General features: G+C 41.3%; 11 protein-coding genes across 16 annotated transcripts; 7 read left to right on the forward strand and 4 right to left on the reverse strand.

Moving 5' to 3' along the window:
- Positions 1–24,891: 24,891 nt before the first annotated feature.
- marveld1 (MARVEL domain containing 1) lies at positions 24,892–26,351 on the reverse strand. Its single transcript, XM_066693155.1, has one exon. The coding sequence runs from the start codon at positions 26,155–26,157 to the stop codon at positions 25,657–25,659; it is 501 nt and encodes a 166-aa protein (XP_066549252.1). The 5' UTR covers positions 26,158–26,351; the 3' UTR covers positions 24,892–25,656.
- A 1,964-nt stretch (positions 26,352–28,315) lies between these two features.
- Positions 28,316–32,994, forward strand: avpi1 (arginine vasopressin induced 1). The gene is made up of 3 exons (XM_066693340.1): positions 28,316–28,540; positions 30,207–30,567; positions 31,657–32,994. The coding sequence occupies exons 2-3, from the start codon at positions 30,269–30,271 to the stop codon at positions 31,910–31,912; spliced, it is 555 nt and encodes a 184-aa protein (XP_066549437.1). The 5' UTR covers positions 28,316–28,540; positions 30,207–30,268; the 3' UTR covers positions 31,913–32,994.
- Positions 32,995–34,071: 1,077 nt separating this feature from the next.
- Positions 34,072–42,791, reverse strand: pi4k2a (phosphatidylinositol 4-kinase type 2 alpha). The gene is made up of 9 exons (XM_066693068.1): positions 42,319–42,791; positions 39,342–39,542; positions 39,116–39,247; positions 38,495–38,648; positions 38,158–38,219; positions 37,876–37,975; positions 37,095–37,228; positions 36,940–36,999; positions 34,072–36,822 (listed from the first exon to the last, which is right to left on the reverse strand). The coding sequence occupies exons 1-9, from the start codon at positions 42,655–42,657 to the stop codon at positions 36,661–36,663; spliced, it is 1,344 nt and encodes a 447-aa protein (XP_066549165.1). The 5' UTR covers positions 42,658–42,791; the 3' UTR covers positions 34,072–36,660.
- A 1,149-nt stretch (positions 42,792–43,940) lies between these two features.
- cdc25d (cell division cycle 25 homolog d) lies at positions 43,941–50,512 on the forward strand. 3 transcript variants are annotated; one of them, XM_066693063.1, is made up of 13 exons: positions 43,941–44,006; positions 44,571–44,694; positions 44,846–44,943; positions 45,137–45,176; positions 46,993–47,026; positions 47,099–47,164; positions 47,502–47,633; positions 47,911–48,015; positions 48,430–48,492; positions 48,783–48,881; positions 49,199–49,482; positions 49,662–49,773; positions 49,916–50,512. In XM_066693063.1, exons 2-13 carry the CDS (start codon positions 44,573–44,575, stop codon positions 50,048–50,050), a joined length of 1,290 nt encoding a protein of 429 aa, XP_066549160.1. In that variant the 5' UTR covers positions 43,941–44,006; positions 44,571–44,572; the 3' UTR covers positions 50,051–50,512. The 3 variants fall into 3 exon arrangements, with proteins under 3 accessions (XP_066549160.1, XP_066549159.1, XP_066549161.1); XM_066693062.1 differs by having other exon boundaries at positions 46,993–47,164; XM_066693064.1 differs by lacking the exon at positions 47,099–47,164.
- Positions 50,513–52,415: 1,903 nt separating this feature from the next.
- On the forward strand, positions 52,416–58,616 carry LOC136715601 (phosphoglycerate mutase 1). Its single transcript, XM_066692866.1, has 4 exons — positions 52,416–52,742; positions 54,967–55,241; positions 56,647–56,827; positions 57,060–58,616. Exons 1-4 carry the CDS (start codon positions 52,604–52,606, stop codon positions 57,227–57,229), a joined length of 765 nt encoding a protein of 254 aa, XP_066548963.1. The 5' UTR covers positions 52,416–52,603; the 3' UTR covers positions 57,230–58,616.
- A 1,361-nt stretch (positions 58,617–59,977) lies between these two features.
- On the forward strand, positions 59,978–63,485 carry exosc1 (exosome component 1). Its single transcript, XM_066693158.1, has 8 exons — positions 59,978–60,048; positions 60,982–61,097; positions 61,332–61,406; positions 61,745–61,833; positions 62,019–62,052; positions 62,333–62,383; positions 62,641–62,725; positions 62,848–63,485. Exons 1-8 carry the CDS (start codon positions 59,991–59,993, stop codon positions 62,952–62,954), a joined length of 615 nt encoding a protein of 204 aa, XP_066549255.1. The 5' UTR covers positions 59,978–59,990; the 3' UTR covers positions 62,955–63,485.
- A 758-nt stretch (positions 63,486–64,243) lies between these two features.
- mettl18 (methyltransferase 18, RPL3 N3-histidine) lies at positions 64,244–66,134 on the reverse strand. Its single transcript, XM_066693157.1, has 2 exons — positions 65,837–66,134; positions 64,244–65,331 (listed from the first exon to the last, which is right to left on the reverse strand). Exons 1-2 carry the CDS (start codon positions 65,942–65,944, stop codon positions 64,450–64,452), a joined length of 990 nt encoding a protein of 329 aa, XP_066549254.1. The 5' UTR covers positions 65,945–66,134; the 3' UTR covers positions 64,244–64,449.
- A 157-nt stretch (positions 66,135–66,291) lies between these two features.
- Positions 66,292–75,290, forward strand: LOC136716320 (palmitoyltransferase ZDHHC16B). Of its 3 annotated transcripts, none has more exons than XM_066693930.1 (11): positions 66,292–66,456; positions 68,570–68,825; positions 68,943–69,137; positions 69,718–69,806; positions 69,959–69,987; positions 70,292–70,425; positions 71,145–71,240; positions 72,457–72,542; positions 72,716–72,839; positions 73,084–73,154; positions 74,562–75,290. In XM_066693930.1, exons 2-11 carry the CDS (start codon positions 68,586–68,588, stop codon positions 74,662–74,664), a joined length of 1,167 nt encoding a protein of 388 aa, XP_066550027.1. In that variant the 5' UTR covers positions 66,292–66,456; positions 68,570–68,585; the 3' UTR covers positions 74,665–75,290. The 3 variants fall into 3 exon arrangements, with proteins under 3 accessions (XP_066550027.1, XP_066550029.1, XP_066550028.1); XM_066693931.1 differs by having other exon boundaries at positions 66,319–66,484; XM_066693932.1 differs by lacking the exon at positions 71,145–71,240.
- Positions 75,291–75,436: 146 nt separating this feature from the next.
- On the reverse strand, positions 75,437–89,584 carry mms19 (MMS19 homolog, cytosolic iron-sulfur assembly component). 2 transcript variants are annotated; one of them, XM_066693929.1, is made up of 31 exons: positions 89,454–89,584; positions 88,117–88,165; positions 87,783–87,883; positions 87,467–87,552; positions 86,619–86,693; positions 86,300–86,369; positions 85,864–85,992; positions 85,505–85,566; positions 85,245–85,331; positions 84,892–84,966; positions 84,392–84,469; positions 83,868–84,006; positions 83,372–83,526; positions 82,950–83,028; positions 82,465–82,590; positions 82,095–82,176; positions 81,782–81,879; positions 81,344–81,499; positions 81,100–81,255; positions 80,393–80,501; positions 79,942–80,044; positions 79,466–79,537; positions 79,018–79,144; positions 78,734–78,840; positions 78,580–78,636; positions 78,273–78,459; positions 77,676–77,758; positions 77,248–77,412; positions 76,844–76,903; positions 76,599–76,699; positions 75,437–76,484 (listed from the first exon to the last, which is right to left on the reverse strand). In XM_066693929.1, the coding sequence occupies exons 1-31, from the start codon at positions 89,539–89,541 to the stop codon at positions 76,457–76,459; spliced, it is 3,090 nt and encodes a 1,029-aa protein (XP_066550026.1). In that variant the 5' UTR covers positions 89,542–89,584; the 3' UTR covers positions 75,437–76,456. The 2 variants fall into 2 exon arrangements, with proteins under 2 accessions (XP_066550026.1, XP_066550025.1); XM_066693928.1 differs by having other exon boundaries at positions 79,466–79,540.
- An 802-nt stretch (positions 89,585–90,386) lies between these two features.
- LOC136715567 (ubiquitin domain-containing protein 1) lies at positions 90,387–104,724 on the forward strand. Its single transcript, XM_066692816.1, has 4 exons — positions 90,387–91,164; positions 101,004–101,231; positions 101,378–101,948; positions 101,984–104,724. Exons 1-3 carry the CDS (start codon positions 91,083–91,085, stop codon positions 101,776–101,778), a joined length of 711 nt encoding a protein of 236 aa, XP_066548913.1. The 5' UTR covers positions 90,387–91,082; the 3' UTR covers positions 101,779–101,948; positions 101,984–104,724.
- A 1,190-nt stretch (positions 104,725–105,914) lies between these two features.
- Positions 105,915–117,765, forward strand: rrp12 (ribosomal RNA processing 12 homolog). The gene is made up of 34 exons (XM_066693048.1): positions 105,915–106,158; positions 106,953–107,176; positions 107,516–107,599; positions 107,714–107,790; positions 107,888–107,993; positions 108,505–108,621; positions 108,785–108,923; positions 109,036–109,163; positions 109,465–109,563; positions 109,680–109,771; positions 109,977–110,088; positions 110,245–110,345; positions 110,442–110,556; positions 110,730–110,872; positions 111,124–111,245; positions 111,452–111,516; positions 111,596–111,758; positions 111,964–112,118; positions 112,344–112,411; positions 112,580–112,673; positions 112,929–113,087; positions 113,186–113,266; positions 113,431–113,536; positions 113,852–113,959; positions 114,352–114,509; positions 114,774–114,865; positions 115,014–115,172; positions 115,477–115,643; positions 115,936–116,046; positions 116,214–116,263; positions 116,533–116,611; positions 116,743–116,807; positions 116,954–117,036; positions 117,216–117,765. The coding sequence occupies exons 1-34, from the start codon at positions 106,020–106,022 to the stop codon at positions 117,313–117,315; spliced, it is 3,861 nt and encodes a 1,286-aa protein (XP_066549145.1). The 5' UTR covers positions 105,915–106,019; the 3' UTR covers positions 117,316–117,765.
- Positions 117,766–126,257: the final 8,492 nt, after the last annotated feature.

A 126,257-nucleotide genomic window follows, 5' to 3' on the forward strand; every position in this document is an offset into this window, starting at 1 on the left:
ACTAAATGCCAAAACATCTAAGTCCATCCACATGCTTTACGTTGCAAATCTCCATTGTATCTGCAATGCAGCATCCATATGGGCTCATATAGACTTGTTTTCGGGAAACACCATCCCATTTCCTTTTAAACACGTCTTGTACTTAGTTGGCCAATCATACACATACACAGCAAGACATACAGGTGTCTCTGATCTCTGATCTGCACAAATCACATGTCTTAACCCATCCCCCCACAGGGTTGCTGCCGGGTCAATTCTACACTGCGTTTTTATTTAAAATGTCAATTCCACACAATCAAAAGTTATGTTGATCTGAAACTGCTGATAAATGTTTGCGTATTGCTTAATATAATATATAATATATGGAGGGAGTGATGGAGGTCTTGAGGTTCAAGACTGTGGATACAGACAAAGTTTTGCAGGCTGCTGCCAAGCTTGTGGACCCCAGGCAGTTGCCCACAAAATAAGGAGATCTTGCAGCCTATGGAAAGGACCATCTCAGAGCAGTGACCAAACACTTGAAATAGGTCCTGGGCTACATAAGCTGCAACATCAATGCAGCCCGGCACCAAGAGTGGCCTAATGCTAAGGTCCTGATTGAGGTGCTGCCCCAGTCCCAACAGTCCAAGTCATGGGGGGTTTCTTCAAAGAGAGGAACACAAAATTTAAGAACCTCTTGATGGTCATCGAGGTCATCCTGATTCTGCCAATGTCCACTGCCACTGTGGAGAGAGGCTTCAGTGCAATGAAGCGAATTAAGACAGATGGGAGAAGCAACCTCACAGTAGACCATGCTCATAAAAATGCTATTTGTGAGCATACAGGGGCCTCGTAATACAGGTTAATGTTGGACCCTGTTGTAGATTGTGTTGGACTTTTCCACAACAACAGAATTTGTTAGTCCTTGTACATTTTGGGAAATTTGGAGAGAAGAGGAAGTGGTTCTTGCATGCTGTCCTAGATGAGGTCATTTTCAACTAAACCGAAATAGAAAAACAGGCCAACACAGGCAGACCTGGCTGGCCAGGGAGAACAGGCTCTGTGGTCACTGTGATGCCGGAGAGGTCAAGACAGAGATGCACTTTCTCCTGACTCGTGAAACATATTCCCAAACAAGGGCCAATTTTATTAATATAAGTCCGAAAATCTGTCAGTTGTGCTGGGAGAGGGACACACAGACCCACTGGCTGCTCAATATGTGTCCAGCTGTCAAAGCCTGAGGGATAGTGCACAGTGTATGGACACCATGCCTGCTAGAGGGAGAAGTGGAAGGGAACTTGTTCTGTTTATAATTGTGTTGTATGAGGGCGGCGGGTCAGGGTGGTACATATATGTATTTTCTGTATTGTTTAAATATTGTTATATTGCTTGTTATAATTTGTATAACGCTTTGGCAATACCAATGTACTATCGTCATGCCAATAAAGTGAATTGAATTGAATTGAAGCCAGTGAAGTACAGGTGAATTGAATCTGGTACAGCTTGGAATCCTGGGATGTGTGAGAATTCAAGACAAGGCATGAATGGTGGAAAATCCTGCACTTTCTGATGAACTGTTTTGCTGGCTGTCCACCATGCATGTAGTTAGACAGTTCTTCTTCAGCAAAATGGTAAGCCTGGTCAAAAAACACCACTTTTTCCTTCTTCTTTGAAAATTGTAGGTCACCATGAAAGTCAAAAGTGTGAAAATGCCTCTAGCTTCAGCACTTTGTTGGCAGCAAAGCTGATCTGCAGGTCTTCCAGGTAGTGAAATGCTTTCATTGTCAAAGGCCTGTTGTTTTCAAACAGGTTGCAAAGCTGCAGAAGTGCTTTTGACTTTTCTTTGATAATGTTGAGCTGCAGCTAGTGAAATGTCTTATCCTGAGTCATTTGATACAGGTTCTCCAGAGAGTTAGGGCACATATGCCTACTCTCTTCCATTTCTGCCTCAAAAAAGGCCTTGTAGAAAGGAAAGTGCTCAGCATGGTAAGCTGCATCAATGTACCATGAGTTCCACTGAGTGCCACAGGGGTTTGAAGCCATGTTTGCTGTTGTGAGATGGCTGAGGTACCTTCGCTTCTTTCCACCAGCCATGTGGAAAACCTGCAAGAATAATCTCATGAACTTGTTTAAATCTTCAAGTGGTTTTCTGAAGGATTCCCCAACAACATTAATAAACTGTGCAAGGCAGGTAATGTGTACAGAGAAAGAGAGAGCACCTAGAGTTGTATGCAGCGTTGTCAGTGTCCACTGAAATCACATTCTAATTATTAACTCCAAAGATTAGTACTAGATAATTGACCGCAGCAATTGACATTTTTCAAGGAAGACATAGCTTCTCAATTTTCCAGACTCATCCTTGACCAGTGGTGAGACAATTATGTTAAGGACACAACATCCCTCTATATTGGGGGACTCATCAAAAATCACAGACACTGGTTTGTCACAAATTAGTTATTTGATGGTTTATTTTTCTACTGCATAGACTTCAGGCAAGTATTTCTCTTGCAGCTGGTGTCAGTCAGAAATTGATCCTCCATTAAAAACTCTGGTTCTCAAGAAAGCCTTTATGATTGGGTGGTCAGTTCTGGACAGTGGTGTGTTAGTTGCAGTACATACCCTGACCCATTCACTTCAAATGCATACAAATACATCAACTATAGATGCATGAACATACAGATAACATTACTGTACAAGAAAAACTTGATATATAATTGTCTATATATAAAAAAAGAAACATTTATTGTTGAAATCTAAATAAATGCCTTTTATAAACAATCTATAGTTTTAATATTTCTCTGATACATGTATTGTGGCAAACATTATATTAGTAAAAGCTGGTATAAATTTAGATAATTTTAATTAGACTTTAATGTAGTAATTATAATGAAAATGTCAATTTGTACAGATTTGTAACTTTTTGCACGTCATACTGGTAACTTCTTGCGAGTTGTACTCATATTTTTGATTTATACATTTTTGCAATTTGTGCTAGAGCCCAACCGATAAGTTTTTTGGGTCAGATATGGATAATTGGTGTAAGGAATTTTATATAACATTCTACTAAGTGCAACATTTTCTGATTACCGATATATCTGCCGATATTTTACTTTTTTAGCACCTAAAACTGACATTTTCTATCGTGGATCCCTCAAATTTGGCTCTCAGAACAGAAGGCAGGATTTTCACATTTGAACAATACACTTTGTTAACATTAATTTGCATCATAAATACCAACCACAAATCAAAAGGGATTTCATTGCAATAGAATATGGTAATCATGACTGAAAAAAAAAACCACTTACCTAAACCATGCATACTCGAATGTAGCACAGCTTTAAAAAATACTTTCCATCGGTTTAGAGTGTTTCAGTAAAACACGTTTATAAGCCCTATGTTTTTCAATGAGTGTATTTCTGTTTCACTGCTATGTTCAGTAGTGTGTCAGAAGCTTCCAGCAGAAAACCCAAACAATATGTTAAAAAAAGCATCAGTAAATAAGTATAATAACAATAGTTCTGTCTGAATTCTGACGAAGGATTTTATGATAATTAGAAAAAATATTTATCCAAAAGTCTGAGAAAATGTATTGGTGCATTATTGGTCGAATATGTGCCGATCCTGGTATTTCTGTAAAAGGTCTATATCGGCCGTTAATATCGGAGCTCCGATATATCTGCCAGGCCCTAATTTGTACTCATAGTTTTAATTTGTATCTGTAATTACAAGTACAAATTATTTTGTACGCATACAAATCTTTTTGACAGTAATCTCCCCTGTCTATGGTCATACTCTTTTTGAGTTGTACTCGTATGTTTTTAGGTATAAACATCTTTTTGACAATAATCTCCCTTTATAATTATTGTTTAAATTATTTTTATTCTTGCCTCCTTGGTGCTCATTTGCTTGAGGGGACTTTAGTGGGGAAACTAATCTTAATTCTTGGGAGCTGAATCTTTTTTTGTATCTTGCCCCTGGTTCATTAAAGAGGTGGCATGGTTATATTTTATAAGAATCTATTCAAACTTGAGGATATGTGAAAAGGCCGCTATGTGTTGTTTGGATAAGCCTACGGATCGATGAAGCGTTAAGGCCTCCTGGGATCAGGCAGGTCGCAATTTAGCAGTTTCTTAAAACATAGTTTGTTGTCACTGTTGGAGCGCACCACTAATTGCCTGAGATTGTGATTTTTTTAGACATTTTGAGAATTGTCTAGGCTTTCCACATTCTGGGTTAAGCAACACGTTAACAATCAGAGCCAGGCTTTCATCAGCCAACATGAAAGCATTAAATCCGGGACGCACCAGTGTGTAGTGTCACGTAGCTTCTAGTGCCACACCAATGTATCTCTAAGCGCCAATCCCCTTTCCCGATAAAAAAGCAGAGATCACATTTTGCACAAGTGTGCCTGGGTCCAAAGATGTTAAAAATTGCAATGCACTCTGGTGTGTCCTGGACACAGTAGATCTTCAATTGTAGCCAGAAATTAATCAACATATACATCATCCACCTGTAATATTACAGACAGGTTGCTACTGTTGCCGTCTGACCTGTTCAATCGTATTTTGTAAGGCCTCGTGTATATTGACAAATATCTTGGTGTAGTTGTCACGATTGAAAAGTTCTGCAAAGTGCTGTATCAGTTCAAAACTATTATAATCACAGACCACATTGCTCATATTTAAACACCTCCCTCAACACACCTGTTCTGACTATTGACTTCCTCTGACCTAACCTCGTGGCGATTGGATCAGTACTGTTCTTTCCCTCACCACCATTTTGCCTGTAAACCTCTAAAAGCCCTCAAAGACATCACCACAGTCAATGGCAAGGTCGTAATTTCAGCTTCAGCAGCCATACTGAGCTCGAATCGAATCACTTATAATATCGGCTCGCTCTCCAAAAAGGTTTCCCATCAGTCTGAAAATCATAATACTTAATACATAGTCTCAATCTTTAAGGCTGATGACTATAGACACTTAAGTTAAAACAAGGTGTGAATAGCTGTAAGTTGGAATGTGAAACATTAGTCATTAGTCAATATGAGTAATTTCAAATAAATGTATCAATAAATATTAATATTCATACAAAACTAACTATATCCATAGGGTATAATAGGTGTAGAAATCCTAAATAAAGCAGAATAAGCATGTAAATGAAACATAATAGTAATAACTAACAATTACAATAATAAATTATTGTATAATAAACATTATACATACAACTGGGGTTAATAATAGTAGTAAACATTTAAATATAATACATAAAACAAATTAAATCAAGTTTCATTAGCTTAATAGAACACATACATAAATCCATTCTCATAATAAACATATAAAATATGATATGAAATAATATAATTATGAGTATAATTATAAATAAAACTAAACCATAATTTGAATAAATAAATGTAATACATCCACATGTATAATCAAACATAAAGCATAATATAGTGCTATTAAATAAATAATTTACTATTTAATAAATAGTAAATTAACGTATCATCATACTAATGTTTAATAAGCATTATAGATACTAATTATATAAATTAAATATAACTATAATGATAATACATAAATAAATACACCATAATTCATATATATTTTTATCAGCAACTTCTTAAGAAGTGCACGGTGACTAATAATCACTTGATGCTTCATAATATATATATATATATATATATATATATATATATATATACACACCACTTTAAAAATTATAACATGCTATATTAAATAAATAAAACAATAATAATCAACTGAAACATCAGTCTGATCATTATTATCATCATAATAATGTGTAATAAGCATTACAGATAATAATGATATATTAAATATAACTAATGATACAAAAATATTATAATGAGGTTTGATAAATAAATAAATACATCGTAATTCATAAACATTTTTAAATATATATTAGCAAATTATTAAACACTTTATTCTTCATATTCTTCAAGTATAACATGCTACATATGTGTGTATAAATATATAATTTAAAAATATTATATAATTATAGTCTACATTATCAATGCAGTGTCAGTTTAAAACTAATATCTTACTCGTTAACACATTTGCGTGTCTAAGTCATATTTTAACTTCCGGGGCATTTTACAGGTTTTTCAAAATGCAGTAATAGGAGATTTATTAGATTTTTAAACTGTATAAATTAGGTATTCATTATTTTTCAAACCACCCAAAGCAAGGCATTTATAATACAAGGCTGTATTGCGCAAACTAGATCTTTATTATATTATACGCCTAATGCTGCCGTTTTCGTCTTTTCAAAATAAAACAGAAAAACGTCCCGCATTGTTGGGATGAAGAGCGCAGGACGTGTGTTGAGTTGTGTGTGTAGTACCTGCACACACTGCTGCACAGTAGTGTTATTTAAAAATAAAATCCCTTAAAATAACTGGCGTTGTTAAAAATGGGTAAACGTTTTCTATGTGAAAACCTAAGTTTATAAAAGCTGGCTTTCCAGAGAAAGATTGGAAAAAAAAACTAACAAACATTTTGAACTGCTGTAAAATAGTTTCCTTTTATCAGTAAAATGTGGCATTTTGAACTTTGTATTGCAAACCCATTGAGTTTAAATGTATTTACAAATGTGTAAATACAACATTTATTCTACCACTCAAACTCAAACTTGTATGGAAATTAAACTTGTGTAAATGTTGCTTTTTTGTTTTTCAACAGTTACTTTACATGGCCGTAAAGAAAATTAAAGGCATACAGTGAACCAACATAATACAGCATACACTAATATACACATTTTAGTAAACAATGTCAAGAAGGAAGCTGTTGTTTGATGTAGGCACCGTTCTTTGTTCATGGCCAGGATCGCTTGATCATGGAATTGTTGATGTGTCATGATGCAAAATCGCACAATCAGTCATGAACATTCAAATGGTTTTTTTTTTGGTTTTTTTTTAATGGCCCATTGAAAATAAAGAATTCAAAGCGCATTAGTGTAGGTGGATATTTTGGGATAATTCTGGTGTCACGTGGTTTGTGGGTTTCAGGTGTGGAATTCAAAAGGGACTTTTTCCAAAAAATAAATACTGGATGAAAACTGCATAAGATAAACCAAGAAATGCTTTCTAGTGAACAGCAGTGCATACAGGAAGTCTATGCCCCCTTGATCTGTTTTCAAATTTTGTTGTGCAGCAGTTTCAGTCATTTAACTGAGGACTTGTTCCACTTCGCTACAGAACACACTTAAGGAGAATAAATGTTTTATTGTGAAAAACATATATTAAAAATACTAAACTGAAGTATCACAATTTCAGGCTTTGTCATGTGTTTTCAAGTGTGCAAACTTGGTGTGTGATTTTGAATGCGATTGGTGACACCTGAAAAAATCTCTTGTTGAAACTGGAAGTCCTCAACTAGTGGGAGCTGCCCCTTCCAAGGGCATTCTATAAACAAAACCACTACACTCCTAAATGTTAAAATATATTTTTTTAAAGTTTAAAAAATACTTCTCTGGTGTCATGTTGTCACATCGCACATCCCCAGTTCGCCTCCAGAGACCGACATCTCCGACATTGCACAGCACCACATGCATTTCATGTTCCTGCCCTCGTCTCTCATTGGCTCAGCTCTCCAAGCCACAGGTGCCTGTGTGGTGGCATACTGCTAGGCAGTGAAATATAGTCCAACTACGCCAGCACAGGAGTTACCCGTACAATTAACTTATTAAAAGCCTTATTTTTTAATACCAGAGTCAGACTCGCTATACCTCAATTGGGGAGTTCCACCACTAGGGTCCGCCATTTGTCAGAATAGACACCACACAAAATACACACAAACCATTTCACAAAAGTTTAAAAGAATTCCACAATCAAATACGAACAGTTTAAAACAAACTTTAGTGCCACCATCTGGAAGACACAGGCACAGACACTTGTTTCCCACAATTGAATTACATCAGATGTGAGACTCCAATTACTACCCCTCCTACAAATGTGTGCGCGAGAGCCAAACCCTATGTCCCCAAGCACTTGTTACCACACTTGCAGGTATAAAACTTCTCCCCCCTCCGCCCAGTACAACAGCCTCAAACAGTTTCCCCGCTGCCTCGGGTTCAGCACTCATGCCTGTTGTAATGCAACTGGGCTCAAACTAAAATGAAGAGGAAAGAGATTAAAATGCTCCAACAGGCAGCCCCGTTAAAAGCAACAAAGAGGGCACATTCCAAATCAGACTAAAATGATTAAAAGTTATTGTCTAAAAGTGCGGATACAATAAAATAATAAAAATGCTAAAAGGGACAATAAGAAATACAGTAGAGTATAAAACAGACAAAAACAGCTTCTCTCTCGTATTCCCCTTCCTCTGCTGGTGTTGGCTTCTCTGTACTGTTTGGTCCGTGATCTCTCCCTTCCGCCGACCCTCCTGGTTACATCAGTTTCCTGGCTGTCTTTCTCTGCGGACTCTGGGTCTCTCAGTCGCCACTCCAGTCCTACAGGATCCATCTCTCGTTCTGCAGCTCTGTCTTTCAGTTCGGTCTTTCTCCCTCTCGTTCTGTGGGATTCTGTCTTCCCCTGTTCTCTCTCCCCCCATTGTGCCAACTCCCTCCCCCTCTTAACCTGCTCAGGACTTTTCAAATCATAAAGCTTAAAGTGGGTGTCTTCCTGTTACCCAATGTGCGCGCTGCAATTTAAATGGATGAATTAGTGCACGTGAAGTACAACAATTAAATAAGTGAAAGATAATCCAAACAAATCAATAAAGTGAGTGCTCAAATAACATATATAATAAGACCACATAAACAAATGCAGGACAAAATAAAGTGTAGAAAAAAAAGAAAATAAATAAAAGAAGCATTAATTGCACCACAAGCACATTAGTCACCTTGTGACACCTGCTTACCTCAGCCATGAGTATTTAGACCCCTCTGTTCCCTCAGCTCCTCGCAAAGTTTTGACTGCACTCCTGTGACAATTCTGAGACTTTTTCCCTACGTCTGATCTCTTGTGTTTTCGACTTCCGCTTGTACTTTATTTGACTAATCTTGGGTTCCCTGTACTGACTTGTCCACCTGCCTATTTGGAAACTACGACTCTGGGACTCCCTCTTGTACCTTTGTCATTTTCTATCCTTTACTATCTGCTTAGACCCTTGGGCTTTGAAGGGCTTCTTTATAGGACTCTTGAGATTTTAATCTGGCCTCCTCCTCTCTCTCGCTGCAATGATCACTGCGGTCAAATCACAATCAGTCTCACCTGCATTACTTGTAAAATGTTGGAAAAAAATATTAGACAGAAAATAGAGGAGCATCTTAATGAAAACCATATTCTTGGAGATAGTCAACATGGGTTTAGACGAGGCAGATCATGTCTTACTAATTTATTAGAATTTTTTGAACATGCAACTGTAGCTGTAGATCATGTGAAAGCATATGATATGATATACTTAGATTTCCAAAAAGCTTTTGATAAGGTTCCACACCAAAGACTGATCCTCAAATTGGAAGCTGTAGGCATTCAGGGTAATGTAAGTACAGTGAGGGAAAAAAGTATTTGATCCCCTGCTGATTTTGTACGTTTGCCCACTGACAAAGAAATGATCAGTCTATAATTTTAATGGTAGGTGTATTTTAACAGTGAGAGACAGAATAACAACAAAAAAATCCAGAAAAACGCATTTCAAAAAAGTTATAAATTGATTTGCATGTTAATGAGGGAAATAAGTATTTGACCCCTTCGACTTAGTACTTGGTGGCAAAACCCTTGTTGGCAATCGCAGAGGTCAGATGTTTCTTGTAGTTGGCCACCAGGTTTGCACACATCTCAGGAGGGATTTTGTCCCACTCCTCTTTGCAGATCCTCTCCAAGTCATTAAGGTTTCGAGGCTGACGTTTGGCAACTCGAACCTTCAGCTCCATCCACAGATTTTCTATGGGATTAAGGTCTGGAGACTGGCTAGGCCACTCCAGGACCTTAATGTGCTTCTTCTTGAGCCACTCCTTTGTTGCCTTGGCTGTGTGTTTTGGGTCATTGTCATGCTGGAATACCCATCCACGATCCATTTTCAATGCCCTGGCTGAGGGAAGGAGGTTCTCACCCAAGATTTGACGGTACATGGCCCCGTCCATCGTCCCTTTGATGCGGTGCAGTTGTCCTGTCCCCTTAGCAGAAAAACACCCCCAAAGCATAATGTTTCCACCTCCATGTTTGATGGGGGGATGGTGTTCTTGGGGTCATTCCTCCTCCTCCAAACACGGCGAGTTGAGTTGATGCCACAGAGCTCGATTTTGATCTCATCTGATCACAACACTTTCACCCAGTTCTCCTCTGAATCATTCAGATGTTCACTGGCAAACTTCAGACAGGCCTGTACATGTGCTTTCTTGAGCAGGGGGACCTTGCGGGTGCTGCAGGATTTCAGTCCTTCACGGCGTAGTGTGTTACCAATTGTTTTCTTGGTGACTATGGTCCCAGCTGCCTAGAGATCATTAACAAGATCCTCCCGTGTAGTTCTTGGCTGATTCCTCACCGTTCTCATGATCATTGAAACTGCACGAGGTGAGATCTTGCATGGCGCCCCAGACCGAGGCAGACTGACAGTTATTTTGTGTTTCTTCCATTTGCGAATAATCGCACCAACTGTTGTCACCTTCTCACCAAGCTGCTTGGCGATGGTCTTGTAGCCCATTCCAGCCTTGTGTAGGTCTACAGTCTTGTCCCTGACATCCTTGGACAGCTCTTTGGTCTTGGCCATGGTGGAGAGTTTGGAATCTGATTGATTGATTGCTTCTGTGGACAGGTGTCTTTTATACAGGTAACGAGCTGAGATTAGGAGCACTCCCTTTAAGAGAGTGCTCCTAATCTCAGCTCGTTACCTGTATAAAAGATACCTGTGAGCCAGAAATCTTGCTGATTGATAGGGGATCAAATACTTATTTCCCTCATTAACATGCAAATCAATTTATAACTTTTTTGAAATGCGTTTTTTCTGGATTTTTTTGTTGTTATTCTGTCTCTCACTGTTAAAATACACCTACCATTAAAATTATAGGCTGATCATTTCTTTGTCAGTGGGCAAACGTACAAAATCAGCAGGGGATCAAATACTTTTTTCCCTCACTGTAGATGGATTATGAACTGGTTGATGTATAGGAAACAGAGGGATCACTTTGTTATTAATGGACACCAAATGAGCACGATGGGTCAAATTGCCTCCTCTCTTTTGTATGTTCTTATGTTCTTTCTTACAATAATAATAATACAGGAGAAATAATAATGGAAAATATGTGAGATATTTCACTTATTGTCAGTGTTAATCAGGATCATGATACAGGGAGAATTCGTACACATTTGTCATTTTTGTAAAGGTGTTTCTCAAAAAAGAAAGGCAACTAGATGTAACAGCAGCAGATATCTGGAAATTAACACTTGTTTTAACAAATATCATACTTTGAAGTGATTTTTTTGTTAATATGGTTTCAGTATGTCCCGGTTCCTACTTTTGAAAAGCCTATCAAGTCTTGCAGAGATTTTGTAGAAACTTTAAGGTAAGCAAATATGGAATAATTAAATTAAAAACTAGCCTACACAAACAAAATAGTTTTTAATTGGATGCATAAAGATTATTACGCTGACTATTAAATGTCGATTGTAAAATAAAGGTAATAATCTTTATTAGTGTTCATGTTTATTTTTGCCTACAAAATGTTTGCAAGGTTTCCATATGAGGAAGTGAAATTCCCTATAAATATTTCAGAAGATTTGTTCTGTTTGTGTGCCCTGCACATGCACAGTATTATACTGTTGTTTTACAATACGCATATAGCGTTGGCATTTTGTTGAGATTGACATTGATTTATTAAGATTGTTTTGAGGACAAGGCATGGAAAGAAGTTAACAAAACTCAGGCAGTTGGAGGGTGGTAATGGAGGTTATCTTGGATGGCCTTTGAGAACCTCTCATTGAATATGAACCAGAGTATTTCTAGTAATTTTGTAAAATAACACTGAAACATTGAGATGTTACGGGAATTTGGTTATCAGTACGTTGGTACATAAACCCACTGCTTGAATAGCACACCTGCCAACCTATTCACATTTTGTGTAGCATATAGGCATTTTGACGTCAGTGTACGCTGGTACGAATTGTAACACCAAAATACGCAAAAATAGGGCTGAAGTTCTGCATACTTGCAGTTGTTAACAGGATTGATTAGAACGATAGGTTATTATCATAACCCCGGTTCCCTGAAAAAGAAAGACAGCCATTACCTAATGGGAAGAGCCTAATTACCTGCCAGTCATTGAAAACATGTACCAAAGCTGCCCAATAGGGGCTCTGCTGTCAGGAGAGACCCGCCCCCGGCATCTGTGAAGAGTCTCCTCCTGACTGCAGCTCCCTGCCATTTCTTCATCAGGAAGGTTGTCTGGCCGAGCAACCCCTGAAAGGTAATGGCTGTCTTCCTTTTTCAGGGAACCGGGGTTATGATAATAACTTATTGTTCCCTTTCAAATCAAAAGACAGCCATTACCTAATGGGAAGACTATACCAGAGCTGTCGCGAGTCCTGACACCTGACTAAGCCTAAACCCATAATGACAAGGATAGCAGATCCTCACAGCACCTGAGGGCTAGCAGTTTGAAGTACCTGGGTGCCCAAGCCTGGGCGCAGCCGGTCCACCACGTTGAGGCAGTAGAACCTTGCGAAGGTCTGTTGACCGGACCAGGTTGCAGCTTTGCACAGTTCTTGCAGTGTGGCACCGTGAAAAAGAGCCCACAATGTGGCTTGTCCCCTCATTGAGTGCGCTGAGATGTGTTCAGGCATGGGAACATTAGCAGTCTCATAGGTGAGCCCGATCGCATCCTCTACCCAGTGCGCCAGTGGCTGTTTCAAGACCGCCCTCCCTCTAGTGGTGGAACTGTAGCAGACAAACAGCTGGTCGGATTTGCAGCTCTGCGCAGTTCTCCGCATATACAGTGAGGGAAAAAAGTATTTGATCCCCTGCTGATTTTGTACATTTTCCCACTGACAAAGAAATCATCAGTCTATAATTTTAATGGTAGGTGTATTTTAATAGTGAGAGACAGAATAACAACAAAAAAATCCAGAAAAACGCATTTCAAAAAAGTTATCAATTGATTTGCATGTTAATGAGTGAAATAAGTATTTGATCCCCTATCAATCAGCAAGATTTCTGGCTCCCAGGAGTCTTTTATAAAAGACACCTGTCCACAGAAACAATCAATCAATCAGATTCCAAACTCTCCACCATGGCCAAGACCAAAGAGCTGTCCAAGGATGTCAGGGACAAGATTGTTGACCTACACAATAGCACCCCAAAGCCCGGACAGGGCAGAGTGTGTGTAGTCTGCGGTCCTCATCTGATTCGTGTGGAGGGGGATGGAAAGACTCTAGGACAATTGGTTGGTTTATATGGAACGCCGAGACAACCTTGGTCCGGAAAGCCAGGTTCGTGACATGATGATATGGCAGCCAGATAAACTTTCAACGTAGATGCGGATTTCCCCTCTGTGAGACTCAGTGCAGTCACGTGACGTATGACCTCCGCTGTATGTTCCTCTGCCTGAAGCCTGGAGTCTGCACACCAGCCAGTCATCCAGGTAATTCAGGATCCTTATCCCCTTTGTCCTGAGGGGGGCCAAGGCTGCATCCATGCACTTTGAAAAAGTGCGGGGAGCCAGAGAGAGGATGAACGGCAGCACATTGAATTCGTACACCTGGCCATGGAGGGCGAAGCGCAGGTATTTCCTGTACGCCGGGAGGATCGGGACGTGGAAGTAGGCGTCCCTGAGGTCTATTGACATGAACCAGACGCCCGGCCGTACAGACTGGAGGATATGCTGTACAGTCAACATGCAGAACAGTCTTTTCTTCAGAAACATGTTTAGGGCTTCCAGCTGGAGAGTCTGTTCTTTCCCCTCACCGGCGGCTGACCCCTGTGGTGCTGATCGGGCTGCGAGCCATGGTTCCTCCCATAGTGTAATTATAGTGGACATTTTTGTTACCTGCATGTACCTAGAAGTACCTAGTGTACCTAGAAGAATTGGTGCTGTTTTGAAGGCAAATGGTGGTCACACCAAACATGGATTTGATTTAGATTTTTCTTCTGTTCACTCACTTTGCATTTTGTTAATTGATAAATATAATCTATTAACATCTAATTTTGAGAGCATTCTTACAGCATTTTTTCACCCCTGCCTAAAATTTTTGCACAGTACTGTATATATATATATATATATATATATATATATATATATAGTAGCGACCTCAGGGTTTCAGGTAATTACTGTGATAAATAAAAACAAAAACCAAGAGTTTCCAAACAAAACCGAGGCTTTTTTAGTTGAATTGCGAGGTACATCCACTGTCCCTCCAATACTTCATTTCTAAAGACACTCAGATGCTTTCTTAACACTCTCCTGCTCCAACTCTCCGAGCGGCATGTCACTGCTCGATATTATACCCCCCCCGGGCCACATGACTCCCACCCACCAACCACCGCTCCCTGGTGATACCATTCAGGAGACAGGGGAAGCCACATGACCCTTCCACCCGCAGACATCCCTCCCTAACCCAAAATAACAACACTTAAACAACACATACACATGCATACACATATGCACACATATAGACAGACAAACCGCCCACCCACAATACACACCTTTACACCCCCCATCCCTTTGACGGCCCTACTGGCATAGACACACACACACACACTTGCCCTGCAGACACCTGCCAGGATCGCTACTATATATATATATATATATATACAGCTGGAAAAAATTAAGAGACCACTGCATATTGTTCTTAAATCAGCATCTCTACGTGTATGGCAGCCATTCCATTCCAGTGTCTGTTGAATTCCAACACAGGCACACCTCATTCTACTGAATGAGCTACTGATTAGGTGATCACCTGAACCAAATCTTATTTAACAAGGAAAAGTATAAAAACCACTGCTGTGGTCATCACTATCCTCTTGCAAAAGGACCAGCTGGAAGGCAAAAACAGTGCTAGTAGTACCTTAAAAGTAATTGGAATCAAAAAATAACTCTTGACCATGCCAAAAGAGTTGAAAAGGAACATTTTGAGTGAGGAAAAGGAAAATTAGGGTTCAATTCTGGCTTTACTGGCAGAGGGATACAGTGAGCATCAGGTTGCTTCCATCCTTCAAATTTCAAAGACGGCGGTTCATAAGAACAAGGTCAAGCAGCAGACATTGGGGACAACAAAGCTACAGACCGGCAGAGGGTGAAAACGATTCTCCACTGACCGGGATGACCACTAACTCATTCGAATGTCACTCAACAACCGTAGGATGACATCAAGTGACCTACAAAAAGAATGGCAAATGGCAGCTGGGGTGAAGTGCGCAGCGAGGACGGTTCGATTGGATCGTAGAGGACTGGAGTAAGGTCATCTTCTCTGATGAGTCCAATTATTAACTTTGCACAACACCTGGTCATGGTTAGACGGAGACCTGGAGAGGCCTGCAAGCCACAGTATCTCGCACCCAGAGGTGATTCAAGGGTATGTGGGGGCCCCAGGCAAAATAATTATTGACGGTGATGCCGGGTGTGGCAGAGTTTTCTTCCCTGAGAGCGGGGGGAGGTGCAGCAGAGTTTTCTTCCAGTTTTCTTCCAGTTCCCATTTGGGGGCCCCCCCTCAGCCCGGGGCCCCAGGCAATTGCCTAGGATGCCTACCCCCTTGCGACGCCCCTGCTCGCACCCACTGTGAAATTTGGTGGATGATCGGTGATGATCTGGGGGTGCTTTAGCAAGGCTGGACACATGAATCAAGCCACGTACAAGGTTGTCCTGGAAGAAAACTTGCTTCCTTCTGCTCTGACAGTGTTCCCCAACTCTGAGGATTGTTTTTTCCAGCAGGACAATGATCCATGCCACACAGCCAGGTCAGTCAAGGTGTGGATGGAGGACCACCAGATCAAGACCCTGTCATGGCCTCCTAATCTAAAGACCTGAACCCCATTGAAAACCTCTGGATTGTGATCAAGAGGAAGATTGATGGTCACAAGCCATCAAATACAGCTGAGCTGTTGAATTTTTGCACCAGGAGTGGCGTAAAGTCACCCAACATCAGTGTGAAAGATTGGTGGAGAGAATGCCAAGACACAAGAAAGCTGTGATTGAAAATCAGGGTTATTCCACCAAATATTGATTTCTGAACTCTTCCTAAGTTAAAACATTAGTATTGTGTTGTTTAAAAATGAATATGAACTTATTTTCTTTGCATTATTTAAGGTATGACAACATCTTTTTTGTTATTTTCACCAGTTGTCATTTTCTGCAAATAAATATTCTAAATGACAACATTTTTATTTGGAATTTGGGAGAAATGTTGTCAGTAGTTTATAGAATAAAACAAAATTTTTCATTTTACCCAAACACATACCTACAAAAAGTAAAACCAGAGAAACTGATAATTTTGCAGTGGTCTCTTATTTTTTTCCAGAGCTGTATATCTATCTATCTATCTATCTATCTATATATATATATATATATATATATATATATATATATATATATATATATATTATAGATCTATATTACACTGTGTCAGTCTAGGTTCCTGTCTCTCAAGCAGTACTGATTCCCGAGTTGTTAGGTAAATTCAATAGTTGTGGCTTATTTACTGTTTTTTAATATAAACTGCATCAAAGTAGCAGACAGCCTTTTATCTTCACTGGTGGTGATTAAGCATCATGTTAAATGAAAAGGCTGTGGGCTATGGCATGAGTGTAGAGTCCATTCTTTCCACTTGCTCCAGTGCAACTGGTTTGAATTTCTTTATCCAAGAAGGATTAACCACTTATCCCTGTTACTCAGAGAGGAACCAGACATCACAGAGGTGCTGTCCCAGCTTTAATCTAGGTGAGGGGCCAGACTACTGATTCACACTTTCCTCTACTGCTGCTAGTAAATCTATGTTTTTATTCATGTTTGTTCATTTGAATGCATTTTTTAAACATAGCATAGCATAGTGGTAACATGAAACCCCAAGTCAACACTTCACTATTCCTCAACACTCATCCTTAATGTTGAAGTGATTTGTAAACATATGTTTTAAGCTTTTTAGTTTTAATTTCACATGGCTCAGAGAACAGTCTGGTGTTATTTAATTTCAACATTCTATCCCCAGGCACACGGTATTTGACCACCATTTGTATTTATCATAGTTTAATACTGAATTGTAAAAATGCTTATTGCCTTCAGAAGTGAAGGATACTGTCCTTTAATACGTTTCACTAACCAAGTCTATGACATAAACAATGCATAGCTCATTTTTTATTGAATTACTCCAGTCTCTGTTTCCTTTTCTCATTGTGTAACCAACTATTACAAGAGGAAAGGAAGAAAACATGAAAATGGACCAAAAATGATGTGTCTCGGTTGTAGCTAAGCAATAGGCATAGGGAAAGAGGATGCTTCCTAGGACATAAAGGTTTCCCTTCCAGAAAGAGAGGCCCTGTCCAGCTCAGATTGTTTGGTGATGCATTTGTGCAACAATAATAACACATTCTTCCCATCTGTTAAGGACTGGCAGCAGAAAGGAGTCCTGGTATTTCCAGAATCCTATAAATAGTACCACAACCCACAAGCGGCACTGCCCTCTGCCACACAGCATTGGAACAGAACACTGATTCAGCCTGAAACAGATAGGAAGTGATGTCACTTCCCCAAAGCCTTAACTGGAATGCTGTGCCTGCAGGCATTATTGAGTTTCATTGATGCAGCTTTTATTAACTGGACATTACTGCGCAGAAATTCAAAAAGACAGTTTCAATAGGAGTATTAACTCCAAACACAGAACTCTGTTTTGCACTCTGATCCAAAACAGCAACTGAGCAAATTAGTATCACAGTACTTTGTTTTATATCATACCAGCTTTCTGATACAATTTTGAGTTTTTAAGACAGGAAAAAGTGGTTTTGGCTAAGAAAATGTTAAACTGGGTGTGCTTTTTAGAGTGTGCATAAAAATCATTATGCTACAGCTGGGTTCTTAATGGTTTCACTTAGCAGACAGACCTACATTTAGGCCCTGAAGTGATTTATGCAAACCATATGAGTCGTTTGATCCTATATGAAAACATTTAAATTCCTAGGACTGGACATTGTTACTCTCTGTCTGCGAGTGATGTACAGCACAGTGGGTACAAACACAGAAGCGTTTCGATCTTCCAGTGAGATTCCAGGCTCAGTGCAAACACTTGCATGTCTGGTAATGATTAAGGTGATTGTGAAACAGGCCAATAGCTGCTGGCAAAGCTCACAATTCTGTCAGTTAACCTCCCCCACTCTTTCCAAACCTCATAATTGCTATAGAGAGGCAATGCCGAACACGCAGCCTGGACGACTGTAGACACATTTCCGAAAGAGGAGGGGACATACCAGCAGAAACATTAATGCCAGGAGTGAGGCTCAGAGAAATGACCTCATCCTATGAGGAACTGAACTAATGCCTAACAGAATTCTTGTTCCAGGCTTGATTAAACTTAATTTGATTATGTTTGTATGTTAATGGCTGTGGTGTCCAGATAGAACATTACCTTTCTTTTGATTGCACATAAACACTACCTAAGCCTTTCCTCCATAACCAAATTCAACTTCATCTACTTTAAATTCAGAATATTTCTCTTCTATCTTTATTTTTTAAAGCCTACATTCTCATAAAGAAAGAGTTCAAATAAATAAATACATAAGTTATGTAATATATATTAAGTACATTCTCGTATCTGTCTTTGGTCATATTTTCCTTTGGCTTTTGCATAATTCTGTGCTATTAAAATGGAATGAAATTAGAACATGATTCTTTATAAGAGGATGCCAGTTACTTTATCAGATATATAATACCCTCTCTCCCTATGCGCGATACAGGAGCTTGTAATTGTGAGTCAAAAACAGAAAGAAACCGAGAGACAGACAAATTGATTTATTGTATTACTTGCTGCTCTGCTCCATTCCCTGTATACACTGATGTCAGTATTAGAAAAATGCACTGCATTGTTTGACTATCTTGCAATTTAATATATTTATCTTGGTAGACGTGAATAAATACACAACCCCTTCCTCTAGCCAGGTGTGGCTGGACGATGTTAGTGCAGAAGAGGGCTGTATCCCAGAGGTCATATGAAATCCCAGCTAGTTCCCCGACACACTCAAGACTCTTAAAACAAGCACGCCCCCCTTTGTTTCATTATGCACATGTCCTATGAAGGAATACACCAATCAGCACTCTCCTTAGCAGAATGAGGTTAGCAGCATTTTTGGCAAGACCCAGTGCTGAGCTGGTCTCTCAGGCTGTACTCATGTGTTATCTAGCAATAGAAGAGAATTACACAATGTCCCACCGGTCCACAAAGCTCTCTGACATAAACTTTCTGGGTACATTACAGAGCTGATATGGGATTACCCAGCATCTGTACATGTAATATTCCCAGCACTAATAGAGAGTGTTAGCAATGTCTGTATGCTTTGTTCTCCCACAAGGGTGTCAGTCTATTAAAGCACTTTCTCTGCATGCATTACTGAGATGTTCAGTCTTGGTTTGATAGTGCTGCCGGAACATTTTGATCTCGTTTTGAACATCACCGGCCTCATCTTAGTGCTCCGAAACAAGCCTGATGGTCTCGAAGCTGACACTTCCTGTAATATTGAGCTCTTATTTGTCAGATAAATAGGTTTTCTGTATTTGAAATGCAGATTCTAATACTTTAAATGTTTCTTTCAATGCAGTCCTACTTGTTACGTAACAATGAGTACATCCCATTGTTTATTGCATTTGTATCTGTTATTGTGTGAAGATAGTTGAAATTTACTTGAAATTGGAACTTGTACCCCTTGTAACATAAGATTATCCATATGTATATACATTTATGTATTTTTTTATTTTTTTATTTTTCTTTCTTTAGTGTAATACCACATTTTGTTCCCCAGATTAACACATGATAGTATGGCGTAAAAATATAGAAATCCTATACTGCATTTTTCCTTTGTGTGCTGTTACTCCTATTTTGGTTATCGGCAGTTCATATTCCTTTCTTGCACCGTAACTGCAAATTACCTTCCAATGCAACTGGCAATTTAGAGGTTAATGATTATTATTCATGAGTAATGATTATAATATTGGTGAGATGGGAAAGCATAGTTTAGTATGCCAATTAAATCACTGCTATAGTTATTAGAAATGACCATTCAGAGCACTGATTATAATATGTTAAAGCCCCTCTTGGGTATGTCCCAGAGGGGTTATAAAAGCTTCTGTGTTGCGCTGTTCCACCCGTGCACATAATAAATTCTGACTAGAATTCCCAACTCCAAAACTTTTCCACCACAATCGGTTGATATCATAATTTAAAATATGCCAGATTTGAAAAACAAGGTTAAATATATTAAAAAGAAAAGATAAAAACAAATCTGTAAATACGATACTGAAATAAGAACAAATTGTATTGGTTTGAAACTTGATTAGTTTTATTTAACAAAAATATTGATAAAGTGTTTGTACTTGGAGAAATATAAACAATATATAAATCATAAGACAGGTGAGCAAATAGCAAAGTCAATACAAATGGCCTTACTGTCAGCACAAAAAGCCTGTATAGCCTGATTGTACAGCACACTGCACCTCCGTTCAATATGAAAGGGAGATCACAGATTGACTTCACACTCATAACAATACAGGAAGGTGCATTAGAGGGGACTTCCTGATTATATTTAGCCTGAATGAATTTTGCATTATTAACCCTTCACCAATAAACACATCTCTTATATTTTTTCTGTTTTCTACAATGGCTGGTTGAGGCCATGACATTTCTTTTTTTTTAAAGGTCTCCTATGTCTCCAGATCTTGAAATTGCCAAATAGCTCATGACCATGCTGACTTCAAGTTCTTCTACAACATTCCACTTCGTTGCCATTCTACATGATTTAACACAATACACTGCACTAAAATAGACTCAAAGAGCATAAGAGCAAATCATAAAATGTTACTGCTTCTGTGACACATGTGCATTAAGTATGTAGAATGTTGAATGTATACTACACAATGTATTGTAGATAGGAAACATCAAAATATATCTGTTTAGTTTTCAGTATATAAGATTGCTATCTAAGTTTAACATGCTTACCTAACACAAGCTATTTGTTAGAATTTGTATACAAATTTGTGCATTTCCATTTTATTTTTATTAGCTCTCTTATTTATAAGGCCAGCTCACATTCCCATTTACAATGCTTTTCACAATATTTTTTCCAAACAAATTACAATAAGTATTCTAGAGGGTAACTAGAGTGGACAACTGAAGTTCTCTTCTTTTCATATTTCCTGTTTAAGGAAAAGGCACAGAGGTGACATTGTTCAAGCGGTTTTAGAAATGGCATGGGGAATATCACTAACAGTCTTCAAACAGAATTGAACTTGTGTGAATATTAATTCAATTATGCGCATATTACAAGTGGTGGAAAATAGTTCTTTAGTACAATGAAGTCTTCAGTTGGTTGACGTTCTTAAATAACAGCATGTGTGCCATTTCCTCGTGTTTACTACTCACTGTACTGTCCTCTGTGCTGAAAACAAGGGGAACCCTTCTTTTTATTTTCTGATTCAGAAATGTGAATTTTTAGACTTTAGACAATCTTTTTAGACTAGATTACAGAACTAGTATTTTCTCTGAGAAAATATCATATTAATATTCTATGCAAAATGTGAAAGAGCATCTATATTTTATTGTGATCTGTATAGAAAAAACTTTACAAAGTAAATATACTAAGGCAGTCTCTGGAAGTTAGTTGTGTGCCCTTGAGAATGGGGCTCATTGGTCATTCTCATTGTGTTGCAAATGGCAGCTATGTCTCAGATTACACTATGTAACACAATTTTTGTTCCTGGGTAGTAAGTGTTATTTCCTAATTGCTTATGCCTCAAAAGTATAGAAAATGGCTATTATTTACAGTATAATCGTAAATCTCGACAAACTACTCACTTTTGTAGTCATTTTTATATTACTTTAGTATAAATACATGTTAATTTGGATTCATATGTTTTTTTCTGAATTTATGTGAACGAAAAGACACAAATTCGCCCGTTTTCTCATTGGAAATAGTTAAATTTCAAAATGGTCACAAAAGCAAAGTTTGTGGAGAATAACAGCCATTGTCTATACTTTTGAGGCATAAGCAATTAGGAAATAACACTTACTACCCAGGAACAAAAAAAAAATGTTACACGGTGTTATCGGAGGATATGTAAAACTTCTACATGATCAGTGCAGTAATACTGCAGTGAGAATTTAGTTCCCCTGGCCTCTCTGACCTGTGAAGATGTATGCCATTTGAATTAAACAAATTGAGTAAATTGATACTTTGAGCCACCTGCCAGTGATGCATCGTTAAAACAGTAATTGATGTTGGCTTTCCATTAGTGAGATGGAAAAAAAAATCATGTGATTGCATTTGGAATTTGCAGTTGGTGGATGGGGTGAAATTTTGTTTAATCTGTTTCCTGTCACTAGGTTTTGTACTTTGAAACCCACTGTCTATATTCACATATGCAATGTGATCAAAACTGAAAAACTGTGTAAACAACCATTTCTAACACATTTAAAGCAGAGGCATATTTCACTTCTTCTAGAGAAACATGGTTAAATAGCTTTCATTCAATTTCAGACCTTCATTACTTTATCAAATTAAGTATACAATTAGTAATATTTGTTTAAAATTAAGTTTTCTTCAGGAATCAAGCTGTCGCTAATTGAAAGATATTTACCAAACCTTTTGGGCTTGAAGACTATGGAATGTTCAGATAACTAATATGTTGGCAATAATATTTTAAGATCCACAGAAACATGTGGGTAAGACCTTAATATATGTGATATGACACATAGTGCTGCTAGTAGGTCCTTATCATTAACATATGTTTGTTTTTCTTGACTTATCAATATGTGCAATCACTGATTGAAGATCATGTGTAATAATATTGTGATAAGTCGCCCAAAAGTGAATGTAAGATTGTTGTCCTTCCTGAATTAATGAAACCTGTACTTTGAGTCAAACCATTAGCGCACATGGCAGGAAACCACAGAGCAGCAGGTTTATATCCCTTCTCCCCAGTGAGATAGTTTGCTAATTTAAAGATTGACCTGTGTGACATCTGGAAGGCACTCAGTGTTTCTCACAATGCTGAAAAATGAAGACAATCACTGATGATGTAACTGACAGGACAGCTGGTGTCAGGGGAACCTGCACAGTTTTCCAGCTCCGAGATCCCAGGGCTCCCTGGGAGGCACTTTGTAATGGAGTCAGGTTACTGCAGTCTGAGGAAAAGTGCTAACATAGAGCTAGTTCTGCTGTTTGTTTCTCCAGTACATAAAGGAAATGTTTTCTTTCTGGTTGAGTAAGTGGTAAAAGTATGTCTCAGTTGGCACGCACAGATGCAGGCTATATTTGAAAAATCTCTCTTTCCTTGGCACTTTTCTCCCTCGATTAGAGACTACAGTCCCACTTTACTCCCAGGCAGACTATAAGAACTGCACTGGCCCACAGTGCAATCCTATAGAGGGAGGAGTTTGGGGAGCAGAGAGCCAAGGATCCTTACAAGGCATTTCTGGGAAACCAGAGAATCTGTGGTGGATGCCGACGGTGAAATAAATATAATTTTGAATATGATCATAAGGAGTTTTGGAAGATATGGACAGAATGCAGAAGTCACACACAGTAAAAAAAAAAAACTGCATCAAACATGTCTTGAAATTTGTCACACTTTGGCTGTTCTTGCTGTTTAGATTGTTTGTTCCAAGGGATCCCAGAACAGGGGGCAGCATTGTCCGATTACCTTTCCCACAATAAAAGGAGATTGATGACATACACAATACTTTACTGTTTAGTGACATCATCTCTCACTAGGATTTTAAGGATCCAAATGAAGCCGTACCAAAAAAAACTAAGCCATTGTTAAATATGGAGAAAACGTGGCCTCGGATCACAGCAGGCTTGCTGCACAGAAAGTGAGCTGGTCTTGCTTTCTCTGGTGTGGTTAACTGTTTTACATGCTGATCCCCACTTGCTCACACAGGCGAGAGGAACGACATAGAACTGAGAGGGGACGGAGTGCGTTCATTCACAGAGGGAAGCCTGAACACTGGGAGGTGTAAATTGAGAGAAGCCATTCTCTTGGTTTGGGGGTAATTGTCCAGACAGTTGAAGTAGTACAAGTGTGTCCTTTCATACAGTACATGAAACATCTGTAGCAAAGCTCCATGTCAAAATGCTGTCTTGTATTCAGCTGCAGTCAGTAGTCTGTGGTGGATGAGGCTCATCCTGAGTTTTAGGCAACAAAATGAGCTGCAGAACAACTGTAAAATCATGTCCCATTGCCTGTGCAAAGAGCAGAAAAAAGTGAAGAACAAGGTGGGGAAACCCTGGGGACCCTGTGTAAAAGCACACCGGCTGTGTTCAGTGATTTTGATGAGATCTCCAGATGGGCAGAGTGAATTAAGTCTCCCTGTTGCTCAGCCCCCATGAGCACAACTAGCCCTCCGGTCACCCATGCCTGTTGCTGCTTTTCTTAAGGTGGACTCTTATGAATTATTTTAAATAACATCCTAATAAAAGGTTGACAAAGCCTTTCACATGTGTCCAAACTGTTCTCAAAAATCAGCACCTTAGGACAACAGGAAAATCTACATCTATAACACTCATGACTCAGGGCTGTTCTGCTGCTTGTTACTGCTGTAGTGCATTGCATGTTCCAGTTTCAGAGGACAACGTTTATACTAATATAGTCAAACAGCCCCGCACACACCACATGCCTCTGTGTAGCATACTTTCCTGTTTAGGCAGGAAAGGGAATTGCCTAGACCTGCAAAACCTTACAGAATAACACGGAAAAAAACTATTACAATGCATGGGGGAAATGTTTTAATCTCCATTTGATATCTCATGATACTCCTATGTGGGTTTTCTCTGAATTATACATTCTGTAAAAACAAAACCATAAATGGAATGTTAGACTGTCCCAGACTTCTAAAAAACGTTTTAATGTGGAATACTTTTTCTTATTCTTTTTTTTTTACAATTTATTATTTTAAACAGTTCAAATGTTTCATTACATCCTGTGCTACTGCATATTATATGTATTGACAAAAGCACCAGTGAAAATCCATGTTGTGCAGTCTAAAAGAGCATAGAAATACAGGATACTATTGCTTGGCACACAAATCACACCATGTTACCAAGGAATGTTGCTTGTCAGAAAAGACAAACATTTCTGTTATCTTTGTGCCGTCTAACATTTGATACTTGTATTTTTTTCCCCTAGGCTTTCGAAATCTTTAAGTTTATAACGTTCTCAATGTGTTATAAAACCAGCCTTATAAAACCAACATTTTCTTGATTCAGAAAACAAAAACTTTTGATTAAAACATTACGGTTTTGATTAGTTGTAGAAACACTAGATTAGGTGACATCAACATCAAACATCAACAAACCTAATGGCTAATGAAATACAGAGTGAGGGACAAAGATTCCGCCTTAAGAAAAGCCCTTTTTTTTGCTGAATGCCAACTGTGCACAGCCAGAAGAAGAGTCTCTCCCTCTGTTTCTATGAGGTTTTTGTGTGAAGTCAAGCCACCTCCCTTTCTCCGCATGCCTTGTTTGTTTTAAAACATCAGACCAGAGTCTGTTCTCCCCTGCACTTTCTGCAAACGCCATAAACGGCCGTTACAAGATAGGCAGCAGCACAGAGGCAGGAGAAGACGGAGGCTGTGAGGTACACCTTGTACAGGCAGGAGTGCCTGTACAGCTCCAGAGTGCAGTAGCTGTTCTTCTCGGTCTTGTAGATCATTATGCCCAGGGCTGCGAAGAACAACAGAGTAGCTAACAGGTCATGTACCATGTTGCTTAGCAGCCAGCGCTCCCCACCCAAGATGGGGACCAGGTCTTGCTTGTCCAGCAGCGTGAGGAAGTAGAGAGTGAGCGTCAGGAGCCAAAAGAGCACGGCCACAAATAGGACAAAGTGGATGGAGCCCTCATACTTGTTGGCAGCAATTGTGATCCACAGCCCGGCTCCCAGCAGGATTTGTAGGACCCTCAGGATCCCAATGAAGCTCTTGAGGAACTCCCTGTTGGTGCTCAGGTTTGTCCTCCTCACCGGTTGCTGAGGAGGCATTTCCCTAACGCTGGCTGGCTACAACAGTCACGGAAAACTCTGCCTTTGAAGACGATGGAAGATATCCAGAGAAGCCGTTATTACTGCCCCAGGGTTTTGAAATCAGTCTTGCTTGATTTCGTCTTTTCCGTTTCCTCTCTGCTTGCTGCTGAGTCCTGCATCTCCTCCTCCCTTGCTTTTCTTCAGGGGGGTGGGGGAGTGTGTGCTGAGAGGGAGGCTGACTTGAAATTTAAAGCCATCTCCTCCTCTGCCTCCTCCTCCATCTCATAAGGGAACACTTCCTGGACTTTTGCAAACAAAGGGTCGGGGGTTGGGGGTTTGTCCATGTGTGCAGAAAGCAAGGGTTAGTGCCTTGATGGTTTCTGTGATCTGCTCTGCATTAGGCATGGCTGATCTCTCCATGAAAAGGACAGTATACAAGATCCGAAAGTTTTATTCCCACTCTCACTGGCTGAATTTCACTGCTCCTTGATTTCTTTACACTATTCTATACTAAATTTCCACAGTTCATAGCAAGACGTTATAATAGATAAAATGCATTCTGAAAAACACTTATTTTGAGCATGAAACTCAGCTCTATGGTATTCAGATATAACAATTTTAGTTACCCTTCATTTATTGCCTAATAATACATTTATAAAGTATAATTCTGTTTCCCTCAAAGGAGTGATAATCTAAAAACAAGCAAATGCCAACAAATACTCTAAAGATGACGTACACAAACATGCTTTTCTAATCAGCAAGCTTTTAAGAAGAAACAAGAAGAATGCTGATTAAAGAGATTTTAAAGTACAGTCACTAAAGTGATGAAATAATATTTGTACTGAAAAGATTGCTGTGTCTGTTGCGCTGGGAGGTGTTGTTGCAGCAGTAGATCTGTGCTGCACATGACGTGTCAATGAAGGGCAGGATTTCCTTTGGGAGGAACACATATCAAAATAAGACATACGTTAAGGCGTGCCTGCTTAGTCAAAATACCGCCATCTCAGTAATGCCTGTTGTAATACCCTTTGAGTATCTTAGGGTGGTGGCAGGCTGGTGGTTTTGAAAATTTTACCTCAGCCTAAGAGAAGGGGCAAACCCTTTTCTGTGCACACTCATTAACATCTTTAGTAATAAATCACAACTTACAAAATAAGAAGCGGGAAAGAGGGATGCAATGTCACACATGTCAGTATCCCCTGAAGCTAATGAAAAGGCACACGATGCAACAGTCCTGCAGGGCATGGTACATCAGGAAAGGCACTTGATCCTGTGCAGCTCAGGTCAGCAAACCACTTCCTGCCCGAGTTAATCCCACCTCTAGTTAACTCTCTGTTTTCTTTGCTTGCACAATCAAATTCCTTTCTGTTTTTGCACATCATCAAGGATGCAGCAGGGACAGTCACAAAGCCCCAGAGTTATGTTTTACAAAATCCAGGGAAGTTGAATCTGCAGGACAAATATAAAAATGCAGTGTGTGAATGCAAAAATTAGATCGTATAGATATTTTGGTGATTGCAAAGGATCATGCATGGCAGGCATTGGAAGGTTTGTTTTTGCTTTCCTGCTGGGGGCTCATAGCTTGAATTATGAAGATGCATTGTTGTTTTGTCACCATGTTTATTGGTATTGAAAGTGGTGTTGTAGTACAGAATAAGTGGTGCACAAAGCACCAACATTACCCACTGTTGTTTACTTTGGATCTTTACCAAAGCATGGCTGGAATAAAACTTACCTTTATGTACTTGTTTGCTGAAATACTAACAATTGTACACTACATTTTCCATTGCACACAATTTTACACAAATCATGAGAAGATGTGCATTTCTGTAGTTCTGTGTATGTCATCATTTTCATAAAGGAGTGGCTGCTGATTAGGGTACGCAAGCACTAAGCAGGGGGAAGAAAAACACATGGCTAGCCAACTACAACAAGTACATCATGATTTTGTTGACTGTACACCAACCCTGTGGCGCTGAGCTCAGAGCCCAGGCCATTGACGTCAGTACAGGATTACACCTTGTTGCTCGACGTGGCGCAGCAGCTGCCCAGATCTGGCCACGCCTTCCACGGCTACGGATTGTGCGCGAAAAAGCCCCGCCCAGTTCCTCACACGTTGGTGGGCGGGGACTCGGCGTTCCTCCGCTCTGATTGGTCAGGACGCGCTTGCCGGAGAGAACGCAGAATAACTTTGTGTGTCTGCTGTGGGTCGCTGCACTGACAGGGCTAGAGACGGAGGAGAAGTTGCTATAAAGGGGTCTAATTCATAGCTGTTATTTATATGAAAAGAGAAATCCCTTCGAGGTAATGCAGATTGCCATTAAATACGACTCTATATAACCTTGGAGAGCGTTACAGTCTGTTCTATAAAAAAACTCAAATCTTCCTCCTTCGACATAGGGTAAGAAAAAATGCATTGTTTTCTGTTGCAGTTGGAAAGGTGTTTGTGTGTATGTGTATAGATGTTACATGTTCCCTTTGAAACAGGAGCATTTTAGTATATAACTCACGTAACGAGTAGAGGACGAGACGTGTAGGAGATTAACCTTGCAGATTGCATGTAAACAGCTGCAGTAAGTGAAATGTGTGTTTTATCCTGTATGGTTCGTGTGCTGGTAATCGTGTTAAAAAGCATCACATACCGAACAGTTGAAATGCATAATGGCTGTACTACGTTTTGAGCGGCATTACTCTTGTCGCTGACACGGACACGGCAGCAACTACTGTGTTGTTAACAGACCGTTTAACATGCAACACATTTCTGTTTGGATGTGCGACCTGGACCTGATTTTGTATTCAGTTCTACTGGTGCAACGCATATTTTTAATGAACACATCGGCCGTCTTTGCTCGCTTTTCCCAATGTCGCGATAATACTGTGGTCACGTTGTTGTTGCGCAGATGTGCGCTGCTCCGCCAATGGGATCGGCGGAATCCTGCAGATCTGCACAGAACTGCGGACATTTGCGCTGCTTGAACATGACCTATATTACCCCCTTGTATTGTAAGATTGTGTGTGGAGCTGTATATAAGCTCAATTATTATGCTGTTCATTAGACGTACATTAACCGGCTGCGTGCAGGGGGAAACAGTGTTAATCAGGGAAATATTGCATATATGCATGAAATGTATATGCAGTGAACAGTACAAAACACATTTCAGTGCATTGCAATACAACGTGCTAAGAAATTATCCATTTGGACACAAGCTGCTGTATGACAACTTTGAGTGGATTTGAATATTTTACTGGAGCTGAAAAGTTTTGGAATTTATAATCATTGCTGTCATTATATTAAATGCTAATGAGAATTAGCAAGTATATGGTGAAACGGATAGAAACATAATTAAGGCCACCTGCTCAGTAATGGGCTTTGCTGTGGGTCTCCTTTCTTCATAAGAAGGTTTAAGGAAAGTCAAAAACAGCAGCAGGTCAACATGTCCTTTTTGTATGTTTCCGTCTGCTTAAAAGATCTCCAAGAGTCTAGATGGAGAATCTCCTCATCTCCTCTTGTCAGTGTTTTAGTTTTTCAAGCACTGTTACAGAAATACAACAGGGTGGTGAGTCTTTGCTGCAGTACAGCATTGCACAGACATTTGAAACAGAAGTTGTGTGGAGGAAGATGCCACATAACCTTCTACTTCTAAAATTCAATTTCAAGACCGAAAACAAGCATTACACATTCAAGGAATATATATGTATTCAACCATGCCTGCTTTGTGTTTCTTTGGCAGTGTTTTAATGGTGTAGATACACTAATCCACAGTTACAGCTCCCTGATCAGGAATGTATCCGCTTTATGAGAACATGCACTGAATATACCATGTCTTTTATATTGTAGATAACATGAAACTTAGTATGATGTATCATGGGTAGTAATATTGTAGTAAGTAGTAACCATTCAGAATAGGGCTGTTGTGCATTTGTTTGTTTATATTAATTTACTTTGAGGAAAATGAAAAGTTCCTTATAGCTACCCTTTGTGGGTTTGCCTAAAAAAATGTAAATGTTTTGAGTGTTCTGTGTAATGTGTCACAAGGGCAAGAGTTGACCGTGCATTGTCTGTGCAGGCTCGGTGCAGCAGTTCTGTGAGGAAGGCGAGAGACCGTGGCTGTGGGTCGTCCAGTGTGGGATGGACGCCCCCGCCGGCCCCTCCCGGTTTTGGAGACTGTCGGAGCGCCGTAGCCGAAAAGCCGCCTCCCCCAACATCTTCCGGGGCATCAACCTGCGCCAACTACAGCGCCTCTTCCGGCAGTCGGGGGACCAGCAGGCCGAGCAGCGGGCACAGCTAATATGGGGGCACTCTGATGAGGCGGAGCTGGCACAGGCGCTGATTGGGCTTAGGGGGAGGAGCCGTAGGAACCGGCTCAGGACAGAGGGCACTCGCGATGCCCTGGGACACAAGTGGCTCCATGCCTTTGGCCATCTAAGGTCAGTCTTCCTCATCTACCTCTCAGCTACATCTTTAGCCAGTCCATCATAGCACTGAGAAAAACTCACACTTCAGGCATCAGTATGCCACTTTTGCTTTTTACTGACTCAAAACAAGGAACATCTTATGAATGTATAATTAAATGAAAATTACATACTGGATTTACAGTCCATATTTCTATCAAATGCACTTTACACCAGAAGTATCAACTTGACAAAGTCCACAGAACCAGTTCGCACTGATCTAGTGTAGTCATGTTGATCTGAATGTCTTTATCTTTAAAAAAACAATAAAAAGCAAAGGTCAGGATTACTTGTGACGAAGGATGAAGCCGATCAAATAACCGGACTAAACGAGTTTAATTCTGCTCATTGGAAAAGAGACAGTGGTGTGTCTTTATAGCTGCGTTAAAGCGCCAAGAAGTCTGTCTCAACAGCCTCCAGTGCTTGATTTACTGATCCGTGACCTTCATGCGGCTGTGTTCGTTAGCAGTACAAGTTTTGTTTGAGTAACATTTTATTGTTGAAAGAGTTTAATCTAGTTTGTGTAAGTGAAGTAAAGGGTTGAGACTTAAAGAAGATAAGATTGATACACAAAACAGCTACCACTTTCTTTGTCCTGTAGCTATATGCATGATTATTTTTTCCCATCGTGGATTGGGAGAAGAGATAAGAGACACGCGGAGGCAGAATATACAGCTCTGGAAAAATGGAGAGCACTGCAAAATTATCAGTTTCTCTTGTTTTACTATTTATAGGTATGTGTTTGGGAGAAATGTTGTCAGTAGTTTATGGAATAAAACAAAAATGTTAATTTTACCCAAATTCCAAATAAAAATATGAATGGAATGGAATGGCTGCCATACATACAGACAAATTTGCAGTGGTCTCTTAATTTTTTCCAGAGCTGTATAGCATTTGATGTGCCTTTTTGTGATTGGTGCTTTTGTAACGTTTTAAAATCTGCTCTGACGCATCTGTGCTAAATGGGAGAATAGGGCATGTTTTAATTAGCACTTTAATTCAGCTTTAGCACATTTAACCTATTTCCCCTAATGTAAACTGACATGTTTGGTCTGTCTTCTCCAGGATCAACGAAGGCCCTGCAAGAAAGAATAACGAAGAGGACGGGGAAGATTCAGTGAATGAATCGACCGACTCCATTAATGCTAACACAGCCACAGACAGTTCCTGTGCAGGGCAGGAGGATGTCACCCTCACTGATGACAGACCACCGGACCCAGAGAGGCTCCAGCTAGCCAGTTCTGTGTGGAGCCGAGGGGGGGCCATGAGGCAGGAAGGCGAGAGGGATCCTGAGAGATACCTCCATCGCATCCTACACTGACAGCGGGTGAAATGCAACGTCCGCACAATCACTGCTGGTGGATTTCCTCCAGTTTGTGTGCAAGTGGGAGAGGGAGAGATAGTCATGTAGTGGATGGTTCATAAAACACTATGTACCCAATGGTCTGTACTGTAATGAGTCATTGGTATATACTTCATGAAATTCTTATTCTTGATCAAAAACCAGCCTCATGACCTCCCAGTTTTCCTGTGTGCTACAGCTCCATACACCCCCAAAAACATAAATGAGGTCAATACATGTAAGACAGCAGACAATACAAATGCATAGTTTGATTCCTGAAACTATATTTTCAGGGGATATGAAGCTGCTATTTGAATATTTCACAAGTGTATTTAGCCTCAACCAGCATTAAGCTCATTTATTTCAGTCCGTGGACAAATAAAATTGAGTACTTTCTGCACACAGCTAGCAGACAACTATGAGATTAAAAATGTTTGTCAAAATATTTTGTCGCTGGCATTCATGGTTGACTGCTCCCCTCTCCTCCAGTTATGCTTCTTTTAAAGGGAGAAATGTGCAATAGGTGTAGGTAGGACAAAAATTGTGAGGGGAACAGTAAGACTAAATCAACTGCTGATCAATGTCCAAGAATGATCTTCCAATACATGTGCTGCAAATGTAAATGTATAAACACTAGTGATTGTTTTATTTGTATTTTAAATGGTCTTAAAATAAGGACACATTCCTCTGAGTGGGCTGTAATGTTTGGCTTTTATATTAATTTATAAAAACTGAACTTGAAAATCAACCTGGGATGTTCTCTGGGTACCCCAACATACAGGAGAGCTCCTATTTGATTAGAGTTTTCGTTATGGACTGACCAAATGCATTGATATGGGGCACATTACACTTGTAATGGTGTTGATTAGTTAGCCAGAGCATTCAACCACAGCCCAAAAAAGCCAGGCCAAGCCTCATCTATAAGCCTTCTTTAAAAGCAAAGCATGCACTTTAATCAGAAATAGAACTTGAAAAGCAAAATAGTTTTGAGTTCAAATGTATTTACGATTTATAGCTGGTATATGTATGTTTTGCAATAAAAATTATTTTGAAATCCATAATTCAATAATAAAATCCTCTTCTTTTGTATGAGTTGTTCCCTGCCTTACACAAGGGTGCCATTCCACAACTCTCCATCTAAGTCAGCATCACACTACTTGTACTGTACGTATGTCGGTAGTGTGTGTATCCCTCATTAGTGTTGTCACAGAAGCATGTGAGACTATTAAGGGTCTGTCTCAGAATCACAAGATCAATTGACTCAGAAAACTGGCTTTCAGTCACACCCACACAGCTCACACTTCTCTATACTTTGTGTAGTAAAAGTATGAAATCCATTCCCTTCATTCTGGTTATGTTCCTTGTACAATATGACCAGCTGGGGTCTGTGGTTCAGGCCACTGGAGAAACTCTAACCAGTCATAAGGCATCTAAGAATAACCTGGACCACAATTCCATATGAAAAACATATTGGGAAATATTGCTCCTGATATTTATATACTTATAACTTATTTTTTTATCTTTGGACACATTAGTTTTGTATTAACAAGTCTGTCTGGTAAGAAGAGAATAGAATTGTTCTTACAAATAGTCACTGCTCCCTCTGGAGGACAGCAGAAGAATTGTCAAATTCCTGTTCTAGCATGCTTTTGCTCTTAAATGTATTTCAACCAAATCTGCAGCTCTGGTGTCTATTTCCCCTGTGTTCAGAGGCATAATAGACTAATACTGCTTTTCTAGAAGTCCACATCTAAGTTTTGAATATGTGGAAAATTAAAAGAATTAAGCTGCTGGTTAAATAATGTTATAAACTTAGGAGCATGAGCAGCCCCATTCCTAAAGCTTGGAGTAGTTTGACAGTAGATTTAGTTTCTGATAAAAAATCTGTAACCAGGGAAGCTTGGAAAATACAGCTATTCAAGACTAGCTATCCACTAAACTGCAAAAAATGAACCAAAAGAAGACTAATGGTCACACTGATCCTCAGAAATTCTTATAGTTATTTCTCTGAATGGAAATTGATTGTATCTGACAGACTACAAGTGAACAAAGCCTTTACATGATACTAAAAATGTAAGCAGACTCCATCACGCACCAGTAAAATGAAAATAGCAAATAAAAGACCAGAGACGTGCTAGTAATGGAATACATTTGATTTCTGTTATATGTATTTCTTTCATTAAATACATTACATACAAATTATACAGTGCATTGTCAGAACAATACATTTCAGGTCAGTTTGGTAGCTACAGCAGAAAATCTTTGTACAAAATAAAAATAATGGTTCATCCTTCGCAAGAGAGAAAAAAAAGCAACAAGGGGATGCTTCACTGAGGGAACAGGCAGCTCCCCTCATGTACAGTACCAATATATCCCTGGTCTCCCCTACAGAAGGTCTATTTCAGTGTTCCCACGGTGCCGTGTGTTAATCCAGTTTTCTGAAGATATTGTGGGTAAAAAAAAGTTCCCCTTGTTGCTAGGAGTAGAATCAGATGCATGCACATGGCTCGTTTGCCACAGGCAGCCCTGCAAACTGCCCAGGATATAGAGTATAGACAAGACATGCCGTAACCTCAGCCAGACAGCAGTTTCCTCCTCATAGGAGCTCAGGAATCAGGATCTCATGGTGCCTCGGCTAAAGGTACCGAAACTGAAATCTCTACTGCACATAACAGTGCCTTTCATGTAATGGCAATGGCAAGGCAATTTTTTGGTTTTACAACCCCAGTGTAAACCTTTGCACTTGTATTTTTACCTCCCGCTCCCACATAGACACAGGAGAACAGACTGCGGGATGTGAATCGTGTTTTTGAGCCAGCAGTAAATAGTGTTTTATTAAACAGAGTCCAGATGTTGAAGTCCAGAGGCAAAACTGAGGGAAAGGGCCAACAGCCACTGGTGCCGTCCGATGAGCTTTCACTCAAAGGAGCAGCACACTGGCGGGGTCTGGAGTTATGGAGGGAACAAACAGCAGCTTATATCTCAATTTCCACCATGAAGTGTTTCATTTTGTTTAGTATTTAAAGGGTCTACCTCAGATACAAGCAGCTGGAGAAAGGGGTCAAACACAGTTCAGCACAAATGAAGGAATTAACTAACAGAAATTAAACAATTTGTGAATCACATAAAGTTTAAGTAGAAGAACAGCAGAAAGAGGTCTACTCTGTTCCAGGTGGTGTGTCCTGACTGTTTTTTAATGCTTGGCCTCTGGATTTTCTATGGCTTTAAACACTGCAGAGTTTCTATTCTTACAAGATCAAAACTTCAGACTGGCTCAATAGCCCACCTGCAAAGCACAGTACAGCATTTAGCAAAGCTACCAACTAAGAAACAAAGAAAAAAAAACATTATAGAGTCTAAGGTGTACCGTACTTCAAAGCATATATTCATTTGTGCATGTTTAGCTGTAGACCATGAACTCGCAGTCTACAGTGCATTAAGAGGCTTTTAATATGAATTATCTAAAACAACGAGAGATGGATTAAACCCTCCTAAATTAAATGGATCAAATACTTTAAATTTAAAAACAAATTCATTCTGAAGGACTACTTACAAGGGAGGCCTTAATGTTGCTTATTTGGTTTTATAACATTCAATTAATATTGTTATCGTTCTGATAAGCTTGTCAACCAGTAACCAACGCACCTTCCCAGCCCAGCGGCATTTAGTCTTGGGAGAATGAAAACGCCACAGTGTTCAACACCAACTCAGAGGCAGCGCAGTGAAAATCTCAAGCAACTGCTGAAGACATGCGATTTGCCATTTTGCCTTGTTTTCCCAGGATTGGAGTAGTAAACGCTCATCTTAAGTGCCACTAACCAGAGGTAATGATTGAGGGGGTAAAAAAAATATAACAACGATAAATATAGCATGACGATTCGCAACGGTACCTGTACTAAATAAGCACAGGAAGCTCTAGCTCATGTGTAATGTAGTGCCATCCAGCTCACAGACGCAGCCGACCTGTGCCTGTGTGCAGCCAGAGGGGAGAGGCATGACAAGCTTGGGAAAAATACATAAAGATATTAATAAAAATAAACAAGAGGAATCGGGTCCCCATACTACTGAAGCAGCGACTCTGTGGATACGAATGTCCATTCCTCTCTTCGGGCTTTCCGGATTTCGTAAACTCAAGCCACAAAGCCCAGGAGTGATTTTAAGTGCTGCAAGTCCTCCAGATTGACTTCTTTTTTTTTTTTTTTGTGTGTGTGTTTTTTCCCCCGCCACTTTTCAGCTTCCTTGAACATCACTGACAACTCCTGGGCAGCAAACCGTTTTCAGAGAGATGTAGTCCTCTCTGGTCCAAACTCCCTTTCAGTCCAGATCACCCAGCACGGGGGCCCTTCTTCCATGCGGCGATGGGGGTGGTCATGTTGTGTGCTCAGTGACTAGCAGACCAAAGTCCTCTGGGAATGTAAACGAGCACCAGGGCAGCGGTGAGGAGGAGAGCGAGGTCGGGGAAAGGGAGACGGGGAAGAAGGATGATTGAGAGCGTGGGGGAGAAAGACTAATTGACCCTCCTGCACGATTCTCCGGTTCTCTTCCTCCCTCTTCCCCAGAGATAATGAAAGGCACGGAGAAGGAAGAGGGGCTGGAGATGTCCTCTCTCAATTGTCTTTAGTCATGCACCCTGTCCCAGAGAGAGGCTCCGAGGAGAGGTGAGAGGAAAAATCGTCTCTGTCCCTGTGTCACCCCTCCTTTCTTCCCCACCCTCTCGTCGCCCCGCTCTACCACCACGTGAAGAAGGGCCGACGGCTCTGGAAACTCTGAGTGTACGACTCGCTGTTGGCCCTCTGTGGGGCCCGTGCTGTCTCCACAATCACAGGAGGCATCTGGACCAGCTGCAGGGGGGTCTTCCCGTCTTTCAGGGCCTGGGACAAGTTCAGGATCTGAAACGCACAGCGGCAAAGGGTTGATTTCCAGAGAAGCACAGAAAAAACGGTCACAGACGGACTAGCTGCTAGCAAAAACGTGACGCCACCGCGCATGTGTCTCCCACAGCTTACCTGTCCCCTCATCACCGCAATCTGTTTATGAAACTGTCCCCTGTCAAAACCTGGATCTTTCTGCAAAGACAATCAACAAAAAGTATCAAGCACAGGAGCTGAAAAATGCACATTTAAAAAGCCCTGTCATCCATGTCTGGAGTCCTCCCTCTCACCTTAAACAGCTCATAGAGGTCTTCCTCGAGGTCTTTGACGAAGTTTGGGTCGCAGAATTTGGGTAAGACGAGATCCTTGATCTCTTGAGAGAAGGGGACCTTGGCCTGAGCCAGCCAGGCCCAGTAGAAGGGATCTGCAAGGAAGAGCAATACGAGAAGTGTTATCAAATCTGTAAAACATGTCTTCCTATTATTGTCCACTTTATCTATCCATTTTGGAACTGTTAAAAATCAGAACCTGCAGGCACCAGGGCCAAGAAAACAGAGTAGCCAGACAGGACTAGCACAGCTCAATGCAGGCTATGGGGCACTCCAGACCTTTTCCTGAATGTGCCACTTGGGCGCTGTAAGAACCTATTCGTCCCTTCAATCACTGCATATGTACACTTTTAAATGCATTCTTCAGTATCCCGTACTACTACAGGAAGGCTGTTTTAAACTTCCTGGAGGCTCAAGTGTAATTTGCATGCAGACTGATCTCAAATCCCGTCTGATCACAATTTGGAAAGTAGGTCAATTCCACGGCTGAGATCTAAATCGGGTCTGGATGAAAATGGCTGACAGACTAACGAGTCTGGCTTGGTCCTGCACTTTTACTTCCTACAGGTTATCCAGTTGCAGGGTACAGTCAAATTATTTTCCACAAACACTTAATGTGTGGAAGGATGCGAGACAATATTTCCATAAACTGGTACAGTCAAAATCCATATTTCTCAAAAGGGAGGTGAACTGATTCCATCAGCCTTGTAATTGGCAGGCTGTGATGTGTGGCTGTACTCACAGGCTCTCCAGGAGTCCGGGTGTTTGAGGGGGAAAGCTAATCCATTGTCTATAGCGGCCAGTTTAATGATGGGCTCCTTCACCACCACCCAGTCTGTGTCCTGCAGGGAGGAGAATACAGGGTTTCAGAGCGGTTCTGTTGCATCTATAAGGAGGCATGTATATCTTAGAAGAAATGTTAAGTTTCAGTGGTGATAAATTCCACCTTCCACCAGTTATTCTAAAGCAGGTTTCCCCAGCCAAGACATGTTAATCTGAAACATGAAGGAATCTGCCTGCTCACCCTGTTGCCTCCAGTATCCATAGGGCAGTCGTATTTGATCAGCCAGTTATCGTTCCCTCGATCTGCGACAGCCATGTTGAAAAGCATTCATAGAGTTTAGTGTCAAATAGTCGCCTTTAAATTGGTCAAATGTAAAAAAAATAAATTGCATTCACTGCGGAATAATTATTCACATACTCAACTGATACACTAAAAAAAAAAAAAAAAAAAAATCTACATCTTAAAGAAAATGTTAACAATATATTTTTGTTCTTCATTGTATGTTGGCCACTTTTGACCTCAGCACTGTGTCAGTACATGTCACAGTATTCCCACTAGAGGGCACTGCAGCTCCTACCTGTGTTTCTGATGATGTAATCCAGCACCACTAGTCTCTCGAATTGAAGCTGCAGCTGCCGGTTGGTATTTTCTGGCAGAGGTTCGGCCTCGAAACGCCGCAGCCAGTAGTCGGCATCTTTGTATCCTTCAACAAACAACTGGAATGATCCCACCTGTGCAAGAACAGCCCCAATTAAATAAGGCTTCTCGTATTGACGTGTACAATCGTTTTTACAGACAGTTAACCGTTAACACATCAAAGCCACTATTAAATCATGGTCTGCAAACCAGATGCCACTTGTCACACAGCATTGGCAGAGTAGAGGCTGATGAAAACCTGTCCCCAGCAAAAGTATCACACAGCTGAAAATAGAGAAAGTGATAGCATCAAATTTAACGGTTAACATAAATGGACAAAAACAGGGAATAGCTGTGACGTGGCATCTATAAACTGTTGCAATGGCCTTATTGAGAGGTGTGGCTTTTATACCTGTTGGACCTTTGACATCTTCTCACAGCCTTAGATCAAGACAATTGTAATTAGCATGAAAAATGGTTCTTGGAAGCCTCATTTTTTGTTTTTATTAATTTAAACCGGAAGAAGCATCACAATTTAAATGGCAGGTTGCCAGATGCCTACCTTGGGTGGGAGCCCTATTCTGTGGAACTTCTGACCCACTCGTGGCACCTTCTCCAGTGCCAACCTCTTGCCCCGTGACTTCACTCTGTCAATGGCACTGTAGTTGAAGGTTTCACTGGCCAGATACACCACCTGCAGGGGTGAGAGAGCGCACAAGGTAAGGTGAAACCGGCCTGTGGGCCACAGACAGTAACCACAGCAGATGGGACAGTGTGCCAGACAATACCTTGGTCCTGGGGACAATGTTGAGTTCTAGCTTCTGGTCCACTAGGCTGGCTCCGGCCTCTGACAGGTAGCCCTGATTCAGCACCAGACAATCCCGACCAAAGCAGCATGGACAGCACAGCTTCTGCAGCCACTTGGTCCATTTGGGATTCAGCTGCCCATAGGGCTCCTCATTCTTGGGCTTGAAAACACCAATGATCTTCTACAGAAAGAAAAGGTACAACAGGGAAGTTAAGGAGGGGAGAGCACCAACGGAAGACTAATGAGCAGGACTGTGTTTCTAAATGTATCATTACAGCGTCACATGCCAGTAAGTGTCTATTCTCAGGATTACCAAATCACTTTGCAAGAAATCATACTGTACAAATGTTGAAAAGGGAGGAAAACAGTTTGATTTCCAGTAAATCATTCTTTCCATAGTTAATGGTACAAAAGTAGCTTGCTAAATCCATAGATTTGGGCTTTATTTTATATAGGGATGGTGATCATTTAAAGCCAGCCTGAGACATCTCACTCCTCCGGTCCTTAAAGACTTCTCCTGACCGCCTAACAGCCAGCTTTATGTCGCCGCTAATGAAGGAGAATTGGAGAGGTTTGCAGCTCATTATGTCAATAAGATTAACTTAAGTTTCCTCACATGACTTGCTATGAAATGCCATCATACTGACTCAAGACAGAATCCAGCTTTGTAATCCACTGTAGAAGCCAATCTGGCCCTAGTAATGGCAATAATAAGGTTATGTGTGCATGCTCTTTTAGATCCCTTGGATACAAGAACCGAATGTGACACCATTTTAATTCAATTTAAAGAAACCTCAGTGAAGACCTCTGAAGATGAAAGGTCTTAAAGCCCATCATTGGCATTCCAATGGCCTTATTGTACTCTCCTGTGAATGAGGTCACATGTCCAAGATACTTTTGGTGAACAGAAAACAATAAAATGATTTAATAATCTCACTTGCTTCTCTGACATTTTAACACACACAAAAAAAAAACACACTTTTACTTAATGCTATTGTTATCCTTGCATAAATGGAAACAATTTAAAAGGCACACACTAATAGAAATTAATGTCATAAATAAAGTCATTTGTGGCTTTCCGATCCTACTTAAAACAGACGATTACAACGTTCAGTAAACATTACATCCAATTTCCACAATTACAAATTATATCTCTGCACTGTTCTCTGCGAGTGCTCCAAGAAGAAAAAAATCACAGAGCTTTTAAGATAACTTAGCAGATGCCTATAGTAAATATGATTAGTTCTAGCAAAGCTCAGTTAAGGTCTGGTTGCTAAGACTGCAAGCACATGATCATTTAAGCAGCAAATCTCCATGCAAATTGAAAAATAGCCAGTCTAGCAATGCATGTCAGAAGCATGTGAGCAACTGAAGACTTTTTCCTAACCAGCTGTCCCTGCCTTATCTGTCTTCTTTATTATATTTTCCATGTGACTGTTAACTGTATAGGCCTCAGTGCATTCAGGGGAACAAAGGCATCCTAATGCGAAGCTGCCAGTTGGTTCACAGGATCCTGCGACATTCCTCTGCTGTCCCACTGACCCACTGTGTGGCGTGTGGAGACTGGGCGATCCTCCATCCAACCCCAGGACACTGACAGACCCTGCAACAGGCATTTCATCACAGGACGAGTAACAGAAATACATTGTATTTGCATTTTAATGTTGTAACTTCGTGTATCTTTGCGTGGTTTGGAACACTGTTGTTGCCGTGTTTCATTTAAAAAAAAGCATAAATAAGAAACAAAACTTAAAAATATATAGGCCTACTTGTTGTGGTTTACATCTCTCACGTTGGCATTGGCTTACATCTGCTAAGGAAATACAACATGTGAGACGATTCCAGACTGACTGCTCAATAAATAATTCTGGACCTACGCTAGCCTTGGAATTGATTTGTGGTATAGATATGGTCAATTTAGTCCTCTAAGCTTCCGAGTAAAATGCTATTTCACTACTACATGTCTTTAAGTTCAAATTAAACTATACGACAACTATACTGTTTTATTTACATTACACTTGAATTACTTTAGAAACAATTTAACCCACAAGCACTGAGAGAAAATGCAAGTCACTGGGCCGTTACTCATGGAGTATGTTGCATAGAGAGAATTACATCATACCCAACTACCAGCTTCTGCAATTTTGAAAACAGGCTTTTTCTGCGTTTTGCAAAGTTGGGAAGGAAGGGAATGAGTGTAATGCTGAAGAAAAGTTTCATAGTTTAAACTAGTTTCTGTTTAGTTTGGTTGTTTACTGATATGAACACCTACTTAGCTATGGTCTGCATTTTACATATTGATATTAAAAAGAAAACGCACAGAGGAAACGAACAATATGCACGTCACAAATTGAGCAAGGCTGCGCTGGTGTTTCCTTATAGCACTGACACGGGGTTATTTATCTCCATGCGCCTGACTTCTGATGTGTAGCGCGGCTGCAGTTACAGGATGCATGACATGAATGATTCACAAGACAATCGAAAGTGTCCTCTGCGCATGCGTGCTGTTTGGGGTGATGTACAAACACCGCTGCCTGATGTCTCGCTTTAATCGGAGTGACACGACAGAGCTGTCACAGGTTCAAAGTGCTGCGTCAAGCCAATAATACAACATAATACTAATGGCGAACAGCAGGTGCCATATTCGTGTAATCATGCTGAAACGTAACACAAGCTTTAACCAACATTATTGTGTTGGTCATGGAGCTGTTCTTGTTTACTTCATTCTGGTTACATAATACACTGTCTCCCAATATAAACACCGGGCCCGACATCACCACACTGCCCAGCTGCTGTTGCACTGATCACGCTGGACCACAACAAATTGATCTGCAGCACACAGCTAGTCCCCCAGTCTGCTTATGCAAGACAGGCAGGGCATGGTGCACAGGCTTAAACAGAGGCGGCAATGTATGCAAACATCACTGTATACCCCCTAGCGAATATAAAAGTCTCACCCCCTGTGAATCTTTCACGAAATAACTGCCGCTGGAGCCTTGGTAAATCCTTTCTGGGAAAATCCCGTCCTCGATTGCCCGCTCTGCTTTCCGGATGATCTCCCTAAACTCGGGGTCCTCCGGGAACTCGTTCCTGTGGGGGTCCCGCGGAGAGCTGCCTCTGTCTCTCTCGAGCAGCGGCTGTCGCTCTCGGCTGCGTCCAGGGCTTCCCGCCGGCACCCGCACGACCGAGCCCGGCGTGCCCACAAATCCGGCTCGGGGACTCGTAGGCTCCGTGGGGCAGTAGCTGAAATCCGGAGGGTCCCGGAGAGGGGAGACCAAGGGGCTCGTCTCGTCCATACCGGAGGAGAAGAGGGTAAAGAAAAAGAGGACCGTGGGGGCGAGAAGACTGCGGTACCCAGACCCTGTGATCTCGGAGCTGAGTCGGCCTGCACCGTACGGTTTCAGCAATCGGGGCAGCTGACTGTCAGCTTCCGGGAAACCCTCCCACTGCTGCCATTGGTCCTGAGCTCCGCCCGTTGCGTGCAAGCACCGCCCACTCTCGCCTTCTTGTGGCGCAGATTTCCGGAGTTCCGCGCAGATATGCAGAATCCCACCGATTCCATTGGTGGAGAAGCGCAGATCCGCGCAGACCTGCGGACATCTGCGGTACACGAACTAGCACACTGTGCGTGCCACATCGCAATCCTAAACTCCTCCCCCCTGAATGAATGGATAATACACAGCGAAATATAGTAACTTACAAAGACTGTATTTATTGTGTTGAATGCATGTTTGTGTATATTTTAATGCACAAAGTTCCTCATAGTCAAGTGATGTTTTTAGTTGTCATGCAGATCGTTTTAGTAAGTGGAATTCAGTTGAATTAAATACTTATGCTTACATTTTACACAAATAAACACATAACTCTTTACTGAAAAATGTAAGGTGCAAGCCTGGACCTGTTACACAGTAGAAAGGTGCAGTAAGCAGAATAGTGCCCTGCAAGGTAGTTCTCTAAAAGGTGATTCACCCAAACAAGAAACCTTTGTTTCCCAGAGTTGAAAGGGGGAACTATTAAAAAAATGATTTGGTTAATCTATGAACCCACTGCATGTCTTAGTTGTTTTATGCTAAAGATTTACAATTGTTACAGGAGTTTTAACCTTTGTATATAAAACTAAATTACAAGCATGCTTAAATCAGAATTTTTATTATTATTATAATTATTATTATTATTATTATTATTATTATTATTATTATTAGTGTAAAATTATATATATATATATATATATATATATATATATGTCAAATACATTATTGTTCAATTGTCATTGTTGTCATTGAGACTATCTTAGATTTACTCACAAACATCCTTTACAATTCTAATGCTAAGGTGCGTGGCTTGTCTGAGACAGCTTCTATTCTTCAGGCTGTGTGTGTGTTAGTGTTGGTGTTTGTGGGCTTGGGTGTGAAATGTTAAATTAGTGTTGATGAGGTGGCGTGGCTAGCTAGCTGGGGGTAGAAAAGCTTGGACCAGCATGGCGTCTGTGGAGCTTGTTGTAGCAACAGCTGTCTCCAGGGGAGGGGATTTGCACAGAGCTGCAGAAAGCAGAGTAAACAGAGACAATAGAAAGCACCAGCTCCTTGTGACACAGACTCAGGCTCAGGAGTGTAAACACTGCAGTCCACAGCAAGAGACACACAAGGTATGTTCTTTATATGATACTCCAGTCAACAATGCTCATTTATTCTTCTAAGCATAATTAAATCACTGTTCTTCTAAAATCAAGGTTGTTCTTGCAGCTAATAGGTAATACCCCATTGAAGCCACAGTATCTTCACACAGAGATAAGAGTGATGGTCATGCATCAGCTACATCAGTTTTTCTTTTGTAATGATTATGTTGATGGCATCTGTTTAGTGTACACCAAGAGGGGAACAGAAACAGTATTGAAGAAGCAAAACTAGCAAAAATGTTGTGGTTGTTTTATAATGCCACAAAAAAAAAATTCGTTGTAATAATTGTGTGCTATATTAATATAATTCAATTGGTCTGCAAGCAGGCATGTACAAGACGTGTCATAATGTCAAGATAAATAAAATATATTAAAATACGTAATTATAATAATAATAATAATAATAATAATAATAATAATAATAATAATAATAATAATTCAATGTACTGCATTCAGCAACATACCATGTGAGCAACAAGATAATGGAAACTTTATCATCATCCGCTTTGAATAACTTTTTTTAACGTAATTCAGAGATGGGGACACCGATGCCATCGCCAGAAGAACTTCAGACCCAACCAGAAAACTGTCCAGTGTGGACCTTGTCTCCGGTCTCGGATCTCTCCAGCAGTCTGAGGAAGCTGCACTGTCAGGGAAGGTGCGTACAGATGCACACCTGTATACAAAGTCGCTGTATTCGTTGCAGTGCCAGTGCATGTAATATTTTCTATATTGTACGCATTTTATATGCAAAGTGGTATGCTGTTAACAACTGTACATATATAGCGGTATACTCTGTTTCAATATAGCGCCACCCCCCGGAGAAGACTTCGCCTGTCCCCCGAGCTCCTGACTCCCAGCCCGGCGGCAGACAGCAGGGTTTCCGAGGAGATGACGACGCCGACAGGTTTGGGCTCGCAGTGTGGCATTTTTAATGAGCCTGGTGGCATGTCTACGTTTTGATTAGATCAGCCGTCTGCATTGTGTCGATTTGAACTAAATATTAGACTACTAGTGCAAAGCTCTTAAACTAGAGTAATACAGTTTGTCATTTTTCTGTAAAAGCATGAACATACTTGTTTTTGGTTTTCACTCTGCAGACAGCATCACATTAGAGGGAGGAAGAAGAAGTCAAAATAGGTAATTCAATATATTTAATATATATGAGATGTATTTTAAATATATTAGTATCCATGTGGAAAATATATAGAAATATACAGTGATGTGCAATATACAGTGAGGGAAAAAAGTATTTGATCCCCTGCTGATTTTGTATGTTTGCCCACTGACAAAGAAATTATCTGTCTATAATTTTAATGGTAGGTGTATTTTAACAGTGAGAGACAGAATAACAACAAAAAAATCCAGAAAAACGCATTTCAAAAAAGTTATAAATTGATTTGCATGTTAATGAGGGAAATAAGTATTTGACCCCTTCGACTTAGTACTTGGTGGCAAAACCCTTGTTGGCAATCGCAGAGGTCAGACGTTTCTTGTAGTTGGCCACCAGGTTTGCACACATCTCAGGAGGGATTTTGTCCCACTCCTCTTTGCAGATCCTCTCCAAGTCATTAAGGTTTCGAGGCTGACGTTTGGCAACTCGAACCTTCAGCTCCCTCCACAGATTTTCTATGGGATTAAGGTCTGGAGACTGGCTAGGCCACTCCAGGACCTTAATGTGCTTCTTCTTGAGCCACTCCTTTGTTGCCTTGGCTGTGTGTTTTGGGTCATTTTCATGCTGGAATACCCATCCATGACCCATTTGCAATGCCCTGGCTGAGGGAAGGAGGTTCTCACCCAAGATTTGACGGTACATGGCCCCGTCCATCGTCCCTTTGATGCGGTGCAGTTGTCCTCTCCCCTTAGCAGAAAATCACCCCCAAAGCATAATGTTTCCACCTCCATGTTTGACGGTGGGGATGGTGTTCTTGGGGTCATTCCTCCTCCTCCAAACACGGCGAGTTGAGTTGATGCCACAGAGCTCGATTTTGGTCTCATCTGACCACAACACTTTCACCCAGTTCTCCTCTGAATCATTCAGATGTTCACTGGCAAACTTCAGACGGGCCTGTACATGTGCTTTCTTGAGCAGGGGGACCTTGCGGGTGCTGCAGGATTTCAGTCCTTCACGGCATAGTGTGTTACCAATTGTTTTCTTGGTGACTATGGTCCCAGCTGCCTTGAGATCATTAACAAGATCCTCCCGTGTAGTTCTGGGCTGATTCCTCACTGTTCTCATGATCATTGAAACTCCACGAGGTGAGATCTTGCATGGAGCCCCAGACCGAGGCAGACTGACAGTTATTTTGTGTTTCTTCCATTTGCGAATAATCGCACCAACTGTTGTCACCTTCTCACCAAGCTGCTTGGCGATGGTCTTGTAGCCCATTCCAGCCTTGTGTAGGTCTACAATCTTGTCCCTGACATCCTTGGACAGCTCTTTGGTCTTGGCCATGGTGGAGAGTTTGGAATCTGATTGATTGATTGCTTCTGTGGACAGGTGTCTTTTATACAGGTAACGAGCTGAGATTAGGAGCACTCCCTTTAAGAGAGTGCTCCTAATCTCAGCTCGTTACCTGTATAAAAGACACCTGGGAGCCAGAAATCTTGCTGATCGATAGGGGATCAAATACTTATTTCCCTCATTAACATGCAAATCAATTTATAACTTTTTTGAAATGCGTTTTTCTGGATTTGTTTGTTGTTATTCTGTCTCTCACTGTTAAAATACACCTACCATTAAAATTATAGACTGATCATTTCTTTGTCAGTGGGCAAACGTACAAAATCAGCAGGGGATCAAATACTTTTTTCCCTCACTGTATAGTGTAACACCTATAAGATAAATAAATGATGTACGGACTAAAATATATTTTAAATCATTCCATGTATTTTAAATATAAATGTTATGAAACTTTTAATTGTGCAATTTTGTCTTCTTTTTTTTTTTTTGCAGATGCAAGTCTCCGAAGTGCACTCATTCTAAAATGGTAAGATCATTTCAAAGTGATAGTGGCCTCGTAGGATTTATAATGTCTGAAAACAGACCATCTCTTTTGCAGAAAAAACTGTCTGAAAGAGTGAAAATCAAGAATGAAGAGAGTGACCATCAGGCGAATAAGGAAAATGTAAGATTATGTGACACACAGTCTTAGACTCTTGACCCCCACAGCAATAAGTAAATCATGGATTGTCTTTCAAAAACAGCTTTCTATATATTTTTAAGCTATAGACCAAATGTTAACACAATGCTGGCAGCAAATCCCCCTTATCTTTTGCATGTTCAGTTTGCTGTCCTTTTTAGTTACAGCTCTAGAATGCTGTGTATGCTGATTTAGGAGTTTCATTTGTTTAATCACTACGCAAGCTCCCACAGCAGCATTGAATAGATGTTGTGTGGACAGGTTACAAACTCCTCAACAAAGGAAACAATTAGGAATACATTACTATTTTTGGTTGGCACAGAAGCGGTTCAGAGTGAAGCTCTCCAGCCTGTTTGCCAGCCCCACTGACCCCCACGATGAAGCAGGCTGGAGCCGGAGCCCGCAGGCTGAGGAGAGCTGTGGTCAGCAACAGACAGAGCTGCCGGCCCATCCAGTGAGTCACACTGGAGAGAGTGACCCAGAGCAGGCATAAAGGGCCAGGCACAAGACACAAACATTCACCTCTTTGATTTCCAGTTTGATTTTACAGATAAAAAATAACCAAATTCACAGATTCACAGGTTATGTGAAAACTCCTTTCCAATGCCAATTTTACACAAGTGTCACATGATTACTTAGCGTCAATTATAATCTGAATATGAACCTATTTCTTGAGAATGTGTTTAGATTTTGCACACCCACCAGTTTGAATCCAGATTTATGCCTTGCAGAGTCTGCACCCCCTTCAGAGGCTGAAGACCCGGCGTCAGGTGCCCCTTCTGGACATCCCAGAGTCTGCAATTGATAACAGGAGTTTGATTGGAGACTTCAGCAAGGTGAGAAGGGAGTGATTGCATGAGCAACAGTTAAAGAGTAAAGAGCTTTAATGAGCCAACAAAGGAAATACTCAAATATTTGGAAAGGTCCCATGGCAGATTCAATTTTAGAGATATGATGCAATAGTAATATTCATGGGTAGCAATTAGCTTAATTGCCTCACAGAAATGCAAGTGATTGATGCCAAATCTCTGTAACAGCACCTTCTTCGTTGAGAGGCAGAATCTTTGGTACTGTTAGAAAGATTTATTGTGCGATCCACGTGCCGTTCTGAGGGGCAAGCCATTGGTATGGTGGGGATTACCCAGTCCCTGATGTGACTGTCAGAGGAAAATAAAAGCTGTCTAAAAGAAATAATGCAGTGATTTGTGGAATTAAAAATGAGAAAATAAAGAAGATGACTGTTTTAACAGACCCACTTGTTTCCTGTGGAGAAGGGAGAACACCAGGACCTGCAGTATATTTCTGGACAGACAGTGAGTACACAATTCCATTCTAATGAAGACTTGGTTACTATTGTGTCAGAGCAGAGCTGCCAAACTGTACTTCTGCTACAGTGCTGCGGCTTTTACGGGCATCATTGCATCTGCTCACAACTAGGAAAACCTGTTATATTTGTTCAGCTAAATAGATAAGTGGTTCAATTAAGGAACTGAGTCCTAAGTTGGAGGTAAAAGCCAAACATCCTGCAGCCTTGGAGTCCTTGAGTATGAAAGTCTACCCTTGTGAGGTGAAAATTGAATGCAGTGTCTGTGTTTTCCTGCAGGTGGCATCTCTCCTCACAGGAGAGTACAGTCGGCAAGTGGAGGACTACCTTATTGTTGATTGCCGATACCCTTATGAGTACCAAGGAGGGCATATTAAGGTACATCTAGAACTCTTTCTAAGATTTTGACTTCTGTAAATCACAATCAGGTTAAATGTAAAGCACTGAATTACGTTACCACAATGAAGCAATATAGTACATATATATTTATATTTAAAATACATTTTTTAGTGAACTACATTAAAGAAAGAGTGTACCTGTTTGAACTGTCTGTGAATGTATCTGATCTTTAAGATTTCTAATAATGTAAAACAGACATTGTGTAATTATGGGTTGGAATATGAAATATTTTAGGTGGGATCAGATAAAGCATCCATTTAATAAAGGAATGGTATGTGTACTGGATATCCACACAGGGAGCTGTAAACCTTTACTGTGAAGCTCAGCTGCAGGCCGCGCTACTCCAAGACTGTGTCCAGTCTAGGCTGTCCCCCAGGGTCGCACTTCCTGACAGTCCCCCAGGCACAGCCCATCTCCCAGACAGCGGCCCTCAGACACCCAGTGCCAGCCCAGGGAGCAGATCACCGGCTGCTGCCATGCAGGAAATCCCCACTGTGAGAAGCCCACCTTCAGACAGCCCCTCGTCCAGAAAAGTGCTAGTCTTCCACTGCGAGTTCTCCTCAGAGCGGGGCCCCCGGCTGTAAGTGTAAATCCTGATGTTCTGATATTGATATCATCCTTGAGACTTACACAGCCTCCTTGCAGACACTTGCATGTTGGTGCTGCATTGGAGCAATGCCTAATAAAATGGCAGAATGAATTTGGAATTGGAGTCACCAGTTTATCTAATATTGTCCCTTTTTTCTCCCTCATTTCCAGCTGTCGTTATCTGAGAAAGATTGACAGGACCCTTAATGTCTATCCTCAGTTGTTTTATCCAGAGCTATATATTCTGGATGGAGGTTATAAGGAATTCTACTCCAAGTTCCAGGTAAAAAAACAACAACCTCAAATGCATGAAAAATGATCTTATCCTTGATTTCAGAGACTCCCAATATACATGTCCAGAATGGTTGTTTTCAACACTTGGAAATATGTTTTCTGTGACTTCCTAAAGTTATCACTCTCCACAGAACCTATGTGAGCCCCGTGGCTATGTGAAAATGCTCCATGAAGACTTCAGTGATCAGATGCGCAGATTTCGACCAAAGAGGCGATCGCGACCCAGACAGTTTGGAAAGAAGCGAGACTTAATGGACAGCAATTGATGGAATCTGCTGATAATCACCAGAGACACTGGCAGGCTGGGGTTAAGAGGCTCAGGAATAAACTGCCTTCTGGAAAATAAGTTTGGCCTCTGGCTATGCTCCAGCTTCAGGGCACACGTTGACTGGTTTTGGGACTGGTAAATTGTGCCAACCCATAAAAATGAAAATATACCTTTTAACCCACCAGCAGGGGGTGACTCTCTGCCCACACGTAGCCTTGAATCTTAATCTTGAATGTCTTCACAACCATATATTAATGTATACATCCCTCATTCTAATTACTACTCATTTGTAAAACTCTCCTAATATGAAAGAAGTAAAATACTCTAAATATATATTATCAAAAGCATGTAGTAGCCTTCTTCCCCTTGGTAAGTTTCTAATAAAATGGTTCTGACTGGCATAAAGTTTCCTTTTGATTGCTTTCTGAACACTTTTTTGTGCATTCTAGACTGACACAAAGCCCTCTTGTGTAACTTTAGTATAACATTACTGTGTTTGCTCAAATTTAAGGATATATATATATATATATATATATATATATATATATATATATATATATATATATATATATATATATATATATATATAATTAGTGCATGAATTGAGGGAGAACAGAGGGGAACCCACAAAGAACACAAACACAAAGAATCAATTTTTTTTTTGATTTTACATAATCTAAAAAACAGTATGCAAGCATCTATAATATTACAACAGAATTGAAACAAATGCACTGTAACTGTAACGAAAGAAAATGACAATTACATTGAAAAGAGACTACTGTTCAATTGTTTAGTTTTGTCTGCCTGTTTTAGAAAACATAACTTCATGACTTTGTGAAATTGGAGGAGTGGACAGGGGTCTGGACTGCTGAGTGGAGGGTTGTGGGTTCAATCCCAGGTGGGGGACACTGTTGCTGTTGTTCTCTGGAGCAAAGTACTGTACCTAGATTGCTCCAGTAAAAAACAAAATTTATACATGGTTAATTGTATGTAAAAATGTGATATATTGTAATGATTGTAAGTGGCCCTGGATAAGGATATCTAAGTTAAGCTTGTCATTTTTATTTAACCAAAAAACACTATATTTCCTTAGTTTTCTATTTGCTTTTAAAATACAAAATAAAAAATAAATAAAAAAAGGAGCAGTCTGCAAAGCTATCTGAAATACGTTTTGCACTCATATAACCTTTTACTGTGCATTGTTCAAGTGTTCAAAATTAATGTATTTGAAAAGAGGTCAGTGTTGAGGAGAATATCCTCAGGTGCTACTAAAATGAATATTACATATAACGATCTATACCACAAAACCATATCTGTGTCAAGGACACCAAAAGTGCCAAATGCCATCCTGAGAAGTTTTGATTGACATTATTTTTATTAGAACATAAGAACATAAGAAAGTTTACAAACGAGAGGATGCAAGGATCCTATCCAGTCTATTTTTAAATGTTTCAAAATGTTCAGCATCTACCACATCGCTGGGGAGTTTGTTCAGATTGTGACGACTCTCTGTGTAAAGAAGTGTCTCCTGTTTTCCATCTTGAATGCCTTTAAACCCAATTTCCATTTGTGTCCCCGAGTGCGTGTGTCCCTGCTGATCTGGAAAAGCTCCTCTGGTTTGATGTGGTCGATGCCTTTCATGATTTTGAAGACTTGGATCAAGTCCCCATGTAGTCTCCTCTGTTCCAGGGTGAAAAGGTTCAGTTCCTCAGTCTCTCAGTAGGACTTTCCCTTCAGACCTGGAATAAGTCTGCTTGCTCTCCTCTGAACTGCCTCTAGAGCAGCGATATCTTTCTTGAAGTGTGGAGCCCAGAACTGTCCACAGTATCCAGATGAGCTCTAACTTTGTATTGCATGATGTAATTTCCATTTTTAATTACAGGTAAATATTAGACACTGTATAGAGCAAGCGCCCATTCAAAGATCTTATCAACCCAAAAAGTTGACTACTATTTACTTCTATGCACTTGCAGTTCAATTGTATTGTTACAAGCCACTTTGTACTACTTTTAAATGAGAATGCAACAGGGCACCAGTTCATAATTTACCACTCGTGGGTAAGTTATAGTCTTGATTTGGTCTAGATCAAGGTAAACTTTTAAAGTGGTCTGTTTAAACTATTTAAATAAAACCGCACTAGATAAGGGCTTAAAAACAGCAGTCCTCAGGCGTGACGAGTTGTGTCTGATGACGTCCTCTGCATATAGCGCCTTTCTTGTTTGCTGGGCCATTTGTGTGGATTCATTTCAAACAGCGTGTGATAGTACATTGCTTAATTCAAGTCACGCTGCCAATTTTGCGTGCACGACGCGAATAATATAAAACGCTTGCTGTAAACGCAACGGTGTGACTTTAAGCCCGGCAGTGAAGCGGCCGCACCACGGGCACTGAAGGTCACATTGCCGCGCTGTGGCGGAAGAGCTACAGTCAGTCAGCCCGCAGGAGTCCGCGTCTGCGCAGTGCGCCCTGTGACGAGAGCCGCTGCCCGGACCCCACACTGCCGCTCTCCTCCACTCCTCGGACCCCGAGTAAGGAAGCTGAAGCTGTGAGGATGGCCGCGTACAAGCTGGTGCTGATCCGCCACGGAGAGAGCTGCTGGAACCAGGAGAACCGCTTCTGCGGCTGGTTCGACGCCGACCTGAGCGACGCCGGCGCTGCGGAGGCCAAGAGGGGCGGAGAGGCGCTCAAAGGTGCGGGGGGTTTGTCGAGTGAATACTGCTGCTATACACTGATTTAAATAGCATAACTGGTAACTAATAAATACATTTTCATCCATTTCAGATGAGGCTGAAATTGTAGTCCCCGCAGGCATTTATTTTATTTTATTTTTTTATCCGGCATAATGGTATCACACGCAGACGAAATGATTACGCAACTCACGATGTATTGATCCTAGAAATGAATGATTGCGGATAAAGCGCCGCACGGCCTGGCGTCTCCACTGCATCGGCCGGTGTATGTTGTCTATGTACTGAATGCGGGAGTGGGTGCTAGGCTATTGAACGCATTTTGTTTTTGTGATGTGCGGTTTATTAAAAATTGTATCGACGAAATAATTGCCCATGGCTGCTAATGCATATATTGCTAAGCATTTGATTCAGTGACCGCGGGTTGATGTGGTGCTTTTCCGTAGGTGAGCCTGGACTAGTGTGCAATTAAGTCTAGAATGAGTAGGTTTAAATACATAGTGATTCAAGGTAAGGTATTATTAAACCTCGGTTTATGTGGTTTTCATGTCATTCCAGCACTTTTTTTTTTTTTTCCCAATCCTATGATTTTTTCATGCATTGATCTGCTGGGCCCTCATTATTTTAGTCAAGTTGCACCCGTGTGCTGTAAGGGCTGCTTGCTGGCCTTCTTTGGTAATCTCGTTTCACAATGACTGACAGTAACTGGAAAATGATGCAAGGACACCTTTGGTTTTGCATTTCGTTGAAATCTATTTCACGGGTCCAAGGTGAAAGGGACAAAGAGAGAGGCACGCTTTCACTGTTTCTGCACTTTTACAATGAGATTTTGTCCGTCTATTCAGAAACCCGCAGTGTGGGACTTTTATGAAGAATTATTTGGTTAGTGGCATAATTGTAAATCGATGAACTGGGTCAGTGTAATAAAATCTTGTGTAAGGAGCAGTATGATTGAAACCAGCCTACAGGGAGTGGACTAGTATCTAGTTAGAGGCAGTAGTGATTTCATTACATTAGTAATATCTGCTACTTTGGCTAATGTTTCATGACTTATTTAGTATTGAAACTAGCTGCACATGTAGGAGGGGGAACCCCTTGTGCCTTAATTCTTTTCCCCAGAACGAATACAGACGTGGTGATGTGTAATGGTAAATGTGATTACTAGTTCTGCAAGTACCAAGTTCATTAGGTGTACCTCCAAAATCCCTCTTCCTGGGTGTCCTGCCTGTTTTACTACCAGTCACCACCTCCCCTGATTTAACTCCTCCCTGTGATCCAGCCCCTTCTGCAGGCTTCATAAAGAACCACTTTCCCTTCTTGTCGAGCTCCCCCCCCCACGGTCCCTCCTGCTTCTGTAGTGACTCCCATTTGACTGTGTGGCCCTGCCCATCCTCTAGCCCTGTAATTTTCCGGAGGATGTGGACTACGTGCTGCTCTGTACGTAGGAACTGATGCATCAGATTCATGGCAGTGACAGCCCTGAGTCAGTCTGAGCTGATGTGCTTTTTTTCCAGACATGAAGTAGGATAAAACCACAATAGATTTAGAAGGGGGGAAAAATTGTAGAACAAAGTCTTTTGCATTTTACATCACTGGTGTGTGCCCAGGAGGTTGGAAAGGGAATGTTATGTGAACCAATGAATGTGACTCATTAAATGCTAGTGGTGGCTGGGTGGCACACAGGAGTGTTATAATTTGAATTAAAGCGTAGATATTCAGGCCCATCCTGAGAGAGGGTATGTGATGAGTGGCAAATGATTTACGCAACAGGCAGGAGTTGTGCAATTTGTAAGGCACAGATCTGGTGGTTAAAACTGAGTGACAGAGCGCTACTGAAGCCGCAGCCCTACTCTTTAGTGTGATTTTGGAGATTTTGAGGTCCAGTGGTTAGAAGGCCTAAAATGTATAATAAAACTCGTAGACCACCTATTATTGTTCTTATCCTCCTCAGAACAGTATGCATCAAGCCAGTTGTAGTACAAGTATACATATTATTTCAGCCTGTAACCCATTACAATACTGGACCTAGCTAAAACAGCCAGTCACTGCCACAAGTCATGGTCAGGTCAGGTCAAGCTCTTTAAGCAACACGTTATTAGATTAATGTTTATAACCAAATCGTTAGCTAAAATCTTCATCTATATTGGCACACAGATGCCTGTTAGCTAATGCCTGTTAGTTGGAGCAAGACTGAGCCCTTCTCTCTGTCTTCCTGGTCCCTTCACAGAGGCAGGCTATGAGTTCGATGTGTGCTACACCTCGGTGCTGAAGAGGGCTATCCGCACACTGTGGATCGTGCTGGATGGTATCGATCAGATGTGGCTGCCAGTGCACCGGACCTGGCGGCTGAATGAACGGCACTACGGTGGCCTGACTGGGTTGAACAAGGCCGAGACGGCCGCCAAGCACGGAGAAGCGCAGGTCAAGATCTGGAGGCGCTCCTTTGACATCCCTCCCCCTTCCATGGATCCTGACCATGACTTTTACAGTGTCATCAGCAAGGTAATCATCTCCATGGAGGCCATGCTGGGTTGAATTGAGCCCGTGATTTATTAATCCTGTCCTCAGAACATTTTGCCCATTCATATTGTTTAAGGATTTATTTTTGATTTTGTTTTGTCCACATTATTAATTCATTTTGATTTAGAGAAGCTAGCTCATAATTTGGTTGCTTAATCCGAGTTAATTGCAGTACAACTAGTACAACTAGTACAACTTATTTGATTTGAAGTGGTAGTTTATGTTGCCAGATGTCTCTCACTAGATTTAAAAAATAAGACCCTGAACTAACATATCACATCAATATGGGGTCTGTCACCTCTGGCAAGGTTTTATCTTAACTGCTCCTCTGTATATCATGACTGGAATTGCATGAATCAAATGCATTGCAGTTTTGTACAGATTCTTGTATGCATTGTATTATGTATCAGTGTTGTATAAGGGCTGTCTTTTATATTGAGCACAGTGCAAGTGATAGAATGTCTTGATTGTCTGAAACCTGACATGGGTGCTTTCTGGCCTATGGGAGCAGCTTTGGGTGAGCCTTGCCCGTTGCTGGAGGCGCTCGCTGCTGCGCTCGCTGGTTGGACAAGCAATGAGGTCATCGTCATAGCAACCAGTGTTCCACTACATGGGCTTCTGCAGTGCAGAGCCAGCGCTGACACGGGGATCATTATTGGATGTGTGGCTTGGAGCCAGTGGAGGATGAAATGATATAATGGGGATTGAGCTGTGTGGAGATTGACTGACTGTTCCACTGCAGTAAAACACGCACACAAAAAATCTAAAATACCGAAGAATCCAAGATCTGTAATTTACATTGCTCCTTAGTGCTGCAGAGTGAGACTTCTTCAGATAAATCAGCCGTGTCCCTCCGTAAGCAAAGCAACGACCGGGCATATTTTATTAAAGGGGGGGGGGTCTGCCATATGAAATTGTCTGCAAAATTCCACTGACGAGTAGCACACCAGTAATATCTGTATAGTTTTTCAACCTAGGCATACTAGTTCTATTTTAAGTATAAATAACCTGAAATGTATTCAACAGTTATTGTGATGATCTGTGTTTTGGTGTTTTCCCCATCACTAACATGCATGAATTTCATACTTTTGAGTAGTTATTTTCTTTACTTTGCGTGACTAATGACCTTGTTTATTTCTTCAGACCCACTCAAGTTCATGTATTGCACAAAATACACGGTCGTTCAAAGTTCAAAGTTTGTCCTTCAGATATGACCGTCACTAGGGACCAATACCGACCTTTGATTTACTTTACGACTGACCTCAGCAGGGACAGCGTTATCCAATCCCATCTGTATGCCTGACTAGACTAGTTTTCAGTCCTGGTGCTATTGTAAATCGGTGCCTCCTGTCGTTGTGCTCACAGCAGTGTCCCCGTTTCCCCACAGGACCGGCGCTATGCTGACCTGACGGAGGATCAGCTGCCCTCCTGTGAAAGCCTGAAGGACACCATTGCCCGTGCCCTGCCCTTCTGGAATGAGGAAATTGTGCCACAGATCAAGGAGGGCAAGAGGGTCCTGATTGCTGCCCACGGCAACAGTCTGAGGGGCATTGTCAAGCACCTGGAAGGTACATACCATCATTATGAATATTTCAAATTAAAGTCTGCTCAGTTACTCTAGTTGATTGATTTTGATTTGTTGACTTGTTCCTCTTGGGTCAATTGTAGATTATTTTTGCCCGTTTCCTGTTTGCGGTATAGCAATCCAGTAAGGATCTAGGGCTGCCGTATCCTATGTTGGGAGATGATCCCAAGTGCTTGGCAGGACCCTCAACCTCTGGACTTTGTGTTTGTTCACAGGCATGTCGGAGGAGGCCATCATGGAGCTGAACCTGCCCACAGGCATCCCCATCCTGTATGAGCTGGACAAGAACCTGAAACCCGTGAAGCCCATGCAGTTCCTGGGAGACGAGGAGACCGTGCGTAAAGCCATGGAGGCGGTGGCTGCCCAGGGCAAGGCCAAGAAATAGAGCCCTGCGGTGTGACAGAACAGTGGCGCAGGCTCCGGGCGGGGGGGCGTGTGCTACAGCTCTTAGAGGGGCACACGCACCACCCCTTAACACCACACATCATGCTAGGATACCCCACACCCCAAAAAAACATTTCTTCACTCTCGCATTCCTTCTGATTTTTAGATTTCAGATTTATTTTCCAATCGGCATTAGAACAATGAGATTTAGGATCTTCAAAAAAAGAAAAGAAAAAAAAAATATATATATATATATAGACCAAAGCAAAGGTTATGGACCAGTGAATATAACCTGTCCCAAACAATAGTGAAAGGTTTTATTCCATAAGCTGATAAAAGAAGCTTGAATAGTATGCTACCTTTTAGAATCCTTATGGTGTTAAGTATTTATTTATAAAACCCTAAATTATAAAGTATTTTGCACTTAACTAAACTGCATTTGTTCAAGGGCAACTTTGGCCCAGTTGGAACAAAAGGCTCTCTGTGTAGTCCCCTTCTGGTGCCGTAGCAACTGTAATTCAAGATGCAAAAGAGAAAGGAAAAAGGTTCCATGCTGTTTAACGGTTGAGTATAAAAGTCTAGCTGCTAAATAAAATTGCTGTGTCTGTCCCCTCATTTCATTTTCACAGATTCACTTTTAACAGTTCAAATGCCAGGGTTGCTTTAGTTTTTAGGGTAGACATAAGAGTGCTACAGGCTGAGGCTTTTTGCATTTTTCTATTTTCAATTTTTTCCTCCCATTCCTGAGAGCTGTTGCCACAAAAGCCCCTCTGCCTGCCTCCTTCTCGTTGCGTACTGGTACCTGTGTAGTTTACACCATAGTGTTGCTGTGTTTGTCCAGATTTCTTGCCCCGTTTCCTATGAAGAGCAACAAGCTCAGTGTGAGAGTGCGAGTGAGTGGCAGTGCCCTTCGTTCCTGTGTAGACAGCAGTGAGGTTGTGGCACCAACAGTGAATGTATACAAGTCTGTACATGTCTGTCATTGTAAAGGGCCTTCCCATGCAAAAATATCTTCAGCAAATTCAAAATTGAAAGATTGCAAAAACTGATGAAGGACTATTAGATGGGATTAACATCACCATGTCTCTTTTTTTCCTTTCATTTTCCTCCTCTTCTATTAAGATCTGTTTTGAAGATGAGAGATAAGCATGCAAGCAAGTAGCAGTCTGCTGTTCGCTTGCAATATTGTTCAGTTTTGCAGATACAAGCCTCCAGTGTGTGTGTGTGTGTAGGGACTTCTGCCCCAGCTGTTCCCATGAGTGTCTACTTGAATTTGTTGCTAGTGATTTTACAGAGCGCTTCACCATGACTAGGGTTTATTGCAATGCACTGTTACTGTACACTGAACCCCTGTGCAAATCTAATAAATGTCTGATGTGCAAAAGTAATTTTGTGAAGTGTTTTATCTACATATTGTCATTGTGAATTTGTTCGGACAATCACTTCACTGACAGCTGAAACTTTGCGAGAAAGAGGCAGTGCTTTTGTGTGCACCCTACGTATGCTTATGTGCTATTCCAACACTTATTTATCAAATGTAATTATTTACTACTAGCTTACTTCTATTATTACTACTACTAATAATAATTGCTCCTTAAGCTTACTGAAATCAACATTCTATGCACGGAGACACGGGCAAACTGAATACAGACAGAGTAGTGGTAATGCAAGCATATATAAGCAAGTTGATTATACTGCATGATTTGACTGTAATCAATGCCATACAGTAAAGTGTAGTAAAGCATATGGGATGTGCTTGGGGCTGGAGAGCAGGCATGGAAAAATAACAAAAATACACACATTCTCTGAAAAATTATGTTTTTATGTTTGTGCATAGTACTTGATTTCACTACTTTGATTTCAAACTATCACTTACTCATATTAACATGTAAGACCATATGTATCCAGTAATAGATCATGCAAAAAGTACTGTCACACTGATAAAGTATCTTCAGAGACTTTCAATTCTAGTTTTATTAATTCTTCTATCCCTAAAACAAGGTAATGGTATTTTTTCCCTCTTAATCCTAAACCAGGCTTTTTATTTCTTCCTTTCTTCTGGTTATGTTATATTACAGTATATTGTTGAATGCTTGTGATGAGATGCTTACCCTGTATGAAGTTTAGCAAGAATCTCTGCAGTTAGAGTGGCCTCTGCTGGGAAGATGTAGAAATTGATCCTAGCAGACAAAATAGAGAGAAAGCAGAAACACTTGCCTTTTTAAGAGATGAAAATGCAAACTACAGAGGCTATATGTGGTCGGAAACTGGAACACATGATCAACAGTGGCAGACATTATGCCATCATGACTGCTGACTATAGCAAGAAGTTTGGACAATTGAAACAATGCCTGGGTCATAGGTGATTTTTCTCCTGGCATGTTGAATATTTATGGTTTGGGATTTATTACTTTTGCAAAACAAATTTCAAAACATTTCAAATCATTGAATATTATTCAATTTATAAAATATTAATATTGTGGGGCAGTAGAGTTACTCCTGCAATAGTGTTCTTTTGGAATTAATTAAGAGGAGATACTCTCCAGAAGATTAAAATGTATTAAATATTAGGTCAGACTGGTGTGTACAGGTGTCCTGACATTTGTATTACACGCTGCACCGTAGAGCAGTAAATACAGACTATCTGTATGGATACATTTTATTGATGGACTTCCACAACAAAGATGGCCACTCGAGCACTCCGCCGTCGACGTTGTTGGTTTGACCAATCACGTAGCTTATTACTGTTGCTGTTATATCCAATGAGAGGATGGCTTGTTCTTTTGAGCAAAATGTCTCCTATGAAGCTGTGCGTTCCAGGTAAGTGGAGCTGCAAAACGATTGCGTTTTATTAGTTAGAAGTGTAGTATTGTGCGATTGCACTGCCAGGCAGTCCCAGCAGTGATTCATTTACGAAGATGTGATTACGAACGTGTCCTGTAGTATTTTTTGTGGTGGGTTAATTGAGATGTTTACGGTTTTATGATTGATCTGCAGCATGAGGCAGTGACGCCTGTTTATCACGTGTTTTCTGAACTTTTGAAAAGAAAGTGATCATTATTTTCTAATTAAGTTCTGAATCTGATGTATGAAATTGCCCCGCGAATGACTTATTCATGTGTCACTGGTCGTTGTTATGTTTTATTCTTTATACCATGTCTGTCCCCTCGCTGTCAGCCCGACCCGTGCCTCAGGCAGATCTATGCTCATTCCTTTCATATTTGATTCACAATGTTGAATGAAGTAATTTGACCAGGCTTACAGATTCAACAACAACCACAACATACTATATATTAACAAACGTGCTAAGTGGTGGCATGCTTTGATCTCTGTCCCTAACATTATAAAGGAATGCATTCATTATGATTATTTACTTCTTGGCAGACGCCCTTTTCCAAGTGCAACTTACAGTTTTCACAAGCATCACAAAAAAAATTAAATGATTTTAAAATGAAACAAATGTATAGCTAAAATGGAAAATAAGATGAGGATATTTTAGGATATTTTTGGCTGACACCAAGTGACATTTGAAACCATTTTCCCAAGCATGTAAATGTCACCTGTCTTCTTCCCACTCGCTGCTTAACCTGCAACCATGTGGTTTGTTTTTTGAAATACATAAATTAACAAATACAAATGAAAAATGTCCTGCACAGCAGACCATAGGGTCATTACAGCATCTTGCTTTGATCTGGGCTAACCTTCATGTACAGTTTCCTGTGTGAACAATTGAGCACCATCACTGTCCTGCAGGGGAGAGGCTGTGCAGCACAGAAGACTGTATCCCAGGGACGGGAACGTATTTGCGGCATGGCAACATCTTTGCCTCCCTGGCTGGCTATGTGCTGAGGAAGAATGAGGGAGAGGAGGTGAGTCAAGTCTGAAGACTCCTAGCAATGATGTCCGAGGATTTTGCATGCATCAGTGAATAAAGAATTTCGGTGTATTCGAGTAACAGAAAGCATATTGCATGTTGATTGCTCTTGCAGTTAAGATCTGCACGTTGGTGTGAGTAGAAATGTTGGTGTGTCAAGACAAAGAGGGCCAGGCTCTTTGCTCATACACATACCTGGCTGATCTTCACTTAAGTGTCTGTGTTGCAGCTGCCTGTGATATCCGTGGTGAAGGAGACGGAGGCTCAGCTTCTACCTGACGTTGGTGCAATAGTGACCTGTAAAGTAAGGAGTACACATTTAAAGAGATTATTTTAACCAGACACACTAGCGTATGTTATTAACTGTGGTGTCACACAAAGCAATGTTATCAGAGAATATACTTAATTTCCTTAAATTACACTAAATTAATACAGTCCTAATCCTGTGTGTTGCATTTCAATTCTGAATAGTGAGAATGTAAGGTGAAAGAATAAAAAATTATACTTTCTGGAATACTTTGATTATAATTTATTATTATGTAAAATTGCAGCTGTTGGGTGACCTGCATTCCTGTTATGAAACCAGTGACAATTATTGAATAATAAGATTTAAGATTGATGTTGTCTTTCATGGTTTTACAGGTTACGAGCATCAACCCAAGGTTTGCCAAAGTCCACATCCTCTATGTTGGTTCCACTCCACTGAAGGATAGATTCAGAGGAACAATCCGGTAAATAAGGTTTAAATTGCTCGATTTGTATTTCAAATCAGATGTTTCATAATCAGTTTTTTGATTCATTATTTTTTTGGCAGTGCTAAAATGGTGTAAAAAAAACTAAAAAAAAAAAAAACCTTCTCTCTAATGCAGTATGTACAAATGATTAATTTTAATGCCTCTTTTTTTCCATTATTTAGAAAAGAAGATGTAAGGGCTACAGAAAAGGACAAGGTATGGTTGATCTGTTGGAATTCCCTTTCTTATTTTCATACATCAGAGAAGCATACCAAAATATTGTTATACTGTATATTATGGAAATTATTGTAATATATTTGTACCTTTTTTATATGTAGAAGAATCATGTTTGAATTGTGGAGGGAACCCCCCACCCCCAACACACAAACATTTTATTCTTGCACTGGCTAGAGAACTGCTATTTTAAAAATAAATTAAAATTGTACTTATTTTTCTGTGTTCTGATTTTAATAATCTGTAATTGCACTTCTTTCAGGTTGAGATCTACAAAAGTTTTCGACCTGGAGATATTGTTCTTGCCAAAGTCGTATCCTTCTCAAATGTGAAGGCTGGGGTGGGTTGTGTGCTATTGCAATGTAAAAACCTTATCCCATTATGCATGTCTTGTTCGTTTAAGTCTATTAATTGCTTATTGGTGAAGGGCAACAGCTTAGGAAATAAGCTTGAAAGCGCTGCATAAGTCTCGCTCTTCTTTTGAAACCGCTGAGCTTTTTGTCTCAGCCACCCCAACAGCCAGCTTGGTTCAGTCCCTTCTTGCCAGGATTGTCCTTGACCTGTGGGTAGATCTCTCTCGGTGATGTCCAGTCCAACTACCTGCTGACCACAGCGGAGAATGAGCTGGGTGTGGTGGTGGCACACAGCGAGGCAGGTGAGTTTGTCACAACTGACCTAAAGAGACTGCAGTCATACCTGTAAAATTCACAAGATGTGCTATATATATTCACAAGATAAGCTTTGTTGTGTCAGATTTTCTTTTCTTTCTTCTTGCAGGTGTGCAGATGGTGCCCATCAGCTGGTGTGAAATGCAGTGCCCTCGAACTCACACGAAGGAATACCGGAAGGTGGCGAGGGTTCAGCCAGAGTACCTACAGGCGTGAAGTGTTTTGTGGTTCTTTCAGCAGCACCTTGCCTCACAGTGGGGCCCCTCAGCAACCAGCATTCCTTCATTTCCAGGATCAGACAGTGATGGACACCAAATACAGCTTTCCATGTGAAAGGGACAAAGGAATGCATTGCCAGTACAGGCAGAGAGACCCATTTTAGGGTTTCATTGTCACTTTTCCAAGAAACTTTCAATATGATCACTAATCGTATATCAGTAGCCTAAGAATATTTAAGATTTCATGATTGTCTTTGATTTCCTCACATTCGGACGATTAGTTTTAGGTGATGTGTGTTTGGCTCCACTGGATCTTTTCAAACATATTTGCTGCATTTTTATGGATTATGTCAGTGCTCTGAGAGAATGTCTGATATAAAACACACAACTTGCATTTTAATGTTTAAGTGGTTTGGATAAGTTCTAGTTTCCAAGACTCTGCTACAATATTACCTGATTCCATTCAGTGTATAGTAAAATGTACAATTAAAGTGTCCCAGTGAAAGGTATGTGCTGTGGACCCAAGCTAGTTATGTATATATTTTCTTGCACTGAAACATGGTCTCCGTCTCTTTAAACCTGCTTACTAAGGAATATATTCCATTGTAATTATCCTTCTAAATTGCAATTTTCATTGAAGGAGTGGGAGCTATGCATGAGAAATATTCATATTTGTAGAACATCTTGAACTAAACTTGAGAATGTGAAAAAGTACAAATGATGGAATCTTTCATATTTAAGCTACCTGATGCATTAGTGACCATTATTTAGTTTTTTGTAAAAGTGCTGTTATGGCCTTCATGGTCTGTTAAGAAAACGGCAATTGGAATCTGAAGTGAAATAGGCTATATCATTTCTGATGGTAATTACAGCACTGTTTTGAAGACGCTTTTGACAAAATTGTGATATCAACCAGAAATTAAATATTTTTTATCAAAACAAAAGATTCATTGATTCAAATTAAGGGTATGTGACTTATCAACTTACTGTTTAAACGGCAGATGATTCACTAAGAGTACAAGTATTTTTTAAACTACTTATTCAGAGTGCCTTTAGTGACATTCAAGAATGCTTAAAGGCGACCTCCACGGAAAATCCATATTTTTCAGGTTATTCTGTAAGTAGAAACATATTCTGTGCAGTGAGTTTTTCTTATCCAGCTCATTCTATGTACCAGAAATCAGAGATCGAAAAATATGGCATGACTACAAATGTAGTGTGGACATACTCATCTGTTTAGATTGCTTTGCTTTGAATCGATCATGGATATATAAATGAAACAATCTGTGTATTTAATATTTTATTTGAATACAGTAGAGCGTATTAAGTATGAGCTCCAGTAACATCTTGGAGAAATGAAGAAAACATGACGGTTCATGATGGCTCCTAGGTGATCTTGGCAACAGTGGTCCTGTACTTGAAGTGATGCATCATCATGTTGTCATATTAGCACTGCTCATAATATCTCTTAGATGGGATAGACTTTGACTCATTCATTCAGTCTTCTTGAAGCTCAATGCTACCACATGTCTCCGAAGCCCCTGCTCCACATCTGCCAGGCACTTGATATCGAAAATGTTTGCCTTCTCCACAAAACTCTGGAAAAGGTGCAATCCTCCCCCAACACCAAAATAATGTGCCTTAGTCGCTAAGTAGACCAGACCCTCTGGGGACAACAGCTTGTGGAACACGTTGTGCAGGGCCGGGTAGTACGCCGTGTTGTAGATGGTTTCAGAAGTTAAGATGAAATCGTACTGAGGAGGCGGATCGCTGCTCAACACGAGGGGAAGGAAGGACTCCCAGTCTCCAGAGAAGAACCTACACCTGGCCAGCCCGGCCTGCAGTGAGGACTTGGTGGCTCCTTTTGGTGATGAGCTTGTATTCTCCCCTTTCTCATCCTCTTCCTCCTCATCCTCACAGTTCAACACTACGTTGGGTAAAGTCAGCTCTTCAATCACTGTGCTGTTATAGTCCTGGAAGTGAACCTCCTGGGCCCCACTCTTCAGGGCTAAGATACCCAACAATCCTGCCCCACATCCCAGGTCCAGGACTCTCTTGCCAGCGAAAGTCACACCATGGCTCTCCACGTACTCCAGGAGGTCAAAGGTGCATTCCCAAATGCGCAGACCGCCCTCGTAGACTCCGGAGATGAGATCAGAGTGTGAAGCCACAGTCTGGGACAGGATCTTCTCCTTGTCAGGGCGCTCTGATGCGGTCTGCTCCAGCACAGACTCGTTCAGGTAGTGGATGGGGGGCAGAGATCCCAGTGAGAAGGTCTCACAGACAGTGTTTTCCAGCAGGGGTTGGCAGTTCAGGGGGGGGCTGTGCTCCTGTGCCTCTTTCACAGAGTCCTGGGTGGGATTGTCAGGCTGTCTCTGATACAGAACATATATTATTACATTTTGCAGCTTTTTTTGCTTTCCAAATTGTGTTTTTCTGGGAGAGGTTTTTAATGTCACAAAATATTTATATTTACAATTGTTCTGATTAATTGCCACTATGAAAATAAATAAAGCACACTGACTCACTCAGTAAGACTGGGAGAGGATGCTTCTGCCAATACAATGCAAAACTGTTTTTAATTCCGTTTTAACTTGATTGTAAGCTTTGAATAACCTGACTACTAAAATGAAAATAAATCAATTCACTCACTCTCCCCAGTCCACTTGGTGAAATGCAATTTGCTTAGTTCAGTGGCACTGACATGCACATTATAACAAACCTTTTCAGGTGCATTTTTTTATTCCAAGTTACTCGGGTTATTCCTTTAAAATAGAAACACATTACATTTCGTGTTACTCTGAAGGACTCTTAATTGGTGCACCCGAAACGCCTTCATATGTCTTCTGAAGTGCGTGATAGTGCAGTATTTTTACTTACAGGTTTACTTTCCAGATCTTGCAGACTGTGATCGCCTTGAATCATGTCTGTCTCCTCGGGACAATCCCCCGTTTCTAAATGCACGTCGAAATTGAAACTGAATGCCATTATCTTGTAGAAGAAACATGCAACTAAAACCAAAAACAACAAGCTTTAAAGCAAACGTTATTTTTCAGAAGCTCCGCCACATAAACACATGTCCACATGTGGTGTCATGAAGAATCAGTGGACTACATGTCCCATAAACCAGTGCAAATAATGACTTCATCCTGGGTCTAATTATGTTTGTAATATTTAATTAATATAAGTTCCATATAACACTATGAAATAATATATATATGATTTAATATCTCTGCGTTAAATCCAGTTTATATATTGCAGTTTTCCTGATACGTTGTAAACACGGAAATAAAGGCCTTTTCCCATTCAAAACCTCATTTCCCAGAACTCTGCAGTGCACCGCGCTTGCGCAGTGCGCCTGGTACCGCTGGGCACCCAGAGGGCAGTGCTTCACAGTTTCAATTATCTTCAGCCCCGGTTCCAAAAATTAAAACACTTCTTCCGCACCACCATGAGTTGAAAAGCCGTCGACAAGACGATCGGGGTCCCATCGGTGGCAGGTGAGGGCTTTTATTCTCCTCCTGGCCGGTAAGATACAGAGAATAACACAGGCAGGTGGCGTGCGATGTGTTTCATCACAATGATGGAATTGGGGGAAAACGTCAGGGTTTAGGGATTTAGTGTGCTGCATTTTGACAGAGACAATGAAACAAACAATTAGCCAGCCTAGCCTATTTAAAACGACAACACCACCATGTAATGCATAAATAGATATATATGTAATGTCACCGCGTCTGAAACGGCAACGAATACGATGTATTTGAACTGTAAGGTCTGTTGGGGAGAAAAAAAAAAGGCATTAAAATAAAGCCTTAATCTTTCCGTCGCTCATGTGGATTAAAACTGTCTATAGCTATATGGAGACTTCCAGCGCCTCGGAATCTGATGCTGAAATCGGTTTACAGTTTGTGAATGGGAGACCGATTCTTGCAAACGTGTTCAACCCGTTTTCACACCTAATCTGGTGCAGTGGCGGCTCTGTTTGCGCTGTGAAGTTGGCCGGTCTTGCTGTCATTAGTTTCCACCCCGGACAAAACTGCCTGCTTTCCCACCCGGATCCCTCACTCCTCCAGGTAGTAGTCGTGTGCTTCAGAGGAATGCAGACACTCCAGTAATGGCTTTATTGTGGGACACTCCCCACTTCGCTGAAGGACAGGAATTATAACGTGTTTTATGTCATATATACGTAAAGGTCCTCCTGTTTTTAGTCACTTCTGAACATGCATACAAAAATAAACCCACTGGTAGCAGTTATTCCAGTCTTGTGTCTTGACGGTATTATGTTTTCATTGAATTACTGTCTCATCTGGAGGGGAGTATTCCGTTTTTAATTGGTCTAGCAAGGCCTGTCTCTAGTGCTGTGACAAACTGAATAATACAAATGTCTGCAATGAAATAAATGGCAAGCAAAATAATAATACAAATATATAAATAAAGCCATAATCTTCTGCTGGTTCATGAAGATTAAAATTGTGCCTTTATGGCTTTTAAATGGAGGGATTGGGATGAGATCTCTGATAATCCTGAATTTAAGATCAGCGTTAGCAGGGCGGTCTGGGTAAGGTAGGCATATGTCCTGTGCCTGGCATTTGACACAGTGCTGTGCTGCTGTCAGTTCTGCAAACTACCACTTAGCTCAGACACTTGTAAGGTGTAACTGATTGTGTCATAATTGCTTTGAATAACCTGAGATGAATGAAATCTGAAATCCAATAAGCACAACCCTTCCCATATCTTACTCTGAAGCTAAGGCACAATTAATCTCTTTTAAATAAACAGTTTGCATCACTGAATTGTTTTGAATGTGAATATATATTTCTTGGGTAAACTGCTATTGAATAGAAGAGTCCCTGGAGCAATGAAACATACTCTGCAAGACTAGATGCATTTTTCTGAATTTGTTCACACACATTTTTTCCCCCTAAAAAAACTTTTGTCAATGCGTTTCAGCAGTACAATTCTTTCTTCGCTCGCAGGACTACATAGTTGTTTAAGAGGAATGGAAGGAATCCATCAGAGGCTTGTTGCCTGCTTGAAATGTAATCAGCAGTCTGACATCCCACTCAATGACTTAATCACTAACCGGAAAGAGATGCTAGGGTGTTTTACTACTAACTTCAGACACATTTCAGATTGTTCTTGCTTCTCCAGACTGTTTACAACCTTTTAAATCTGTCCCGGGGGGGGGTTGCAGAGTATTCGCTACAAGCACAATGTCTTTAGCATGCTGGTGTCTTGGGCTTAAAGCAGAGAGTTCTGTAATTGTTATTACATTTCCATCGTTGTATCTGATCACATCCACCGAGATCACATTCTTCCTGGACACAATTAACTTTTGAGAGCAAGAGACCTCGCGGCGGTGTTCTGCCTGCATTAATGAGACCCATCATTAAAAATTAAGATGCCACATTTTTGAGAAACCAAGCAAGGATTCTTCTTTCACATGTAACTAATACTCACTCGAAGGAAATTGTTGGTCTCATATATCCACTAATTTCCTTCTCACTTAGTGAACCTAGTGCTCCATTACTTCCAATTCATATCTCCATATCTCCAAGAAAGTCGGGGTGCTGCGTGGCATTGCCAGCGACTCACGGCAGCCGTGTGTGTCAGTGTGTTGCAGGGGGGCATGCGCAGTCGGGCTCGGCTCTACTCCAGCGTCATGCGTCTGTTCCTGCGGTGGTGTCGACTGTGCCCCAAGCGCAGCCGCACAAAGGTGGGGAAGAGAGTGAGGGAGCTATGGAGCTACAGCAGGCTGATGCTGAGGTCCCTGCATTTCAACTCCCTGACCAACTCCGACGTTGTCATGGACTCTCTGTTTGAGCCTATCTACTGGCTGGTGGACCATCTGACTCGCTGGTTTGGAGTGGTAAGTCCGTTGGGTGGTCATTCATTGTGAATACTGGAGTAACTTTGATTTATATTGCGGTCAGCAGCCAGCTGTGAAAATCTGAGCTTGAGTGGCATTCTCTCTCTCTCGCCCCAGGTGTTTGTGTGTCTGGTGATTGTGCTCACCAGCTCCATCCTGCTCATCGCATACCTCTGCCTCCTGCCCCTGATCTTTCGCACCTACTCTCTTGCCTGGATCGTCTGGCACGTCTGCTATGGCCACTGGAACCTGGTGATGATAGTCTTCCATTACTATAAGGCCACCAGGACTTCTCCAGGCTCCCCCCCACAGGTATCAGCTTCCAAGTGTAAGCCAGAAGACAGCACCTTACAGGGACAATTTACATACATAGACATATAAGTTACTGGTAGTATTGCACCATTTGATAATTGAATAGTCCTGATCAGTGTGTGTGTGTGTGTGTGTGTGTGTGTGTGTGTGTGTGTGTGTGTGGATACTTGATTACTTGCAAAGGCTCTCGTTCCTGATATTTGATAACCCAGCCGAAGGGGGATGCAAGTGTTCACGCACCAGCGGAGAGACATGTGGGAGACGTCTTGCAGGCCTTGCAGCCCCTGCCTACCACAGCGAACAGACAAAATGGGAGAAAGTCACTTGTGCCGCTGGTGGAGAAAGACAAGTCAGGCAGGCGTCAGATGAATGGGTCACTGGTCTCGCTGTTAAGAATCACAGATGATGGAAGAAAAGGAGTATTTTTTGTTTGCATTGAAGAGTAAGGAGATTATATAAATGCTGTGTGTCTCTGAAAGGCTCCTCGAATCGGCAGAGTTGAAGGGGGGGGGGGGGTAATGCTGAGATCCCTGATCCAGCAGGATTTGACACATCCTATTGTTTGATGCTTTGACCGCAGATGAAAAGCGATATGCCATCCGTGTCGATCTGTAAGAGGTGCATCATTCCCAAACCAGCCAGAACTCACCACTGCAGCATCTGCAACAGGTAAGGACAGACTCCCAGAGCACCTGGTCCTCACATGTGAATTAAATCAGTGAAATACAGCATGATCAACTATTCATTCTGCCAGCACTCACGGTGAATAGCCAGACTGAAGCTTCACATGTTGTAAGTTTAAATTGTTTCTCTCTTCACAGATGTATACTGAAAATGGATCACCACTGCCGTATCCTTTTCACAGTGTGATTAACCGAGGGATCCTCACCCCTCCAAAAAGGAGTAGGCCTATACCTTGGAAATGGTTCAATTACATTAATGGAGCTTCACAAGAACAGCTGTTATCTTGTTTCGCTCCCTCCTCTAGGATTTAACTCTTTAGTTCTTCAGGATTGTTTTTCAGTTGGCAGTAATTACAATAAGTGTGTTGTTCGTTGCCACTTTTCGTAGTCAAACTGGTTATACAGTTCAAACTGAATTGGCATGTCAGTCCACCATAGTTCCTGTCTCTCCTTAACCCACTTCCCCCTCAGCCTGGCTCAATAACTGTGTGGGTCACTTCAACCATCGGTACTTCTTCTGCTTCTGCCTTTTCTTGACGATGGGCTGTATCTACTGCAGCATCAGCTGCCGCAACATGTTCATAGACGCCTACTATGCTATAGAGGTGAGGCTCTGGCAGGCTGCGTACTCGCGACCCCCCTCTCTTCTCATCCTCTGTTTCAGCTCTTCTCTCAGGCTACATGTACCTGCTTGAATGTTCATTCATTTTTTATTAACAGTTCATCATCTCCCGTGCAGCGCTGCATGGGGGAAACCAAACCTGTCGGGTTTTGAGTGTTATATGTGTTTCAGAGTGCTGAACGAGCAAAGATAGAAAGTGAATCATTTAAAACGCAAAAAATCAGTTTCGGTTATGTGGGGGAAAAGCATGGTCCTTTGTAATTGCAGATTTCAAATATTTAAAATCCTGCAGGAGGTCAGACCAGTCGAGCGGCCGATTGTTTTGTCATGAGGAAATCTGGTTAAGACTGGCCATAACTGTTTTGAGCGTTACACAGTTCACAGCCTTAGAAGATTAAAATGTTTTTACTGTTGGAATACGCACACCTAGTCTTTGTTTAAATGTGTTTCCAGTCCACACTCCTGATCGATGCCCACCCAATAGCCAGAGCTCCTGATCCCATCCTGGAGCCGACCTGTAACGGCCTCCGTTGGCCTGGCAGCTGTGTTCATCCCAGACGTCTTGCTGTGTTGTCGTTGTGAGGTTCCCCATCTCCCGCCCACCCCATCTCGTGCTCTCTCCCCGTGGCTGTATCCAGTGGGCAGAGAGGGGAGATCAGCTCGTGTTAACCCAGGCCCTCTGTGTTTACGTTGTCTCAATAGCGTATGAAGAGCATGGACATCGAGAAGCATGGGGTGGCAGTGACTGAGGTGGGGCTGCTTTACAGCATCCTGCCTATGGGATCCATATCTGGGCAGGTAGTACTGAGACCCTGCACCCCACTGGGCTGTATCTACAGTGGTTATAGATACACAACCATACATTCAACACACCCCCCACTCCCTAACCCTCGCCTTTCTATTGCTGCGCTGTTGGTTTTTAACAAGTGTAAGTTTGAAACGTATAGGAATGGTTTATAACCGTGTGGCCATTTAGTCTGCTTTGATGATGATAAAAAAGCAACATCCATGGCATTTGCTTCATTAATTGCTATGTGTGAATTAACTGAATAATAAATAAAAACAAATGAAACTATGAATTTAGAATATTTGCAGGGGACGGCAGGCATAACAAAAATGGAAGATCCCAAATTCTCATTTTCTGTGTTACGTTATTTCTGTCTAGAAAATAGTGTAAGTTCCTTGCAGAGAGAAGGATTCCTGTAATCACTTTGTCCAGTATTTCTAGTCTAATCTTGTCATCACAGCCCCTTTCTGCAAAGCCTCACACAATACTTTATAGGAGATAAACTGCGTCCTGCTCTGTAAGTGCCAAGATACTGTTCGGCAATGCTTGCTGTTGGCTGTGAAGGTGATTGTGAGTCACAGTCCCTGTCAGGTGAATTAGTTGAGTGTGAGAAATGTATTTTCGTAGTTGTGTGTCTCGTTTGTAACTGTGAGTCACAACATTACTGAGAGTTCAAGCGACGCTTTAAAAAGCATTGTTATTTACGGTCTAAAAATACGATGACCGGCCATCTGCTCACTTTGCCATCTTGGCACAGATCTGGCTCCTCTTGGAACTGTAGTGCTGGCCTCTTCAGAGACTTGAGCACAGGCTTTGTAGGAAGAAATCTATTGATGGGTGCCGGAGATTTCTTTAATCTGTATCAGCAGACGTTTCAGCTCATAATGGAGAAAACCAAAGAGAAACGTGGGCTTCATCTTATCTTTCAGAATAATTCTATGGGCTGGGCAGGACTGTTAAATAATGCATTGTGGGAGCATATTGAGAAGTTTTAGGGTCTTTAAAGAGGCAGAGTAAGCCTCCTTCAAACATCCCATTGTTTAAATATCTGTTTGCTGTCTGTCACTTATTCTAACACCTGTTTTACAGCTTGTCATCGTGTGGAGCTAGTCAATGTCCTCGTGTGTTCTCATCCATGTCTTTCCACGCAGAATGGACTGTGATTGGGGGTCAGGTGCCAAGTAGACGCATTTCTTAATTTTGTTTTCGGTTTTCTTTTCTTGCAAGAGCTACTATCAGACTCCACCGCCTCCCTATACCTTTCGGGAGAGAATGTTCCATAAGAGCATCATTTACCTGTGGGTGCTGACCAGGTGAGCTCTCGGACCCTTCACCAATTCTCCTCATTATACAATCTAAGATCATGAGTGCTATTACTGTGTTTCCAGGCAGTTTTTTCTTGTACTTTACACATTTCCAGAAAAATTTAAGTTCTGGAGATCTTTGATGTTGTTGACTTTCTTCATGCAATGTGTCCTCCCTGCAGCTCGGTGGCGCTAGCTCTTGGAGGCCTGACTTTGTGGCATGCAGTGCTCATCTCTCAGGGGGAGACCAGCATTGAGCGGCACATCAATCGCAAGGAGACTCGCCGCTTGCAAAAAAAGGGCAAGGTGAGAGGATGGGAATATGGGAACATAGAACTAGGGCAGTGAGACAGTTGACTTGACGTTTTGCCACTTGGACTGTGACCTTTAGCTGGCTTGGATTGTTATTGGCTCAGCAAAATACAAGAAGGGAAACCATGTGGAACTCTGAGGGAACTAACTTGTTTATACTTCAATTATCGGCATTAGGGGGAGATATTAATGTCAATTAAAATACTTCTATAGGTGGTAATTTCTAATTGTTCAATAGGTTTTCCGAAACCCATTCAACTACGGCAAATTTAACAACTGGAAGGTGTTCTTCAGGGTGGAGAAGAGGAGGTAAGTGAAATTAAATTCCAGATTTTAGGCTATACACTCACCTAAAGGATTATTAGGAACACCCGTTCAATTTCTCATTAATGCAATTATCTAACCAACCAATCACATGGCAGTTGCTTCAATGCATTTAGGGGTGTGGTCCTGGTCAAGACAATCTCCTGAACTCCAAACTGAATGTCTGAATGGGAAAGAAAGGTGATTTAAGCAATTTTGAGCGTGGCATGGTTGTTGGTGCCAGACGGGCCGGTCTGAGTATTTCACAATCTGCTCAGTTACTGGGATTTTCACGCACAACCATTTCTAGGGTTTACAAAAAATGGTGTGAAAAGGGAAAAACATCCAGTATGCGGCAGTCCTGTGGGCGAAAATGCCTTGTTGATGCTAGAGGTCACAGGAGAATGGGCCGACTGATTCAAGCTGATAGAAGAGCAACTTTGACTGAAATAACCACTCGTTACAACCAAGGTATGCAGCAAAGCATTTGTGAAGCCACAACACGTACAACCTTGAGACGGATGGGCTACAACAGCTGAAGACCCCACCGGGTACCACTCATCTCCACTACAAATAGGAAAAAGAGGCTACAATTTGCACAAGCTCACCAAAATTGGACAGTTGAAGACTGGAAAAATGTTGCCTGGTCTGATGAGTCTCGATTTCTGTTGAGACATTCAGATGGTAGAGTCAGAATTTGGCGTAAACAGAATGAGAACATGGATCCATCATGCCTTGTTACCACTGTGCAGGCTGGTGGTGGTGGTGTAATGGTGTGGGGGATGTTTTCTTGGCACACTTTAGGCCCCTTAGTGCCAATTGGGCATCGTTTAAATGCCACGGCCTACCTGAGCATTGTTTCTGACCATGTCCATCCCTTTATGACCACCATGTACCCATCCTCTGATGGCTACTTCCAGCAGGATAATGCACCATGTCACAAAGGTCGAATCATCTCAAATTGGTTTCTTGAACATGACAATGAGTTCACTGTACTAAACTGGCCCCCACAGTCACCAGATCTCAACCCAATAGAGCATTTTTGGGATGTGGTGGAACGGGAGCTTCGTGCCCTGGATGTGCATCCCACAAATCTCCATCAACTGCAAGATGCTATCCTATCAATATGGGCCAACATTTGTAAAGAATGCTTTCAGCACCTTGTTGAATCAATGCCACGTAGAATTAAGGCAGTTCTGAAGGCGAAAGGGGGTCAAACACAGTATTAGTATGGTGTTCCTAATAATCCTTTAGGTGAGTGTATATGTCCAAAGAAATCCACTTGCTTGTTTTGACTACAAATCATCTGAAGAAGCAGCAGTTATGAGATGAGGTAGCAGTCAACAGTTCCTGCTACTTTCAGGAGGCAGCATTAGCAGGTGGACACTGACAGGCCGTATCTTTTTCCCGCAGTCACTGGCTGACTCGAGTCCTCCTGCCCTCTGGTCACGCTCCCTACGGGGATGGGCTGTCCTGGGATTACACGCCCTACAGGAACAGCTTGATGGCTATCTGAGGTGCAGATGGCAGCACCCCCACCTCCTTCATGGTCCAGGGCCGGGCAGTGAGTAGAGAGCTCGCTGGCGAACAGAAGAGCACTGGGCCCCCCTTACCTCTGCTCCGCCAAGCTACGCCCACTTCGTGTGGACTATTTGTTATGTGTGGTTTAAAAAAAAAAAATGGAGTTGCCTATCCTTTGTATACCTTGAATGATGATTCTTAAGATTGTCTCCTCTGACCCCATGTACTTTATTTTTTTATTTTTATTTTATTGAACCCTTTTGGTGCATTTTCAGTATGGATGTGTCTTTCGAAGTTGACATGGAGTCCTATGCGATGCTGCGCTGTACTGGGTTTCCAGGACCTTAACTGTCAGACTGAACAGACTGGCCACACAAGTACCTACCCTGGCTACAGTAACCCTCAGCGTCTTGCCCCCACACTCCCAGAGGAGATGGGCAGTTGCTATGACAAGCCGGGGGTCCCACTCCGAGCAATAAGAAACTGTGGACTTGGCTGCTGCACTGTCACCCCTGCGACGCCAGGACTGAATGGAGCTGTGCTTCATGAACTGATTGTCTGTGGATATTTGTAACTGTGCATTTGTAACTTAAAATTTAAACACTTTTTTTTAATTCACAAGAGTTCACTTGGATTTATTTCCTGGCCCCAACTCAGATTGCCTGTCCATATTATGGGTACAAAGAGGAGAAACCTTCCTTTGGCTTACTGATCTTGAAGAAATTACAATATGAAATACAGCATGGACAATGCAGACACAATTCTCATTAATTTACAAAAAAAAAACATTTATTGAAAGGTTAAGTTAGAGATATATTCATGTGTATATATATAGTTAACATCCTTGGCTGAGGTTCTACAGTTAAGTGGCCTAGTTAAAGGTTTCTGGTCAGTACTGCACAGACTTCTTACGGGTTGTGTGGCATCAATGACGACAGGAAGAAAGATCATTTTAGAAAATTAAAAAAACATCTTAACCGACTCTCCTATACATTTATTTTAAGTCAGTGGTCTTCAACCCTGGGCCAAGAGAGCAACATGGTCTTGTGGCTTTAACTCCAAACAAGTTCTTAATCACACAATTCGACTGACTGAATTAGTCCAGATTAAATGTTTAGACACTGATTGGAAATGCATATAAAACCTTAAGGATCCGGGCCCTCCAGGACCTGGAATGGAGACCACTGCCCTTAACCTTTAATATACAAATAAGGTTCTGGTGACAAATACAATTTTCATAAACACTTAGTCTTTCTGCAACATGAAACCCGTCCTAAAGATAAGGCATTGAGTTATTTATCATCAATAAAACAAAATATCCATTGTAAATACACTGAACTTTAATTCTTGACACCTTCAATTGTTAACTCTTGCTCAGCAGCCCAAAAGGAGACTGATGAGGGCAAACAAAGCATTAACATACCAGCGTTTCCACTAACGGCAACTGGAGCTCTGTCTGAGTCGCTCACTAATACTGCATCTGTGTCGGCACGCTCAGGGTTAGTTAGGTCAAGTATTTCTCATGTCTCTGCCCTCAAGTGGACTGGGTGGGTTGTTTGTATCGTGGCTTCCCAGCTTTGTTTGCTGAATTCACTGAATGCACATATAGGGCAGAAACAAATGCTTTACAACGCAATTTAAAAGGTTAAAGGCTGTGGTGGTGGCAGACCCTGGTGTTCGAAGTGTAGAGCCTCTCTCGATGGTCTGAGTGGAGCGTGTTGCCCACTTCCCGGGCCTCTCCCAGCAGATTGTCTGTCGGTCTCTGGCAGGGTTGTCTGTCTGTCGGTTCACCTGCCCGGACTGCCCAGCAGGAACCTGCCCACACGGACGACAGACACAGCCGATGGTGAGGTAAAGGCCACACAAGCTCAAATCCATCAAATCCTTGCGTTGCATTGTTGGTCAACCTCTCAACACAGCGGGACTCACCACTCGCCCCGTGCCATCACTGCCTCTCTCCTCACCAGCCTCTTCTTGTCGTCCAGCGGTCCTGCCAGGGCCCTCAGCACCCGCGAGCGGAACGGCAGGACCTGCGGCACAGAAAGCAGCTCAGGCCCAGACTCTCAGACACAGCCGCCCCACAAAAGTTGATGATACTTATTATTCGTCAATATAAATATCAGTGCATAGTATTAGTGCTCCAATCAACACAGTTTAAAGTAAAGGAGACATACCAGGTGGTCCTCAAATCGGGTTAGTGCGTGCAGGCAGCGCAGGGAGTGGATCCGCACGTTCTGCACGAGAGCAAACGGGAATTAGACTGACACTCCTCAGCCAACACTGCATTATACATCACTTCCTGGATGACAGTGTTGGAAACCATGGTTAGAACCTATTAAATACAACAGTCACACATTCACATTAAATAACTGTTACAGTACAGCAGGCTCATCTCTTATTATTTGCAGACAGCATCACATGTGTAATGCATTTTCAATCTCATTCTGCCACTATTGACTTCATTTTCTCACCAGGAACCTCTGGAGAACAAGTCACACTTAAAACCACCTATTTGTCTAGTATGGGTGTGCCTCGTGTGTGTGTGTGTGTGGTTCAGATAGTAGAGGCGGGACGTTACCATGGAGGGGCTTGTGGTGAGGGCCAGAAGGCGGGAGAGCAGGGCGTTCAGCTGCAGGGTGAGGGCGGGCGGCGGCTCCAGCAGGAGGGGGTGCAGGCAGGACAGCGTGGACAGTTGCACCCTCTGGTCTGGGCAGGACAACGCCTCCAGTAGGAGAGGCAGGAGCTGTGGGAGAAGACACACAGTCACATCTCACTCTCAGCCCTCATCTGTGGTCAGGTTGCAAGACTACATTTTCACAATGCATAGGACATGGACACAAAGCTTCGTGACAGTGAGGGCCAGAGGAGCCATCCAAGATGATTTGCCCTCAGATTGTGCTTTAAGTAACAGCCAGACGATTTGCATCAGGTTGGGTGCGTCCAACGAGACGCTCCCAGCCTAGGTCAATACTCCCTTCATCCTGGTGTCCTCCGAGATGTACTCACCGCGGGGAGCTCGCTGAGCTGCACTTGTCTGGGCAGGCTGTTCAACATGTGGGACAGGGCCTTCAGGTAGCTGGACTTCATCTCTGTGGGAGTCAATGAAAATGACAGACAGACAGTCAGCCCAAAACAGAAAAACACCTGTCCACATTAGTATGACAATAGATCATTTAAACTCAAGAACGCTGACACGGACTCCATGGCCTCAGTATCACATCACTTAAACAGCATTTGTTTTCATGTTCATAGTGACAGCAAAAGACACAAACGGCTACAGTTGGGGGAACCACCCATTATGAATAGTTGACTCAGAAAGGCCTTAATAATACAGCTAAATATACACTGCAGCTGCCCTCCTGACGGGAATGAGAAACAGATCAGCACTTCCAATCTGAACTCTCAGTGATGACTATGACAACCTTACTGCTCTCCTGCATGCCAGCCATTTACAGCACTATACGTATTTGTTCATTTTGACCCAGTTTTAGAAGAATATCTAATTCCCACACTGTCAGATTCATGGCAGCAACACTATAGAAGAAAATGACCACCTGTTCCATTAGATGCTGTATTAAATTACAATGTCCTTGGATGCAGTACCTTTGGGTGCCGAGTTGAAGCCCTGCACGATTTTGGGTGCGTTCTCGGTGAAGAACCTCTGGCGGTACATGAGGCGCAGCTGGGCGTGGCAGGCCCGGTTCAGGACATCAGTGGAGTCGCTCATCAGGAGGGAGAAGCCATCCGCGGCCAGCGGGCCAAGCTCCGAGTCCGCCAGCAGGGAGAGCAGCTGGGACAGAGAGAGGGGAGATGGAGCCTGGATGATTTCTGTTCTAAGAGCCTCTACGCTTGTTTAGTTACCACCACACCTAGACTTCAGGTGAACAAAAATGATGATCTGAACCTTTACCTTGTCAGTCAGAGCTGTGGACAGAGGGTGGTATCTGAGCAGAAGAGCTTTGGCTACCTGGAAAAGGGAAGGCACGTGGTTTATAGCACAGCACAGAGACACAGAGAGAGAGAGTGAGTGAGTGTGCGTTGAGCTCAAAATAAGGCTGTCCTACCCAAAGCAGCAGAGTAAAGTTCTGGACACGGAACAGAGAGGAGACACAGTCCAATTCAGAGTCAATCCTCTTGACTGTCCTCTGTACCAGTGAGTCCAGCTCCTCCCCTAGAAACAGGAGACCGTTTCGTGAGACTCTGACGATCTTATCCCTGTGTACCTCAGTGTTATCCATGCATTTATTAAAACAATTCAGTTGGGTCCCTAGACAAACCTGTTGTATTGCATTTGGCTGCCGAATGCCACCAGATTCATTCTGAACACGCTCTGAATTCTGCCTCTTACCTCCAGGCTGTTTATTTACCAGCCCAGCAAAACACTTGGCCGCAGATGTGTAGGAAAAGGAGTGGGTGCTCATACAGCTCAGCTCCTCCAGTTCACTCAGGAGTCGGTCGATCTGTGGAATCGACACCTGGCAGAAGCACGGGATAGTTATTCACAAATCGGTTCCCCTTTAGAACTTATTTTCTGTGATCACTCCACAGCAACTGTATGGAGACTTCATTCTTTCAGTACATGTGTCAATTTCATAAGCCGCTTGGCCTTTGGAGTAAGATTAAACCACTTCTGAAGCTGTCCAGATCAATGGCAAGAGTTTTGAGAGAAAAATAAAATCACAGTAGTACAGTTACATGTTGAAATGAATTCCACAGGCCTTTCAGCACTAAGGACTGGATAATAGCAGCGCTTCAGAACTGAATGTTTATCCTTTTAATAAGGGAGATCAACTTACATTCCTTGGCATTGAACAGACGCAGGCCATTAGGAGGCACACCAACTGAGACTGCAGCCAGCCATCTGACTGCTTCTGCAAGAGAGACAGCGATCACAAACACACTTTACATAAAACAAACTGCCACGCCATGCGTTCATAGGGGACACACCCACTTTGTATAAACAGAATGTGTCTTTGATTGTTACTTGCTAAAGGCTGCAAATATTTGGTTTCAGTAGATTGGCAGAAGGAAAGAAAGACTGACATTCACAAGAGCTATAGTATCGGTATGAATGCCTGCTCTGAGAGTCATGTAATGGCTGTTACATGTGGCAGCTCAATGCCATTTTATTCTGTCACACTGCTGTGTGAGGCCAGCAGTAAGCCATCTTGGGAGCTGTGACTAGGATGCTGGTGTCTGAGACCTGATTAAATAAACTACTATAAATGGCCAGAAGGATCAGCCTCCTGGATTCCAAGGCCAATGAACCCACCTTGAGCAGCTGGACATGCTGGGGGACGTTGTTCCCAGGCAGGAAGGACACATCACCTTCCAGGAAAAGGGAAACAGCCAGAGAGGCCGTGTGGGATGTCAGCCTGTAGGCAGGAAAACCAGGCTTAAGACACTGCCATCATATCAGAAAACCACCTGTTAATCTCAACTGGACAGCAAAGAATGGCAGGACACAGGAAAGGAAGAGGAAATAAAACTAGCTTATACTGATCATGGTCCCTTTCAAAGCAGAAAAAAAACTGATTAACATGTTACGGTGATGGATTCTGTAAGGAGACTACAGAAAGGAAAGATGCTTTGGGGATCTCCCACCTTTGGAAGGGATTTCATCATAAAATGAGTAGTTATTCAATCTGCGACAGGGATCTCCTATTCGACTGCAAGGACAGCATCCAGAACCATAGCTAGACTATGGGGGTCTAGCAACTCACTCCGAGAGCAGGCGGCCACAGGCTGTGCTGACCACAGGGACCATCGCAGACAGAACCTTCTGTTCCGTCAGGGGGCTCCTGGGGACGGATGGGTCTCCACCTACAGAGTCTAAACACAGAAACAACCATAGAATGCTACGTTGAATTCCATGGAAAGAACCACATCATTGGAATGCCTGCAGAATACCGATCAATGTGCATTCTCACTGGGATTCTCGAATCAAATGAGCTGACATCCCTCACATCCTTTTGTGTAGGTCAAGTCTGCTCTTGCAGTCGCCTGTATCAGCAGTGGTAAAGAAGTTACAAACAGGGGCTCCACTCAAAGGTTAAGGACTCTGTTTATATTTAGCGAAGGAGGACAGACAACCACCCACAGTTAGTGATAAGTAGTTAATTATATTACCTAGTGCAGGGCTTGTCAGCTACCACAGCCATTTCAATGTAAGGCTTTATTACAAGCAGTCGAAAGGATTGCAGAGCGAGGTTCAGTTTTCTGGAACAGGGTTTTTCTAGGGTTTTACAAGTTCACACTTACAGCAGTGGACCAGGACACGTGGCTGCAGGAGAGCAACTCTGCTTTTCTGGATGCTCCATGTGATGTCGTTTTTGGAATATCTTTTTACAATATTTTGCATTTTCGGATCAAGATAGCACACACAGATATTCAAATCTCTAGCAGATCATCTCCCGACCAGATCGCTCACCCTGCAGTGCCGCCTCGACCGCCAGGCCCAGCAGGCGAGGGATGACAGTCTGGTGGAAGAAGCGCCCGGTCTCCTCCGTCTCCCAGGCCTGCTCGGTGATCTGCTGCAGACTCCGACACGCAGACACAACCTCCTCCAGGGAGAACGAGCCACTTACTAGAGGAAGACAGAGAATCGCATTAAGGTGTCATGCGCTCAGCTCCACATCCCGCTCAATCCCCTGGTGGCAGGAGGTGCCAGTTACCGGTGTGCGCGCAGCTGAGGACCTGCAGGAGGGTGGGCGCCGTCTCCTGGACCAGGATGGGCTGAGAGGACACGGCCGCCAGAGCCTGCACACAGCGCTGCCGCACAACCTGCCGGAACTCCACACTGGGGGCGCCCTCACTGCCCTCCGACGGCTCTGGAGGAAAAGAGGGGGAACAAGGGAGTTATCCTCATGTGTCTCCCAAAAACATGATGAGGATAAAGGGAACACCCAAAATCATGAAGATGCTAAAGTACTATACATACAATTACATTACATTTACATAATTTTATATACAGATCTTGTTCCATTCTGTCGAAAAACCTATCACTACTGGCTGAACTTTATGGTATGCAATTTTTTTTTCTAGACCAGAACCAACCTATAGTACTTTACTTCCCTCCTACTCAGAGTCCCACACAGTCTCCATCACCCTACCTTTGAAAATCTCCTCTTTCAGCTGTGGGACCATCTTGGATGCGAACGCTGCTGGGTGCAGACTAGCCAGAGAACCCGCTGACTCCATGGCAGCCGAGCTGAGGCGAGAGACAGACTCTGGTTTTTACTCCCATAAAACACTTTACTGGTGTCCTAAAATACTCAAATAGATCAAAAACAATAATGGCTGCTAGATCACTGGAGTCACTGGATTAAAAACAAGCTCTGTGCCTTCAGGAGACCCAGTATTAAGGAGCTATGATGGGGTGATGCAATAGTATAACATCTGTAATCCACACTCTGCCACACTCACCAGGTCTGTGGCTCCTCCTCTCTCAGGATCAACCTGGTTAGGTGATCAGCGGCCAGCTCAATATTGGACTCTGAAAGCAGACCTAGAAAATAGGGACTTGGTGTTTCACATTCATAGTGAAATGCAGTAGATCCAGCGGCAGAATTCTTGATTCAAAAACTCATAACATCATAAAGTTGGAGAGGAATCCAAAAATATGATCCTTAATTTAATTGATCTTGGCTACTGCTAGGTACTTTAGTGCAAGAAGAAAGGTTTGTTGCTCCCTATGGGTATCAGAATTGTGTAATACATTATGGAATAGTTAAAATATGTAACATGTCTGAAGTCAACCCAATGTGAACCTTTCTTGCAGGGCTGAGTGTCTCACCTGGCTGCAGGCCCAGAGCGGTGAGGGTGCGGGTGGCGGTGGCCTGCAGGGCCGGGCTAGGCTCAGTCAGAGCGGAGAACAGTAGGACACAGAGCGGCTCCTGGAACCCAGACAGAACGCTCTCATCTGGAGAGAGAGAGAGAGGGAGGGATAAATAATGACCGACAGACTCCACCTCCACAGAATTACCCAGTGTTGGGAATAAGGGTGATTCACTTTATATTCATTCTCCCATGGCAAATGGCCATAAAGTTTGTTTTATTTTTTATGTGAACTCTTTGTATCATGTTTACTATATTAAGTCCAATGTTTCCTACATTATGTTGTAGATTTACTGTAATAAGTTTATTGCTAATTAGGTAAGAGTATTTGCAAAGAAAATAATAACAGACAAGGTAAAAAAGTAAGTAGTGACGGTGGGGCAGACGTAAATGCCAGGGAGCAGCAGACACATGTTTAACAGTTTTGTGGTATAATCCTCTTACCCCCCTCCTCTGAGAGGCTGCCCTGGGCTGGTTGGATGAACCCGTGTAAGACCTCCAGCAGGGTGCGCCGCTGAGCACTCTGAGAAAACAGGAAATTGAACGGAAATGAGACACTGCGGTCACTGCCCCAGAGGCACTGCATCAAGACACGTTTTAACTGCAGTGCCTCATCCTGGGCTTGGCCTTTATCAGATCAAAATGCAAATTCAGCTATGATTATTACTACATCTTGTTCCTGTACACTTTTGTAGATAGTGACTATTGTTTATCTGATGGCTGTTATATTTTAATCAGCAATGACAATAAAGACATACATTGAAAAACATATAGGCCTATTTCCTGAAATCTGAATAAAATGAGGACATGGAGAATGGGTTTAAGAAGGTACAAGCAGGTCTCAATGGGTGTTGCCAATCCCTTACCTGTGTGTGGCTGTTGTACTGCTCCAGCAGTAAGGGCAGGACAGCGGCTGTAATTGTGTAGCTTGCCCTGTAGGAGGCGCTGGCTGCGGCCTGCAGAAGTTTGGCACTTGGCCAAACCAGCTTCATGTCCGGCTCACACAGGTGGTGTTGACAGTCTATGGGAACAAAACACAGAACATAAGGCATAATGAATGATAAGAAAGCAAAGACCCTAGACAGGTGGTTACAATTAAGGGATTAATACTGGGCTTTGCTCAATTTGTTTAAAGGAGTCCTCTAACCTATGAGATTAGCTGTCTTTGGAAACACAAAATTTCCCTTTTAAAATCGGTCACATCTACTACATACAGCTACACTGACTCCACAGCAAACCTGCATTAATCCGTTTAATCTTGAGCCTGTCCCACATACACTGGCGGAAACCACAGCACACAATCCCTCTCAAAATAAACCACCCACAGCCCACAGAGCGACAGTTCTGGCTTTTGAGGGGTACCTTTGAGGATTAAATTGAGGAAGCTGTGTAGGGAGTCCTCCGAGTCCGAATCGAGGATGGAGCGCGAGAGGCAGGCGGTGAGGCTGCGCAGGGCAGCGAGGCCGGCTGCCTCCACCTTCTCACTGGCCGTCTGGAAGACCTGTACAGGAGAGAGGCAGCCACGATGCCATCGAGTCATTAAGGCCATCACACAGGCAGACTGCAGACAAGAACTCCCCTGGAACACACCAGAACATTCCAGCATCCACAAGACAGTAGCGTCTGCAAAAAACTTACAGTGTACCAGTATGACCCTCAACTTCAATGACCAATACAACAACAACAACATAGAGAATTGTGTACTGTGAGGTTCGAGTGCGTTTCAAGGTCTTATTCATAAGACAAGGAGACAACAATACAGATATAAAAATGTGATACAAAATGACAACAAGCAAGACCTGCTCCTGAGCTCTGAGGCTATGACCTCTGGCTTGTTTAACTTGCAGTTTGTCCTCCTCTCTCATGTCAGCTGCCAGAAGGCCTACCTCTCTGCGGAGTGATGCCCAAAGACCCGGCAAGAACTCCTTCAGCTCCTTGTGTCCGTAGACGGAGGCGCAGGCCGTCTGAAACACAGCACACACACTTGGTGGATACGTGCAAAACAAATGAAAAGCACAAAAATCGATCTCCATTCGTCATCATAGATCCGCACACCCGCATACATGCAAGTTTTTGTTTGAGAGAGAGAAAAGTACCAAATTACCTCATTAAAATAAAAACTAGAAGCTTTTATGTAAATATCATAGAACACACTGAAGCTAGTTATTAACCACAATAAAGCCCCACAGCCTAACAATAGCAGTGAAATACCGAATAATACAAATGTATACAACTGTATCATTCACCATTACCTTTTAATAATAAGGTGGGATAAACTATATAAAAGTATTTACTAACACCCCTGCTTAGTTCCAAAAGCCAATCCCATCCCAGGGCCCCAAGAAAAGAGAAGACGTACAGATGTACAGACAGACAGACAACTTACCAGGGTCTGCAGGGAGTCCAGCTTGGCGCCCTGTACATCGGAGTCCAGCTTCTCAATGAGCAGAGGCAGCAGGAACTGGCAACACAGGGTAATCAATCTCACTCACACACACACACAGTATGGCAGTTTTCCTGACTCTGCAATATTACCATACAATCATTTGTACTTCCAGCACTCAGTCAGGGATTTTTCGTCTTGCTGACGGGTTATAGCTAATGCAGATTATTAAAAGCATTTCTGAGGAAAAATCCATATTTTGCTCATAGCCCTGTGAGGTGTATGGTGACACTTGCTTAGGTTTGAACTTCATAAACGAACGCCACATATCCCACCCCTTCCCCACTGCCCTGTACCTCTGCGAAGCGTGGAGTGCCTGATAGCACCGCCCTCAGTCCCAAGATCAGCTCCTCCTGGGTGATCCCATGGGGGTCGTTTGATGGCTAGAAAAAAAAAAAAAAAATAGATAAGAAAGAGTGCATTTAATGATGAAAGGTCTTATACATGGCAATGCAGTCCAACATGAGGGAGCACAATTCAGTCAGACTGCTGCCCTGACAGCCCCCAGATGAACAGAAGTAGAGAAGTATTTCACTTGATGAGAAAAGACCCTTACTGGAGTGAAGTCAATTGGGAAATAGCAGGATGTCACTTCAAATAGCTCCTCTGTAAAGTTTCCTGTAAAACATCCCAAAAGTCCACGTTATCAAACATTTCAATTGCAGTTAACAGATTTACATCAACAAAAACAAACCAGCCATTTCCACAAACAGGAAATTCAGTTTAAAACAATTCAAAAAAATGTAAGCAACACGTGCACTTTTTGTAATACTTTTTAAACTGTTGCACTTCTCCGTAATTTTAATTTATTTCTGTATACCCATCATATTGTTGATGAGGTATGATCTAAGAAAAAAAAAAGTAATTTCATGAACGGCCTGGTGTAGCTAAGCTGTGACACTGTCCCCGTCTTACCCAGCTCATAACCCCGCCATACAATGTTCTGGGCAATCTGGAAGGCCAATAAGAGGTTGCGAGGATCCTTTTCACCATCAATGGCTTGGACAAAACCAAAGACAAAGTCTGCTCCCAAACCCTTCAGCTCTGGACCAAAGACAAATGAAGATCAAAACATCAAAGACGGTGTATTGAATACCCTGTTTCTGAGATAAAACCACAATTAGACTTTAGTTTTGCTCTCTCGAATGACAACTTATGTATTTAACTGGATATGTAAGGACAGAGGTTATGTTATTTGACCCTGACAAGCACAAGAAGGACATGAGATGTTTCTTCAACATCAAACAAGGCTGAACAGACCTCCAAATCATTCTGATCGATATCAATACGATAACACCTTTACTGCCCATACCCTCTTGTATCCCCTAAAACCACTCCCCAATTTCCTCACCCTCCTCCCGCAACTCCATCAAGTTCAGGAGAATGTTGTAGACACAGGAGCGCTCCATCTGCATCAGAGACTGGGGGAGAAATACAGGTCAAATGAAGCCAGGTCTAAAGACAGATAAACATCATCTTCCCACACACAAGAAAAATTTGCCTCGTTGATCAACCTCTAAGACCAGATCCAAGCACAAAACAAAGCTCAAGATTAGCTAGTAAACCCTACAGAATAAGATAAATAGTGTGCCTCTTCATAAACAGAAACACAACATGAAGCTGAAAGGCAGAGTTGCTCTTGTTGAAGACCACTATAGAGGAGAAATCACCTGCACATGGATGTCCTGGAACAGAGACTTCAGGATGGAGACAGCAAGGCCAGGGGGCAGCCTGGAACATTGAGTCTGGAATATCAAGAGTCCAGGGGGAACAGGGAAATTACGGGCTGGCAGCATCAGATCATCCCAGGGTTATAATTTGCAGAACCAAGTAATTACGCCATTTTGGTCAAATGAGCCACAAGCCAGTCTGAGTTCATGATATGACACATTTAAAGACCTCTCCAACTTAAGGAGGGAGAAATCCATTGATGGCTGATTCACCTCAATCTCAGAGACTAAAGAACTCATCGGGCTGAGCAAAGACACAATAGCCCAGTAGCAAATCCCTCCATCCATAAGTGACACCAGATCCCGATTTGACATTAATTTCCATTCTCAGACAGCCACATCAGCAGCAGTTAAACACTGAACTGGAATTTGTAATGGGCAACAATATATCAAAACCTTCACTTGGCCGTACATAAACAGAAACTAAAATAATCATTCCTGTACACATGTAAATCTGCCACCTGATTCATCTGTTTTTATGTTGTTTTGCATTGGAGGAAACAGACAAACAGTGAGGAGAACAATCACTTCTTTATACAGCTCATGACGGAAATGTCATTTTCAGCACGTTAATTCAACCTTTTCTGATATAGTCTGTATACAGTTATCCCCAATTTTTGTTTTTGTTTTGTTTAATTGGCGAGCATACTTAATTAAATTGATATCACACAGGGATTATATAGAAAAATATATAAATACACAAGAACTGCATGCAAAGTTAAGTTGAAAAACAACTTGGTGAAAGTGTCCAGTATAGGTTAAATATACCATTAAAACTACATACATACCAGAGCCTTAATCCCTTGCAGAACATTTGGCGTTATGACATAATGATCTTTCAGTCGGTTTTCATAAAAAGCCGTCAGGACTTCAACTGCAAAACACAGGGGGGTCATGGGAAATGTAAGAGCGATCACAACAATGGGATGTGCAATTAAGAAAACAGATTAGGTAAATTTTCCGAAACTATACAAATCAGTTCTAGAAATCCCACACCTATAATAGGCTTGCTTTGTTTTTGAATACCTTTCTATGGACGCAAAGGTCATATTGCTTGCTGCCAAACCAGCAGGCCGCCTAATATCAACAGTGATGTCACCTTACCCTCCTTCTCTGATAGGCTGCTGAAGCACTCCTGGAGCACATGGGAGAGTAACTGGACCCCACGACTGCGAGTCCGTGGCTCAGAGCTGGTTAAGCATAACCTGTAAAATATACACACATTTGTATACTGTACTCCTGAGTATTAGCAGGTTTTTTTTTTTTTTTTTTTTAATCAATAAGTATCCCTTACAAACATGACGCATCTACACATGACAATGAAGGCAATGGTTGACATACACACACACACACATATATACATATATAAATCATGTATTTTCATATTAACAATGTCCTGTCCAATGTATGTCAAGGAATAAATTAAATATTACTTTACCCCAATGCTTCAACCAACTCTAATATAGAAAACAGTCCAGTCTTCACCCCTTAAGAACAAAAAAAGGAAGAATAAAACTTGTAAAGCTGTACATTCAAAACAAGCTTGTATTGTTTACAGGCATTATACACAGCTCATTCTGAAATTGTTAAGGTTTAAAATAATCCAAAGGCATAAGGGTTCTTGGACATAAATCACATGTTTTTTTACTATCAAGTGTCAGTGTTCTTTAAAATTAGTTTTTGAAGAGAAGATACAGGCCAACGCTGTACATGATTACAAGAAAACCATGCAGAGTTTGGTATTCAGTGTAAAACCCTGGGTAAGGGTGTCTGCTATGAAATAAATAATAACGATTATGATTATAATAACAATGATAAATACAACCAAAAAATTATCTCTGGTATGTGGCCATTGTAATACATATGGACCGAGCAATCTCTGAAGAGTCTACCTTGACCTTCCTTTCATAACAAGTTAGTCAAGGCTTGACTGGGAACAAATTATTGACATAACCAGTTCAGAGTACACCTTACTAAGACCTAAGTGCTTGTGTAATATTTCCAAGTGAGTATTTTAGGCCATTTTGTACAATACTTAATAAAATAAATCCATTGACAAGTTTTAAAAATAAGAATAATGTGTAGTAGTGGTTACTGCTCTGGACTCCTGTGTGGAGGGTCATGGGTGCAATAGCAGGTGGGGGGCTGTTGTACCCTTGAGCAAGGTACTTTACCTAAAACTGCTCCAGTGAAACCGATCTGTATAAATGGGTAATTGTATGTATACAATAATGTGATATACTGTACCAATTGTGGGTCGCCCTGGATAGAAAATAAATAATATTCATGGTTGGAAGAACCCACACCCAGATTGCAACAGGTGATCATTACATAACTAGTAAAGTAGGCAGCTTAGGTGAGACTTTTTCCAGAGACAGAATCCCAAATTATCCTCAAACAGCGAACAGCAGTTTGGAATATCACATGATTTCCCATTCTCGGTAAATTCTAGAACTGTGCATGTTCATGTTCATGCACAAAACTATCATTGACATTGCATCCTAATGTCTGCATCAATATCGATGACTTTCATGTGGGGGTAAGAAATCATTTAAGGATAATTTATGTTAGACCTGAGTTTTTAAATTTGACTTGCAGTTATTTTGTTAAACTTGTATCAGCCATCAGTGCGTGTTCCCAATAAAAAAAAAAGGATCTGCCCTACACGCCGTGTAAGCATCCTACGCGCTAATCAGCAGATGCCCTGGTTCACTCGTCCTAGCGGTAAAAACCTGCGCAATACTAGCCCAGACCGAGAACGGGGACATCGGTTACCTGTTGCCGTATCAGCAGCCTTGCTATCCTGCTGTCCTGTCACAAATTCTTCCACCAAACCCATCAACACAGCACCACTCGCAGCCATCGTGCGCAGCCTTGGCTCAAACTGCACTGCGCATGCCCGGGACGCTGAAGCTTTCACTGGAGAAAAGAAAGATTGCCTGGTGAAAACACCCCTGTCACATGACCCGCACGATTGCCCCTACAGGACTTGATCATTTGAGTCATTTGTGATCTTTATTAATCTGATTGAAAGTATAATGATTAAAGTCCGACTAAGAGCTGCTTTATTGCATCGCCTTACAAACGCAAGTTCATTTCGAGAATGCATCTGCTCTCTGCACAGATCTGCCATATTACAATGAGCACCCCTCCAGCAGTGGAAGTGTCCTGTTCTCCCTGCAGGTATGTCTGCGCCCCTTCTGCATCACCACCTGTTTTGCATCTGCATGATGCGTAGGGAGAACAACATGCAGAGCCTGTGGACCCCCCTGTCTCGCCCAAATGTATGTTATAACCACATATCTACATGCAAAAACAACTCCAATCACTAAGGGTACACAACTACAGTTGTGTCAGTTTGGTCTAATAGCCATCATGGAAAAGCTACAATTAGTTTGAATGGATTTATCGTTGCTAACAGTGGTAACATTGTCATTTTCTTGAACATGCTTCACACACACACACACACACACACACACACACACACACACACACACACACACACACACACACACACACACACACACACACACACACACACACACACACACACACACACACACACACACCCCTCTCATGTGACCACTCCGCTGCCAGCTCGGTGTCACATGGCGTAATGTAAGAACGGCATCTTTCTACCCAGAGCGCCGCACGGCCACGCATGCGCAGCGCACACCGTTGTCCATCAGGAAGGAGAAAGGGATTTAAACCTGGAAACGAGCTCGCATCGACGGGGAGAGGCTGGAAATCACTGGGAGCTGGGGGGGAGGGGGGTCTATGGTGCGCCGTAGGATAGTTAGTCGTGACTTGTGGGGGACAAAACGTGGGGCGAGTATGATCAACTAGCGGGCCGGGTTCATCGGAGCTGGGACTGTAGGGGTGCCAAGGAAAGTTACCATACACGCCGCGGCCAGAAATAACTTGAGTCGACACCGGCCAGGCGAGGCGGCTGTATTTATATTTACCCCGGGTGCTGGCAACTGCAGCCGCAGAGGCGAGCTGGCGCTTTTCTTCCCTGGACATCTCTGTCGAGTACACTCTCTCTCTCGATCGGCTGTGCTGGACCTAATCTGGGGTTTTTGCTTAATCCCGTGTGAACCGGTCCGGACTCGGTTCTGACGTCGATCCAGCGCGGAAGCGGGTTCAACTGAACAGCGGACACACGTGCTAATGTTACTTCGGATGTGACGCTCCAATCGCGACACGAACCGAACCGGATCGGTGATCGTCTGAAAGAGAGCTTGTCGAAACTGGTGCTTTCCGGCGGTCCGGTTGGTGCTCCGGGGAGGGCGCCTCTGGTCCTGGTCCTGGTCCTGGTCCTGGTCCTGGTCCGGACGCACGCAGAAACGCACACAGGCTCTTTCCGCGGGCGCTATGAGCGGGGGGCCGCTGTAACTGACCGCGATGGGGAGTTGTGTTGGACGGGAGCGGGGAGACAGGCAGGGGTCGTCCAGGACCGGAGCCAGGCATGCCAGGAAGCGGGGAGGTAAGACTGCCGAGCCCACTGCTTTCATGGCCACAGAGAGGACTGTAAGGGAGAAGCTGAACAGTGTTATTGGACTACACCACACAAAGCGCGAAGTATAGCCTGGCGGTACCTTGACCAGGCTGTTAAAACCAGAGCAGCATTGGGTTTGTTTGTGGGGCAGTGCAGCTGGGTTGAAGGAGGTTGTTTTTTCCTTTGCATAGAGGAAGTCTAATCGGAAGGAGAAACGTATTTGTTTGGTGATTTTTCGTGCCCTCTGAGGATGACTTGTATAATCTCTTGTAAATGCACGACCTCCTGAGACCCAAGGAGTCAGTTATGTGATTTACTATACTATACTATACTATACTATAAGATATACTATACCAAACTATACCGTATAACAAGACATGGTTGACAATAGAACTTTCTATTGAAATCATGTCCCTCATATAATACGTGAAACTCATCTAGCAACCCATTCTAAACCTGTGTTTTCATGTTGTTTCCATGTAATGAACTGTTGGGTATCTGTTTAGGGTTTACTTGCTTTGTGATTGTACTTTATACAATTGCTAACTCATGGTGGGGCACAACTTTACAACTTTATGAATACTATGCACTACAAAGCTTAGTGCAACACTTCATCTCGGTGCTGTTGCCTGGTTTGAGATGGATATACTAGATGGGGTGTAGGCCTACGTGACAATATGAACCCTGATGTTTTCCCACAGCCTAACTGCTTGTCAGAGGAGTACTTCCAACTCAGCTACAAAGAGTCCTGAAGGGAAACCTCAGCCAATTAGAATTAAAAGTAACCAATCTGTGATCATGGTACACCTACAAAAACAATTGGGATAACTTTAATTTTGAAAAACATACTATTAAGTTATTTTTATATAAATAAATGTATGTGAGGAACATGTCTGAGAGAGAACATCTCTGAAGCCTTGAGAACTTCCCAGCATTGGAAAATGAGAGATGAAACTGGTGTTGCCAAATATTTACTGTGGTTAAACCAGAGAAAGGTCTTGGTATTGTTTCCTGAAGGCTAGTTGGATCTACATCCTTTTAGATGCACCATGAGACATTGTGGCTGACAATGAGTGATTCTTATTGCAGGTGCCAAAGCAAGGAATTGCAGATTATTAAGATTAATGTGCCTTTACAGAGAACTCAAAATTAGCAATTCAAATTTATTTGAATTCAAGTGTAAGACATGTGGCTTACTGGTCACTGTTAGATATAGTTCTGCCTTTGTTTGTGGAATGTATTCAGATGTTTTGAAGCTGTTACATGTGTGAAAAGAACAGTGCTGCTTTGTCAACTGGTAACATCAGAACAATCACTTATATTTATCAAATGTAATACTCGGAAACAAAGTTTACTTTACAGTATTGGTTAAATGCCAGTGGTTATCTACAGGGCAATTTGTAGTTGAACCTTGGCACATCTAATTGATTATGAATTAGACCATTGTATTTGGAGTTTACCCAGGGTTTGAAATGTTATGATTTCTTAAAGCTTACATTCACAGGGAAATATTTGATCTTTGACCCTGGATACGTCATGACCCAATAAGGAAATACTTTTGTGCAGATTAGTTTCCGTGGAGAAAATATTGTGACACAAAACCTTTCAAGTTGTGGACATCCATGTTAAAATTACAAAATGCCTTACTGCTTTGTCTAATTGACTGTTTTGGTGGGTATTAATTAAATCACAGGGTCCATAACTATATTCATGCAATAGTTTGAGGGGAAATCATGGTTTGATATTCATGGATAAGTTATTTTATGCATCAAAATATGGCTGAGGCCTACACTGTTCTATTTGGTGGTTCATTAACTGGAGGAAAAGCAGTAGACCTTCACTTATTATGATGTGGAGGCATAAGAGTTCTGTATTATGAAAGTAAATCACAGCATGTATTGGACATATTCAAATGGTTATCAGTTTAAAGGGATGTCCTATACTACATGTGCTGTAACTGCTATAGGGAGAAATGACTTGAAGTTACAAAATAAAATCAGTAACTACAAACAAACACCTTGGTTGTAAATTACATGTTTGTCCTGTACAATGTGCAGTGTATTAGAGGAAGTGATACGTTCAGTCCACAGACAGCATAAATAATGGCAATATATACTTGTATGACTTTGTCAGAATTAATTTGGTCAAATGCGTTAGACTATAGCATATTTCTCTGTTCCCAATAAGCCATTTCATGTTCTGAGGATTGTATATTGAAAAATGAAAAATTGAAGTTTTGTTCATTAATATATATGGTTATAGAAGAAATACTCTTATCACTTCAGACTGTGATTGGAAGCTGTGATGAGTAAAGCTTGTTTAGTTCAAATCTTTTTAAACTTAGCTATTCAGTTGTATCATATTTTCTATGAAACAAGCCATAAAGTTTACTTTGCTTCAGGGCAATTCCATGAGAGCATGCACATGTCATTGAAAAATAAAATTTAATGTTTTTTTTTTTGTTTTTTTTTAATATAATTTGTTGCTTAACTAATTTAGTCAAAACACCAGAGGCCTAGGAACTGGTGTTTTCTCTTTCAAGCAATATCTTCAAGTAAATGTTATAATTTATATTGACTTCATTGCATCAGCAATACCACACACAACACCATAACATACCACACATTTGTGCATCCTTGATGTGAGTCTTCTTGACTTTTAGTGGACAGTTTAGTTTAACTTCCCAACCAAAAGCATACAATGCCTATAGTGTCAAAAAAATGAAAAAATGTGAAATGGCTTAATTAGATGAGTATAGTAGTGATTTTACATAATTTCAGGATACATGTAGTAGTTCCTGTAGGTTCCCTCAGCTGGGGAATGTATTTCAGAGAATTATTAAGTGGTGGATGGTGTATGGCACCACCAAGACCCTGCCTAATTCAGGCCATCCCTCCAAACTGGATGACTGAGCAAGAAAGTCTGCCTAGAGAGGCCAATGGGAACTTTTCAAGAGCTATAGGCTTTATAGCCAAGATAGGTTAAAATGTGCATGTGATAACAATATCCCAACACTTCACATATCTGGCCTGCATGGTAGGGTGGCAAGAAGGAAGTCATTACTCATGAAAGCCCACCTTGAATCCTGTTTGAAGTATGCAAAAAACACTCTGGAGATTTTGTAGCCATGTAGCAAAGTTTGTGGTCTGAGGAAACTAAAACTTTTGTCCTAAATGCAAAGCATTATGTTTGGTGCAATCTCAACACAGCACGTCACCCAAAGGACACCGTCCCTACTGTGTAAAGATAGTAGAACCCTATCCCAACAGACTTACAGCTGTAATTGCTGTAAAAGGTGCTTCCAGCAAGTATTAACTTCTAGAGACTTATCCAATTATGATATTTCAGTTATGTATTTTTAACATAGACTTTCTTCCACAATAAAAATGTTTTCCCTTTACAATGTGGAGTATGGTGTGTAGGTAAGTGGGAACAATCCTCATTTAAATGGATAAAACTGAGGCCCTGATGTAACAGAATGTAAAAAAACATTCAAGACTTCCTATAGGCACTTTTTAATGAGCTAGGCCTCATTCAATTATATGCTGTTCTTGCGTATACTTAATATGAAAATAACTATATACCAGGAATTCACAATATGATACAATGGGAATATCAATAGATTTAAATATTGTACCCATAATGCATTTGTAGTCCCTACAAACACACATTTGCTTTATCTGAAGAAAAAGTATTAAGTTTGATTTAAAATAATTCTTGTCCCACAAAAGGCAAGTCACTTATACTCTATTTGTAATAAAGCATATTTAAAAAAAAATCTAGTATGGATAGCTGTTGTTAACGCAGCTTATAAAAACCTAAAAATCACAGTTTTGTTATTGAGCAGTGTTGTCTCGGTATCTGCATCCCTTTGTGTTTCTTTCCCATCCAATATAAAATCATGCACTTATTGTGTTTGATAGCTTTAGGAATGGATTGTGTAGATCTATATTCACAAACCTTTCTTCCAGTGATTTTGAATAGGTTTGATATCTTTCGGTCAGTCTATCCATGGGTCAATTTTGTGCCTTTATTTAATCACTTATAATTGAATGATGATTTTTAAATATTCTTAAAACTGCCAATATTCAATTTGTGTAAATGTAAGGTGGAATATTCCAATATTCTATTGACCTTTCGGAGTTCTTCCAAAGAAACCATTCTTTAATTTGCAGTTATGCTGTTTGAAGAAGCGCCCAAGTTACCGTGCAATTGTCATTTCAATGAAACTTTCCAATTCTCATTTTCTATGTCCTACCAAAACAAAAAACCTAATTAGTCACCTAAGCATGTATCTGAAAATTGTCCAATACTATTACTTGAAGATTATGATGCACTGTATAGGACAAACAAGGACTTATTGCCACGGTTTATTTTTGACTCTTAGCTTTAAAAGGGTCTGATGGGATCAGGATTGCTGGTAAAGCACTTAGTGTAATTGCAAATATAGACATTGGCTACGAAACCTAGGATACAGTAGCCACTTACAGATTACAGGAGTTTCCCGAAAAAAGCTGGATTTCAGCATGTGAAGGGTGAATAAGTCACTGGGTTTTGGGGTGGGGGGGTGGGGTGGATGAGGATGGTGTTGTTGCTCACATTTAGGATTCAAATTTATTTTATAGACCAAATATATTATTTAACTCCTAGAGTTCAGTGGTTAATCACTTTATAGTTGTTTTCTGTTTTTCTTAAGTGGAATCTAAAATATTGGAGTCAGACTATACGGTTTAATCTACAGAGAACTACATTTAATGGTTTCACTTAGATACGTTGTTTCCCGTATATACCTTACCTTGTACGTATGTCTATATATAGAATGTCATGAGTCTGAGTATTTTATTTGGATTCGAATGGTTCATGCGTCTATTTTTAAGCCAGTGATTTTGATTAATAAGCAGTATTTGCTACATTTTTCGGCTTCATCTGACAGGATCTTGCAAATAAGCAAAATTATACACTGACGTTTTATTTTTGTGTGTATAATGATACCCATATACCTTTCATTGCTTTAATATATATTTAATTTATTTTAATATATGTACATCTTTATGCCAACAAATATTTCAAACAACTGCAGCTGGTTGCAAACATGAGAGAACAATAGTTATCTGGCAGATGTGAAGGGGATACAATGCGTCGTGTTGAAGCACACGCATTGCATCCAAGGTCTTGTGTTGTGTGGAAGCGTCATCGTGTTTTGTTTAGTTTTTTTGTTTTAAGGGCCAGGGCACTATGATTCCTTGCTGCTATTTGTAGCACGTCCTGTTTCTCCTTGATATGAAGTTTGCTGTGCTATTTGGCTGTGCCTTTCAGTTCAGTCTCTGAATGCTTTGTGGAAAGTAAACTTTTATTATTATTTGCCAACACACAACACACTCCAGCATGTGCTGTGTAAACATGATGGATTTCAGTCTCCACTGGAAGGCTAATTCCGTCATATCTTATTTTTCTTTCCCTCCTCTGATTCATACTGCAGTGCCGCCCTGATTGCAGCTCTCTGGCAATTGAAAGGATTAATTTTGGAGGCATGTGGGCTGCCAAGCGTTTCACGTAATCTGTACTGTGTGTATTGGTTTTCTTAGTCAGCTGGGAGGCTTGTGCCTGCAGTTAAAGGTACGCCTTATTTTTTTTTAACCTTGAAAGAGACACTGCTTTTAATAATAGAGAGCAGGGGATGGGTGGAAACTTCCAACCACTGTGCATGAGCAAAGGTGTGGAGTGATATCAACACGTCGTTTTTTATTATGGGGTTTATCAAATAGTTGTAAATACAGACATTTCTGAACAACTTAGCACTCACTCCAGACTCCAGACACTACAGACTCACTCCCATTCTAAATCACTATTCTCTTATTTTTATGGATGGAGTGAATGTCGGGGTTCATATATTTTAAATGCTTTCACGGTTAAATTGCATTGTTGCAATTGTTAAAAATTACGTTACCTTTGTTAAAGTAAAAGATGCAACAAATGTTCAGTCAGTCTTGAGGCTCAGTCAGGATTCAGGGTTTTAACAATAGATGGCTGTACGCTAACATTGTGTGTTGCACTGGACAGGACCAGCTTCAGCTGTGCCACAACAGCCACTGTTTTCAATAGCTTGGAAGATCCCCCCCCTTTTCTTAGTAGATGACTTATACTTATATACAACTTCAGTCCTAAATTGGGAAAAATTGAATTGGAGCCAGTTTAGAATACAGGGCATGATTCTATTTAGAGGGAAGAAGGAACAGTTCAAATAAGAGCCAGAAATAGCCCCAGAGTGTGATTTAAAACTGCGGGTGCAAACGTCTTTTCATTTCAAGTGCATTATATTTGGATTTTGTTACAGCTGATACGTATTGTATCCTTTCATCTTAAAATAGGGAAATTAGTATTCTGCTTTATTCTAAAAATTCATTGCAATATATTCCACTTGCGTTTTCCTTTGCATATTTAATTATTTTCTTAATATTTTGATGGATTTTTTTTCATGTGGATTTGAAAGGAATGCGATCAGGTCCAGGATGAAATACGCTGTGGACCGGTGTTTGGGATCCACAGTCTTCACTTGTATTGCATTCACTTGCATCACACCAGGGTCTTCTGGCAACCAAGATTGGGTTTGGTTGATAGCTGTTTAAAAATAGTTCGGGGATGTTTTGTGAGGCTTTGGCAGGCTTCTCTGTATTTTATCTTTAGCAGAGTGGCAGGGCTTGTTATTTTGGTGTGACATTTACAGAGCAAAAGCTTAATAACTAGTACAGGATTGACAGCATTGTCACTGTCAGCATTATCACGTGGGCAAGGAAGAATGAAGACTAATTTAAGAGGTGTAGGCCCAATTCTTTTTGATTTGCTATTTTAATTGTTTCAGATAAGAGTAAAGAGTTACTAGATGGCTTATGATTCAGTGAATGTGTTTCTTCTCACTGTCATATCCTTTGGCTGGATTGCATTGTTTGTTACCGTATCATCCATTTGCTGTAGTCTACACTTGCAGGGTGATTAATGTCTCCAACGCAAACCTGCACAGTCTTGTTTGCAATGGATCAACACAAACCAGATGTACGTCCTCGGATAAAGTCGAATTTAACTGATTTAATAGAATGTCACAAAATGATCATCATAAATAAATAGGCCTGGTTGCTGTTGGGGGAAGAAATCATGCATTCCAGATTCAGCATGCCAAAACAAGTTTGTTGCTCAATTGTAGGGATACGTTTCCTTTATGATTATTACTATAAGCATAGCTGTTAAAGTTCAGCAGAAATTGACCTTGCAATCAAGTCCTAAACTTGTTTTCAGCATTTTGTGATGCATGATATTAGACCTCTCTGGGATGATACGGATAGAACCTGGATTTTCGAGGTCAAATCTGAAAGCATTATCAATTGTTTTAATCATGACACATTTCTAGAAACAACCACAAACTACAGCCTCATGAGATTACATGGGGGGGGGGGGAAATAAAGCATCTTATTAGCATAAAAGCATACAATATTGTTTAGGAGTAAAGCTGTATCAGAAGAAAAAGGCAACTGTCTTAAGTTAAATACTAAAGATTAACCCTAAAGTCATGGGGCAGCTGTCTTTGTCTTTGATGCAAATAAATTATTTGATCTTCTGGAAAAGTGATTTTTTTTTTTTATAAGCTACTGGATGGCTCTATATGACTAACATAATTGCTTTTTGAAATGGTGTCATTGCATGATGGATTTCAGACACTTTGCAAGTGTTATTGAGTAATATTTTACTTAGAAATTATGTATTATAATTAGAGGTATTTGGCTGAAAATTGTATTAAGATATCTGGATTATTCAGACCACCTGTATTGTACAGTTGAACCCCCTCTGTTGTCTCAGTGGTGCACGCTGGGAGAGAGTGAGTAAATCCTGCCCTTCGTCTCCCGATTACAGCATGTAATCTGCAGCTCTATAAATAATTTGTTTTTATGAAAGTGACCTTTTAAATACTTGGCAGCTGCCATCGACCCCCCCAGTTACTTCTCAATGGAGAGTGGATTATGGGGGATTGGGCTGTTTAGCTTGCTGCAGAGCTGAGGTCGGTCATAATAAGGCCCTGCTGATGTCTGTGTTGAATCCGCTGTTTTGATGCTCAAGAAACAACAATAATGGAAACAAACAAACAAATGTTGTTGAATTGGCAATACTTTTGTATTAGCTGCCATAGGCTTCAAATACTGAAGTGAAATTGATTATCCTAAAATGTATCGTCATTTTGGATCATTCAAATTAATCGAGTATAATCTCTCTCCATATGGGAGCTAATATATTGATTGAAGCACTCCAGCTGGGATCCCAGCAGATTTATGAAGCACTTAAAACTGAGTTGCCAAATGTGAAAATAATGTAGGCCTATATAGAATTATAAGTCTTTCCAGGTAGCTGACACATTTGTCAAAGTTTAAAGACCTTGAGCATGAACCTAATGTACTTTGACAACCTTATGGAGAATGACTTAGAAGCACATTGTGCAGTGATCTCTTTGGAACAGAATATTGTTTTGATTTTACACCAGTAGTAATACAATTTCTGTTCATTTTAATTGAATGAACAGTTAGTCGAACCTCAGTGTTGCTATGCAAAGCTGATGGTAGACAGACGTGCACACACCCCTTCTAAATTTAAACCCTAATGATGTTGTTGATCTGTTCTCCATGTGCGTGCAGCAGGGCTTTTCCTGGCTAAGCTGGAGTGATCCATGGCTCACCTTGTCCATTCATGGGAGTTTAAGGAGAGGAGAGATTTTTTTTTTTTTTTTTTGTCACACCTGTGCAGGCTCAGGTCTCCATGCTAGTGGGAGCTATACAGCCCCGAGATCCTTCAAGGTGGTGAAAAATCCAATTGATATCGGGATCACAGACTGTTGCAGAAGATCATGTGTGCTTCTCACTGTGCCATAACAAATGTAAGAACAATATGGCAAATGGAGAACTACAAAGTTGCAGATTCTCTTAGCAATTGTTCTGGACCCTCTCGGAGATGAAAGCCATGTTTTAAGCTGCTATGTTTATTTAAGAAATCATTTCACTTTTGCTCTTTGATTCAAAGATGCATAGACATTTTACTTATATGGGTTAACGTATAATAATTTCTAAAGGATCCATGATTTTGCAGTACCTTGAGGCTCTACACGTTAATGAACATGGGTTTTGATTGCCATCTGTCCATTGTGTACAAGGAAACTGAAAACTGGTTAGATAAAGGTGCGTTTCATGTTTTTGATGTTCTCTATATTCCTGAGAAGTGTGAACCCTTGAACTCTGCTCTCTGCAACAATGAAATCAAACACTTTTAGCCACAATGTAGAGTATTAGGAAATGCTAAGTGTAAAAGGCCAAACGTACAGAGTTCTTTATACACTACTGTGCTATGCAAAGAACATGCTGAATACGCCCATAGTATGTGGTTTACATTCACAGTGGTGCTTTACGTTATTTTTATAGTGATTGGTATTTTTGAATAAGAATGTTTGTCTCAAGCAATTACTAAATGTGCTACACTTTTTGGTTTAGCATGGACAAAACATTTATCTCCTATCTTAGCCGGAGTGTGCTTTGCATTCTTGCTCTGTACTGACTTTCTATCATTGTATTTTACAGTGACTTGGTAATAATGAAAACCGAATTAAAAAAAATGCAAAACCTATAAATGGTCTTCCTTAAATTACCATATATTATATTTATTTATTTTAAATGGAAGTTCTCACATTTAAAATAGTTCCCCAAGTAAGTTTTCTGCCTGGTATCAGACCTTTTAGGAGAAAGTACTTACATTCTGACTTGGCCATCAGTCTGCAATTAAAATGTTGTTTTCACCAGGTCGAAATGAGCCCCTGAAGAAAGACAAGCCCAAGTGGAAGAGTGACTACCCCATGACAGAGGGACAGCTGCGCAGTAAGAGGGATGAATTCTGGGACACGGCCCCCGCATTTGAGGGACGCAAGGAGATCTGGGACGCATTAAAGGCAGCAGCCGTTGCCATCGAATGCAATGACCATGAGCTGGCACAGGCAATTGTGGACGGAGCAAGCATCACACTGCCCCATGGTTAGTCACATCTGTGTTCATTCACTAATTTTTGTGTGTGTACCACTGAGCAGTATTTCTAGGTCAATGAATATTAATTGTGAATATGAATAACCTTGTCTTGTTGCCTTGGTTCCTCTCCTATTTTCCTGTGGTGTATTCTTTAGGTTCTCTGACAGAGTGCTATGATGAACTGGGTAATCGGTACCAGTTACCAGTGTACTGCCTGGCCCCGCCAGTCAACCTGATCTCAGAGCGCAGTGAGGAGGAGACTGTGGAAAATCCTGAGCCCCAGGCTGTCCCCAAGAAGGAATTTCAGCTTAAAGTGCGTCTTTCCACGGGCAAGGACCTGCGGCTCAGTGCCAGCATGGCAGATACCATTGGCCAACTGAAGAAGCAGCTCCAGGTCCAGGAGGACATTGACCCGGCACACCAACGCTGGTTCTTCTCAGGGAAGTTGCTCACAGATAAGACCCGTCTGCAGGAAACCAAGATCCAGAAGGATTTCGTGATCCAGGTCATTGTGAACCAGCATCCCCAACCGAGTCAGCTCTCAGGCAGCCTGTGAGCAAAACCATACAAAAACTGGGGGTGTGGAGTGGGGTATGGGAATAAAATTAAAAAGGGAGAGACTCCATATACTGCTTATGTATGTCCTTATACTATATATTAAAACAATTATAAGTGTAATAATTTACTGTTCTGCTGAGGTAACTTGGGTGGCAGTCCCAAAGAGGGGTTTTGTTTGCTGTCCTTGCAGTGCAAACTCTAAGGGACAAAGATATGCCAGAGTGCGTTGCAGTCCAGAAGGTCTGTTGTGTTTTAAGCATGGTGGAAATGCAGAACAAAACCAAATCCAGGCCATTGTTGTACTGGAAGCTGGAGAGATGGAAATAAATCTATATAAAAGCTGTGCATGATAAGGAGCAAGATGGGGGGGAAAGGATGACCACCTTGCAGCAAGACATCTGGCGCCCCTTTACACAACTGTGGAAGCAGATCGCAAAGAGGATTTGACATTGGTCAAAAGTAGAAGCAAGACCGAATGTGCAGAGAAAGCTGGAAACATTTCAGTTTCTGGAGGTCTCCCATTCTTTCCCAGCAATATGATATCTTGTTCCTTGTCCAAATGTGATTATTATTTGTTTTTTATGACAAGAAACCTAAATGTGTAGCTTTTTTGCACACTGAAATGTAGATGTGTGCCTTTAAGAAAATAAACTTCTGGAATGCTGGTGTTACTGAAAAGCCTTCTCACTACTTTACAGTTAAGTTTCAGGAATTTTAATAAATGTAAAAACATATGACATAGTTGCCTTTTAATTCACGGCTATATTTTAACCATTTCTAGACACAATTGTATCATGTCAAATGCTGAAAAGAAACTGCATCCCTCATTTTCTTATTTTTATGCCTTGAGTTTTACACTAGTGGTTTTCCATACTTCATGCACTCTGAGCCTGCAGATCATTGTAGACACTGGAGATTGCAGAGGAAAGATGTCAGCCTCTTAAGAGATTCTCATTTCTAAGCAGGATGTTGTATAGACAAGCTATCATGCAGACTAGGTAATGGGCAATCATCCTCATCTTTCATCAAGGTCTTTGCATCAAAAGGCTTCGATTAACTCTTTGTGGAAGGACAGTCTGCCCGTGTGAAAAAACGGAAAACACGCATGAGCAGAATCTTGAAATGCCACGTTCTGTCTTGTATGAAATGAGCCTATCCAGGAATTCGCTGGTTCGATTCCTGGGTGCACTTAGCTACTGATCTGAAAGGGGAACCAAGGAAAGCACAAGTAGTCTTCTCACCCCACCATCATGATCCCTTGTGAGTTGGCATTTGGTGAAGCCAGGTAGGCCTCTTCCCAGCTGAAATCGCTCCGCCTGGTTCAGTAGCTGAGCTGCGTCCACTGATCAGAATCATTGGTCAAGAAGGGGATCAGTGAGGTAGATGCTGCTGATAATCACTTGTGGTCTGTTGAACCTGCAATGAATGAATGAATGAGTGAATTGTGCATTCCAAACTAAAGAACAGAACGTATGTCAAGCTATTTAAGTCTTAAAGTAAACTCTTTAAATAAAATGTTCTTTCATTAAAGAAACCAAACTACAAATTACCCTTGGGGGTAGAAAGATCTTGCTTACCTTGGCCCTTTGAGGTTATAGTAACTTAGTCTCATTTTAGTCCACAGGGGGCAAACGGTAGTGTTGTATTTATATTTTATTCCTATCCCAAAGACACTGGTACTCCAGGAGAAGTGCAGTCATTTTTATGTAAGGATATTCTTGATTAGTGTGATGTTTTTCTGCATGGGTTTCTTTGGAATATTTAATGTTCTTGTTGAACTTTAAATGTAGCTTTACATGGAAGATGTCTGGGGTATGTATTGCTTCTATATCATCATAACCTTCAAGCAAGGTTTTATTTATTGCTCAATACTTTGTAGACATCATACAGTGATGTACATTAGAGACTAACATTTAAGGTATTAGAGATCAGTACTGTCCTAGTTAACCATACTATTATAGACAGGAATGGCTAGAATTAACTTAGTGAAATAACCCCCATATTTTATTTTTCATTAATTAGTGCACTAATGGAAAACCTTGTTTAGATTAGGATGTGTAGTGTACAAAAGAGCACAATATTTAAACTATGGTAACTTACCACGTATAGGGAGGGAACTGCATGGTACTGCCAGTAATAGTATTTTCCTATACAAATGGTACAACATCATCCCATTCGTTTTATGTTCTCATCCATCAATCCGTTAGGCTTTAGATGGCAATAATATAACGTCCGTCCATTTTACTATGCTTTCACACGATAAGCAATAGTCTCCTTTGCAATCGGTATGTAGGAGTCTGTGCTGACAAAGCAGAATATTTGAGAAATCTGTGAAGTTCAATTTGTTCCTCTGGCAGACCTGTGATTTCCTTGTATGCTTCTCCAAGCATTTTTTTTTTTAATTTGTAAGAATGCTATTTAGCGTGTGTGTCTTTTTGTCTTGGGTTGAGGGGGGAGTTATTTTTGTTAAAATGAACTTACATTATTATTTTTTGAGTGTGTCAACATAAACTGTCAGTGTTTTCTGTGTTGTAAAGCCATGCGGAGTGGTCCCGGAGACTCTCGAAGTCAAAAGCTGGGGACGTCAATCCATGAATATTTTTGCGGTGACCACCGAAGGAGCCTGGATTCTGACCACTTCTTCCTGAACCTGTTAACCAAGAAGCCATTTATTTTCACAGGACTTGTATTTGAGGGGGAAACAAAATGAAACACTGGCTCATAGACCGCAAACAACATGCAAAAATCAAGTGTTTTCAAAAACTTCCAAGAGTGTACATATATAGAAATCTGTATATTTAGTAATTTTAAAATATATATTATAAGATAGGATTTCTGCTAATTTAATATCTGTACAATTTATTTTACAGGTGATGTGTACATTTATAAACCAATTTTAATTTTCATCCTTGTTTTTTAAACCCAATTAAAATGGAAAATTGAGTCCTCTGTAGTTTTGTGTGTGTTTTTTGATTTTGTTTTTTTGCATGAGGCACACATACAACAATACTCTACTATTACGTCTTGGTAATTACATGTGGCCTTTCCTGTCAAAAGAGGCTTTCATTTCCTGGGAACTTTATCTGAACAAACTCAGTAAGGTAGCAGCTGTGGGAGCATATTGTGTACAATGCCACCTTATGGACAGTTTTGCAGAAGGCCCTAGAAGTTGGAAGTAAATCCAGAGACTACATAGAACTAAAGAGATGTCTGAGGGAAACATAAAGTGTTTACTGTGGAAACCGTATGTTGCAGTGGCCCAATAGGTTTTAATACTGAAACTGTAATGAAAGCCTAGATTTCAGTTAAGACCTCCGTTCCATAGTATTACAGTATATATGTATATATGTCACGTTTCCTGAACTGACACGAATACATACAAATGCAACAATTGATTTTATAGTGAAGCTGACAAATTTCTGTTACTTGTGTAAATCCAAGTGAATGATTGAACAAAGGTGTTGTGATTTATAGGACACAAGTTAGAATTATTATATATGTATTCTTCATCATTAATAAACTGCAAATGGAAATGTTACACGATAACTCCAGGGCTGACCACACGAGAATTATGTTGATATAGGCTAGGCCATGGCGGAGATGTCTGTCCATATCAAGAAATCTAATAATAAAAGTATTGAGAATTGCCTATGGACATTTTTTGTATGCCTTTATTCTTATTAGTGGGTTGCTCCATGTGTATCAAGTGCACCATCTTAAGTAAAAACAAGATTTTTGACTAAACCATTTGGTATACACTATATCAGTGGGTGCATAAACCATTCTAGATTTGTTTAAAAACATATATTTACAGTTTAAGTCTCCACCCCATCAGTCCTCTGCAGGGGCACATGTGTATGATGCCCTCTGGGTCTTGGCCTTTTCAGCAGTGCGGTTCTTCAGGCTACTTCACACTGGTGGTAGTACATTAAGTAAGATAAGTCCAAAAGCAGACAAATCCAATACAGTGACATGCAATACAATAACATACAAAACAATGATTTATAAATTATGCATTTTCTGGTGCACCAATCCTGCCACTTAAAATCTAGTTCGAAAAAAAGATGAAAGTCAAAGAGAAAATGTTCAAAGGCGTATAGAAGACGCGCCGCCTTGTGGCTCCAAGAGGGAAAGCCTGCTGGTATGCGCTGATATCCATGTGACTGGAATCCGGGCAAAGGCAGCAAACTCTGCTCTCCACAAGTCGGCAGTTTATTCAGCCTGTTTTCGCCAGACAAAATGGTGAAATCTGGAAGGCTTCGCTCTGGGACAGCACAGAAGTTGAAACGGTGGAAAAAGGGTCACAGCAGTGATTCAAACCCGGAGACATGCCGCTATCGACAGGCGGCGAGAAGTCGGTTCTTTAGCCGTCCATCAGGTAAGGCTCGCCCGGGTAACTGTGCAGGAGAATCCGGGGCTCTCGGGCCTTCGCTTGAAAACACGTGTGTTTAACACGTAAGCTCGAAACAAAAATACACATTTTGGATGATTGGGGAGGATTATTTTCCAACCCCCACTTGCCTTAAGTACTGTGCTATAATAAAAATATAGAAATCGTTCAAATCGAAGCATGTAGCTATGTCGACGCTGTGTTTTAAATACGGCGTATCAATTATCTACTTTTAACTTAATAAACGAATACAAAAACATTCAAATGTACTTATTTATAGAATAAAAAATAAATGAAAAGCTGTTGTAGCTTTACACTGTACTGAAGATGAGTATTTTAAGCGATTCAGTGGTAACACGTGTGTCGATTTAAAGGGACAGGGACATTTTTTGGGAACTCAATGTGTTTGCATCAATTATCAACACAAAACAATACAGCTTAACTGATCTCATGGCAATGCATATGTATTACCAATCTACTGCCAACCTTTTACTAATTAATTTAAATTATTTGAATACAGCAGCTTATGACTACACAGTGTAAAACAAGTTCACTTTAAAGTAAATGCATATACTAATAAAAATTAAGTACGTTTCCAATGTTTATTTAGATCAAAATATAGAAAGCAAATTAACCAGTCATTCTGAATCAAATATAACATTGTAAGATGCATAATATTTATGGATTATTGATTATTTGTACTCAGTGTTACAGTGATAATGTGTAGTCTGACAAGAGCCGTGAGGCTCCTATGATGGATTGGTTCTTCTTTATGTTTGCAGACAAAAGTGACCTCACTGTAGATGCCCTGAAACTCCACAATGATCTGCAGGCCGGGCCCCTGGAGGGAAAGGAAGCCGGCCCAGGTGATGGCTGCTCCATGGAGGAGACGGCGCAGTCTGAGAGGACCTCGGGCACCTTCCTCAGCGGCCTCTCGGACTGCACCAACCTCACCTTCAGCAAAGTGCAGCGCTTCTGGGAGTCCAACTCTGCAGCTCATAAAGAGGTCTGCATGTCTAGGACCATCAGTCAGTCAACATCTGAATCCAGGAGAGTTTACAATAAGAACATAAGGACAAAAGAAAGTGTCTAATCGAGAGGAGGCCGTTCGACCCATCGTGGTTGTTTGGTGTCCATTAATAACTAAGTGATCCAAGGATCCTATCCAGTCTGTTTTTAAATGTTCCCAAATTTTCAACTCCATCCACATCCAACCAACCACGCTAGCAAAGATATATATTTTGTTTTACTGTCTGAAATGTTGTATTACTAAGCATTGAGCTGAGATTCTGTCAGGGTTCTAGTCTGTTCATCTAGCTGACAGGAATATTTTTCTGTTTCATAGATCTGTGCGGTGTTGGCCGCTGTCACCGAAGTGATTCGCTCCCAGGGTGGGAAGGAGACAGAGACGGAGTATTTTGCTGCTTTGGTGAGATTTCTGCTGATGACCTGTGTGTTATTGGCCTGAAAACCTTTCCTGCACAAATACAGATATTCATTCTGATCACCATTATTAGTAATTCTTTTGATGCTTGGTTTCTAGATGACTACCCTGGAAGCTGTGGAGTCCAGCGAGTCTGTGGGCGCTGTGGCATACCTGCTGAACCTCGTCATGAAGAGGTAGAAATCCTCCTGGCCGTTTGCTTACATCTTTTCGTAGAATAATGTATAGGCCTAAATATTTTTTTAACCCTTACAATATTTTTTCTCTTTCCAGAGTACCCACTCCAGTTTTAATTACGAAGTTTTCAGACACATCTAAAGTCTTCATGGACATCATGTCCTTGCAGGCCAGTACAGAATCCCCCTCGGCCCTGCGCTGGGTGAGTGCTCTTGGGTTTCCCTCAGGCGTACTAGGGGAGATTTTGGCACCAGCAGGACTAAACCTCCCATTTGGTATTGGCCATTAATTATATTGTATGGGAAGTTTCACAGTGAGTTAGAGTAGCAAACAAAATGAAAGTACAATAATTCAAATTTAGTAATGACTTGAAGATTTATAACTTCCTGCATGTAAATTAAATTGTTATTTGCAAAATACTTGTTTCACGTCATGAGCTTCGCAGATTAAATATTTCTCAGCCTCCGTTTGGCATTGGATGTTCATCATGAGTAAGAGGAAGACTAGCAAATGCAGGAACATGTTTTAAAGGTATTTTGTTCACTGAATGAGATTGTGTCAGTTACACAATGCGAAGGGACATACTTCATTCTTCATCACTGTAAAGGGATGGTTTGTGATCGACTGCCTTCTATTTTCAATTACTCATACCAGGGAGACCTCTTAAAAGAGAACAAAAATGTTATGACTGTTTCTTCCCTTCTGTGTTGTAGATTGTCTCCTGCCTGGCCACCTTGCTTCGGAAGCAGGACTTATCGGTCTGGAGTTACCCTTCCACAATGCAGGTGTACCACGGGCTGCTTAGTTTCACTGTCCACTCCAAACCCAAGGTGAGCCTCAGTGTCACGCAGGAACTCAGCCTTGATCAATTGTTTGTTTTATTATTTATTAATAATATGTATTTGCCTGATGCCTTGACCCAATGTGACCACAGGGTAGGATTTAGTAGTAGTACTGGCCAGTGGGATTGTAAGAAACTCATGTCTTTCACAGGTGCGCAAGGCGGCGCAGCATGGCATCTGCTCAGTCTTGAGGGGCAGCGACTTCATGTTTTCCGACTCGGCTCCTTTGCACCATCCCGCGGCGGTGTCAACGGCCAAGTTCTGCATTAAGGAGATGGAGGCGGCTGGAGGTTAGTGTGTGTGTGGATACGTTGGGATGGACTTGTGTTTTTAACAGAATTTGTGGGTGGCATGTTTCAGTATTTTAGTTTAAAATGTTCTCCTTCTCAATGTGTTTTTCAGGCAGTAAAGAGGACACTACAACACTTCACGTCCTGGGGCTCCTAAAGGACCTGCTGGGCTGTTTCCCCCTTGGTGCGGTCAAGTCCTGCTCTGAGACCCTGCTGCGCGTTATGACTCTGAGCCATGTGGTGAGAATTACAGCCCCACGCCTTCCCTAGAGTGTTTGTTTTTGAGGGTTAGCTTGCCTGCAATTACTCTTAAGCAGATGGAACCACATGAAAATGACACATCTGATCTTAATCACTTTCATATATCAGAACTGTGATAATGTTCATATATGTATAAATCTGTTATGTTTATTGATGTTTTTATATATGGTTTGTAAAGCTGGCAAAGGTTTCCTGTGATTGCCTACTGTAGGAAGGAACATTTTTGTGCAACAGTACAACTTTTGCTTACCTTTTAATTCATTCATTTTTATTATTTTAGTTGGTGACGGCAGGTGCCATGCAAGCTTTTCACATGCTCTTCAGTGCCAAGCCGAACGCCTCCACCCTGTCTGCAGAGCTCAACGCTCAGATCATCACGGTAAGAAAAGAGGGAACCTAGACTTTAGTGGATTGATTTGCAGACCGAGTCGTTGGGGTTTGTTGAGGGCGTTGCTCAGTGTTGTTAATGTGCTTGTGGCCTGTCTCCATGCCCAGGCGCTGTATGATTACCTTCCCAGTGAAAATGACTTGCAGCCGCTCCTGGCCTGGCTGGCTGTCATGGAGAAAGCACACATTCACTTATCCAGGTGGGTAGATGGTAGGAAGGAACTGATATTGTCTGAAAATCTTCCTGTGTTTTGTGTTTGGATTTCTTCTTTTTGAAAGATGAGGAGCAAGATCTCTGGCAAGTTAGATGCATTGAAGCCAGCTCTGAGCGCCTCTGCTCATCTTAATCATGCTTTTCAGGAGTGAGTCTGTGTTCCTGGGCTGACACTTGTTTCTGTCCCACAGTTTGCAGTGCGCGCTGTGCTTGGGTCACCTGCCTCGTCTCTTCCTCACGACCATGAACTGCTTCCTCTCGCCACACACCCAGGTTATTTCTGCAGCAGCACAGACGTTAAAGGCAAGTATCTTTTAGATGTCTTCCTCAATTTGACTACATCATTGTTTCTGTGATTATTTTATTTCCAAAGATAATGTATGTGCCACACAAATACTAATGCACTTTTCAAAGGTGCTGATATATTGAAGATAAATAACCTACTTCCCTGATCTGCAGACTTTGTTGACCGAATGTGTGGCCCCCTGTATGGCAGAGATAGGGCCAATTACATCTACTGCTGCAGCTGGAAACGCCTCATACATCTGTAAAATCTTTCAGTAAGTTCCTCCACCACATTGAGTAGCTGGAGGTGTGTGTTTGTGTGGGTTGCCAGTACTTTTTGTCTGATTTGTTCCTTGTGTTGTGTTTTCCAGTGTTGTTGAAGAGGGGCTGACGTACCGCTTCTATTCTTCCTGGCCCTTCGTGCTGCAGGTTCTTAGCACTTTCTACAAGGTGGCTGGAAAACAAGCTCACTCCATTATGGTCAAGGTGAGAAGGAAGGGGGACAGTTCTGCACTTTGTTTTGGAAGAGTTTGAGCCTGTAATCTGGTCTAGCCCTGATTCATTGGTGTTTTGAGATCTTCTGTTTTGGACTTTGACCATTGTTGACAGGACTGCTGCTGTTGTGTTGACCTTTAACCCAGCGTGCCTGTGTCCCTTAGAGCCTACAGTCCCTGTGTGACCTGCGCTCCACCCCTCGCTTCCCTTTCTCCGGGGAGCTGGACCTGGCTGTGGGCTCGGCAGTGGAGAGCATGGGCCCTGAAGTCATCTTGAGAGCCATCCCGCTGCAGATTGACGGCACACAGTGAGTTTGAAAACACTTTAAACTGAATCGTTACATGGCTGTCCTGTGGATAATGTTATGAATACTTCTTGCAAGTCATTGTCTGTGTGTGTTTTTATATCCTGCTCTCTCTCAGAATGGTTAACTGAGTAAAATGTAATTGTTTGCTTTCACGGTCCCCATTTTCAGTTGCTACATTTGTCATTGTTTTCTCCTTTTAAATTGATTTGCATTAGGTTATGAGTTCCATGCCTGTCTGTTACTTGTTTCAGAGACGATCTTGAGTTTCCTCGTAGCTGGTTGATCCCAGTGCTCAGGGACCATGTGAGAAACACTGAACTGGCCTTTTTCACCTCCTACTTCCTGCCACTGGCAGTCACACTCAAACAACGAGGTAAGGTCATTTTTCAATGCAATATTAAACCCCTTTAATTTACCTTTAATTTTTGGCGTCCTCTGGTTGTCTCTTAGTATGCATGTTTATATCTCCTTTGTCTGTGAAGATTGTCAGCCATAAGTCATTCATACAATTGTTAATATATCTGGCTTCAGTATGGTTCTGTTGCCTCTTCATCCCTGTAACCCCTGTGTCTGTTACAGCTGATGAGCTGGATCTTGCAGGACGGAAACTGGAGTCCAAGGTGTATGCGACTCTGCAGCTGCAGGTGAGGCACAGTGCTGATACTACAGAGTTTTTGAAAGTCTTTCCATGTTCGGATTCTGATGTTTCCCTTTCCCTGTCAGATCTGGTCAATGCTGCCTGGGTTCTGTATGCAACCCACTGATCTAGCCACCTCCTTTAAGGGCATAGCCCGGGCTCTGGGCATGGCCCTCACCGAGAGGCCTGACCTCAAACTGCTCATCTGCCAGGCCCTCCGGACACTGGTCAACAAGAGCTGTCAGAAAGGTTAGTAGTGAAGGGCTAACGAACCGTATTTGTAAATGGTGGATCTCGGGGAATGTTAAGAGTAATTTCATTAGCAGACCAGACTTTAAGCGAAAGAGTCTCCCTATGTGTAAAGTTAGTTAGGATGATTTTTTACTAGTCAACAAGTGCCTGTCACTTTTAGCTTAATTTAATGTTCACTTATTTTGTTTCCCCCACCCCAAAGAGGAGGACCGCATTGAAGTTGGACGCTTTTCAAAGAACTTCCTGCCCATCTTGTTCAATGTGTACAGCCAGCAGCCGGCCGCCGGGGAGGCCGCTTGCCTCAGGATGCCTGTGCTGGACACTGTCAAGGTCTACTTGACCGTCACTGACCAGCAGGTGAGCTATATCTGGTCATGTTAATTGTGATAAATGCAAGATTGAGTTGTGGTCATTTTATTCCTGTATTAAATTTGACCATTTATATAAATTGTTGTTTTCCCCAAAGGAGAGAGTTAAAATCCATTAATTGGATTTCCTCTGCAGATGCATCCTTTTTTCATTTTCTAATAGTTTGTTTTTCATCGTGCGGTAATTTAAATCTTCTAACCTGCCTTTCCACAGCTTGTTTGCACTTTCCTTGAGAGAGCGGTGGAGAAATTGTCCAGTCCGGAGAGTAATGAGTTCACAAGGTGAGAGAATTATATTGATGACCACTGAAACTGGATTATTTGAATATTGAGGTTGAGGCATTTGTTTTTCTGCTTCTTGTTTTCAAAAATTCTACCTGAGTTTATTGATCGTGGGCCCTGAATGGTTTGTCAACTGTGTAGATTTAATCCTGGCTTCTCTTTCTGCAGGCTTTCTGTGATGGATCTGATAGTAGCATTGGCTCCTTTTGTGGATGAGTCTACAATGACTAAAACATATGAGCTCATAAGGCCCTATCTGGAGGTAAGGGAGAGTATTTTTTAAGAAAATATTTACAGTTAACAATACTGAAAGTAGTATTTCTTGAAGTGACAATGTAACTTATATTAAAGCAGTGTAAAACAGTCTAGTAACACAACCTGTGTTTGTCCATTTGCCCTGTATTCACCTCATTGCCTTTTTAAGAGCCAGCTGTATTTCGGGATGTGTGGTGAGGTGACATGTTACTGGTGTCCTGACATGGAAAAGCCCTGACCGTTAAAGTGCTCTGTGTTTTAGAGTAAGGAGCCGGGGCTCCAGAAGAAGGCCTACCGTGTCCTGGAGGAGATGTGTGGGGGGGACAGGGAGCCCTGCCGGCGGTTTGTCCTGACCAACCTGGAGCAGCTGAAGAAGGTGTTGCTGGGCTCTCTGAAGAGCGCCTCCTCGCCAGCCAAGAGGGTAAACCCGCTTTCCCAGCCCCACACACCCCGCTCCTCCTCTCTGCCTCTCTTCTGTTCTGCTACTGCAATAAAACAAACCCTGTTCTCCCTCCGCAGCCGAGACTGAAGTGTCTTATCCATATCGTGAAGCAGCTGAACGTAGAGCACAGCGATTTTATCACAGCCCTCCTCCCAGAGGTACGTTGGTAACACAGTCTGTTGACTGCTTCTACATGAATTAGACGTCAGTCACTTTCCTCTACTATTGAGTGTTTGTTTTTAGTAATTTCCATGAAGGTTGAATGTACAAAACCAGCTCTACTAGTTTGTGACTGCTTTCTTTTTTTTTTTTTTTTATACAGGTCATAATCTGCACCAAAGAGGTTGCTGTGGGAGCGCGCCGAAATGCATACACTCTGTTGGTAGAAATTGGCCATGCTTTTATTCGCTTCTGTGACAGTTCAAAAGGTGAGCAAGGAATCAGTGGAGGGCTCTTGGGGGCTGCAGTGGGCTGGGATAGTTGTCCTAGGTGGTTTCTTTATCTATTGATATAGCCTTATACTTTGCAGTATGTTTTGTTACTGGATACATAGTTACAATTGTGCAGTCTCATTTAAACAAACTCTTAAATTAACCTTTAAAAACATGTCTGAGCACATTTTAAGCAGCAAAGTGTGTATGGCATTTATTTATACTGACTAAAATTCAGTTAAATGAAAATATACCGTACCATGGTCTGAATTATGCTGTGGAGGCCTAAGTGCTTTGCTTGGTGTTTTTCAGAGGCCATTGAGCAGTATCTGGGGATAGTCTATGCTGGACTCACGGGTTCGGTCACCATGATCACCTGCACCGTGCTGGCGCTGACTAGACTCGTCTTTGAGTTTAAAGGTAATAATCGTTACCTCAAACACCTACAGGGTTCCTGCTGTGCATACATGAATGCGGCAAATGAACTATTCCTGTTTAGATTTAAAAACAACTTCCCGTCTCATCACTATCTTCTTTCAAATGATGATATTACTCAAAGATATTATCCCCAAATGTTTTTCTGTAGAGATCCATCTGACTTTTATAAATGGCAGTAGCTAGTAACATGTTTATTTATCATTTTGAATGTATTTAACATGCGAACAAAACTACCCATTTCCAGTAGCGGTGTAGCCTACCCTTACTTTTCATACTGAGCTGCTTTTAATCGAAAAATTTGACAAACTGGACATGTGGATTCACGCTCCTATTCTGCTGCTCCGGTTAAATTCCCCGTTTCCTTCTCTCTGCAGACTCTATGGATGTCTCTGTTAAGGAACAGCTGCTGCACAACGTGTGCCTTCTGCTGAGCTCCAAGACCCGGGAGGTGGTCAAGGCAGCTCTGGGCTTCATGAAAGTCATCTTATTCATATTGGACATCAAAATCCTGGCCAGCCACGTGCCTGTGATGGTGAGAGTGAGAAATGAATATATCTGCATATCTCTGTGTGGCTCTACTAGAGTTACTTAAACAAGATGGAATGAATGTGTAAATATTTGAAAAGAAACTAGACCACATTATTTCACTCACCCTTACTTTGGTCTTACAACTGAAGTGGACAGTGCTACTTTTTACTTTTTCTGGTTAATTTCTTTATGCCAAGTCAATTAAAACCAAAAGACTTGTAAGATGCTGTTTAATGGATGATAATGCTGTATTTGTGCTTTTATTCAGATGGAAGGAATTGGAAATATTAAAGATGATGTCAGGAGGCATTTCAGAGCTAAGCTGAAGAACATTTTCACGAAATTCATCCGCAAGTTTGGGTAAATACTTGTTTAAGTTTGCATACCTCTGCTTAGCTCATTGTAACGATTGTTGTGGTTTATTCTTTTATTAAGGAGATGAGTCATTTGTTTTCCTTGTGGGAGCTTCTAGCTTGGTCTTCTGAGAGAGTGGGGTTTGTGTTGGCAGGTTCGAGCTGGTGAAGAACATGCTGCCCGAGGAGCATCACAAAGTGCTGGTGAACATCCGCAAGGCAGAGGCCAGGACCAAGAAGCGCAGGACCTTGCAGAAGGCCGAGGAGGCCGGGTCAGAGAGCGAGGAGGAGACGCCCAAAGCAAAGGGACAAAGGTATGAAACTGCTTTCAACTCCAGGGCATTTGTCTCTGGACAGAGAGGAGCATCCTCAAAAGCAATTAAAATGGTTAACAAATGCATGCCCAAGGGTAATGGAATATTACCATTCTTGTGCTCTGCATTTGTGAAGTTATTTTCCCATTATTTGGCTTTGCTGTCTCTTGAGAATCTGCTCACCCTGTTTTCAGAGAGAAAATGCATCGACCATGACTTGCATTTTAGCATTACAAAAGTCTGTATTCTATTAGCTTTGAAAATAACACTTTGTGACGAGGCTGTTGGCTATTTCAATCCCCAGCATTGAGGAGATTCTGGCCGAGTCGGACGAGGAGGATGAGGAGGAGGAGAAGCCCAAGCGTGGTGCGAAGAAGGCTCTCCGCCAGAAGGGCCAGGCCTGGCTCAAGGAGGGAGAGGCTGACGAGCCCCTCAATTTCCTTGACCCCAAAGTCTCCCAGAGAGTTCTGGGTAAGTGATTTTCACATTTTGTGTCCAAAGATCATGAGGGACACCGCTGCAAACATCTGTTTTTGAATGTGGGAAAATGTTATTCATTCCTTGGCTCTAGGTCTTAAAGGGTGGACTCGTACATGAAGGAACTTCTTTAATCCAAGAAAGCAGTGAAAATTGTTCACTGAAAACTAACAAGATGTGGTAGTTTATAATCGTGGGATTAGCTGTATTTTCTTGAGAAATCCAGGATTGCTAATTTTGCAAAAGCAGGGTTCTGAAATCACATTTTGGTTTATAAACAATTCAGCTACAAACCCGGACGTGAAGAAGAGCTCAAAGGTCAACCATGGCTTTAAGGTGACATCAGATGGGCGGCTGATTATACGAGAAGATGAAGACGAGGGCGAGAAATCAAAAGGTATCAATCTTGAACAGTGTATAGTTCTAGTTTCTGATGTATACTTCTGTTATTCCATGAATTATAATTGCATGAAAAGGTTATAATGTATTCTATGAAAACTTCCTCTCAGAATCTTAGAATTGGTTAGAATTCTGTCACCAGTGTAAACCTCTGTCCTGCTGTAGGTGACAAGGAGGAGATGGACGATATTTTGGAGGAAGCTGGAGTTAAGAGTGTGAGTACTGGTTCTATTTTTGTATGGATTTCATATTCATTTGCATACAACATGGTTTTGTCTTTTACTTTGTTGTGTGGAATAAGGTCTTGTCAACCTTATGTTTAGTACTGAGGTATTCTGTTAGTTAGTTATATTAGTACGCTGATTATTTTTCTTGGAAATGTAATTTATTGTTCCTGTTATTTCTCTTTCCAGAGAAAGCACCAGTTATATTGTGTCCTTGTAGTAGCTGACTTTTTTCTTTTCTTTTACCCATTTATCAACAGAAAAAGGTTCAAAAGAGGAAATTCCAAGATGGCAACTATGATGAAGATATGGAAACAGAACGAGTGTTCCAGTATAAAGGTAAGTGTCCTTCAGGTACTTGTGCGGTCTGTCTTGGTGTTGGGAGAAAATCTGAGGTGGTGTTTTTAAGCTTTATTTATTTTTTTAATGTTTCTGTCCAGCACATTGACCTTTCCATGTGTGTCTTTCAGCTGGTGGCTCTGGAATCCACAGGCCGCTGTCTGGAGGCAAATTTGGTGACGAATACAAAGCGAAGGTGAGCCTCTGGTGTATGCACGGTTTCTGTCAAGCAACCAATAATAACACCATTTCAGATACAGAAGAGAATTCCTTGAAATGCTTTTGCTATTTTCCTTCTCCTGCAACACTTTGTTGAATCCCTGTTGTGACTTGCTGTTTCAGAAGGGTAAAGGTGACATCAAGAAGAAAGGCAAGCATGATCCCTTCGCCTACATCCCTCTGAGGAAGGCCCAGCTGAACCGCAGGTATGGGGATATCACTGACATTGAACACGTCTGTGGGATGAATGGGTTTAATCATTGGAGTTTAGAAAAATCATTCTAAATACATTGTATCTGGTTGAACAAGTCCATAGTATTCAAGTGTGAGAGAAATCACCCCTAGTGAAATGTTCATTCTGTCTAATTTTAAATTGTGTCCACAGGAAAAAGGCAAAGTTGCAGGGCCAGTTCAAAGGCATGGTGAGAGGAGCACAGAAAGGGGCGCAGTCGGGGAAGAAAATGCAGAGGAAGAGGAGAGCATAAAGGTCAAGAGACGGGCATTCGAACTTTCTCTTCCACTTTTTATTTTATTTTGTATTAATAAACCCTTTACAGAGGCACTAGCTTGGTTCAGTTAACCTTGTGTGTGGCTGTGTGATGAATGCAGTGCCTCTGACAGACTCCTGTGATCCTGAGCGCAGCTCCGATGCCTTTGCTGTGTCTTGCCTTCTCCTCTGTTCCCTCACACTGGAGCATAACGGTGTGCTTTTCAGAGATGTGAGCAGCATGCAGGCATGCCCAGGGACGATCGCTTCCCGCAAATGCCAAAACCCAGGTTACAGATTGACGTTATGTCCGTTGATGAATACTGAATAATTGTAAACCGCAAGATGTACTTCCTCTTGCTGTAATGGCAGTGTATGACATAAATTATTGATGAATCTTTAAAAAATACTAATTTTGTGGATTTGAATAATTAAAAAAAGAAAAACATTTTGTTTCATGTTTTCAATCAATATAGCAATATAATACAATTCTGTTTTTGGGGTGTGTACTCGCGTCTTGGTTTGGGCATTGATAACTCCTAAATATCTGTGTGCACTGTAGATACTTAGATAAAGTGAAACCTGTTCAAGATGCTTTTTCAGATTTTATTTTTGGGGTTGAATTTTTTTTTTTTTAAATACATGTACACATTCAAACTTCAACTTGATACGGACTACCATAATACATTTTTCTTAGTTGGTCCTATTTTGCCTAATTGCTCCAGGTCTTGTAAGTCCGTTATGATTAATCAATTGTCTTTTTGGCTTTTGGCATAAGGTACTGATATCACATTTACCACTAGATGGCAATGTTTACAAGAAAGTAAAGCAAGCTAAGCTCATCAATGACTAACGGCTTTTTGTATATTTATACAGGATCTTCTATTTTATTCAAACCATAATCAATTGAATATGTATATTTTAAAAAGTAGTATTGTTAAAATATGTATTACGATGCTATAGGACTGTCTGAAGAAAAGCTTTTTATTGCAAGATCAAGTGGAAGAATACCTTGAATTAATTATTTGCAATATATGCATAGTATGAAATGCTAATCATGACTTCTTTGGAAATTCTTTAAACAGCAGAACGATCCTGTCTGTATCTATATTCCATCCAATTAGTCATTTTCCAGGAATAGCTGTGGGATAATATTGCCATGTGTTTCTTGTTACTTTAAATCGTTTTTTTTTTTTTTTGTTCCCACTACTGTAGGTTAGTATAAATGTGCATAACCAGGCTGTTAAAAACATAATGATACTAGTGCTTGCATAGAATTGAACAGACATTTTGCAACAGTGTTAATTTAAACCACAATCCATATTTCGTATTCTATATATGTATGAAGCAGAACACAAATTTGTGTTGTAAAAACAGTGAAACAAGGTTAATCAATTTGCTATTCTTTTTCCTTTGGTCTGGGTAGAAGTTCGGTCTCTGCTCCACATCACTCCCATAGAATTAGTTTGAGGGTTCGAGTCTGAACGCCAAATTTGCTGTCCGAACTGAGAGCGCTCGTGGCATCTGCTGCTACTGTGACTAACTGAAACCACTTCTTTTGTCTTTTTACATCTGACTTTTGCAATTGGTAAGAGGAACATCTGCCTCAGCTCACAATAGTATAATATTTAAAAACACTAGCAGGTTTTAACATTCATAAAAGCTTGCGTATGAATAGCTACACTGTGCTTCGTGATGAAATGGAGTGGCTTAACTACTAATATCATACCAGAGGCAGTTGTGACCATTGTCGATCCACGAGAGATAATAGTTACTACACAGTTCTTACGTTAGGAAAAAAAACTCCCTAGTTCGTTGATGCTTTCAGGGCATCTGAATGAGACATTCATGCACCATGGGCCCTGATCCACAGTCAGACATTTACTAAACAAACACGGGCTTTGGGGAAAAAGCCTCCATTGATGACATTTCACAAGAGGCTGTAGTGTTTATTGTTCACAGTGCAGGGCCTGAATGAAATCTGTCCATTTCAGATGACATGCAGTCTGGAATGACAAAAATCACTTTGTCACGTGGTCGTTTAGAAAAAGGCAATTTCTCTCATTGTGCAGGTTTTGCTGTATCCATTTTATAGTTCAGTTTGGTGTGGTTTGTAAGTGTCTGTCTCCTCCTTCTTTAAGACAGTATCTGACATGACATGCTGATAGTGCAGGTGAAATAGTGTAATGTAAGGCATGTATTTACATTAATCAGATTTTTTCAGGATGACCTTGCTGTGACACTTTCCTCTGGTTATTTGCAGGTAATAACTTAAATTTATCTCAAAGTTTGAACTATATTAATATGATGTGCTGGTTTATTGAAAAATATAAATGGTAGTATTTTATATTTTTGTAGACCTCTTTTAATATTGTTATGACGCACGTCTCCTTTGTAGTTTTTGTTTTGGTGGACTTATGGAAAAATGCAAAATTGACCCAAACAGAAAGGCTTTCTAAGGTCACAGCTGTCAACAAAAGGCTACAGGCAAGGTATGGATGTTAAGGCCACATGTCCTCGGTGAACTTAACAGCTCTGTCCTGAATAACTGAAAGCCTTGACAAGAATAGAAGAAGCAATCCGGTAAAGCCCAGACTGGCTGAACAGAGGGCTTAAAAGGTCATCTATGGGGAAACTGGTGTCTCTGTGGAACTAAGCCAGCAATAGACTGTTATTCTGTCGAATGTTTATATTACTAGTCTAGGAGATTGCTGGAAGTATGAGGGGCCAAGCAGGCCATAATACATCTGCTTGTATATGTACTATATTGGTTTGTGTGTACTATATTGGTTTGCCTGCACACTGTACTGGTTTGTGTGTGTACCATATCGGTTGTACACGTGTTTCAAGTGGGCAGGGCAGCACTAGGGACGAAGGGAAATCGAGGCGGAAGCTTTGTCCTCAGCACAAGCAACGCATTACTGAATTATTAACCATGTCATCTGAGCAAGACATCACATTAATTTTTATGTATTGATCATACCATGTCCATGGTTGTCACTTATGGGGCGCTGTTTGTGTCATACTTAATTCTGTGCACACAATAGGGCTGACCCGAAGGCTCCATTTTTTTACCTCTGAAGGTTCGGAGCATATTACAGAGCGAAGGTTCGAATTGCTGATAATTTGCATAATTTAACGATTAAGTTACATTAGCTATTAGTGTATAGACTAGTTTTTTTTACACATAATACATAAAAACAAAATAGCTGTGCATTTAGTAAACAATTCCAAACAGTACATGTTTTTTGAATGTATATTGTAGATGTATATTGCACAACACTTTGCTGTAAAGATGGCGGATAAAGAAATAATAACTTGAGTGGTCCACAGGCATGCTGGCAAATCGGGGATAGCTCTTTTTTGAGAAGAAAGAAAATATTAATGTAATCGTATATTTTCAAAATGCATTGTTTAAATATAATCTGGTCCAATGCCTGCTGATAGAACAGTGGCGATTGAGGGGCTTTTTAGGACGATTTAGAACTTCCTTATATTCAACAACTTTTATTTAAGTAATGGGCAGTATGCAAATCAAATGTTTTAATGTAGATAGGCTATATGGGACATCTGAAGTGTGGATTAGAATAGCACTTGCGGTGGTTTCCAAGCAGTAGACCAACTCCCCCAGTTTACTAATAAAACATTGGAGTTGCTAATTAGAGTTTTTCATAACCAAACTAAAGGTTCTCGATATGCAGCACGTTGATGGTGGCCATATTTTAATCTTAACCTTTGTGTTGCTTTTGATTAATACCTAGTGTTACGTATTGTGAAAAATGTTTTGTTAGTTGATCATGATCAGTGTTCCCTTCAACCCAAGGTGGCGGTGATTTAAAAAAAAAAAAAATGCATAAAAAATCGACAGAACTGTACAGTGAAACCTATGTAGACCTGCAAATAGCTTTGTAAAACATGCAAAACAATAATAAGAAATACACAATATTTTATTTCAAGATATCTGTAGGCCTATAAAATCCTGTCCCCTTTAAAGGTTCGGTTTAGGAATGGTCGATTTACAGCATGGACAACAGCCAGTACTAATACATAGCTGTGTTGGAATATAGCACCGCAGTGTATTGGTCTCGACTTGTTTGGTTTGAGGCCAGACATCTTTTCCTTCCAGGCCATGGCACCAGCATTCAGTCTGAACCTCCACAAGCTGGCACAGTCTTCAAGCCAAACCTTTTTTTTTTTCCCCTCTCTCTCTTTCTGAAATACAAATAAAAGGGTCTTCTCACTTGCAAAACTAGGCTGACATGTTAATAAGGGACTCTTTTGCTCTGGCATTAACAGGATGCCATATTGAAACTGTTTCTGTTGCATGAAATTACACATTAGCTTTCTTTTAACAAATTGCTGCTAATGTAAGTGAGTTATGCTTTCATTCCATTTGACAAAATTTCATCATTGCTGTGCGAATCATTGGTTCATGAGTGGTAAATGTCAGCAGCCAATTTGAAACAGCTGATTTGGATATACAGTAGTGTTCAGAAGCAGTTGGTCACTGCAATGGTGCTATAACCTGATATACTGTGTTCACCCTGTGTGATTGATACACAAAGTCTTAAAATTTTCAGTTCTACCACAATCTGAGGGTATTGAAATTGTAAATAAATCTAAATCATTAACATTGTTATCTGAAGCAGGTTTCACTTTGCGACAGGCTCTTTCCTGCCTGCTTTTTGTCATGGCCAAGCACATCATCTCTGGTAAGTCCCGACTGACTGGCATTGCCTCAGAGCTCAGGAATTCTCCGCCACAGGATATTAACTCAGTCGCCACCAGCCTTTCTAATTTTACACCGGCCTGGACGATTGCGTGTGCGAGATGTGCGAGTGTACTGAGCATGCGTTCTTTCTTGAGGTCACTGAATTGCTGTTCAAAAAACAAAAAGAGAAAAAGCAGATTCATCTCAATACTTCGCTCCTGGTCAAATGTATTAATGGATTTCTGAGTCTTTTGACAGCCTGGCATGGTGGTGACAGTTCAAATCAGCACCTAGGACTATTCAGGACGAAAACAAGCCAAACTTCCATCAGCCGTTCGAGGTTTCCCATTCAAGCACATCCAGCTTTGCGCTGCTCTGCCATTCCAGAGGAATTGAACCATTTGAATCGGAGCCTGCTTTGTCACTGCATGGGGTGGGGATTTTGATCAATACCATATGTGTAAAAACATTCTCTGTTCAACAACTGAAATGAAAATGCTGGAGCAGAAAATGATCAGGCTCATTGTCCCGAAGCCACATCAGGGCCCATTCTCGTTGGCTGACTTGAGGTTTTTCTCATTTAATACCCTGAAGGACGAGTTTAGTGGAAAGTCAAGTTGCTACTGGAAAATGTTTGTTCTTCCCTTTTCAAATTAATTCAAGGACTAGTCTGTTTCTCTTTTTGGATTTGGGGGATTTTCTCATGGCTCTTGTGCAATATTACCTTTTCTCATATGCGTCATTTCGAATGAATGAGTTCTTAAGTAGGAATTGTATTAATATGTTGGACTGTATTAAGAAGAATGTTTTATGCTACATGAAAAAAAGCTTACGACCGAAAGTAATCCTTCCCTTTACCTCATGAGGCTTTGACCTGAGTCAAGCAGCTCCTTCTGCACCTTTCTGCTCCTCATTGTACCAGCAGGGGTCAGCAGCCTGTTTTACACAACTGACACACACACATGCAGTCCGACATTGACACCTCCCTCATTCCAGAGGTCTCTGAACTGTGTGTTTTGCAGAGGACTGGGTGGGTGGAGAGCGTTTGCTCCTGGGTCGGATTATGGCGTCTCTGTTGGTAGGAATGCTGTAAGAGAATATATGAATAAACTAGATGCTTGTTCAACCGAGTTTCCTTTCTGCGGTACATCATTGCATAAGGTTTGAAAACCATATAGATGGCAAATACTCAATTTTGAACGTCCAAAAACTAAACTGCTCACCTCTGTTTTTGTCCTTTGTCTCTGGTTTGCAGTTCCTACTTCCTATGCTTGTGTACCAAATTATCAATGTTAGTGAATATTTTAATTCAAAGTAAAAAAAAAAAAAAGTCTGCAGTCCAAAAACATGCCATTCAAATGCAGGATTTCTGTCTTAACTACAAACCAACAGCTGATGGGCTCATTTAAATGCCACTCAAATATTTTAGACATTACCACGCCAGCACCCATTCCTCATTATGAAAAAAAGAACCGTAGCTGAATTCAGACCCCTTTTTAGATCCGAGATCTCAAGAAGCAACAGAAATGGCCTCTGGTCCTGTCTGTTCTGACAGACTCTCAGAGTTGTATCACCGCAGTCAAAAGATCTTAGACCTCAATCTTCTCGGCCCGAGGCAAACTTCTTTGGTCTTGTTTACAGTTTAACTTGTAGAAGCATTTCGACTGCAAATATAATTATAACTACAAATTCAAAAACCCAATCTCCTGATTTAAAACGAGCACCGAATAGTAATTCATCCACAAATAAATAAATTAGATTTTGTTCTTAATCTCCAGCTGCACAATATAATTAGAATGGAAACCAAACATTAAGTGGATTATAGATGTTATAATATAATCGGCGATATGAGTCAGTGCCCATTACTGTGAATTTACCCATGTCTAACAAACATTAGCCACGCTAAACTCCAACCCTTCTGATGTCTTAGAAGACTGACCAGAATGCAAACAGCTTTGTATCTGAAATTATATATGTTAAAACCTCTTTAGTGGCTAGTTAAAGATATAATTCTTGCTCTTCTGTTTGCAGCAGTGGTGGTTGTTGTTATTGTTGTTGTTGTCAGAAGCCATCTTTATCTGAATTTGTACCATAACACTAACGGTGAAACAAAATGGCCAGTGGAGCGCAATGCCAGAGTGAATATAGCGCTCTCTGCATGTATGGCTGTGACTGGTACAGACACCTGCAGGGCTCGCAGTCTTTTCTGCTTTTTTCTGCAGGTGGGCCTGTCCACATCCCGCACCAAGTCACTAAGACACGAATGATTGGCATTGATATGAGAAACTCACAGCATTTCTGCGTAACTACCTCAACTACGTGCAGGCACTGTTTTTGTAAGTGAATATGACATTTCATATTTTTTATTTATTAATACACACACACACACATATATACATAAATATGTTGCGTGAATCATAACTCTCCAAAGTATATTTTTGCATTTTCATTTGCTGCAGAGCTGGGTGACTGACACACCACCAGAACCAGCTCTCCAGATGCCAGTGTCTAAACTGGAGAGACAGAAGTGTCTGCTGGGATTAGGAACATGTTTCTAGGCAGGGGAATATTTTTCTGACCCCTGCAAAAAAAAAAGTCAATCAGTCATGTCAAAGTCTACATTGCATATTTGATATTGCAGAGGCTGACACTAAGTTAACATACACTTCTTGAAATCTATAGTGAAGCTGATGATATGAAAACATTTAATAGAGGTGACAGTAATAAATGATAATCCACAAAGACGGATAAAAACATCTATATCTAATATTAGGGAAGGCTGTTTGGATATTGTGAGGAGAAGAGACGGCATCACACAGAAATGTGTTTTTTAAAAGAAAGAGAAACATGAGAAACAGCATTTTATGTTGAGCAAAGTCAATTTATGTGGTACTTGGTTTAAATGTGCATAAATAAAACCAAGGGAATTTCCTTGTCAAACTATTTTCAAGCCACAGACACGGCTTCCTACGTCGGAAAAAAACCCCAAGGAATTATGTCCCACAGTTTCATCACCATTTAAAGACGGTGGTTTTTTTGATGACAACAGATATTGGGTTAAATTAGAATAGAACAGCCTTTTATAAGGTAATGTCTCTAAAAAGGACAGGATTTGTAAAATCAAACTGTTCTTAATTAAAGCACTGCATTATCACATTAATCAATTTTTCCCCCTGTAATTTGGACCTACCCTAAACCACAGAGTCGGCTGGCCTGTAGTTTTGCATAATAGGGTAATGTTGGTTGAATTTATTTTTCTTTATATTTGTCCAATTTTAAAGATAAAGTTGGAGACACACATTGAATGTAAATCATTTCATTAATCACATTTTGTGCGGGTTACTAACGGTTGCATAACTATACAACCTTATCTGCTTCACATTCTTTCCTTCAAGTGAAGAAGCAAGCCTAACCGAGGACCCACATCCCCTGATTTCTGCACGCGCATGGGAAAAAGTAGACTGGATGGTAATTATATGGCTGGAACTTGTAATGTTTCTATTTTTATGTAATAAGTGATTACTGCGAGAATCGGAGTAAAGACATTTTAATTGATGATATTATTCATCCTTTTTTATTTGTTTTGGAAATGTGATGGGGGAGATTACAAATGAAGGCCTATATAAATATTACTCCTATTTTGATTTATGCTCTTGCAACATATTCCACAAATGTTCAGCGTATATAAATTGAAATTCACATTTGTGCTGGGTTGTGAAGTGTACTACTGTTACATGCCTTCATTGAAGTAATCCTTTAATACAGTTAATATAACAAAGGTGTGCCAGAATATTTTAGATTATTGGTAATCATGTATTCACACATGATACAGCAAGAAAGCGCAAACGTGTTACCACATACCAACGCTCAGATGCAGATTATGTAAACTGTAATAAAATCTGTCATCTGTAGCCTGATTGGCTGTTCTCACACAGTTTTGCAAACTCAGCTGATCCTAGAAGCCGGCTCTTCCAAACACACATCTTTGAAAGTGGAGCCAAGAAGGAGGAAAGGAAACTTTGAATTCACAACACACGTTACGAGCAGAACGCCAGATGAGGAGGATGTGTGAAGGTGATCATCGGGCCTCTTTGTAGCTTGGCTTGACACATAATTCCCAGGGATAGAGAGGCAGGACATTAGAAACCAGGAAAGAGAGACATAATCCCTACAACAAAACCCCCCCAAAAAGGGAAAATCCTGTGCTTTATAATTTGCGGTCATGTAAT

The sequence above is a fragment of the Amia ocellicauda genome, chromosome 20, assembly GCF_036373705.1.
Source record: "Amia ocellicauda isolate fAmiCal2 chromosome 20, fAmiCal2.hap1, whole genome shotgun sequence".
Taxonomy (NCBI): domain Eukaryota; kingdom Metazoa; phylum Chordata; class Actinopteri; order Amiiformes; family Amiidae; genus Amia; species Amia ocellicauda.

Coding starts and splice junctions, on each gene's coding strand:
- LOC136716320 (XM_066693930.1), top strand. CDS start 68,586: ATGCGCAGTCGGGCTCGGCTCTACTCCAGCGTCATGCGTCTGTTCCTG. Junction 69,807..69,958: donor CACTGCAGCATCTGCAACAG/GTAAGGACAGAC, acceptor CTCTCTTCACAG/ATGTATACTGAAAATGGATC. Junction 69,988..70,291: donor GAAAATGGATCACCACTGCC/GTATCCTTTTCA, acceptor CTTCCCCCTCAG/CCTGGCTCAATAACTGTGTG.
- LOC136715567 (XM_066692816.1), top strand. CDS start 91,083: ATGGGGAGTTGTGTTGGACGGGAGCGGGGAGACAGGCAGGGGTCGTCC. Junction 91,165..101,003: donor GCATGCCAGGAAGCGGGGAG/GTAAGACTGCCG, acceptor TGTTTTCACCAG/GTCGAAATGAGCCCCTGAAG. Junction 101,232..101,377: donor AAGCATCACACTGCCCCATG/GTTAGTCACATC, acceptor TGTATTCTTTAG/GTTCTCTGACAGAGTGCTAT.
- avpi1 (XM_066693340.1), top strand. CDS start 30,269: ATGGACGCCCCCGCCGGCCCCTCCCGGTTTTGGAGACTGTCGGAGCGC. Junction 30,568..31,656: donor CATGCCTTTGGCCATCTAAG/GTCAGTCTTCCT, acceptor TGTCTTCTCCAG/GATCAACGAAGGCCCTGCAA.
- mettl18 (XM_066693157.1), bottom strand. CDS start 65,944: ATGGCATTCAGTTTCAATTTCGACGTGCATTTAGAAACGGGGGATTGT. Junction 65,332..65,836: donor AAGATCTGGAAAGTAAACCT/GTAAGTAAAAAT, acceptor GTTCTGTATCAG/AGACAGCCTGACAATCCCAC.
- cdc25d (XM_066693062.1), top strand. CDS start 44,573: ATGGGGACACCGATGCCATCGCCAGAAGAACTTCAGACCCAACCAGAA. Junction 44,944..45,136: donor GGAGATGACGACGCCGACAG/GTTTGGGCTCGC, acceptor TTCACTCTGCAG/ACAGCATCACATTAGAGGGA. Junction 49,774..49,915: donor AATTCTACTCCAAGTTCCAG/GTAAAAAAACAA, acceptor CACTCTCCACAG/AACCTATGTGAGCCCCGTGG.
- marveld1 (XM_066693155.1), bottom strand. CDS start 26,157: ATGCCTCCTCAGCAACCGGTGAGGAGGACAAACCTGAGCACCAACAGG.
- mms19 (XM_066693928.1), bottom strand. CDS start 89,541: ATGGCTGCGAGTGGTGCTGTGTTGATGGGTTTGGTGGAAGAATTTGTG. Junction 82,591..82,949: donor CAGCCTCTCAGAGGAGGGGG/GTAAGAGGATTA, acceptor CTCTCTCTCCAG/ATGAGAGCGTTCTGTCTGGG. Junction 76,904..77,247: donor TCACCACAAGCCCCTCCATG/GTAACGTCCCGC, acceptor GCTCTCGTGCAG/AACGTGCGGATCCACTCCCT.
- pi4k2a (XM_066693068.1), bottom strand. CDS start 42,657: ATGGACGAGACGAGCCCCTTGGTCTCCCCTCTCCGGGACCCTCCGGAT. Junction 39,248..39,341: donor ACATTGTCCCCAGGACCAAG/GTATTGTCTGGC, acceptor TCACCCCTGCAG/GTGGTGTATCTGGCCAGTGA. Junction 38,649..39,115: donor GAATAGGGCTCCCACCCAAG/GTAGGCATCTGG, acceptor GTTCTTGCACAG/GTGGGATCATTCCAGTTGTT.
- LOC136715601 (XM_066692866.1), top strand. CDS start 52,604: ATGGCCGCGTACAAGCTGGTGCTGATCCGCCACGGAGAGAGCTGCTGG. Junction 52,743..54,966: donor GGGCGGAGAGGCGCTCAAAG/GTGCGGGGGGTT, acceptor GTCCCTTCACAG/AGGCAGGCTATGAGTTCGAT. Junction 55,242..56,646: donor TTTACAGTGTCATCAGCAAG/GTAATCATCTCC, acceptor GTTTCCCCACAG/GACCGGCGCTATGCTGACCT.
- rrp12 (XM_066693048.1), top strand. CDS start 106,020: ATGGTGAAATCTGGAAGGCTTCGCTCTGGGACAGCACAGAAGTTGAAA. Junction 110,089..110,244: donor CAGCAGCACAGACGTTAAAG/GCAAGTATCTTT, acceptor CCTGATCTGCAG/ACTTTGTTGACCGAATGTGT. Junction 112,119..112,343: donor TGACCGTCACTGACCAGCAG/GTGAGCTATATC, acceptor GCCTTTCCACAG/CTTGTTTGCACTTTCCTTGA.
- exosc1 (XM_066693158.1), top strand. CDS start 59,991: ATGAGAGGATGGCTTGTTCTTTTGAGCAAAATGTCTCCTATGAAGCTG. Junction 61,834..62,018: donor AGATTCAGAGGAACAATCCG/GTAAATAAGGTT, acceptor TCCATTATTTAG/AAAAGAAGATGTAAGGGCTA. Junction 62,053..62,332: donor GGGCTACAGAAAAGGACAAG/GTATGGTTGATC, acceptor CACTTCTTTCAG/GTTGAGATCTACAAAAGTTT.